The sequence below is a fragment of the Passer domesticus genome, chromosome 28 (genome assembly GCF_036417665.1).
Source record: "Passer domesticus isolate bPasDom1 chromosome 28, bPasDom1.hap1, whole genome shotgun sequence".
Classification (NCBI taxonomy): Eukaryota; Metazoa; Chordata; class Aves; order Passeriformes; family Passeridae; genus Passer; species Passer domesticus.
In genome coordinates, this window is record NC_087501.1 from 4625195 (window position 1) to 4764211 (window position 139017).

The window sequence follows — 139017 nt, forward strand, 5'->3', positions numbered from 1 at the left end:
CCTTACACTGACAAGAACGATCACTCACTCACTAACTGCAAACCCGTGACTCCTGCCGAGAATCCATATTAGGTTCTGTTTTGTCGGGCCAGGGTTTTATGATCTTTCAAGAGGGAACCTAATACACCAAGGATAGCTTAGCTATTACCTTTGGAGGCAAAGAATGAGCAGGATGGCTTCTGCTGTAGTGTTAGAAACAAAAAGGTTTAATAAAAGGCAAAATAACAAACAGAAAATCCGAGCCAGGTACAGAGGTTTACCCCTGGTAGAAACACTTTCACAAAAGCAGTTTAGTTCTTTTGTCCTTTCTTTTTCTACCTTATGGCCCAGGTGGGACTTTTTGGTTTCTATCCAATTAGGTGACCCCAAGGTTTTAGTGAAGTCTCTGGGGTCCTATAAGGTGGCTTTTCACCTGATCGTTGGGAGAAACTTCTGGGCTTCTTTCCTTTTTTGGGGGACAAAGGCTAGCTTTGCCACTCTGTCATTAGGGGGCATTCTCCTCACTCCTACAAATCCCGACACACACTTGGATGCAACTGCTCAACAAATCCAAACACCATCACCAAACCCAACCAAGCAATCACCTCGGGTAAACAATCTCCAGAACACATTCCACGTGGGCACAAAGACAGGAGCAGCAAATGAGATAAGAATTGTTTTGATCATTCTTTTCTCTGCTTCTCTCACAGCTTCTTTCGAGAGAATCCTGAGAAAGTTGAAATTCTGTTCAGAGGGTATGTGAATACCACACTCCACCACCTGAGAGATTGCTTCCCATCATGTTTCCCTTCAGGAATATTGGATTTAGGACTTCACACCTTCCTCCTGTGCTCGCTGGTGGTCTCTCCTGAAGGAAATTCAGGCGTTTCTCTCGCTGGCACTGGCAGCACAGGACGTGCTCTGAAGTGCTGCACGTGTTCTGGGCCACCTTCAAACACTGCTCAGTTTTGTTCCCAAAGCAAAAGCTGATTTTTGTGATTGATGCTTTGATCTGCACGGCCAGAGCTGCCTGAACAAAGGGAAATCACCACCTGGGGAAAGTGCTGGCTGAACAGGAGGTTCTTCTGCCTCTCCTTAGAAAGAAGCGGATGGAGGAGGGGCAGGGAAGCCAAGCTTTGAAATTTTAATAAACTCAGCCGTAAAATAGAAAGTGATGAAAATGGAAACGGCACCTGACAGCTCCTCTGACTGCAGGTACATCAAGGCAGAAACCTCCCAGCTGCCCGGGGGCTGCTGCAGTCCCATTCTTGTTTCATGGAGAGGAGCCAGCTTTCAGGAGTCAGGTGGCTCTGAAAAGATTTGCATGGAATCACAAAACAGTAGATGACATTTCAGGGAATATTCCTCCAGAGAAAGAGCCATCAACCTCTCTGACAAACCACTGCCCTGCTCAGCTCTGTGTTACCCAATTTAACAGGGGCAAAATTCTCCCGAATCAACAGCTCTGCCCCACTAGGGCTGAGGGACTGCAGGGCTGATGGGAATGCAGGGAATTCCGTGGCACTGTGGCAGAATTCCATGGCAGGTCCTGCTCATAAAGGGAATTAAAACCTTCTGGACCTCTCCAAGGAGTCTGTGCCTGTGCATTGTTGGAATCCAGATCCCAAAGTCACTAGAACTGGGAGGTTTTGGACATTGCTGAACCCAGCTGAGAGAGCTGTGGTGGAGTCACCACCCCTGGAAGTGTCCAAAGGCAGGGTGGGATCTGGAGATCTGGGGATGTGCTGTGCTGGCATGGTAGGACCAGCTGGGGTTGGGTTTGGTGGCTTTTTCCCAACCTTGGAGGCCTTTCCCAACCTTGGAGGCCTTTCCCAACCTTGGAGGCCTTTCCCAACCTCAGTGATTCAGTGCCAGGGGCTCTGCAGCTCCTGGGCTTGAGCTGGGACAGCTGGGGAGGTGCAGAGCCAGGTCATTACTGACTCTGCCACTCACAAACCCAAACCTCAGTGACTGCTGGGGAATTCACTGTTCCTGGATTCCTTTCAGCAGGAATCTGAGGCACTTTTGGACTCTTACAAGGTGCCTTTCAGCATCATTAAGCACCTAAACACCTTTACAGATCTGTCCCCAGGAAATCTCCTGTCCAAATCCTGCAGTGTTTGGTAGTTTTACACAAAAGCAACAGGAGCACAAATCCTATTTCCAGCTGAGGAGCAGGCAGAGAACTGTGTCACCCACTGCTGCAAGGTTTGTCTCCTGCAAACCCAGTTCAGAGTGTTTCACCTTCCTGCAGGGAAGGAAAGAAATAATTCCTTTACTGGATGAAACAACAATTTTTCTCCCCCCTATCCAGGTGCAGATGGGAACAAGTTTGTCACACCTTGGCTCCATCAGAGCTGGGCTGTGGTGCCTGTAAATCCAGTTCAATTAATGAACTCTGCCCTTTCTCACAGCTAGGCTGGAGCCAAGGGAGCTGGTGGTGGTTTTGCTGAAAAAATGTTTAGAAATACACCTGACACCTGAACAGAACACAAAATGAACTGCCCAGAGGGTAATGCAGACCAAGGGACAAAATAACATTGTCAGACAATTGGGTCACAAAATGTGCAGTGGAATATTCGGACAGAGCCAGTATCTGGGCAATGGGACTGTCAGACGATATCTTAAACATTGTTCCACGATAAAACATGTTCAGGCAGCTGGGTAAACCCACTGCTTTCCTCCTTTTTGTGGGGTATTTGCATATTTAATTATCCACCCTACTCTGCTGCTTTTTCTGTATGATTTCTGCTGGGGATTGAAAATCAAGAGTTCAATCCTTATCAGACCTGATCATTCATCTTCCAGAGGGACTGACTTAGCACATGAATGAACACATGGTTTTTGTTGTATGAGGTTTTTGTTGGCTTCATTCTTTTATTTTTTTCTCCAGTTCCATGTCTTTCTCTTGCTAAAATATAAACTGGTTTATTCAAGGACCCTCTTTGCTGTCTGTACATGCACAAAACCTGTCTTAAGAGGATCCAGACTGATCCAGGAGCGTTCTTAAGCATTATCTCAGGAAAAAAAAAAACAAAAACAGTTTTTTCTTAATTTTCCCATCATTTTAGCTGTAGTAACACTTTAACTGCTGTAGTTTTGATTTGGACACAGGAGGGCACCAGAATCCCATTTCTTAAACTTCAGTTGTGCCACAAAAAATAAAAAAAGAGGAGAGGATTTCAGAAAAATCTGTAAGAGCAGGGCATTTTTTAATGACTTTAACTTCACATTTAAAAACTTAGAGACATTTAGAAATTTAGAGAAAAGTTCTCCTCTTGCAGCCTGATCGTTTGCAAATGTGTTGCTCTTTCAGCTATAAAGGACCCAGGAGTAACACGACTTTTTTAGAGCACTAAAAATGTGGGTGAACCTCAGTCACTCAAATTCTCCCCAGCTCTGATCTGTCCCTCAGAATCGGGGGTTTGATGTGGCTGAGAGCGAATTTCTGCTGCAGCCTCAATCAGAATTTAATTATTGATCCTGTTCCTGCTCAGGCAGAGAAGAACAGGCTCCCCACCAATGGCCTTGTGAAGCAACAGAGAAAATCGAATGAAAACATGGATTTGGTGATAAAAAATGAAATAAAAGACTTTCTGAAATAACTCCACCTTTCAGTGAGAGCTGAGCTGGCTCCCTGACACCTGCAAATCCTGATATTTGATGGAGCATTCCCCAAGTTCCCCCACTTGGGTAAAACCAGCACTCCAGTTGCTACTTGCCTGCCTTTCATGCTTTGCTCTGGTTTTCATTTGCTGCCAAGAATTTGTTTCACCTGGGCTGGAAAAACACTGGCACAGCTCAGGCAGCTTATCTAAAAATCAGGAATCTTACAGTAAAATCAGGGCCTGGGCTGTCAGTTCCACTCATGAGCAGAGAATTCAGGAGGCATTGAATGAGACTTGGTGTCTCCATGAAAACTTTTCCTATTGATGATCTGGCCCCAGATCTCAGCAGGTTCCTCAGTCCCCTCCTGTCCCCTACAGGACACCTCTCATGGAGCTGTTTCTCCTCTTTTTTTGGGGTTGTGCTGCAGAAATCAATGCCCAGGCCAAGTAAAATAAAAGAAATAAAGAAAGAAATAAAACTGCCTTTCTAAGGAAAGAAACAGCTGGTTTTGCTCTGCTGAGAAAAACATTTTAACTGATTTTGGGTGTTAGCACACAGAGGGCACCATGAATTTCAGCAAGGAATATTTCATTCAAAGCACTGAAACTTTTACAGGATCTAACCATCAGCCCTGGAGGGTGATGGATGGAGCACTCCCAGGATGGAAGGGAATGCAGAGTGACCCAAAAACCCTGTTCTCCTCTGCTTCTCTTGTTGCCATACACTGCACAAAAAGGCCACAGAAAAGCCACATCCCAGTCATAGCGGGGAATATTTTGAAATCCAGGTAGTCCAAACTCAGACCTAGATAATCATGGTTAAATATCTTGACATCCCACTGACACTGCTCTTCAGGTGAAGATCTCCAAACCCTTTGCAATATGAAGTTTCCATTTATAAAGCCTGCACCAGTGAATCTTTCAGGATTTGCCAAACCCACCAATATTTTCTGTTCCCATCCCACCGGGAGGGGCCTTGGCAGGGCCTGTGAGCCCCCAGCTCCAGGGAAACACACCCTGGCCCCGCTCAGTCTTTAACCAGAGGAACTGCAGCTTTTTCTGCGTGACAACAAGGATTTTATGTGCCAGGACAACGTCTGAGTGAGGCTGACTGTGCTGAGTTGGTGTTCTATAAACAACAAATCAGTTGAGCAGCTCCAGCTTGCAAATTTTGTCTCCTTTTCCTTCTGTCCCTCCCTGCCACGCTCTGTGCTGAGCCTCAGGTGCTGCTGGAGTTCTCAGGAGCACCTTGAGCCCCTGGGCTGCCGTGTCTGGGAAGGAGCTGGGAGCATCTCCCAAGCAGCAGCCCTTGGACAAGATCCAAACATCATTTCAGGGCAGGGTTTGGGTCAGGGTTATGAACTTTCTATAAAAACTTCTATGAATTTTCTATAAATAGGATTATGAATTTCCTATAGATTAATTTCCCCCATTTGGCTGCCTGCTGTGAACTGGGTGTGACAGGACTGCACATCCTGGGTGAGTAAGGCTCTGTGTGTGACAAACCCAGCTCTGTTCCTGGGGGGTGCCAGATCAGCACCACTGTCACAAAAACCAGGGCACTGAGGAGGGACTGTGCCCAAGGGTGACATGGAGTGTCCTGCGTGCAGCTTTCGGCTTTTGTTTGGGTTGATTTGTTAGAGCAAATTGCTGATAATTAATTCTTACTTGTGCTGCTCTGCCCCTTTCGGGCGCCAGTGAAGAGGAAGGAAAACTGAACTTACTGGAAACTCAGGTGAGAGAGGAGGGAGTATGGAAAGCTCTTCCTGAACACGCCAGGCTGGAATCACAGAGATCCAAAGTGATCTGCCCAGGGCACCCGAGAGCTGAGCAACAACCCTGCCCTGCTGCCTCTCACTTGCAGTGCAAAATAATCACAAATGTGATGATCTCTCCAGATCTTCACGCTTTAATGCAATTAAAAAAGTGGTCAGATGTTAAAATATTCTGAATGATCATTGTTTTCATTTGTGAGAGACAGAGGTGTCCTGTCCCTGGCAGGGGGCTGGAAGGAGATAAATAAAAGTCCCCTCCAGCCCCACTATTCCATGATTCAATAGGCTCCACAGGCACTAATACAGAGCACATCCAGTTACTACAGCCCTGGAGAGATGGGAAGAGCCTGGATCCGCTCAGTTTGGCCCTAAGGCTGGGTGAACAATGTGATTTAAACCCCTTTGGGTGTTACTGAGCACCCCTGTCCCAGGAGCTTTGCCAGCCCAGCCCACACACCTGCAGGACCCAGCTCGTGCTCAGCTGGTCCCGTGTCCCCAACTCGAGGTGCTTCAGCTCAAAGCCCTTTCTGGAGTGGCAGCTCCTGTGCCTGGAGCGCGGCTTTGCGTCACCGAGCGCCGAGTCAATCTCGAGAACATCGAGTCTCCTGTGAAGTGTGGCCCTGTGACATTTCCCAGATGCCTGGAGTGCTTTTCGAGTAACCTCGTTGTTTTCTTAGCTATTAATGAGTTACTGGGAACAGCGCAGCAGCCTCGGAGCAGCCTGGGCTGGTTGAAGGGGCTGGGATGACATGGGCATGAAGGTTCCTTCCAACCCAAACCACGCCGTGATTCTGCAGAGTCCCAAAATACCCTGAGCTGGAAGGGACCCACTGGGATCATCCAGCCCAGCCCCAGGCCCTGCACAGACACCCCAAAATCCCACCCTGGGCATCCCTGTCCAAACAGCCCTGGAGCTCTGGCAGCCTCGGGGCCGTGGCAATTCCCTGGGGAGCCTGGGCAGTGCCAGCACCCTCTGGGGGAAGAGCCTTTCCTGAAATCCAACCTTTCCCAAAATCCAACTTTTCCCTGATCCCCAACCTTTTCCTGGCCCCTGACCCTTCCCTGGTATCCATCCATCCTTTCCCTGGTATCCAACCTTTCCCTGGCCCCCAACCTTTCCCCGACCCCCACTCTGGCTGACAGTGAAACCCCTCATTTCCAGTGACAGCGGGGCCATTTCTGCACGCTCGCACCCCGAATCTTGAAGCAGCGATACTGAACCCAAGACCCGGCCCAGTCCCGAGCGCTGCCCCGCTGCCGTGTCCCGGTCCCGAGGCGGGGCCGTGCGGGGCAGGTGATGCCGGGGGCCGGGAGAGCCGCCTCCTTCTCTTCTTCCTCCTCCTCCTTCTCTTCTTCTTCCTCCTCCTCCTCCTCCTCCTCCCGCCGCGCTCTCCCCGCCCTCTCTCCTGCGCTCGGCGCGCCGGGGGCGGCTGTAAAGTTGGGCGTGTGCCGGGGAGTTTTGGAGCGTGTTTGGGATCGCGTTTGGGAGGCAGGAGCGGGGCCAGGAGCGGGGCCGGAGCGGGGCCGGAGCGGGGCATGGCTCAGCAGCCCGGCGTGCCCGGCCCGCGGCTCCAGCGCGGGGCTGCGGCGGGCGAGGCGCGGCGCTGAGGATCCCCCCCAAAACCCCCAAACCCCCCGGGATCCCCGGACCCCCCCGGGACCCCCGGGCCCGCCGGCATGGCCCGCTGGATCCCCACCAAGCGCGAGAAGTACGGGGTCGGTGAGTGAGTGCCAGCCGGGATGCCCCGGAGCTGTGCGCCCCTTCCCGTCCCATTCCCCCCTTCCCGTGCCTTCCCTCTGTTCCGTACCTTCTCTCCCACTCCGTCCCATCCCTTCTCTTCCATCCCGTCCCTTTCCCTCCTTTTCCTTCTCTCCCGTGCCTTTCCGTGCTCCGCGCATCCCGTTCCGCTCCTCCGCCGTGCGCGGTCCGGCGGTGCCCGCTCCCCGAATCCATGGGGCTGTGTGTCCGGCGCTGTTCTCCACGAATCCCTCAAAGTTCGGGGCTGACTTTTATCATTTTGCCTCTCCAGCATGTTTTACGCTGAAAAAGGCTCTAGCACAGCAGAAGAAATTTGCCTGCTGGTGTGCCTGGAAGGAGATGTGGTTGGAAAGGATAGAGGGTGTCATGGGCAAATTGAGGGCTCAGGGTGATGTCTTTGCCAGCGGCTGGAGATCTGGATTTAGGGTGAAAGCTTGACTGGAAATGTTCCAGGCCAGGTTGGACGGGACTTGGAGCAGCCTGGGATAGTGGAAGGTGTCCCTGCCCATGGCAGAAGTGAAACTGGAGGAGCTTTAAGGACCTTCCGACCCAAACCATTCCATGATTCTGACTGACACCTTGTACCTTCTGCTCTGTGCTCTGTTTAAAAGGATTTTTCTGAGTGCTGGCTCACTTGTATCTAACAGGAACAGAACTCTTGTGGTGTTGCTGATAAAATTCCGCTTTGCTTGAGAGTTTTAAACCCACAGTTTTGAGGTTGGTGGTGAGAATTGGGCAGGGAACGTTTGGCAGGAAGCCACTTATGACACAGCTTTTGATGAGTTATGTTACTAAGAGTGATCTTCTGTGTCACTGGTGCTCAGCACTGGACTTCTCAATGTGAGAAAAAATTATGAATTTTGTGCTTGCAAAGTGTTCATTGCCCCAGCTCCCACGAGGGTGTTCAGCCTGCGAGTTTGAAGGTGAAAAACCTCACCCTGCATGATTTTCACAGCAAATTCGAGCTGGGTGACCCCTCCACCCAGAGTGGCTGTGCAGGGAGGCAGCTCAGCTCCTCGCAGGAGCTGCACAGACATTTTACACCACACAGCCTTATCTGGTTTCTCCAGGTAACTGGCAGGGTGTGGAGTGCTGACACCCTGAACTTTGTTTCTTGCTGTTTATCCATGGAAGTGTGTACACGGCCTGCTGAGATTGCTGCGGGCACCCGTAACTCCCAAACTTTGGTGGATGATCAGATAACCCGTATCCTGCCGGCTGATTGCCGTGCTGGTGTTTTCTGAGCACACCTTTGAGCAGGCTGCTCCCCAGCTCTGAATGGCCTTGGGCAGCAGATGAATCACAGGCACTCCTCTGACTTCCCTTTTATTTATTACCTTCCGGGGTGATTTTCCGTGCTGGCCTCAGCCAGCTGCTCCTTGTGACAGCTCCTCTCCCAGAAAAGGCACTGGCCTGACAGTAAGCAGGGTGGAGGGAAAAAATGCCTCTCCCTGCATGTTTCCACCCAAAAAGTGTGTGGTGGGATGTATCCTGTGACTCCTGGGTGATCAGCTGGATGAAGAAGGTGTTTTTTCCTCCTGGTGACATGGGGGCTGTCCTGCTACAGCTCAGGGGTTTAATTTGCAGCCCGGACTGATAAAGTTGATCCACAGGCAGTGTCAGAATTATTTAGGCACTGCCTGGCTTTGTCAGACTTTGACAAAGAGAGTTTGTCAGAGTTTGACTCACTTGCACTGTAATTTTGTCAGTTTGGTGTTTGCAGACTTGATGAGTGTCTCATCTGCAAGCGTGTCCCGTGCTGTGCTCGAGGGCCCAGCTCTCACTGCTTTGGGGTCACCTGGGAGGGGTTGGTGAGGTTTACAGGGAGGTTTGGGCTTTTGGGCTGGGGCTGTGCCAGTGCTGAAGTGGCTGCAAGGACGGAATGCCCCGGTTTGTGTGGGGTGGTGACACATCCCAGCCAGGCATGAAGTGCAAAGGCACAGCTTTTGTTCAGAAAGAAAAGACTGAGGGGGGAATCTCACCAATCCATACAAACATCTCCAAAGGGTGCCAGGATGGGGCCAGAGCCTTCCCAGTCATAATAAAACACAAGTTCCACCTCACCATGAGGAAGAACTTTTTCCATGGAGGCAGATCCCTGGAACAGCTCCAGGGAGGGCCTGGAATCTCCCTCTCTGGTGACTTTCCAAAGCTACCTGGATGATTCCTGTGTCACCTGCTCCAGCTGACCCTGCCTGGGCAGGGTCTGGACTGGATGAACTCCAGAGGTCCCTTCCACCCCTTAATAGTCTGGGGCTCTGCAAAAGAACACCCAGGTTGTAGCTGCTGGTGCTCTCTGCTTTGGAAACTTCTGTAGAGCTGCTTGGATTTATTTAAAACAGACCCTGGAAGTCATGGCAATGAAGTGGGGAATTCCAGGAAGCCAGCCGTGTGATTCAGTGTCACTTGTCTGATTTCTGCCCTTCAGAAGGGTTTCTGTCCTGGGTTGTGTGTTACAGATCATGCTCTGTGAGTTCCAGTGGATTTGCTGGGTTTAGCTCTGCCCTGAACTGGTTAAACTGGGGAGGGCTCCCCTCCCCACAGATGGCAGAGGGCTGAGTTTGGAGTGGCAGCAGCAGGGAGGGCAGAACTGGGAATTGCAGTTTTCAGGGAAGCAAACGTGAGAGACAAGCAGCTTGCAGCTCTTGCAGCTTCTCCCTCGCAGTGAGTTCCCAACCAAGTGACAGATGGGATTTGGGAGGGACAGAAGCACCACAGCTCAGCTCACAGGCAGCATCTCCTCCCTGAGCAGCAGGGTTTGCTGGGTTTGCCACAGCCTCCTTGCCACAGGCTTCACCTCTGGTGTTGGACTGCAAGAGCATCTTCATGGGAAGCTGATCATTCTTGGGCCACACTGAACAAAATAACCTATTGTGGTCATGTGTTTCTCTCAAAAAGGAGTTGTCATTTGCAGAAATCCTTTCACAAAGACTCCTTCTGGTCAAAAAACTGCTTTGAGGGAAAGAACACCTTAGGGTATTCCCAAGACTTTTAACTTTTCTTATCTATTTGTTTTAAAATTATTAACTTAGCGCATAAGGAACCAATAATGTAATTACTTTCTTTTTCTGCTGGCAGTAACCTGGATTTGCACTTTAACTCAAGTGCTACACCTGGGTTGTAAAAGCAATTCTGTCATTGCTCATCAGCTGTTCTTCACTTTATGGCCTGGAGACTTAATGGAGTGAGAGACCCTGGAGTCTGTGGAATCTGAAATGAGCCTGTAATAAATCCATTATAAACAAGCCACCAGATCCCTTTTCCTGCCCCTTTCTGCTGGAGTGGCAGTGCTGGCCTTGGGGCCAGGCTGCTCTCCAGGTGTCTGCAGTGGTGATGGATCAGCACACCAGGTTCTTGTGGCTCTTCTGACTATGAACCAACAGGATGTGAAGTGTTTATTCATCCTTGTGCAGCCTGGGCTGAAAATGCACCAATTGTTCAGTGAGTACACAAATCTGAGCTTCCAGAATCGGGAATTATTAACTCAGGTTTGCTTGGAAGAGCCCTGAGATGTGAAAACCAGAGTAATTTGCGTTTTGGTGAAGGTGGTGGCTTGCACCTGGATGCACTGGGAGGGCTGGGGGATTCCATTGTCCTGAGGGAACAGCTGGAGCTGTGCCAGGGGATTTTAGGTTGGAATTTGGGAAAGGTTCTTCACCCAGAGGGTGCTGGGCACAAGGCTGCCAGAGCTCCAGGAACTTTTGAACACTGCTCCAGGGATGCCCAGGGTGGGATTTTGGGGTGTCTGTGCAGGGCCTGGGGTTGGATCAGCAATCCCTGTGAGTCCCTTCCAGCTCAGGACTTTCCATGATTCCTTGACTCTCATTTTTGGGGCAGTGTGGCTGTTCAACAGAGTGTGTGGTGAGACCTGGGAGATTACGCTGGAATTACCCCTGCCAGGTTTTGGTGCCCTCTCCCACCCCTGGCATCTGTCCTGGCTGGCAGGAGCAGAGCACTGAGCTGCTTCATTTGAAAATAAGCATTGAAATTTTCCCTGTGTGGGATCCCACTGGTGGCTGGTTCCAGTCATGGCTCAGGTGTTTGCAGCTCCTCAAACAGCAAGCAGGGCCTGCCAGCCCTGGGGGATTGATGGGGCGGGGAGGGAGCTGCAGGACCAGGTCTGCTCACTGTGGTTTGGTTTGTGGCGACTCCTGCGATGCCTTGGAGTGGCTGTCTAGAACAGGGGCTAGACAGAGTTTAAGTGGGTATTCATTCATAATAAATAATAAATGGATTAATAAAAATAATAAAGAGCAATAATAAGAAATTAATAAATATTTATTAATAATAAAAATATTAAAGGCCTTCAGTAGATACACCCTGGGCAGTCAGAAGCCTTCAAGGTACACAGTGCTCATGAGCTTTTCAGACAAATAGGAGATTGGTCCATTTACATACCAGGGGTTCACTTACAGCTTCAGGTTATGAAGTCCTTTACCCCCAGTTTGCTCCCCCCATTCCCTTCTGTTGATGCTTTTTGGGACTGGGGCAGCAGAGTGTCCTTGGATCTCAGGCCTGAGGGATTGTTCTGTGTGCCCAAAATGTGAAGGCAGTAACTGGCATTCTCTGTGGAGCTCAGAGCTGTGCACTAAGGCAGTGCAGAATCTGGGAAATATAAAAGCTAAAATTTAAGGCATCACCTGGGCTGCTGGGCCATCAGCTCCTGGCTCCCTGTCCCCATTCCAGGCACCTGCAGAGCTCTCCCCACAGACAGTCTGGGATCAAAGCCCTTCACACTGCTGGGAGTTGTGCATCCTGTCAAATTAGGGCAAAATCCATATTTGTCTCAACTTGCTCCTCGCTTTCCCCCCACCATTCCTGTTCTGACTTGGAGCTCACGTCCCCTGTCGTGCCTCTGGTTCCTTGCAGGGGCTCCAGAGGATGGAAAAGCCAATCCCCCCATTCCTGCTGCAGAACTGCCCACCTTCCTTCCTATGGACACAAACACTCTGCTCATTCCTCCTGCTTTATTGTCATTTATGGCTAAAAATCCTCTGATGGCAATGCCAACAGAATTCCCAGTGGGGAAAAGCAAACCTTTGGCATTGTGAACAGCAAAGAATTGAATCTTCCCAGCAGATGACACTTCATTTCTGATCTAGTTTCCCAACTTTTATTGCTGTGTCTGCAGTTGATTTGATGTGAAATTTGGCTGTGCTGCTTCTTGTTTCCATACTACTTTCTATTTTTTTTTTAAATCCATATTAGCCAGGGTTGTCTTCTCTTATTTTTGCTGATTTCTACTCTCTTGCTTAAGTCATTCCCTGTGAAATTAATCCTGTGGACTTCAAAGGCATCTCACTGCCATGAACAAGACTTGCCAATGTTCCTTATCTTGCTCTTACTTTGAAAAGAAATATTTCCCCAAGTGTTTTGTGACTTGTGGGTGCTTCAGTTTCTGACTGACATCACCTTGGTGTTCAGGAGCTGTCCCACAGTTCATCTTTTTAGCAATTAAATCCCTTTATGGAGGCTCTAAAGAGGCATCCAGAGCTTGGGTGCTTCTGGAGCTTGGGCTGAGCTCTGTGCTGCTGATTAAATGTGGGTTAATTGTTCTGAGGTGTCAGGAGATCACAGGAACCAAATTCCCCCAGATCTGGGTGTGGGACCAGTGCTGAATTTCACACCAGAGCTTGATTGTTCTCGTGGTTCTTCCTCTGGCATAGGGACTGTATTTGCCAGCACAACTGCAAATGGGAGTTAAGAAGAGGAAGAGTGAAATAAACACTCAGGAACTGAGAAAAACATAAATATATTGGTCAAAAAACAGTGACAGTGTACTAATGTATAATATTTATCACCGTGTAATAATCCTTATCATTCAGCTTTGAAAAATGCACATCCCTTCTGCCTGCAAACTTGAATTGAAAATCTACATTTTTTGCTCTTCAGCTTGCACTTTACTTGACTGGTAGGACATTTCATTCAACTATTGCTTTTAAATAAAAAATTCCTATTTCTGCCAGGACATTAAAGACACAGCCATGACCACATCAGCCCACAGCCATAAACACATTTTCCCCTTGCTGCTGGAGCTGAGGGGATGTTTCAGGTCCAGTGCATTTAACTGCTGATGCCTGAAATCCTGCCATGGATTTGGGTGCATTTGCCAGCAAACCTGTGCTAATAAAACCAGCCCATAAACACAAGTTACTGAACAGCTTTTTGGGCTGGCAGTCCGTGGTTGCCTTCATAAAGTGATGATGTTGCAGAGTTTTAGTTGGAGCAGTTGCTAAAATGATAAAAATGTAATTTTGGTGCAGTACAGGCTGTTCTTCCCAGGGAGATCTCCCTGGACTGGGGGGAAGCAGCATTTAAAGGATTCATTCTCTGGCAGCTGTGTTCAGATGGTGTCTGGCACCTTGTCACAGAGCAGAGCCAAACCCAGCCGTGCTGCTCGTGCTGTGGGGAGCTGTGCTCACTGACACTGAAATTTTGGGAGCTGTTGGTGCAATCCAAGTGCCCCTCGTCCTGGAGGGTGCTGAGTCTGAGCCAAAAGTTCATTAAGGTGCAGTGGAGATAACGATTCCTGCTCTTGGGAAGTCTGGAACTTTGATCCTCCATGCAATAAAGCCATTTATGGCTTCAGCTCCAAAGTTCTGAAGTTCTGAGAGTGGCTCAGAATGTCATGGACAAGTAGTGGCCAGTTAGTTCTGGAAAAATTTATGTATTTAAATTATTTATTTTTTAATTTTTATTTTTATATATTTAAATTATTTTTTTAAATTTTTTTTGGCTTATTTCACCTGATTCTTGCAGCAGTTCCATTCTCCTACTCTGACAATGCCATGGGGGCTTCAAGCTGCAGAGACAGAGTTTGATGTAAAGGAATAAAAGTAGGGAAGGCTTCAGTGGTTAATTCTTCATCATCTGGCATCTCAGGCAGTTTAATTAAAACTTACTGCAAATTTTGGAGCAGTTTTTTCTTCATTCTTCCTGGCAACAAAATAATCAATATTTTTGTTTGGCTTTTTGCTTCCAGTGTAAGACCTCCCCATTCCCTGCCAAGATTTCCTGCTCCTCATTTTAATCCTATTCCCCTTTTTCTTGTTACCTGGGATAGGTGGCAAGAGAAGAACGCCTTGGAATTTGCATTTCTCTGGAAACGAGAAGCTGTGAAGCAGTCTGTCTGTGTGTGCCCATTCTCTGATGGGCTGTGTTCTGCAGAAAGGGGTCAGTGAGCCCCAGGCCATTGAGGGAAGGTGAATCTGCCCCAAAGTCCACCTTGGGTGAGCAGAACTGGAGGTGCAGGATTGCAATCCCGTTTTTCTGCACGTCAGAAATTCTCCTTGTGTTACCCCTGCCAGCTCCAGAGAGCTCTGGGGTTTCCTTAACGGGTTTAGTGGAGCTAAAATCTTCCTCAGCCCTGAATCCCAAATTTCTGCAAGTGGGCTGAGCCACACTATGAGTTCTTTCCTCAACCCCTGGGAGAGCTGCTCTGTCTCCTCCTGAGCCTGGCTGCACAGGGAAGGTGTTGGAGCCCTTGATACAAATTCCCAGCTGTGACTTGGGTGGGTTTTGTTGCAGCTGACAAGGGGGGTCACTCAGCTTTAGCCTGGGTTGTGTTGATGCCAGCAAGGGACGGGCTGAAGTTTGAGCTCAGGGGACCTTTCTGGTGAAGTTCAGCCCACAGGCACTGTTGGACCCTGAGCTGAAATGTTTCACTCTTAAATCCCTGATCTCTGCCCCCTCAGGGTGGGAGCACTCTCAGCTCTGGGCAGGGGCATTTCCAACTTTTCCTGCTCCTGCTTTGATGTTTTGCCCAGTGAGAACTGGGACAGTAATTTCAAGCCAGTGGCAAATTCAATTAATTCTTTTGAAAGTGCCACATGCTTTCATGTTGGAAATGAGCTGAGCGGTCCAATTTATGGAACAGTGGGGTCTTGCTTTTACAAATCTGCCTGAAAATTTCACTGGAAACGTTATTTTGTTGTACTTAAAGTACCCAAGCACAAATTGCACTTTTAGCTCGGAGGAGAAAAGGTAATTACAGACAGACGTGATAAAATCCAGTCGCAGTTGTGTGGGTGTTATAAACAAACACTGCATCTTCACAGGCTGTAAAATGAAAATTAAATCAGAGGTTGCTTTTGTGGAGTTGGATTTCAGAGCCCTGGTAGGGGTGTGCAGTTATTAAATCAGAATTAGTGCCATGGTACTGTGGGGTATAAACTCCTTCTTGTGGAGGGCACAGCCCCAAGAATGGCTTTATGTTCTCCCATGTCTCTTTGTCCAAAGGAACAAAGGAAAACCAAAATAGCTGAGGTGTGTTGAGTTGCAGTGATGCCAACAAGCTGGGCTGAGCACAAACCAGGTTCTGCCCCTGAAAACCACAGGCAAAACCATTTGCTCTGTGGTCATGTTGGAATTGCATGGGGTCAGGGGGATCATTTTAAATGTTTTACTGTATTTTTGGGAGAATAGTGATCCTTCAGTCTGGGGTCCCAGAGAGGCAGAGCAAAGCTGCAGGGCTTGGAGGACAGTAACACCAGCAGCTTGAACCCTGACAGGATCCCTGGCAGGGATCACCAGACCTGGAACACTGCAGCCTTCAAAACTGTTTGAGGCTAAGCTTCATTATTTCTCGCTCCTTTTCATGTTCAGACACTTTCAGGGAGCTGCTGCTCTCACTGGGATGCACTGGGAGCAAAAGCTGGGCATTCCCCAAACCACAGCCTGGGGAATCACAGGATCAGGGAAGATCAGATTGGAGGAGACCTCAAGGATCACCTGGCCCAGCCCTTCCTGGCCAAGCCTTGAGGAGCACCACAAACAGATGCATCAAACCTGATAGAATTTACAGAAGTGTGAAGAGAGGCCAGGCTGTTTTTCCAGCTGTGTCTCTGCAAAGGGAACATTTCCTGGTGTTCCAAGGGGACTGGAATTGCAGGTCTGGGTGTTTTGATTGCTTTTTTTTCTGAAATCATGGCCTAGATCTGGTTGGGTGCTGTGAATTCAGGAGCAGGTTGGCTCCTCCACTGGCAGCACTGATTTATTTCTCCTCTGGCTCACAGCACTCCCTCTTGCTCCAGACAGGAGCTGAGACAGCTCATGTAGATTAATTCCTTATCTGAGCTTAAAACCCCCAAAGGCCCTTCAGAGTGAAAATAATAGAGGAAATGGAGAGGCCATTGAAGAAAATGACACAGCAAAAGGTTTGTGTGTGAGTATTCATTGGGTGGAAAATAAACCAGAGTGTCTGTGAGGGTCAGAGCACGGGAGCAGCTGAAGTTTGGCTCCTTCCACCCTGAACATTCTCAGAGACAAAACAGTTTGTGCTGGGGTGAAATTGTGCTGGTGCCCAAATCTGGCTGTTTAGGGTGTATCTGTGTCCTTGTGTGCAGTTCAGATGCACTCTGAGAACTGAATATTCTGTATTTTTACACAGATACCGTGGTGTAAACACTTTGCAACAAATATTTGAGGAGAAGGCAACTGCTGGGGATTCTGCAGACATGAAAATACAGATATTATCTCTTTTTTTCCTTACAATCAGGCTATCTCGTGCTTCAGCAGTTCTGAGTGATCTCAGTTTGCCTGATTTGGATCTGAGAAGCTCTAATTAAAATCCAGGGACTCATCTCTCCCTGCTCCAGAGCTCTGTTGTGGAGCTGCCTGTGGGTTTGGGGGTGTTTAAAGCCATAAGAGACCATGGGATCATCCCCTGGGAGCCCTTGTGTAACCTTGGGAAAGCCTCCCCATTCCCATGGGCTGGGCTGTGAGGTTGTTTTTCCTAAAGCAATCCAGGCTTTAGGAGATTAAAGCACTGAGCCCAGGATCTGATCCAGCCCCGGATGGGGAGTGAGACAGGATTAGCCCAGAGATGATGAGGGCGTGGCTGGAAGCCTTCCCTGCTCCCAGATCTGGGAATCTGTTCCATTTGGGCTGCTTGGTCAGGACAGAATCTGCAAAACCTCTGATTATTGCCTGGCTCACTCCAAGATAATCCATTATTCAGAGGGAATCAGGGAAGTCTTTCAGGCTTTGACCAGGTGTGCATCAAGTCCTTGTCCTTGGCAGGTGAGCAGGACACCCTCATTTGGGTTTGGCTCCTGGAGCAGTCTGAGGTTGGAAGTGTTGGAAGCTTCTTGAGGGCAGTGGCTCTTCCTGCTTTTCTCCAGGTTCCCAGAGAGAGGGTGAATGTAAAACCCAGCAGTTACAGCACCCAGATTAGAAAAGGCACGTCCCATCCTCCTGCAGAGGCAGCTGATGTCATTGCTGAAATGATTTAATGCTTATTTTTGAGATAACACAGTTGAAAAATTTTGAGTGCATTCATTGTGTGAGGTCAGCCTGGACCAGTGAGTGCACAAGGTGCTGGAATCACAAACCCACAGAATTCCAGGGAGTTTGGGGCTGGAAAGGACCTTAAAGAGCCTCTCATTCCCTGGGCAGGGATAGTCCACCTGAGCTCCTCAGAGGCTCTGCTGTCTAAGGGTGGCTGTTAATGAAAGCATTTCCAGCTGCATAATCCCATTAAATCTGAATTACTGACATCCCAAATGCTCAGCACTCACTCAGAACTTTTGGAATTGATCTGAATGGCAGCAACCACCGTCCAAGAGTGGGAATTTTTTCATAACAGTGACTAAATGCCTGTATTTCCAGTGTTGAACCGTGAATTACTTTTTTTTTTTTTTGAAGCAGAAAAGTGGCCTGACATCTAAATCTTAATTATGCCATTCTCAGTTTGTCAGACACAAATTCCTGGGAAGTTACCAGAATGTTTTTGCTCCATACATAAAAAAGACTTTGTTCCTCTGAAGAATTAATTCCTTGGGTAGTTCCTTGTTTTTTAAATAAAGCCACTGTGTTTTTGGCTGGATCTTGGCACCGGGGACCATCCCAGGCTGTCCTGCAGAAAGGCCATTCCTAAGTGCTGCAGCAGAGATCAGATCACTCTGGTTGTGTGCTGTGGGGTTTGGTGTGGGGCTGAGGGATGGAAGGAGCTCCTGCAGGGCCCTGAATGGAATCCTTTGTTCTGGGGAGCAGCCCCAGCCCCTGCTGGCAGAGGGGAGGGCAGGGGGAGCGGGACGTGGCATTTGGACAGGGTTGTTGTGTCTTTGTGGTGGGTGGGGCAGGGGGGCTCAGAGCCAGCTCCGAGATAATGGATCTTGCAGGGGCTCTGTTTTCCAGGCCAGTAATGCACATTTCAAGTACCCTCGTGGAGGGAAAGATTCCATTTCCTTCTGATTTGAGTTACACAGAAATTGTGTGTGGCAGTTGCTGCTTCCTTCTCTTTGCATTTTGAGGCGTTTTAGCCCGGCTTGGCCTTTAGGGCAGTCTTGAAAAGGAATGAATCTGTGGGCAAAATGGGTCTAGGAATTAACAGAAGCATGGAATCATGGAATGATTGGGTTGGAAGAGACTTCGCAGCTCATCCCATCCCACCCCTGCCATGGCAGGGACACCTTCTATCCCAGGCTGCTCCAACCTGGCCTTGGACACTTCCAGGGACGGGGCAACAAATTCTGTGGGAGCTCCAGACCACCCTCACAGGGAGGAATTCCTTCCCAACATCCCATGTAACCCTCCCCTGTGTCACTTTGAAGCCATTTCTCCTGAAATGCCCCATCTGTCCCTGGTTCCACCCAGCTCAGGTTCCATGAGCTGCTCACAGACCTCTTGCACACCGAGGCTTCTCCCGGGGCTCTTGGACAAAGAGGAGCTTTGTGGGTTTTAAAGCGTGTTTTGGGGGTTTTCACCTGCAGTGGAACTGTTCTTTTGCTTTGTGCCCCGTGCCTGGCGCTGAGGCCGTGTCCTGTGTGAGCTGTGGGTGCCGTGCTCAGGGGTGTGTGCTGGGGCTGGCCTGGTGGCCCAGGGCAGTGACAGGGCCAGACCTGCTCCCTGAGCACCCTCCTGAGCCCCGGCTCTGCCAGGCTCCCTCTGCCACCGTGCAGTCCCTGCTTTGGGGTGACTTTGGGGCAGAGCATCCCCCGAGGTTGTGCAATGCCCTGAGGGTTCCTCCTGCAGCCCCGCTGAGGAATCACCCTCTGCCCTGGAGCAGGAAAATTGCTGCTTATCTTCACCTTCTGGCCCTGGCTGTGCCATAAAACCAACTGCTCATGGAATTATCTGCTGCCCTTTCCAATCCTGATGGATTCCATGGGCCGGGTGCACTTGGAAAACACATTCTTCAGCTTTTAACCAAACTGAAGCACTAAACCAAACCGAGACATTGCCTCCAGTTGTGCTCGAAGAAATGATCATTAAACAAACCCAGGCTCGTGTTTTCCACCTCTACCTCCTTATTTGGATTAAATTTCCTCAATTTCAGTGCTGCTTTTCATCTGGGATGATAAAAGAAGCAGGATCAGCACTCTGAAGTGAATTTCAAAGGACAAAATCACAGCTGAAGTTTAGCTCGGAGCAAAAAGACTTAACTTCAGATATTGCTGCAAATTTGAATACAAAAGTCCCTGTATTATTTTTCCTTCTTCCTTTCTCGCTGCTCTGTCAGGATTTAAGTGAAGGGGTTTTATTTTTCCACACCATGCCCATGTTTGTGCTGTGAAGCTTCCTTTTCCTTTCAAGTCGGTGAGAGGTCACGGAGGGGGCTCAGAGCACAAATCCCTGCAGATGGGATGGCTGAGGACAGCTCTGACTTCCAGCAGCAGGAAACATCACTTGCAACCAGCAAAGTTCCCAGGGAAAATATGCCAGCAATTTGTCTTTTATAATCTTGTAGAAGAGCATGAGGGAGGAGGTTTCAGACAGTGACCCTCTGTTCTGGCTTAGTACAGTCTGGCAAGGCAAGGAAAGATAAAATTGACTTTTTTTGTTGTCTTTTTTTTGATGTGGGAGTTCCTCCAGGTTGTAAATGCTGCGTGTTGGGATGTGAAACCTGCCTGGTGGAGCAGGCAGGGGGAGAGCAGGGGTCAGTTCTGTCTTGTGGCTGCTGTGATCTTTAGGAAGGGGAAGGGGACGGCTGGGTCCTCGCTGGTGCTCTTGGGGCTGAATTAACTCTGTGTTCCCACAGAAAGGCTGGGCCTGTGTCCACCCACCTTTCCCTGGGCAGCAGTTTATGGGAAAAATGCAGCCTGGTGTTTGTATAATGAGTGATTGTCCCAGAAAAGGCTGGGGCATGCGGGGATTGTGAGTGGGAATCCCTGGGTGTGGCAGCCCTGCAGCGCCACAGGGACCTGGAGGGGAACTGGGGGTGCTCCGGGGCTGGGACCCCTCTGCAGGGCTGGGACAGCTGGGAATGTCACCTGGAGAGGGGAGAGATCCAGGGAGAGCTGGGAATGTCACCTGGGGAAGGGAGAGATCCAGGGAGAGCTGGGAATGTCACCTGGAGAGGGAAGAGATCCAGGGAGAGCTGGGAATGTCACCTGGGGAAGGGAGAGATCCAGGGAGAGCTGAGAATGTCACCTGGATCTAGGGAGAGCTGGGAATGTCACCTGGGGAGGGGAGAGATCCAGGGAGAGCTGGGAATGCTCACCTGGGGAGGGGAGAGCTGGGAATGTCACCTGGAGAGGGGAGAGATCCGGGGAGAGCTGGGAATGTCACCTGGGGAGGGGAGAGATCCAGGGAGAGCTGGGAATGTCACCTGGAGAGGGGAGAGATCCAGGGAGAGCTGGGAATGTCACCTGGGGAGGGGAGAGCTGGGAATGTCACCTGGAGAGGGGAGAGATCCGGGGAGAGCTGGGAATGTCACCTGGGGAGGGGAGAGATCCAGGGAGAGCTGGGAATGTCACCTGGAGAGCAGAGAGCTGGGAATGCTCACCTGGAGCAGGGAAGGCTCCAGGGAGAGCTCAGAGCCCCTTCCAGAGCCTGAAGGGGCTCCAGGAGAGCTGAGAGGGACTGGGGACAAGGGATGGAGGGACAGCACACAGGGAATGGCTCCCACTGCCCGAGGGCAGGGATGGATGGGAGATTGGGAAGGAATTCCTGGCTGGGAGGGTAGGAGGGGCTGGGATGGAATTCCCAGAGCAGCTCTGGCTGTCCCTGGATCCCTGGCAGTCCCCAAGGCCAGGCTGGAGCCCCTGGGACAGTGGGAGCTGCCCCTGCCCTGCCAAGGCTGGCACTGGGTGGGATTTAATCTCTCCCAACCCAAACCAATTCCACGCTTCTCATTCACGTCCACCTTTGGCCATGAGCATTATCCAGATTTTTCTGTTAGGATGTGAATGGAATTTTTACTTCTGGGCTGGTTCTGGGGTCTTTAAGGTGTCAGAGCTGCACACCCAGCTCACCAGTCAGCTTTAACATCCTGATTTCCAACCCCTTTGTGGGGAAGGAGAGGAAGGTGGGTGCAGAAGCAGCTTTTAGGAGTAGAAATCCATTAAAATTCCTGTAATCCTGTGGAAATCATGAGTTTAGAGCATTGTCCATGTATCTGTGACACAAACTGGGGCCCTGGGGACAAACCCCTGCAGCAGAGGAAGCTGTCCCTGCTTGGGATCGGGTCCTGCAGGGATGCACATCCCCAGCCTGCTCCTGCTGGGAGATTTGTAGCCACAATATTTTGAAGAAAGCTCTGATCTGGGAGAGAATTCCTGGTGGTGAAAGCCCCAGGATGTGCTGGAGCCCTGCCAGGAGGCAGAGCACCTCATCCCCTGGGAATGGGAGCACTTCATGGGAAATTCCTGGCAGAAGAGCTCTGGTTTTTATTTGTTTATTTCAGTCCCAGTCCAGAGCTTAAACACAAACTTTGGGAAGTCTCGAGAATTCTCTGAAAATGTTTGGGTGATTTTTTTTGCTTTGTTAAAAACAAATGTGGTTCTTCACCAATGGATTTCCTCAGGGATACATAAATATGGGAATTTTGGGAAGATTTCATTGCTGCGTTTAGGATATGATCTATTCTTAAACCAGTATTTTAAATAAATTAGGTGGTCTGGGTTTGACCTGCTCTGACTTTGCTGACAATTCCTTGAACCACAGCAAAGCATTTCACTGATTTTATGTCTTTTTACTTGGTTTGAAAGCAAATTTAATGTACACTTTCTCGCCTGGTGCCAGGGAGGGCTCTGCTTTGCCCAGTGAAGCTGCAGCAGGTCCCAGGGAAAGGGAACTCCAGGAGTGTGGGCTCCTGCACTTAATCCTATTCCCCCTGGAAATCCCATAAGCATCCAGCTTAACTTTGTTTTTGGGAGGGATTAAATTGGCACAGAATCCCAAGTTTTGGTGCTAAAATTGGTTCTTGGCTGGGCAGAGCAAACAAGGGTGATTTGGTTGGGAAAGGAGTGTTTGAGTCTGGATTGGGGGTGGTTTTAATTAAGATCCCATTTCTGATGTTTTCTGATGCTGGAGTTACTCCTGAGAAAGACTGAAAATGATAATTCCAGAATTGTTGTGCCTGAGGGGGTGGTGAGCTCTGAGGGCAGGTTTTTGGCAAAGTGGGAATGTTCAGCTCCTCCAGAAGTGTTCCAGGCCTGTCTGGAAGGTAAAACCCCACCTTTGTTGTCTGTTAGTGATACTTCATGATAAAATCTGGAAATAATCCATTATGTCCTTTCCCAGTGTATTCCATACCCAGAGTGACTTCATCCCTTTATCCCTTTTCCCAAAGGAAATGGTCCATGGTTCATGGTTTTCATGGCTCTCTTTTGCCCCTTTTCTCCCCATTTTTCAGCCATCTACAACTACGATGCCGTGCAGGACGTGGAGCTGTCCCTGCAGGTGGGGGACACTGTTCACATCCTGGAGATGTACGAAGGTAGGTGCAGCTCACAGGGGGTTTGCAGGGAAAATAGGAACAAATCAAGATTCTTTTTCAAATTTTAGATCTGTATTTTCAACTTCTCTTACGCCCCAAAGCACAAATTTGGTCTGTAGTGGCTGCTGTAGCCTCTTAATTTTTAGAATAGTGTTAAAAATGTAGAAATGCAGAGGGTTTCTCATCTCGGTGCTGTTCCAGGCAGAGTTTATATGGTAAGGTTTCACCAGTATCTCAAGGCAGCACTAAAAGAGAAAGAAACATTGAATTCTGGCTGTTCACTGCTGTTTTTCACCTCTTTGCTTTGGCTCCTCTTTGGGCCAGGCCAGGCTCATCGGATCAACTGATCCTGCTGGAAAATAAGAATAATAATTTTAAAAAAAACCCTAGCTCTTAACCTGAGTTAGTTCTTGATCTGAGTGGATGACCGAAAAGGAGAGGGAAGTGCTGATTAGTTCATAATTCAGGTTGTTTTGAGTTGTAATATCACAAACTGGCATTAAATGTTCTTAAAATGCTCCAGTTGTGGAGCTTCCATGCCCTTTTTAGGCTGTTTCTCCTAGTCCTTCACTGGGACATTTTTCATAATAACTTAATGCAAACCACAGAGTGAACAAACTTCTTAATTTAAAGATTAAAATGACACTTGAGTGTTTCAACCCTCCCTATAAAATTTGATTCTTTGACAAAGATTTCGGTGTTAAGACTGGAACAGAGCCATTCAATCATTTTAAGGAATGCTCTGGTCACTGCTTCCCTCTCCAAAACCCAAAGGTAAAATATAAATCCAATTATTTTCACAAAGCAGCATCAATTTGAATGCAGATTCTGTGCTCTGGCTCAGCACTGAGAACAGGGAGCTGCTCCTTTAGCAGTTTGTTCTTGGCCCTTTGCTCCCTTTCCCTCCTCAGCAGCAGCTCCCAGTCCTGGCAGAGTCTGTCGTGGTTTTACCCCTCTGTGGGTGATCGTGGTGGGGGAGAGGGGAAAAAGGGAAATACCCTGTGGAAATCACTGATTTATGACATGGTTCTGCAAAAAGACACAGGGCAGGAGGAGGAAAACTCCCTCGGGAAGAGGAGGCGTCTTGGACTTGCCAAAATTTGAGGGGATTTACTTCTTTCTGCCTGTTTTTAATTTTTTATCATTGTGTAGCCCCTATTATTGTAATCAGTTCAGCAGAGACAGGAACAGGGAATGAGTACATAAATGGCACCCTTTTTTTGGCCTGAAATCTCCCAGTTTGGAGCTCTGTCAGGAGAAAATTGCCTGTGAATAATTTGGGAAAGATGTGAATGTTTTCATGTGTGCAGGGGAAAGTGATGGATCCCATATGCTGAGCCATCAGTGGGGAGCAGGAATCTGTGGCTGAGGCACCTCGGAATTCCTGCAGGGCACCAAAAATCCCCTTTCCCAGCAAGAGCAGCCAGAAATCCAGGCCAGACAGTTGGGAGTGTACAGGGGGAGGTGCAGAGATGGTGACTCCACTGTGGGTCTGCTCTAATTTCCTGTAAAATCACCTCAACCCCTCCCCATTCTGATATTCTGCCTGCGTGGGGGGAGCTTGTGTATTCCTGAATCTCTTTTTTTTTTGGATATCAGCTCTCAGCTGTGTTCTCAGCTCTCTGTGGCTCTGGTTTTGAGGATAAATGTTCTCACAAGAGGCTTTTTCTGCTCCTTTTCATGCTGATGCTGCCTGCTCACCACCAGAGCTGATAAAAACTGGTTTTGTTCTCTAATCACTGCTCTTATCTGGACACACAAGCCTCGACTGAGGAAAAGTTTCCATGGAAGCAGGGTGGGGGCTCTGGGGGAGGAAAGGCTGGAGATGCCCTGTGGAGTCATTTTTGGGGCTGGGAGGTTCCCCATGAAGTCATTTTTTGGAGGGTTGAGACATGCCCTGTGGTGTAATTTTTAGGGGTTGGATGATGCCCTGTGGAGTCATTTTCTGGGGTCTGGGAATTGCCCTGTGAAATAATGAAATATGTGAATATGTGAATATGGGAAATATGTGAAATAATTTTTGGGGGTTGGGACAAGCCCTGTGAAATAATTTTGGCTGGTTGAGAGATGCCCTATAAAATAATTCCTTGGGGTTGGGAGGAGGAAGACCTGTGAAGCCATTTCTTGGGGCTGGGAGATTCCCTAGGTAGTTTTTTTTTTTTTTGGGTTGGAGATGCTCTGTGCAGTCATTTTTGGGGTGCAGTCATTTTTGAAGTTGGGGATGCCCTGTGCAGTCATTTTTGGGGTTGGGAGATGCCCTGTACAGTCATTTTTGGGGTTGGGGATGCCCTGTGCAGTCATTTTTTAGGTGCAGACATTTTTGGGGTTCAGGGGAGATGCCCTGTGCAGTCATTTTTGGGGTTGGGGATGCCCTGTGCAGTCATTTTTGGGGGTCAGGGATGCTCTGTGCAGTCGTTTTTGGCTCCCCTTGCCCTGCCCATAGCTGAGGGCATTCCCCAGGCTGGCAGTGCCGTTCTTGGGGGCTCAGGGAGTTTGGGGCTCTGGGTCCAGCAGCCCCTGGGTGCTGTGGCTGCCATTGCCCAGCTCAGGGTGCTCAGGAGCACATCCCACCGTGTCCCCAGGGCTGCTGCTCCCTGATCCAGAACATTCCTGCATTTCCTGAACCCAGGTGGAGCTCGCTGTGCTCTGGGGTTCTGGCTCTGCAGGGATCCATCCAGAGGGATCCGTGGCACGTTCCTGCCAGGAGCAGCAGTCCTGGGGTGGGTGCTGGGGTTTGGTGTTTGCAGTAAATGTTATCTGCTTCCAGGGCTGCCAGACACAGCACAGACAGCTCAGCTGCTCTGGGGGCTCAGGCACGGGCAATAAAGGGAATTTTGGGTGCACTTTGGGGCAGTTCTGGGCTGCACAAACCTCTCCTGAGGTGGCTCCCAAACCCTCTGGGCAGTCCCTGCAGTCAGGTGCTGCTCCTGTGCTGCCTCACAGTGCCAGGAAACTTCTTGAAATTGCAAAATCCCTGCTTGGTTCTGCTGCCACTGCAAAGGCTGGAATCACAAAATCCTGAGTGCAAGGGACCCACAGGGATCATCCAGCCCAACCCCTGGCCCTGCACAGGCACCCCAAAATCCCACCCAGGCTGGGGCTGAGCTGTGAGCACTCTTTGCCTCTTGTTTTCCAAGCCCCAGTTTCCAAGTTAGGCTGATGCAGCTGGGGTGGGTGGTGAGTGCAGCTGGGAAGATTTGGGGTGATAACAGAGGGAAGATAACAGACGGGGGATCACACAGGGGGGATCACACAGGGGTTGATAAGACAGTGGGGATCACACAGTGGGGATAACACAAGGGGAATAACATGGTGGGGAATAGCACAGGGGGTGATTGATTCATTTTTCTGACCTGCAGCTCCCCTTTGCCAGGGATTCATCAGGGGGTGATACCCCTGGAAATTCAGCTCCAACTTTTACAAAGGACATAGGGAAGGATGTTAGAGGGAAACCACAGGCTGAGCATTGTGAACTGAAGGTTCCAGGTATTTCCAGTCCAAGCTGATGTCCATAGAATGGTTGGGTTGGAAGGGACATTCAAATCATCCTGTCCCACCCCTTGCCACGGGCAGGGACACCTTCTACTATCCCAGGTTGCTCCAACCTTTCCAGGGATGGAAACACTTCCAGGGATGCTTCTGTGTGCCAGTAACAATCTGTGTAGGAGACCTGCGAGCTCTCAGATCTCTTTTCTTGCATCCCTTTCCCTTTTACACAAACACAGCCAAACCCACTGCAGAGCCCGGGGTTGTCAGTTCAGGTCCCACGCTGCAGAGCAAGGTTTTGTTTTCCCCTCCTGTCTCTGGCTGCAGAAGGGCACAAGCTCTTTGCCCAAGGTTTCTCCTTCCCCTGACAAGCAGACACGCAGTGCGTGCTCCTCCTGCCTGCCAAGGGATCAGCCCGAGCTGCAGAATCCAGGAAAAGGAGGGAACCTTGCTGCCTCCAGGACTTTGAGGCTGCTCCAGTGCAGGGAGTCTGCCCTTGAGCAGGGAGCTGGGAGGACACTGCTGTTGAGGGGAATCTCTCCCAATCTGCAGGATTTATTATTCCTGTTAACTGTAGGATTTCAGGGGAGCTGTGGGAAAAGCCATGCTGTGGGTGGAAGGAATGTGTGCGCACATACCGTGACCCCGGCAGGTTCTGGTCCTGCTGAAAAGAAGTTTACCTTGAATTTGTTGCTGGTTTGAGTCACCCCTGGGCAGGGTGAAGCAATGCCCTGAGTGCTGTGGGACAGGACAGGCCCCCAGGAGGAGGAACAGGGACCTTGTGGTCCCACACGTGGCCTGGCCTTGCATCACTGCGGAGAGCTTGATCATCACTGGAGTGTTGTCCTTAGATTTTTCTTTTCCATTCTCCATAAAATCCACTTAGTGAAGGGTAGAGTTGAGGACTTGATCAATTAAAAAAACCCAACAAACAACAACCCCAAACTTTGAGTAATTTCTTTGCAAGTCGGTTTATATTTCTGTTTTCACTCAGATTTCAGTCTGAGTGTTGGGGCAGCTGAAATTTTTCACGCCCTCATCAGCTGCAAAACCCTTCTCTGTTTTTAGCCCATCTCTGCTTGGGGAAAACACTCAAACACTTAAACAGTCTCATTCCTCTGAAGATTTAAGACTTCGGGGTTTTTTTAAAGAAGAAATCATGTGATTAATTGACCACTGCCCAAAGACTGATGTTCCTTTTGAAGTGATGGGTGAAGTTATTAAAGGTGGGAGCAGAATTCCGACAGAAGTTGCACGAGGTGCTTGCAGAAACAGCTTTGCACAATCAGGCCCAACGTGCTTTTGTGCAATGATTGCAAAATATTTTACAGGAATGGGGGGAAGGCCAGGGGGCCCTTTGAAACAGGAGGAAGTTGTGCTGTCAGAGGGCTGAACGTGTTAAATGGGACCAAAACCCCCCCTGGTAAATTCCATCAGCTCTGTCTCCCACCCTGAGTAATTTGTGCTTTCCCCTTCAATTAATGACAACTTAGATAAAAATAGAACCTAAATCTTCCTATCCCTAATCCAGGACCTCATCCATGGCTCCATGAGCAATGGATAATCTTGTTTTCCTCCTGTGGAAAGCAATGGAATTTCTTTCCTCCTAACTTATTACTGGAATGTTGGAGTTTTTGAGGTGGAGGTACCTCCCCATTGCTGCAGAAGGGGCACAAAGCTACACTTCAGAACACAAATAAATAGAAATACAACCACATGCACATAAAAATACTTAATAAAATATGAATTAAACCATTCTAATCTCTAATTTATGGTTGAGGAGTGTCAGATCCATGGTTCTTTAAGGAACCTTCTTTGATAAATGTAGGAATATTGGGGGAACCAACAATAAAACAAAAAAAAATTAATGCAGAGAAATCAGCCTTGTCTCCTCTTTGCCTGATTATTCCCTTAAACCCCTTTGCCTTCTTGATGCTGCCACTCAGCTGGACATAATCTCCTTGGATGGCTTTAATGTCCCTCCCAACCCAACCCTTTCCATGGAAATCCTGGTTAAAACCCAGGTGCCGACGAGAGGAGAAATGTTCTCTCAGAGGCATCTGCTCCTGAGGCCTGGGCAGCACAATTATTGCTTCTGTCTTGCAATCTTTAGATCTTACCAAGGTGGGATTGATAAACAGGGTTTGTGCCAGGGCAGGGAGCTCAGCTCCTACAGACAGAGGTGTCTCCCCAGGAGTGGATCCCAGATGAAAACTCAATAAATTGGTGTTGTAGAAAGGTGGTGAGAATCACAATTTGTATTTAAGTGCTGTCAACAGGAAATAATGAAATACGAATATCTGTGTTTGCTTTGCCAGGCTGGTACCGAGGATACACACTCCGAAATAAATCCAAGAAGGTACGACCTCACTTTTGGGTGACTCCCATTTTAATTTCACACCTTGCCAGACCCCATCTGGTGCTGAAAACTCCTGCATTTCTTGTCTTAACCTCAGGCAGGACTCCTGGCCACAGTGTCCTGTCCTCAGTGACAGAAATCAGTGACCTTGAGCTGAAAGTTCAGAGCCATGTGTTGGGAATTCCTCCACTGGAAGCATGAGGAATGCAGTTGGAACTTCCAAAATTACCTGTTCCCATCTCCATACAGGAGTGTATTGCTTTATCACGATGCTCTGGGACCTGTGCACATCCAGCATTAATTATATTTAATGGGAATATCAGAGTTTTGACTGGAAAATATTCCAGAAAAGACACATCCCTGGCTCTCAGGCAAGCTGCTGGAGCTTGGGCTGGAAGCTGCCTGGAAATGCAGGTTCCCCAGGAGTGCTGGCACCTCTCCTGTGTAACATCCCCCACAGCCTCTGCTTTCAGGGGTAAAGAGGAGAGAAAAGAGGATTCCAGCATTTCCAGAAGGTTTCTCTGTAACAACAAAAATTTGGGAATTTCTGCAGATGCTGGTGGAGGGAGCTTTTCTAGGGAGCACAGGGTAGCCTGACAGAGGACTCCAGGAATATTTCATGGCAACGACTGATAATTTTCAGGATTTTCCAGCATTTCCTGCAGGGTCATGAGGGTCATTGGAATAAAACAAGGAATCAGATTCTCTTGAGCTGCCAGTGTGGAACCTGCTGCTCCTCTCTGTCCTTTTTTTCCTGGCATACTGGGACATTTCATACTCCTTTCCCCTGTTTTTTGTTAAATATCTTCTTGTCACATCCTATCCCACAGTAGGATTGATTTATTTCATTTATCTCTTTATTTTTAGGGCATTTTCCCAGAAACTTACATCCATTTGAAAGAGGCCATCGTGAAGGACCGGGGGTAGGTTGGCACTTCTTTGGCAGCAAAACCCAGGGAATTTCATTCCGTTTAAACCCCAGAAGAACCAATTTAAATAGCTGTGGCTGTCACAAACCCAGGGTGTACCTTCTGAGCTGCATGATTCCATTTTTCAGAGCACTGAGCAGGCAGAGCAGACGGGAGTAGGGGCAGCAGGAGATGATTTGCAGAGTTAAGGAAGCTCTGCTGGACAAGTCCGTGGTGGGGAGTTCAGTCCAGCTCCATCCAGCTCTCCTGGGGACTCCTGCAAGTCATAACACACTCCTGCTGGCAGCCAAGGCCCAGCAGGAGCGTGGATTCCTTCCTGTCTTGGAAAACACTGGAGGAAATGACTCCTCCTTGGATTCCTTGAGCTGGGTCTGTGCTCATTAACTGAGAGCAAAAGAGCGGCTGCAAAGGAAGGAACTTTATAAAACACTTCTTTTTCAACTGTTATTATCACGTAACTGTTACCATTGCAAGTGGGGATTCTTCCAAACTTTGTGCTGGGTTTGGAACAGATCCACTGGGAGTAAGAGGAGTGAGAGGAGCTTGCAGCATTTTGCGTTAAAAATGGATGATGAATGTGGATGCGTGTGCTGGGAACAGCTTAAGGGTCTCGACATCATGTGTGAGTGAATTGTGTGAACATCAACTCCTCTGGAACTTCCATTTTTACATTTATCAGAAAAGGGTGTTTTCCATTCAGTTTTAACCCTGAGTGTGAAACCTTTCCCTGGTTGTGTCCCTTCTCTCCCCAGGCAGCACGAGACAGTGATTCCCAGTGAGCTGCCCCTCGGCCAGGAGCTGACAGCCACGCTGCGGGAGTGGGCAGTGATCTGGCACAAGCTGTACGTGGTGAGTGCCCAGGGGCTGTGTGTGTGCAGGGGAGAGCCCAGGGCTGGGTCTGTGCAGGGGAGAGCCCAGGGGCTGTGTGTGTGCAGGTGAGCTCAGCCCAGGGCTGTGTGTGTGCAGGGGAGAGCCCAGGGGCTGTGTGTGTGCAGGGGAGCTCAGCCCAGGGGCTGTGTGTGCAGGGGAGAGCCCAGGGCTGGGTCTGTGCAGGGGAGAGCCCAGGGGCTGTGTGTGTAGGGGAGCTCACCCAGGGCTGTGTCTGTGCAGGGGAGAGCCCAGGGGCTGTGTGTGTGCAGGGGAGCTCAGCCCAGGGGCTGTGTGTGTGCAGGGGAGCTCACCCAGGGCTGGGTCTGTGCAGGGGAGAGCCCAGGGGCTTTGTCTGTGCAGAGAAAGAGCCCAGGGGCTGTGTGTGCAGGGGAGTGCCCAGGGCTGTGTCTGTGCAGGTGAGTGCCCAGGGCTGTGTGTGTGCAGGTGAGTGCCCTGGGCTGTGTCTGTGCAGGTGAGTGCCCTGGGCTGTGTGTGTGCAGGTGAGTGCCCTGGGCTGTGTCTGTGCAGGTGAGTGCTCTGGGGCTGTGTGTGTGCAGGTGAGTGCCCTGGGCTGTGTGTGTGCAGGTGAGTGCCCAGGGCTGTGTGTGTGCAGATGAGTTCAGCCCAGGGCTGTGTCTGTGCAGGTGAGTGCCCTGGGCTGTGTGTGTGCAGGGGAGTGCCCAGGGCTGTGTCTGTGCAGGTGAGGGCCCAGGGGCTGTGTCTGTGCAGGTGAGCTCAGCCCAGGGGCTGTGTCTGTGCAGGGGAGAATCCAGGGGCTGGGTCTGTGGAGGGGAGAGCCCAGGGGCTGTGTCTGTGCAGGTGAGTGCCCAGGGCTGTGTCTGTGCAGGGGAGTGCCCAGGGCTGTGTCTGTGCAGGTGAGCTCAGCCTGGGGCTGTGTCTGTGCAGGTGAGTGCCCAGGGCTGTGTCTGTGCAGGTGAGCTCAGCCTGGGGCTGTGTGTGGGCAGGTGAGTGCCCAGGGGCTGTGTGTGTGCAGGTGAGCTCAGCCTGGGCTCTGCAGGGCGCTCTGTGCCTCTGGCTGGCAGAGCTGAGTGATGAAATGAGGGGCTCTGGGTGTGCAGATGTGGGATCTGACACTGGGAGGGTGACACTGTGGGTGACACTGCCCGGGGGCAGCAGGGCCTGGCCCAGGTCACCCTGGCACCCTGTCAGGGCTGGCTGGCAGGCCCAGCTCACCTGGAAATCCAGGCCCTGCTCTGCCTGTGGTGTGCCAGCTCTGAATGAGGACAGGAAAACCCAGCTGGGCACAGATGTGGGGCTTGGACACAGCTGTGGGCAGGGGTGAGCTCTGCTGGGCTGGGAGTGCTGTGGGAGCTCCGTGGCCTGGCTGATCCCCACCCAGAGTGTCCCTGGGGAGCAGAACAGGGGAAGGGACTGAACCAGGGGTGTGTTGTGGGGGGAGATGTGATTGTCAAAAACCACATCATGGAATGTCCTGAGCTGGAAGGGATCGCTGATCCAGCCCCAGGCTCTGCACAGCCACCCCAAATCCCACCCTGGGCATCCCTGGAGCGGGGCCCAAAGGCTCCTGGAGCTCTGCAGCCCCAGGGCCGTGCCCATTCCCTGGGCAGTGCCAGCCCCTCTGAGGGAAAAACACTTCCCCAAAACCCAGCTGACCCTCCCTGGCACAGGCCCAGCCATCCCTGGGTCCTGTCCCTGCCCCACAGAAGGAATGCCTCGGCTGCTCCAAGGCCTCCATGCCTGGGGCTCTCAGCAGGGTGGGGAAGGAGCTCTCGTGTCCTAAAGCCTGAGCAGAGTCACCCCGGCAGTGTCACCAGCCTGGCACTGCAGGGATCTCGGGACTGTCCTGCAGCAGGTGCTTCTTGCTCAAAGAAAAAGTCCACAGGGAGTTGCTTTGTTTTAAATGCACATTAAAGAGTCAAATTTGACTTTTCTCTGAGCAGTAACGAGTTCAGCCTGCACAAAATGTGCTCCAATACTTTAATTAAGAAGAGGGAGTGAGTTTAAATGAGCTCTAATCACCCAGTGCACCCAGAGCAAGTTTTCCTATTGGAAATTTCACCAGGCCACAAATAAGTTGTGTTTGTGTGCCACGAAACCACAAGAATTTGTTCCACCCTCTCAGTTTAATGAGAAGCTCTACGTGATGGTATTACTGTGTGAAAAGAGAGTTTTGTTCCTGGCATTTTTTATTTCTGAATAACTTTCAGATCCCAGCCTCAGAATCTGTTTTTTTTTTAACAAGAAGAAATCTTTCATGTTCTCTGCTTAACCACTATGAGTCTTAAAATAGGTTTGGAAAATGTTGTGGTTTAAAATGGATTGGAGTTTATTTTATTTTCCCTGTAGTGTGTATTAAAAGATTTTTTTTAAAAGCTAAAGGAGGAAGGAGGCATTTGAGGAGAAAAAGGAAACATGAGGGGATTTTTTATTTTGGCAGCATTTAATTTCACTTCTTTAATTTCTGTGGGTTTCATTGCAGCAGTGGCTTTATCTCCACTGCAAAATAAATACAAAAATGGGGAGAGTTTTTAATTGGTTTAATAGGAATTAGCTGTGGAGATAACTTAGGTCAAATTGAGGTCTGCTCTGGAAATTCACACAAATGGCCTTTTCTTTGCAAGCTTTTTTACACAAGAAAATGGGGAGTTTGTTTTGTTTATGAAATATATCTCAAATATCCTTTCTGTAGAGCTAAAAACTCAAGCAGCCCCTGTCAGCACCTTGGTGTTCACCCAAACCAAAGGGAGGATTGTTTTCATACCTTTAAATTTGAGGGAAATACCAGTAGTTGATGTAATTCCTGTTCATTGCAGAGATGAGAATGGGAGATAATTGCAATTAGGTTCTTTTTGTGCTGGGTGGGAGCAGGGGGTTTGTAGCTCACCATGAACAGCTCCAGCCCCCGTGAGCACCAGAAGGTGGCCCTGGCTGTGGAGGGGATGTGACCCAAACCCAGCTCCTGGGCTTTGGGCTCTCAAACCCCAGGGAAGGCTCTTAATGCTAAACCAGGCACTGAATTAGGCTGGAGTTTCTCCCTTGGAGCTGAATAACCTCATCACTGTGCCAGTAACTCAAATCTGTGGCACTTCCCTGTGAAAAGGGTCAGAATCCTCCTAGGAGCTGCCCCTCTGAGGTGGCAGAGAGAGGGAAGCCTGGGCTCTCTTTTTAATGGGTTAAATGTTTTCCCTGACACTTTAAAAGCTTGTTTACTTATCTATGCAGGGTGGGTTACCACATATCCGTGTTTAATTACAGCCTTGGAGCTTGGAGGTGCAGGAACAAGGTGTGGGGATGGGACTGATTTTATGGGGGTGGAACCAGTGAAGGGCATGGGAAGTGTTTTCATTAATTGGAGATGGTAACAGAAGGAATGGCAGGAGGGGACTCTTCACCAGGCAGGTTTTGTTCAGTGTCCTTGTTCAGTTGTGGTCTTTTACCATCATTTCTCTGTCCCCTTGATAAAAAACCTCCATCAGAGCAGTCTGGAAGTGCTGGAAATCACCAGAGGTCTGTTTTTAGTGGGTGAGGTTTTTCTGAAATAATGTCCCAGGGAAAGGTAAAGCCCTTAAAGACACTTAAAGATCTTAAAGGCACTTAAACCTTGGCAGTGCCAAGTGCTGCAGAATTTACTGCATGGCTCTGATCTCGTGGTGTCACAAAGTGCCAGGTATTTTTAGTTATATAAAACTTGTGTGGTTCTGCAGCTGCACACATTTCAGAAGGGTTGCTGAGCTAAGGTTCCCAAGTTTTCCTTTATTAAAATTGCCTTTTTTTTTTTTTTTTTTTTTTTTTTTGTCTCAGAACAACAAAACCACGCAGTTCAGGCACGTCCAGCAGCTCACCTACAGCCTGATAGAGTGGAGATCCCAAATCCTCTCCGGGACCCTGCCCAAGGATGAACTGGCTGAGCTCAAGAAAAAAGTCACTGCCAAGATTGACTATGGCAACAGGTGAGCTCCAAACTCCACCTGGAGGGCAGAGGAGGCTCCCAAACCCCAGGGAAGGCTCCTCATGCAAAACCAGGCACTGAATTAGGCTGAAATGAGGTGAAATGGCAGCTTTGAGTCCCTGTGACAGCATGGCCACCTGGCAGGTGGACAGGGAGCAGTTGGTTCTTGGTGTGACACAGATCTCTGTGCCTTGGCAGGAATCCTCCTCTCTTAATTCTGTACAAATCCTGGCACAGGGTGGCCTTTCCCTTGGAGCACAGTGTGTGCCTGGGTCTGGATGTGGTGGGGAAATGCTCTGCTTTATCAGCAGCTGAGGGGCAGGACTCCACAGACAGCCCAGCCCTCAGTGGTTTGCAGCCTCCTGGACTCATTTATCTGCCTGTCAGCTGTGATTCAGGTCCAGTAAGTGAATTAAGAAGAAGTTTATGGCAAAGAATAACAATCATCTGCAGTCTGTGAGCTTGGTAGATACTCATCCACCTTTGAACTGAAGCCATTTAAGCAGGAATAAGGGAGGTGTCACCTTAGGATGAGTTACCTGACAATTGCTTCTCCTTTTAATGGTAAAATGGGAGGGAGGAGTTTTTTGAGGCAGGAAAACCAGCAGTGAGTGAGCTTATTCCAAGGAGTGGGATGTTGAGCACTGGCAGCAGGGACAGTGATTTGATCTTTGCTGCTCCCACATTCTGGCTCTTTTTTTGTCTCCTGGGGCTGTCCAGGATCCTGGGTCTGGACCTGGTTGTCCGAGATGACAACGGGAACATCCTGGACCCAGATGAGACCAGCACAATCTCCCTCTTCAAGGCCCATGAAACTGCATCCAAGAGGATTGATGAGAGGATCCAGGAGGAGAAGGTACCTCTGGCGTCCCTGGTTTGCCCTCTTCAGTCTCTGTGCCCACTGAGGTTTTATATTCCTCTTAATGTTGTGCTCCCCTGGCAGCAGAACTAAATCTCCTGTGTTTGTTCATAGTGGAAATATAAAATATAATGGAAATATGGAATTCTTTGCAGTCCCTGCAGCAGAGTTTGGACCTCCGGGGACAGCCAATATTCAATTCCACACACACTTACAGCCTCTATGTGAACTTCAAGAACTTTGTCTGCAACATTGGGGAAGATGCAGAGCTGCTGATGAGCCTCTATGACCCTGACCTCTCCAAATTCATCAGGTAGGGGCTTTTTTGGAAATTCTTAAGCAATTTAGTCATCAGGGTGATCATTCGTGGAAGTCAGCAGGTTAGAAAGGGAGATCCAGCAGATGTTTTCCAGTTCTGTTGGTTGCTGCCCCAGTGGGGGAAAATTAATTCCAATTACTTTGGAATGAATCTCAGAAAGGAAGTCCAGGCACTGTCCCTCCTAAAACTGGGTATTTGATCCCACACTGACTTCTTATATTCTTAACTTTCCCTGCTGTGGCTGCAAGCCTTGGTTAAGTATTTTATTAATTGTTTCCCAGTAAATCATGGATTTAAATGATGTTTGCTATCCAGTCAGTGCCAGTTCTCATCTGAAGAGCTGGGAGGATATGAGGAGCTCTATCAGGGAGGCAGTTCTGTGTCAGGAACACTCTGTGTCCATCACTGCAGTTATCAGGTGTGGCCATGCAGTGGGAATTGTCCAGGGAAGCAGCTGCCAGGGCTCACCCCATCCTGCCTCCATTAAGTGAGTCACTTCAAAGGCATTTTGGGATAAAATATTTGGGGTCAAATATTCCTAAAATATCAAAATGATGTTGGGCTTTTGCCAGGCAATGAAGATGTCAGGTGTTGATTTGTTAAAATTTACTTTTTCTCCCTTTCTTTGAAGTGAAAATTACCTGGTTCGTTGGGGCAGCAATGGGATGCCTAAAGAAATTGAGAAACTGAACAACCTCCAAGCAGTGTTTACTGTAAGTTCAGAGAAGCCCAGAATGGGACCTGAATCCCATCCAGTGCCACCCCTGCCATGGGCAGGGACAGCTCCCACTGTCCCAGGGTGCCCCAGCCTGGTCTTGGACACTTCCAGGGATTGAGGGGCAGCTTCTCTGGGAATTCCATCCCAGCCTCTCCCCCGCCTCACAAGGGAGGATTTCTCCCCAGTATCCCATCTCTCCCTTACCTCTGGCAGTGGGAAGCCATTCCCTGTGTCCTGGCACTATCAGTGTGTCCCTGCCCCTCGTGGTCTCCCTCCAGATCCAGAGGGCCACCATTCTTACCTGTGTAGAACCCAACAAAGCCCTTCCTGTGGCATTCACATTCTCTGAACAGAGAGAGACATAATTCTCTCTCCCAGGATTTTTCCTGGGTAAGGTGGTGAGAAGCTCAGAGAAGAAGAGAAAACAATTCTTATCTTTATTCACTGCTCCTGTTGTTTGACACATGTGGAATGTGTTATGGAGGCTGTTTACCCAAAGTGATTTGGTTACTGGACACTGGTGAAGGTTGTTTTGTTTCCTTGGCCACTTGGGTCAAAGCTGTGTCCTGGCTGTCTCACACAGTCATGGGTTTTTCTTTAGTATCTCCTTAGTTTATTATCTCATTAGTATGTAATTTAGTATAGTATTAGTGTAATACAGTATAGCTTAATCAGGCAATTGTTCAGCCTTCTGAAATCATGGAGTCGGAGCACATTTTTCCCTGGCTGGGGCATTGCCTGCTTCTACTACTCCCTCCCTCCCTCCCTCCCTCCCTCCCTCCCTCCCTCCCTCCCTCCCTCCCTCCTTCTTTCTTCTTTTCCACTCAGGACATTGATGGCAGCTGATGTGAACTCTTTTTCAGGACTTGAGCAGCTCTGACCTGATCAGGCCCCGGATCAGCCTGGTGTGCCAGATCGTGCGGGTGGGGCACATGGAGCTGAAGGATGGCAAGAAGCACACCTGTGGGCTCCGCAGGCCCTTCGGCGTGGCAGGTGGGCACTGCCCCCCGGGGGCACCAGCATGGCCCAGAAACCCCTGCGGGGAGGGGACACGGGGCTGGGAGCTGGCAGCTGTGTGCTGTAGGTGCCAGCACAGCCTGGGAGCTGCCAGGGCCAGCAGCTCTGCTCCAGGGTGGATGAATTGTCCCCGTGAGACCTTTCATGAAGGGGGTAGCTGGAGATCACTGCTCACTTTGTCACCTCCTACAGAGATAGCAGGCTGCCAGGCTGCAGCAGACTCATCAGGGCCTTTTCAGAGGGGGATTTGCTCTCCAGGACTCATGGGATAAAGCTGGAGGTTTTAAAGGAACTTGGGTGAACCAGACTGACAATTCTTATTGTATTCCTGGGATTTCTTGTGAAGGGGCTTGCTTGAAATCCTTGGTGGAAATCAATTTCCAAAAAAGCAGCATATGAATATAAGTGGAATTTCTTTGCCTTGAAATGCCCCAGTCCCACCTGGTTTTGCTCAGAGGGTGTATTTTATATAAGAGTATTTTATCAGGGTGTATTCAGTATATTCACACTGAATGTGTGTGAATATATATTGAATATTGAATATATTGTGTGTGAATATATATGTGTTCAATATATTCACACTGTCAGCTATGGGCTGACATGCACATCAATGTAAATGTGCTTTTTGAAAAGTTAAAATGAGAGTGATGCCCTCCATTCTGTCACAGAATCCCAGATTTTTGGGGGTTGGAAATAACCTTAAATCCCATCCAGTTCCACCCCTGCCATGGCCAGGACTCCTTCCACTATCCCAGGTCGCTCAGAGCCCTCGTTTTGACTGACACTGTCCCAAAGTAACCCCTTGTTGTTTCCATTATGAGAGGACAAAGCTCTCCCTGGGTTCTTGGCAGCTCTGTGACACTCTGCTGTCGTTGCAGTGATGGACATCACTGACATCATCCACGGCAAGGTGGACGACGAGGAAAAGCAGCATTTTATCCCCTTCCAGCAGTGAGTACTGGGCTCAGAGCTCACCCCACCCCTGGGCAACGCAGGGGAAGGCCAGATGTGTCTGGGGGCCTGGCAGAGCCCCAGGGGCTCTGCAGATGGATCAGCTGATAGCAGCAGGCAGCTCTTTGCAGGGAGAGGTTTCTGTCACCCCTCAGGAGCCTTTGTTCCCCTCGGTTTTCATGGCTCTGTCAGAGAATCAATTGCTTGGGGATTTTGGCAGTGCAGCTGGAATTTCTGGGTACCTGTGGGGTGAGGAAGAGGAGCACAGAGCAAAATAATGGTTTGGGGCTGGGGGGATGTGGCTTACAAAATTCTGGGGGGGTTGAAAGGCAGGATTTTCAGGGAGACTGAGCAGAGACAGTTTTTTGTCCCTGCTGTGTGCACCCTCTGTGCCACTCCCTGCCCGTGTTTCCTGGTCTGGGTCAGTCATAGGGAAGGGGTTTCTCCATCTTCCTGGGGAAGAGATTCCAGCCCCAATGAGTTCTGCATTTCTGCACAGAGAGTTAGACTTGTGTGTTTGTTCTGCCTGCTCTGACTGCTCCCATTTTTTGGCACATTAGAGTAACAAAAATGGAGCTTGTTTGGGTAGACCCAGCCTTGTTGTTACAGCCCTAAATAGAGCAAAGCATTGGCTGCAGCCATTTGTTATTACAGTGTATTTTCAGGGGAGATTTGGGTTTGTTCCCCTGCCCTTACAGGGCTTGGAAGGATGGTTTTCCCTTTGCAGAATAATGTTAGTCTGCTACTTTTTTTTTTTCTTTTTTTTTGTTTGTTTGTTTGTTTTTGTGGGTTTGATTGGTTGTTTTTTATTTGTTATGGGGTTTTTATTTTGGTTTGGCTTTGGGTTTCTGTTTGTTTGGTTTGGGGTTTGTTTGTTTTTTGGGTTTTTTTACTTGTTTGTTTGATTTGTTTTTTGTTTTGTTGGTTTGGAGTTCTTTCCCATTTTTCTTCTGCTCCAACAAGGCTGAGTTCAGACCCCCAGCTGGATACCAGGGTGGGCAGCCTGGGGAGACCTCATTTCTCCCTCATTATTGGTGGCGTGGGTATAGGAGTGAAGTCAGGGTTGAGATCCAAACCTCACTAGTCTTGTTTGTGACAAGGGATGGGTTCAACCCATAGGTTTTGTCACAGCAGTCATCAATTTATAGTAATTTATATTAGTTTACCAATAGTTAATCTGCATAGGGACAGCTCTGAGGCAAATCTGAAGTCAGGGCTTAAATCCTGAGGGCAGTGTTACTTACCTTAGTCCTGAGGGATATACTGTGATGCATTTCCTAGTGTGAAGGTGTAAATGGATTTTGTGCAGGTGAAGGAATGAAAATGGAATCCTTAAAAAACCCCACATTTATTTGGAAATCAGCCGGCTGTTGGCCAGCCCTCTCCGTGTATGTGGTTGGTGTCAGTCTGTCCCAATTCCTGATCCTGGTTTTGTGGTCCTCCTGCCCAGGATTGCCATGGAAACCTACATCAGGCAGCGCCAGCTGATCATGTCCCCCCTGATCACCTCCCACGTCATCGGCGAGAACGAGCCCCTCACCTCTGTCTTCAACAAAGTCATCGCTGCCAAGGAGGTCAACCACAAAGGCCAAGGTGCAGCCTGGGGGAAACCTGGCCTGGGGGAGCTCCCAGGGAATAAATGGGTGGTGAAAGTCAAGGAATCAAGGCTTAGTGGAGTTTAATCCCTTCCCAGAGCCCAAGGCATGGTCTTTGCCATGGTTCTCACTTTGTCCTTTTGTCACCCCATCACACACGGAGCTGAAATCCAGATAAAACCAGACAAAACTTGCATGAGAACAGCTCCTCCAGCTCCTCGCTTGCTTGCTAGTCATACATTTATATTGGTTTCTCTGGGTCTGGGTTGAAGACACTTGAGACTCCAGTTTGTGTTTGGACTCAGGAGTTTATTATTTCTTATCAGTAAAACAGTCCCACAACCGTGAGTTCGTCAGCTTTTCATTAGAAGGCACAAAATGGCCAACAGTCTCCTGTTACAAGGTCTTTTAAGACTAAACTATCCAGTTAAGAACTGACACCTAGATTATTTTCCCTTTTAACCCAGTAACTGATCCCAAAGAGCCCACAATGCAGATTTTCTGCCCAATTACAAAATGCCACCCAAACCCATGAAGAAGAAGGAAGAAGAAGCATGAAGAAGAAACCCAGGACAGCACCCTGTGCCCTCCATCTTGCTTGCACCCACAACATACTAAAAATCCCAAAACCTCAATTTCTCACCAAGTGATCCACCTACACCACTCTCTATAATCTATTTCACACTTTTGTGGAGTCCAGTCTATCTTGAAGTCTGGGAAACTTTCTCCATGAATGAGAGTCAAGGTCAGTGCTCCCCTGGGAGTCAGGGCACCCCAGAGCAGACAGGGAAATATTCTCAGTGCCCTGGGTTTCCACACTTTTAAGGTCAATATTTTTTTAACACTTCTAAAATAAAAGTGTTTTATGGGTGTGAAATATTTGTAAGTGGACGTGGCTGCATGTCCCAAATGGCTTTGGGGTTAAATCACATTATTCCAGATTTTTCTGGTCTTCCTTGCCTCAAAGACACTCAAAGTTAATCTCTGAAAGTTGGGGGTTTGCTTCAGACAGTCTTCTTGCCCAGAAAAGTCTTACTCAGATTCAGGAATGGGGAGGACTGGGCAAGAGAGAACCAGATGGGGACATGGAATTGTCATGAAAACACAGATTTTCTTGGAAGCACAGGCTTAAATTTCACAGGTTTGTACCTTTTTGTTTTCAGTAAACAAGTGTCATCTCCCTTTTCTTAGGTCTCTGGGTCTCCCTGAAGCTGCTCCCTGGGGATCTGGCTCAGGTTCAGAAGGATTTTTCCCACCTTGTAGACAGATCCACTGCAGTGGCTCGAAAAATGGGTTTCCCTGAGATCATCCTTCCTGGTAGGTCCCGTGTGCTTGTATGTTCCATGGTGTGAAAGAGCCACCTGAAATTCTAGAATTTCTGTCACAAAAAGATTTATTTAAAAAAATTATTTTATGTGAAAACTTTATGTTTTTCTTCAAATTTCCAGGTTATTTTCTTATTTTTTGTCACAAGAAATTGAAAACATGAGTTTCCTTTCTTATGGCAAAATGATGGTTTATGGAGCTTTCGGAAGAAAATGTCTCTTTAGTCAAAACAATTTTTGTTGCATATGGCTTTGACCCACCTATTCAGAGTGGATTTAACCCTAGAGAGCTCATTAAATTAAAAAAACAAAACAAAACATAGGTACAGAGGTTTGTAGAAAGGAAAATGGTTCATTTTAGAAGATTTCGTGTAATTTGAGACAGAGATGAAAATGGTGTGATGGTGGGTGTTGTTATTTAAAGGCTAAGAGGAAATTAGGATAACATGGTACCCAAGGGTGTTAAATTTCAAGCTGTCACACTGGGAATGAGAAACCAGCTCATTAAACTCTGGGCATTGCAGGTGATGTCCGGAATGACATCTACGTCACCCTGATCCAGGGGGAGTTTGACAAAGGCAAGAAGAAAACCCCCAAGAACGTCGAGGTGACCATGTCTGTGCACGACGAGGACGGGAACCTGCAGGAGGTAGGACGGCCTCTGACACCCTTTGAAAATGAACCACCCAAAGTACGCCGTGTTTACCTTTTCCCCCTGCCTGTGTTTTGTCCAAAGAAAGCCATCCACCCCGGGGCTGGCTACGAGGGAGTCTCGGAGTACAAGTCTGTGGTTTATTACCAGGTCAAGCAGCCCTGCTGGTACGAGACTGTCAAGGTATGGCTCTGTCATTCACTGCGTGTCACCGCTGGGGCAGGACCGGGAGTGAGGCACACACGGGCTCTGGGTCTCTTCACAAGGCTAATCCCAGTTTATTAGAAACCCATTCTTTTACACACCCTCCTGATACAGGTGGGCCCGATTGGTCATTTTATCAACCTCACACCATTGGCTCATTAAGAAGACACCTTTGGTAAACATCTAATGAGAAAAAAACTGTTTGAAGCACCAGCTGCAAGGTTGTTTTAATTCTTTCTCTGAGCTTCTCACAGCTTTTCCCAGAGCAGTTCCTGGGAAAGTGATCTGTTTCTCTGACTGAAATGTCATATCCACAGTTTTTGTTTAAAGGAGGAGGCAGCATTTGTAATCCCCTGCAGGACCCCTTGCAGGAAGGAGAACAAACGCAGCTCAAGAGGTCTCTTTAGCAATTTGCCAGTTGTTAATCAGAACCTCAATCAGAGGCTGATACAGAATGCACAGAGAAATTTCCAACATATACCATCAAATTCTTTACAATCAAGCCTTTTTGTTCCTTCTTACAAAAATCCCTTACTAATTCTAAGACAGTAACACACAAAGGTCGGGTAGTGTTAACTTGTCAACAGCCCTTTTCCAGAAACATCAACAACTGCGTTCCTCCTCTGTGTGCAAACCAGGACTGATGTAAAACAGCAGCTGCATCAGCACCAGGATGGGCTGGAGAGTGGCTGGGCAGAGGAAATGCTGTTTTCATCCTGTTCTCCCATGCAGGTGGCCATTGCCATAGAAGAAGTCAGTCGCTGCCACCTGAGGTTCACATTCCGTCACCGCTCGTCCCAGGAATGTGAGTGAGGAAGGGACACCTGCAGGATTGCTGTGCTCCTCACACTCCCACTGAGTGTAGAACTCACATTTCTGCTTAGTCACAGTGTTACGGATTTTCTTCTTGTTCAGTTTACTTATTCCCACTTTTGTGGCAAGCAAAAAACCAAAAATCATTCAAATTTTTTGCACCCAGAGTTTGGTGCTGGTTTTGTCCTGAAACTGAAATTTCCCCCCCCCCAAAGACAATGATTAATGTTTGTTACTGCTTTGGCTTCTCAGTGTAGGATGTTGCTTTTAATTGATTTCCCAAAATTCACTGCAAGGCTTGGTGGGCTTCTAATGGTCTTCCTATAGGAGGATTTCTAATTAGGCTAATAAAAGGCTAATGAGAGAGAGCCAGAAGTTCCATCAGATCACTTCACAGCCCTGAAATGAGATCAGTAATGTGAGGCTCAGGCATTGAAAGGCTCTCAAGGGCACCTGGTTCTGAAGGTAGTGACATGCTTCCATATCCACAGCTCACAAACCAAAATCCCAGGCAAAAACACCTATAGAATTCTGTATCAGAGGATCACTGAATTGTTAAGATCAAGGAGTCCAACCATCATTGTCTATCTATCAGGACAAAAACCACTAAAATTGTGTGTGGGAGATGCTCCGGGAGGATGTGTTTGTGTAGCTGCAGTTATCTATTAAATACAGCTGCTGATGAGGTTAGAGGGCTGCATTTTGGATTGTGTGGACATGAATAAGACATTGCTAGTGAAGATTTCTCCTGTTTTGCAGCCAGGGATAGATCTGAGAGAGCTTTTGGCATGGGCTTTGTGAAGCTGATGAATGCAGATGGGACAACGCTGCAGGATGGCAAACACAATTTGATTGTTTACAAGGTAACCTGGGCATTTCCAGCCTTGTCTCTTGTTTAATTCATCAAAATTCTCTCCTGGCTGATCTTCCAAGCAGTAGAAAGCTACAAAATGTGTGTGTTGGGTGGGAAATCCTCCTGAACTCTGTGGTCTTGGAAATAGCTCAGTTCATTTGCACTATGGGCAGCTTATCCCTGAAAATAGGAGCTCAGACAATGACAGAGATGAGAAAGTGTTTCAAACCCATTCTGGCTGTCACTGTGGGAATGACCCTTCTCACTGCTGTGTCCAACCAACAGGGTGACAACAAGAAAATGGAAGATGCCAAGAGTTATTTGACTCTTCCTTGCACCAAAACAGAGATGGAGGAGAAGGAGGCTCCCTCAGGGAAAAACCTGCACCCTCTGGCCACCTTCACCCCCACAAAGGACAGCACAAAGGACAGCTTCCAGATTGCCACTGTCATCTGCTCCACCAAACTCACCCAGAATGGTAGGGCTTGTGCTGGGGCTCTGAAATACAGAGGGCATTTTCTTCAGGCAGCTTTTTGTGTGTGGCCAGAGAGCTTCAGCTTTCATTTTGCTGCTCACGTGGCAGTGGCAGCCCCGTCCCTTGTTCAAGCTGCCGCAACAAACTCCCAGAATGTTTGTGCAGCCCCTAGAAAACCTTTCACACAAATACTCAATCCAGACTGCCAGTGTTCACCCCAACAAGTTTGTTGGCACATGTGGAAATGTCATCTGTCAGTGACAGTGTCTGTGTTTTATCAGAATTTCAAATATTTAAGGTTAATTGCCTTTTTTCCTCTGCCTGTTAAGAGAGCAGCAGTTAGGGCTGAGCTCTCCAGGGTGATGATGTGCATTAAGGGGTCAAAATGAAGAGCAGTCTGGGCTGGTAAATGATGGGAGATTTCCAGCAGCTCTGGAAGGCTCCTGCACTGAGTTGTGCACTTGAATAAAATTCCTGGCTTGAGATACCTGCTCTTGAGTCCATAAAAAACCTGCAAAATGGTCTCTAAATGTGTTATCAGATGGCAGCCAGGTTTCCATTTATAGCAGAGCTTTGCTGTTTTGCCAAGGCAAAAGAAGCACCTAAAGATAACATTCTGTACCTCAGGGTGACTGTTCTTTGTGCACGGACTAAAAATAGCCCCCAGCCTTGCTGCAGCCCTTCAGTCAGCTGTAATTGCTGATTGCTCTTTGTGTCCTTGCAGTTGACCTGCTGGGTTTGCTGAACTGGCGCTCCAACGCCCACAACATCGCCCACAACCTCAGGAAGCTCATGGAGGTGGAAGGAGGAGAAATTGTGAAGGTATTCCCAGGGATGTGAGCCTCCTTGGTGCACACACTCCCGTGTGTCAGCCTGGTGTTGGGCCCAAAAGGTGTCTGGGTAGCTGGGAGGGCAGGTCTGAGTGCTGAGGAGTGGGAGAATCATCAAATCATAGGATGGTTTGGCTTGGAAGGGACCTTAAAATCAGATTTTTCCACCCCCTGGCACACTTTCCACTGTCCCAGCTTGCTCCAGCCTGGCCTTGGACACTTGGACACCAGGGATGGGGCAGCCACAGCTCCTCTGGGAACCTGTGCTCCACCTCTCCTTAGTGGAATTCACCAGAATTACAGAATCTGAACATTACAGGCATCAGGGAGAGGGCAGTGACTTTATTTTCCCCTTTATCTTTATGAAATAAGAGATGCATCCAAAGCCTCACTTTTCATTTTCAACTCCTTTGTGAATGAGGAGGAGCTTGCTGTGAATCTGGGAGCAGAGACAGCCCAGAGATCTCAGAGAATACTGCAGGGAGTGGACCTGAAATGGAGGAATTCCACAGAAAACAGTCTGCTGAAAGATTTAGGAGGAAGAGTCTCACCTGCAGAGAGGGGTCCCCAGAGTGAATGTGCTGGGATTTTGCAGGGTGATGGTTTAATGGGGCAGCTGAACATGAAGTTGATGTGTCACTGTGCCACTGCAGACAGGCTGAGTGCAGTGTCCTGCCTCGGGACAGGGCCGGGCTGCTTTGGAGAGCTCAGGGTTTTCATCCTGTGGGATGAAAGGGAATAGAACAGCAAAGTGGGGCCATTTAGAGCTGAGAAGATCTTCCTTACTATAGAGATGATCATGACAATCACGTGCATGAGCACAGGGCTGGGATGCCTTTTGAGATGTTTTCTAATAGACACAGGGCTGGGATCTCTGTTTGAGATGTTTTCTCATGGACACAGGGCTGGGGTCCCTTTTGGGATGTTTTCTCATGGGCATAGGGTTGGATCTCTGTTTGAGATGTTTTCTCATGGTCACAGGGTTGGATCCCTTTTGGGATGTTTTCTCATGGGCAGGTTTTACAGTTCAGCCAGGCTGGAAGGGGAAGAATGATCCAACTCATTCTCCTGTGCAGGATGCCAGAAATAGTTGCCTTTCCCCACCTTTTTACTGTTCCTTTTCCCCTCTAGTTTTTGCCAGACACCCTCGATGCACTTTTCAACATCATGATGGAAATGTCAGAAAATGAAACCTATGATTTCCTGGTGTTTGATGCCCTGGTGAGTGAATCTTCTATGGCTGCAGAGTTTTCAGCCACATTTCCAGTCTGTTCCTGGTGATTCCAATGAGCAATTGGTATTTTGCTCTAGAAAAAAAATGATATTTAACACTTCTTAAGGCTTTTTCAGGAGCCAGGACTGAAATGCACATCAGGTTTTTAGTAGCCACAGTAAGAAGAGTAATAAATTGCACACACACAGTGTTTAGTGACTGTTGTAACATGAATAACACTCTCTGTAGCATTAATGCTGTTGATAAAACAAAAATTATAACCCAGCAAAATAGATTAGAGACGGTTCTATTTGAGTTAGTGTGCAGCTCTGTGCATCTGTTTCCTTCTGGATTTTTGGCAGGTATTTATTATTTCTTTGATTGGAGACATCAAGTTCCAGCATTTCAACGCTGTGCTTGAGACTTACATTTACAAACACTTCAGTGCAACCCTGGCCTATGTGTGAGTATTGGTCCCAAGCCTCAGGTGTCCCCCAGCAGTGTCACTGAGGGCTTTGGGGATGAGATCAGCTCTTGGTGATGTATTTGATTAGGTCATTTTGATGATGTTAATGGGATAAAGGCAGCAGAGATCAGAGTTCCATCCCTTCTCTGCATTCAGGAGAGAAAGAATCCTTCTTATTGCTCTTTTTGCCCTCTAAAAAATTCTGTTATGAGATTTTTTTTCTGTCAAAACAGACAGAAAAAGACACTTCTGCCATGGATCTTGGCTTTCCAGCCCTTGATCAAGCACCCCTCAGCCAAAGGTTATCACCCTTGTGGTAGCAGAAGTGAAAAGTTCAAACTGAGGCCAGTAGGGAGGGCAAAACCAGAAACCAAACTGCTTTTCCTCTCTAAAAAATCTCCTCTTAATTTTTACTGATCCGCATGAACTGGCTGTCACCCTAAAATAAACACAATTAGAAGTCCCCTTCTCCTGGAATGCCTCCTTCCTGCCCTGCCACACAGTCACTGCTTCCCCGTGGTTTCCTTTTCTCCTCCTGCTGCACTCGTGGGAATTCTCACACAGGGACAAAACCTCAGTCCCTTCCCCTGGGAAGGGGTTTGCATCTTCCTGGGCAGCTCCTTTTAGGGCAGAGGAAAAGCAGAGCAAGAGGATGGAATCTGTAGACTCTCAGCCCAAGATTTGAGAAGGAAATGGGCTGTGAGGAGGAGCCCTGTGGTGTTTCTGTGCCTGCAGTTCCTCTCTGGGGTGACGAAGCTGGACCTGCACAGGAACTGAGCTGTGCCTGTATTGGTTCCCCTTTTTGTTTTTATTTCCAAAGGAAACTCACCAAAGTCCTGAACTGCTACGTGGGGAATGCTGAGGACTCCAGCAAGACAGAGCTGCTCTTTGCAGCCCTGAAAGCCCTGAAATACCTGTTCAGGTTCATCGTGCAGTCCCGGGTGCTGTACCTGAGGTGGGTCCAGCCCTTCTCTCCCTGGGCCTGCTCTGGGAAACCCACTGAGTTCCTTCCAGTAAATATCACTACAGCAGATATTCTTCACCAAATCCTCTATCACTGACTGATTAAGAGGATCTTTCAGCCCTTTGTCTGTGGCTGGAACAAATAAGTTGAGCAAAAATTTAAATACCAGGTTAGAAAGGAGAAAAACCTTTTAGTCCCCACTGACATGCAATAAACAGTCCATGGTAGAGCTGAAAAGGAACCCAGTATTTATTTTTATAAAGTAAAACATTAATTTCCTCCTCATTTTCAGAAACTGTAAGAAACCAATACACAGATACTTCAGTCATTAGGTGAGGTGGGGGTGACATATTCTCCAGTTGGGGTAAAATCAAGGGGGTTTAATTGCAGCTTGAAAAACATCTTTCCAGAGATTGACAGTGAGGGTTTCAAACGCTTTATTCATGTCCATTCTGGATTTTTTTTCCTGTTTAATACTTGGAACCCAAGCAGAATTGGCTGCAGTGGCAGTCTAAAAAGTGCAGGTTTTCTCCTATAAGAGATTCCAGCAGGAAATGACTGCAAAATCTCCAATTCCACTTTTACCCCCATGTCTTTGTAGAAGTAGGTGGCATTAAGATGTTGTTCCACAGGATGAAATCCTGTTTCAGCTGCTGGATTTCTGTGTGTAACTGGCCCTGTTCTTTGCAGTGTTTATGGGAAAAGTGAGGATGGGAATGAATTCAATGATGCAATTCGCCAGCTGTTCCTCTCCTTCAATGTCCTCATGGACCGGCCCCTGGAGGAGGCTGTCAAGATCAAGGTGAGCATAATTTCCAGGGAAAAGTAAAAAACTTTAATTAGATCAACTGGTGCAGTTGGGAAGGGGCTGGGCCAGAAAAAGAGAATTATCCATGAACCCCTTCTCCTCCATCTTTCCCACTCTGCACTGCAGATCTGGGGTGGCTGGAGGCTCTTTGGATGCATAAATTTGATTTATTTGATTTAGAAACCAGTTCTCTGCAGTTGTCCCCAGATTTGCTTTTGACAAAAACTGGATTTCCCACGTGCATTTCATGTCCTTGGTTTCTTTCTTTCAGGGAGCAGCTTTAAAGTACTTGCCAAGCATCATAAATGATGTCAAACTGGTATTTGACCCTGTTGAGCTCAGGTAACTGTACTAAGTTTGTTTGTCCTCTAAACCCAGCTTATCTGGTGGGAAGAATTGTAGAAATTTGGCCAAAAACAGCCACTCTGGTTATGATCTGATGGTGCAGATCCTGTGCCTGGACTCAAGGAGGTGCTTGCAGGGCTTTAAGGGAAGTCAGTGGAGTTCAGAGGATTCTCTGCATCCCAATTTTTCATTCTGGGAGCGTCCAAGCTCAGGCTGGACAGGGCTTGGAACAGCCTGGGATAGTGGGAGGTGTCCCTGCCCATGGCAGGGGTGGAGCTGGGTGCCCTTACTACCCAAATCATTACAGGATTCCGGGATCCTTACAGGCATCTTGAGATTTTACTGAAAAGCAAAATCTGAGGGCAGTGTTGAAACCTCATGCAAGTTTGCACCAGTTCTTGGTGAATGCTCCTGAAAAGTGGCAAAGGCTGAGCTTTGGGTTATGTACATCCAGGAAATTCTCAGCCCCCTGGATGCCAGGTTGTGGTGCTCAGAGCTTTGCCCAGAGCTGCCCAGCCCTGTCTCCCTGTCCTGACACAAGTGATTTGCTGGGAAGCAGCAGACAGGCAGCAAACATCCATGGGATTTAATTACAGGGGATCTCGGGTTGGAGTGAGTCACTGCTCCTGCTGCAAGGGGCATCTGGAAGGAGGCTGTGCCTTTGTGCTGGGGGTGTTCCAGCTTTCACCAGGGCTGCTGACTCGGTTCAAATGTCTTTTCAAACTCTTGCTTTCCCTGGGTGTGACAGCCACTGTGATTTACCTGGGAGGGCACAGAGCACTGCCTGTGTGTAGGTGTGGGATGTACCTGGTGTGTCCTGGAATAAAAGTGCCATTTATAGAGGTTCAAGCCTGCAGTTCCTGAGCACTGCTCAGTCTTACTTTGACAGAATTCACAGAATTCTGTGACTAGGTTGGAAGAGACCTTAAAGATCATCGAGTCCAACCCGTGCCCTAACACCTCAGCAGGACTTCAGGTCCTGTGCTAAATTCGTTGAAAATCAGTCAGGGCTCTGTAGTGATGTGCCTGTTGGATGGAATTCCCAGAGGAGCTGTGGCTGTCCCATCCCTCCCACGCTGGAGCATCCTGGGGCGGTGGGAGGTGTCTCTGCCATGGCAGGGGCTGCACTTGGGGAGCTTTATGTCCCTTCCAGCCTGTTCTGGGATGCTGTGGGGCCCAGCTGCAGGGCAGTGTCTGTGTGGGGTGGATGGGCTGATGCTGGGTGGCAGTGCTGACCCTCTGCTCCCTCTGGGCTGCACACAGTGTCCTCTTCAGCAAGTTCATCCAGAGCATCCCTGACAACCAGCTGGTCCGGCAGAAGCTGAACTGCCTGACCAAGATCGTGGAGAGTGACCTGTTCAAGCAGGCTGGTGAGTGGCTTGGAAGGCTCTGGGTTCTGCCAGGGGCCACGCAGCCTTCAAAATGAGTTCCCGTGCCAGTCATCAGGGGCAATCCACCGTTAAATGCAACTCTAGAAACATTCCTTGCCATGGAAGAACTGAGTTTTTTTGCTGCCCAGTCTTTATACAATGCCCAGTAAGGGGGATCCTGACCCAGGGTGGTGATTCAGAAGGAGGGAGAAGCTGAGTGTGCTGTTTGATGGAATATACAGAATTTATAAATTAATGGATGGGGTTAGATGCGATATTGGGAAGGAATTTCTCCCTGTGGGGGTGGCCAGGGCCTGGGATGGAATTCCCAGAGCAGCTGGGGCTGCCCCTGGATTCCAGGAAGTGTCCAAGCACCCTGGGCCAGTGGGAGGTGTCCTTGCCCATGGCAGGGGTGGGATGAGATTCTCCTTTTGGTCCCTTCAACCCAACCTATTCTGGGATTCCCTTATTCAAATTACAGATCATTTATGACTCTCTAGTCTGTTTGTTGTAACTCCAGGGGCTTTAAGCAGGTTCTGATGGAATCAGGAGCAGGGCACTGCTGTGAGGTGCCCGTACCCAGGGCCTGCTGAGGCTCTGTCTGTCCCTGTGTCACTTTGCAGAGTGCAGAGATGCCCTCCTGCCCCTGCTCATCGATCAGCTGAGTGGGCAGCTGGATGACAACTCCAGCAAGCCCGACCACGAGGCCAGCTCCCAGCTCCTGAGCAGTGTCCTGGAGGTCCTGGACCGCAAAGATGTGGTGAGCACGAGCTCTCAGGGCTGCCAGTTCAGCTCACTTCTTCCTTTGAGAATCACAGTAAAGAAACATCCTCTATTGTGCTTTAATGAGTCAGAATTGTGATATTTATAGAAATTGTGATGCCTTGCTGTGCAGTTCTTTGTAGGGGCTCTGTCTGAGAAGGAGCCAGGAAAGGTTGAATTAGTTGTTATCACTACTAGAAGCATTTACTTCCATTTCTAGGGACCAAAATGTCATCTCAGCTGCCTGGGTGGCTTGTTCAGTAATTTGGAGCAAGTCAAAGTATTACATGGTATAAAAATGAGGAGGTTGCTCATTCTCTCTGTTGTGGAATAAATCACTGTTCAGCCAGAAAGATGCACTTCCCACTCTGGCCATGGGAATTGTTCTGAGTGGCTGTGAACAGAGTGGTTTGAGCTGTTCAGAGAAAAGATATCAAAGCCCCAGGATGAGCTGATGAAGCTGGGACAGATCCATTAAGGGAATTCTCCCCCAAGTGAATCCCAGAGATTTTGAATTGATTACTCTATGTGCTTAAATCTCCTTTTTCTGCTTCCCCTAATGAAATGAAGCACTGCCAGGGCAGTCCTCCCACACAGGGAGCTGCCCCTGGAAGGCTGTGCCTGAGGAATGGTCTCCAGTGTCCCTTACTGGCTGTCCCCAGGGTGCCACTGCTCTGCACATCCAGCAGATGATGGAGCGGCTGCTGCGCCGGATCAACCGCACGGTGATCGGGATGAGCCGCCAGTCCCCGCACATCGTGAGAGCCCTTCCACCCTGCCTCCCCTGCAGCCCTGACAGAGGGGTTCATCCCCTGGGAGCCCTTCCCTGCCTCCCCTGCAGCCCTGACAGGGATTCCAGCCCATCAGAGCCCTTCCCTGCCTCCCCGCAGCCCTGGCAGGGATTCCAGCCCCTGAGAGCCCTTCCCTGCCTCCCCGCAGCCCTGACAGGGATTCCAGCCCCTGAGAGCCCTTCCCTGCCTCCCCGCAGCCCTGGCAGGGATTCCAGCCCATCAGAGCCCTTCCACCCTGCCTCGCCCCAGCCCTGGCAGGGATTCCAGCCCCTGAGAGCCCTTCCCTGCCTCGCCCCAGCCCTGACAGGGATTCCAGCCCCTGAGAGCCCTTCCCTGCCTCCCCCCAGCCCTGGCAGGGATTCCATCCCCTGAGAGCCCTTCCCTGCCTCCCCGCAGCCCTGACAGGGATTCCAGCCCATCAGAGCCCTTTCCTGCCTCCCCGCAGCCCTGACAGGGATTCCAGCCCATCAGAGCCCTTCCACCCTGCCTCGCCCCAGCCCTGACAGGGATTCCAGCCCCTGAGAGCCCTTCCCTGCCTCCCCGCAGCCCTGGCAGGGATTCCATCCCCTGAGAGCCCTTCCCTGCCTCCCCACAGCCCTGACAGGGATTCCAGCCCATGAGAGCCCTTCCCTGCCTCCCCGCAGCCCTGACAGGGATTCCAGCCCCTGAGAGCCCTTCCCTGCGTCCCCGCAGCCCTGACAGGGATTCCAGCCCATCAGAGCCCTTCCCTGCCTCCCCGCAGCCCTGACAGGGATTCCAGCCCATCAGAGCCCTTTCCTGTCTCCCCGCAGCCCTGGCAGGGATTCATCCCCTGAGAGCCCTTCCCTGCCTCCCCGCAGCCCTGACAGGGATTCCAGCCCATCAGAGCCCTTTCCTGTCTCCCAGCAGCCCTGACAGGGATTCCAGCCCATGAGAGCCCTTCCCTGCCTCCCCCCAGCCCTGGCAGGGATTCATCCCCTGAGAGCCCTTCCCTGCCTCCCCGCAGCCCTGACAGGGATTCCAGCCCATGAGAGCCCTTCCCTGCCTCCCCGCAGCCCTGACAGGGATTCCAGCCCATCAGAGCCCTTTCCTGTCTCCCAGCAGCCCTGACAGGGATTCATCCCCTGAGAGCCCTTCCCACCCTCTGCCTCCCCAGCAGCCCTGATATCAGGAGGGGTTCATTCCCTGGGAGCCCTCGCCTCCTTCCCCAGCACTCCTGACACTGGTTCATCCCCTGGGAGCCCTTTCCCACCCCTCTGCCTCCTCAGCAGCTCTGAGTGTTTTATTCCCTTGGAGCCCTCCCCTCCTTCCCTAGCAGCTCTAACTGAGGGGTTCATTCCCTGGGAGCCCTCCCCTCCCTCCCCAGCAGCTCTAACTGAGGGGTTCATTCCCTGGGAGCCCTTCCCTGCCTCCTCAGCAGCTCTAACTGAGGGGTTCATGCCCTGGGAGCCCTTCCCTCCATCCCCAGCACTCCTGACACCGGTTCATCCCCTGGGAGCTCTCAGAGGGCAGCAGTGCCTGATGAACTCATCTCTCCCTGCCCTGCAGGGCCTTTGTGCCACCCAGCCGTGACTCCTGGTGTTTTTCTGAGGATTAGGATTCAGGTTATCCCGCTCCAGTTTGAGCTGAGTCACTGGGGGTGATTTCATTTCCTTTGCACAGAATTTTGTGTCAGAGCAGTGACAGGATCTTTGCTGCATTTTGTCACCTGGGCTCAAAGGATGAACTGCTGGGGGGTGAGACCCTTCAGGGGCATTTCTGACCCCTGTGTGGCAGCTGAGGGGGGGCAGGCAGCTCTGGGGTGTTTTAATTCACCCTGCAGTTCCTGTGCAGAAGGATGGGAGAGCCAGGAGCAGGGGATTTACCTGAGTTTTGGTAACACAGGGGTCACCTTAATGTGCCACCCATGAGAATTGCAGCTGGCCTTGCTAAATCTGAAAATCAGAGTCAGCTTGGAAAGGGCCTTTAAGATCTGATGTAGTGGATCAATAGATATATTAAAAAATTCTTTGTTTGGAGGATGTGTTTCTGTTGTGATCCATGGGGGAAAAGAAGGCAATACCCAGATTTCAAGCTTGACTGGTTTAGAGGGCTAAACTGTCTCAGGATGATGTCAGGACACAGATAAGGAGGATTCTGATCAGTGATACTTGATCAGGTCACACTGACATGCCACACTTGGAATTACAGTGCTTAACCCAGGAGAATAACCCAGTATTTTGTGGTTTTTCCATTCCAGGGGATTTTCGTGGCCTGCATGACAGCCATCCTGAGGCAGATGGATGATTTCCATTACAGCCATTACATCAACACTTTCAAAACCAGGCAGGACATCATTGTAAGTCAGCCTGGCTGGGGAATGACCTCAGCCCACCCAGCATCACCGCTCTGCTCTGCAGGGTCATTGCTCTGCTGAGTTTGGGTGATCAAACCCTCAGCAGTGGCTCCTGGTGCCACAGCTGCTGGGAATTTATTCCTGTCACCCTTGCTGGGCATTGGGGGGTTGCTGACTCAGCAGAGCCCAAGAGCAGCATTTGTGGCATTGAGGAAAAACATCTTTAATGGGTAAAGAATGTTTGATTTGAGTCAGGAACCAGAAGAGGGAATGAAGATGGAAAGGAAAAGCATTTCTCTTTGGCTCTCACTTTGTGTCCCTGTTCTTTATCTAATTCTTTCCCCTCCTCTGAAGTTTAATTAAATGCTTGAATCTTGTTTTAGTGGCAGCAATGCAGAAAGTTTTCAGAATGTTAAAAATTCACGTCCCCAAAAAGCTTCAGGTGTGAAACAAGGTAAAATATTATGTTTCTGAAGGTTTTTTCTGCTTAAAATCAGCAGATTTTCCCCCAACTCCCCAAAATGCCCCAAACTAGTGTTTTAGCAGGACTGGTGCACAACACAAGAGCTGTTGGAGCTGGTTTGTCCCTTTATTCCTTATTTTGCAATTGGTAAGTGGCTGTTTACTGAAATACCAGCTGGGGAAGGGCCTGGAGTTGTGTTCTTCCTGTACCAAAAGCCACCAGAAGGTTTGGAATTCAGTTTGGGGAGCCAAGGTGATCCCTTTCTCCCCTGTGCAGTTGGAATTACAGAATTTCACAGAAAATCACTTGCAAAATCAGCTCTTGAGCCAGTGTGGAGCAACACAGCCATCTACAGGTCACTCAGGCTTCATGTGGGTTTAGGACTGGTTTCATCTTTCCCAAGTGATTTGTTGGGAAGGAAGGAAGGAAGGAAAGAAGGAAAAAAAAATGCCAAAATCAGGCAGATTCAGGAATTCTGTAAGTGTTCATCCACTGAGAAGATTTTCAGGGTGATTATGGAAAATAGTAATTTCTGATCTGATTTTTATGTACCTTTAAATCTACAGGAGCAAAGCTGCCTTTGTAGTGGTGTGGGAGTTGTTAATACCAACAGAAATCTGTGTTTTACTGCAATAACTGCTTTTTAAAATACTTCTTTTATTTTTGTTGTTCATTATTGGGTTTGTCTTTGCTGGTATTTCCAGCCCTGCTTTGGCATCATTCCCTGGTTAGTTTGGCACTTTCAGGAGTTAATTCTTATCTTCAAGGTGCCCGTGTCAAGCCCAACCCTCTCATCAGGCTCTGATTTAATAATGCCAAAAGGATTTTTACTGAGGCAGCACCAAGTGCTCCTCTTCTCCATCAATATCTTGCCAATTCTTCAGCCCAAACTGTTCAGCTCAACAGATTTTTTTGCTGGTGATCATTTCAAGGGGATGGCTCCTCCTGTGACCTTCTTTGTGTCCCTCTCATATTTGAATATTAATGTGCTGCTGCAGAGAATAGAATTGACTTAAGAGCTCAAAGTGGCTTTTGTACCTGCTGAGACCACAAGGAGGAGATCAATATTCCTTGTGTTCCTTTCTTTTGCTCATCTCTGTTCATTTTCTTTTTTTTTCTCTTTCATTCTGCAATTCAGCCTTGTTTTTTCCAAGTTTGAAGTCGTGTTTGGAAGGTGTTTGTGCAAAAAGTATATTTTCTACAATAATGTAAGATAATTCTAAATCACATCTCTGATATTATATTCACTGCCTCTCCTTAACTGTTCTTAAACAGGACCAGGAAAGATTTAACTAATTAGTGAGTGAAAATACGTTGTAATTTCAGGCTTTCTGGATCATTGTGTTGCATTATCACCACTCAGAGATTTGGGAGCAAGCCCTGCAATATTGGTTTTGCTCTCTAATCCAGCTCGTGCACAGGACTCCCTCCAGCACAGCTTAATGCAAAACAGCAAAGACAGATACCATTAAACAGACCAGCATTCTGTGCAATTATTTCTCCTTGTGGCTCTGGATGGATGAGATGTCAGGAATAATTTCATTATTGGGCCGTGCCCACACAATGAGAGGCCCCCCCTAGGCAGAGCAGGGCACTGATTGCCAATCAGCATGATCATTAATCAGTGCAGTCCCAGCATTTGCATTTCACGAGGTCACTGCATCAATTCCTTGTAATTCCATGGACACAAACCCACCACGTGCAGCCTGATGGGTTTTGTTTTTCCAACAGGACTTCCTGATGGAAACATTCATTATGTTCAAGGATCTGATTGGGAAGAACGTGTATGCAGCTGACTGGATGGTCATGAACATGATGCAGAGCAGGTACGGGGTTAAGCCTGGGCTAAGTCTGGCTTTGGAGCCTCCCTGGACCTGGTAGGAGGGCAATTCCCACAAGGCAGTTTATTTTCTTCAGCCACTTCATGCTGGTTTAAATCAGATTCCAGACAGTTTTAGTTCCTGTGCATTTCTGCTGGTGGAACTGGAAGTCTCTGTCCTGCCCAGAAAATGTAATCAAACCCTGGGGTCTCTGTTACAGCTTCATCCAGAGAAGCCTTTTTGGTCTCAGTTCTGGGGGAATCACATGGGAAACCTAAAGCCAGGACTGACCAATGCTTAACCACTCTTCCAGAGAGGAAATTTTCCCTGATATCCAACCTCAGTCTCCCCAATGCAACTTGAGGCTGTTAAACCAAGGGTTAACTTTGCCTGAATATTCCCTGATTTAGGGAATTCCTGCCTTTTTTGGGAGCATCTGTTGCTGTCTCCTGAGTTTACACATAGGGGCTGTAAGCCCAGAGCTGCAGTGTCATTGATTTTGTGTCCAGAATCACCTTTATTTGATGTTTTTATCTCTTCAGGGTTTTCCTCCGGGCAGTGAACCAATTCACCTCCGTCCTCAACCGCTTCTTCCTGGATCAAACTCATTTTGAGCTCCAGGTGATTGTCCTGTTTTTTCTGGGTTTCCTTATGGATCCCAGACCTGCTGGAACAGCTGAATCCCACTGTTAGCAGGCTGTGGCTCCCTGAGGATCCCCTCCTCATGGAGAGCTCTGCATTTGGGGCTGGGCAGCTTTTTTTGTACCTGCTCTTGCTTTTCCTTTGTATCCTCCCATTTTAATCTTCTTTCTCTCCCCCAGCTCTGGAATAACTATTTCCACTTGGCCGTGGCCTTCCTCACTCACGAGTCCCTCCAGCTGGAGACCTTCTCCCAGGCCAAGCGCAACAAAATCATCAAGAAGTGAGTTCCCATCTCAGGCCCTTTCTGCTGTCAGGAGGCTCCTTTTGGGCTGTTCCAGACACCCCCAGGGTGGGAGGAGGCGCTGTGGAAATGCTGATTAAGGCACTGTGATAAAGGAGTGACCAGGATAAGGTCAGGGCTGTAAATCAGGGCTGTTTGAAGTTTGGTCAGGCAGATCTCGAGCTGTTGCAGGGCCTTGCCAGGAGTGTCTCCACTGGAAGGTCTGGAATGGAAAGGTTGTCATGATTCCCAAAATGCCCTTAGGCAATTCCTCAGCCTTTATGGAAGGTAGGTCAGAGGATTCCTAAAAGCCCTCCAGCTTTTTAGTCCCCCACCTTTTACTTTTCTTCTTTTCAGAGCCATTCATAGCCCCAAAGCAGCAATGTTTAGTCACTGAGCAGCTTTTACCTCCTCATTCCTTGGAATTGTGTGCCTGGGTATCTCTGAGCATCTTGATGCAGACTTTTGTTATGATTTGTCCCTTTTTTCTGCAGAAGTGGCTTGAAGAAGCCTGATAATGAAATCTTTTTGCATTACCTTGATGTCAGAGGTTAAAGCTTTAGGAAAAAACACCCAAACCCAACCCAAGTGGGGTGGAATTGCAGGAAGCAGAAGGGCTGCAGCTTCCAGGAAATCTGAATTCCCAGGAAATTCTGCTCTCAGCAGTCTGCGGTGCCCTGTGAGAGGGAGCCGTGGTCATTTGTGGCTTTGCCACTCACTCCTTCAGCAGCAGTCCCAGGACCATTTCTGTGCTTGGGCCTTTTCATCTCTTCCTTTTAATGCTTTCTTAGGTATGGGGACATGAGGAAAGAAATCGGCTTCAAAATCAGGGATATGTGGTATAACCTGGGTGAGTTCCAGCTAAAGAATTCTCTTTATTCCAGCTCTCAAGCTGGCTTTCAAATCCTTATTTCCTTATAAAAGCTGCACGTGTTTAATGTGGAGAAATGCACTTATAGTTCAGCTGTTTCAGCACACAAAAACCCCTTTTTTTCTGTGAATAACTGGAAAAGCTGATTTTCTCCTCACATCAGCTGCTGAGATAATTTCTTAGATTCCCTCCAAAGGATATTTTGCCATGTAAAGGATGAGTGGGATTTTTCAGAGAGCCTTTTTTTGTGATTTACAATTCAGCTCAATCATTTCCTTGGGCTGTTCCTGAATTTTGGAGCTGTAACCTGTTAATTCTTCCTTAAGTAACATCCACGTAAAATCTACATTCTGAGCAGAGCATTTGTTGTGTGAATAATGTGCTTAAACATTGGGAAATCCAAATCCTGCCACTGGATGTATTTGACTTTAAATTTCTTGCAGGTCCCCACAAAATAAAATTCATCCCAGCAATGGTGGGGCCAATCCTGGAGGTGACCCTGGTCCCAGAGCCTGAGCTGAGGAAAGCAACAATTCCCATCTTTTTTGACATGATGCAGTGTGAGTTCAACTTCAGTGGGAACGGGAACTTCCACATGGTAAGGGATGCCAGATATAACCCATATATATAATAATACAATATATAGATAGATATTCAGTGCAATATAATATGAAATATATGTACAGTATGTAAAAAGACACAGTATTTTAACATATATAAAATTATTATACACCATGTAATTGTATATTCATTATATATTACTATAAAATAATATGTATATGAAATAATATATATGTATAAGTACACTATAATACTTGTATTTGCAATATGCTCACAATACTGGTATCTTCACTACAAATGTTCCACATTGTCCATAGTGTAAAAGAAAAATAGAATACTTTAAAAAAATAAAAAAAATCCTACCCAAAATTGTGCCAAACTCCTTGGGAAGTCCCTGTGGTTTGTAGGGTTCAGGACATTGCAGCTCTGTCCTGACTGAGCCTTTCCATGACTTTGATAATCCCTGAATTCCCTTTTTTTTCACCCTTCCCTGCATTTGCAGAGCTGTCAATGCTCACCTCTGAACTGTGAAGAGTTTGGAGGCCCTCAGAGGGTCTAAAATGTCATTTTAGCTTTATTTACCTTTAGAATAACAACGTCCATCCCCACAAGAGCCTTTTTCTGGGCAGTCAGATACCAGGATTGTGTGGTGGTTCAGTTCCACCAGAGCTGTGTGGGGTGAGAGAGGGAGGATTGCATTTCCTCACTCCAATCCTGCAGTTTGGGTTTTTATCCTTTTATTGAGCCCTGAGCACAGCCTGACCCTGGCCTGCAAAGGCAGCGTGTGCTGGGGGGGCTCAGGAGCCCCCCAGGGCCAGCCCTGCTCCTGCTCTCTGTGTCACTGAGGGTCTGGTTTTGCCTTTCCAGTTTGAGAATGAGCTGATCACCAGGCTGGACCAGGAGGTGGAGGGGGGCCGAGGGGATGAGCAGTACAAGGTCCTGCTGGAGAAACTGTGAGTTTTATAGAGCACCTGGAGACTCCTTTTATATCTTTTATATTATATGTATTGTTTGTACATGATGTATTTTTATTATTTTATATTTTATATATGATATATTTCTATACTATTTTATATTAGATATTATTTATAGATTATATAGTTACATTATTTTATATTATTGCTATATTATATATATCTTAGATAGTTTATATTACTTTATATTATATATATTATGTCAATATATTATACTTACATATTATTTCATATTCCATATATTATTTATATTTCACATGTTTTATATTATATATGTTCTATATATTATTTCTATATTATACATTATATTATATATATTAATTTATGTATTATATATTATAAATTATAATAATGATAATAGTTGTATTAATAAATCTTAATATAAATTATTATTATTTTAGATTATATGCTATTATATATTTTATGTTAATTCATATTATATATTATTTATATTAATATATTTGATATAGTATATAGAATTATATAAAATATATTATATATTATATATATAGTTTTTATATGTATTATATATTTTTCACACTTTATTGGGCTGCTTTCCCAATGCAAAGAAGCCCTAATTCATTAATTATTCCAGGAAGCTGCTGCAGGTGCAGTGATCTCAGTGCTGTGCAGGTGTTCTGGGGCTGATTGCCCTAAAATGAGGGGTTTATTCTGCACTTAACTGCCCTAAACTGGAGATGGAATTCAGAGTCAGCTGCCAAACTGGGCAGGGGGCTGCATGTGGAAAGTAATTGGGTAATTTTTGAAAATTATCGAGTAATGAATCTGCCATATATTTTTTAAGATTGCTATAAGAGTATTCCATGTAATCAGCAGACTCATCTAATTCTAAAGAAGAATTTTAGTGACAAAAAAAGTATGAAATGCTTGTTTTACTCTAATCTGCTCTAATGTAATCTGGTACTTCTGGGAAAGATTGCTTTATGGCCATTTACTGCCTTCATTTCCTGTGCATGAATGCAGCAGTGCTGAGCAAGCAGTAACATCAAGGTACAGAATACTCAGTTCAAAGGATTCAAAAGCTCAAAGTTAAAGCAAAACTGGACCTTTTAGCAACAAAAAGTCCATTTTTTGACCAGCAAGCGCTGCCTGAGCTGGCTGTCTCAGGTGTGGCTGTGCAGCCCTGGGGGAAATGCTGAGTTTTTGGGGAATTCACCCCAAACCCCGCTCAGCAGCACGGGGGCAGCTGAGCACTGCTGTGTCCTGCAGGCTGCTGGAGCACTGCAGGAAGCACAAGTACCTGGCAGCCCCGGGAGAGGTGTTTGCCCTGCTGGTCAGCAGCCTCCTGGAGAACCTGCTGGACTACAGGACCATCATGCACGACGAGAGCAAGGAGAACCGCATGAGCTGCACCGTCAACGTGCTGGTACGGGGGCCCTGGGCTGGGGACGGCTCAGCTGGGCTGTGGGGACAGCTCCTCTGGGCTCTGGGGACACGGCCCTGGGCTGGGGACGGCTCAGCTGGGCTGGGGACAGCTCCCTGGGCTCTGGGGACATGGCCCAGGGCTGGGGACAGCTCCCTGGGCTCTGGGGACATGGCCCAGGGCTGGGGACAGCTCCCTGGGCTCTGGGGACATGGCCCTGGGCTGGGGACGGCTCAGCTGGGCTGGGGACACGGCTCTGGGCTGGGGACAGCTCAGCTGGGCTGGGGACAGCTCATGTGGGCTTGGGACAACTCATCTGGCTCTGGGGACACGGCCCTGGGCTGGGGACAGCTCCCTGGGCTCTGGGGACACGGCCCTGGGCTGGGGACAGCTCCCTGGGCTCTGGGGACACGGCCCTGGGCTGGGGACAGCTCCCTGGGCTCTGGGGACACGGCCCTGGGCTGGGGACAGCTCCCTGGGCTGGGGACAGCTCATCTGGCTCTGGGGACAGCTCATCTGGGCTGGGGACAGCTCCCTGGGCTGGGGACAGCTCATGTGGGCTCTGGGGACAGCTCCTCTGGGCTGGGGACAGCTCAACTGGGCTGGGCACACGGCCCTGGGCCGGGGACAGCTCCCTGGGCTTTGGGGACTCATCACCCGAGCTGGGAACCTCTCCCCAGGCTGGGGACCCCTCCCCCAGGCTTTGGGCACCTCCCCTGGGCTTTTCTAGACTCCCCTGGGATTATTTTTGATCTGGAGGAGGATTTTAATGACTTCCTCCTGCCATTTTTGGTTAATGGTGTGCTCAAGTCAGGCTCTGGAGCTATAATCACAGAAAGATGGACAGTCCAAAGTCAAATCCTTGATCCCCCAGTCTGGAGCCCTGGAACCCAGGCAGAGAAGGTGCCAGGCTGGTGGCTGGCATCCCTGTGGCCCTGCAAAGAGCCTGTATCACTTTAGACAAGGGAATTCTCTGATTTGTCCCTTTTTGGAGGTGCTGGTGCCCCTGTGATGTGAAGGGCTGGTCCCAGGGATGGATCCACCATCCAGCCAAAATGACAGCAAATATCCCTGAACTGCCTAAAACTGCTGCTCAGGTTACTTGTCTGGAGATGATTCTGAAATCTGGGGTGCTCTGCATTGCCAATGTTTGACTTTCCTCTTGTTGGCAGAATTTCTACAAGGAGAAGAAGCGAGAGGACATTTACATCAGGTAGGCCGTGTCCTTGAGCCTGAGGCAGCTCTGTCCCTCAGAGCTCCCTGGGTGCAGAGTCCTGCACTCCAAGGAACTGCCTTTGCTTTGCTCAGGTACCTGTACAAGCTCAGGGACCTGCACACAGACTGTGAGAACTTCACAGAGGCTGCCTACACCCTGCTGCTGCATGCTGAGCTGCTCCAGGTATGCAGGGCTTGGCATTCCTGGGGCACAGACAGCTCAGAATAACCAAAGCGTTTCTTTTTCTGCTTTTGATGGGTCTTTGAATATGTAGGTACCAGTGGTCATTGAGGGGCTTCACAGTCTTGGGGATTCCACAGCAAAATAGTTATAACTATGATATATATAATGATATCTATGAAATTATGTAGTTGTATATGTAATGATATATGAGGTATAAATAATCATGTGTTATATACATATATAATAATTTTATATTATAAAATATATCAAATAAGTTGTATAATTTAATAATAATAATAATAATAATAATAATAATAATAATAATAATAATAGTAGAGGAAAAGTCATTATTAGCATCAGTTTGTTGCGTGCTCCTGCTGCAGTGAGCTGGGAGAGAATGTATCAGGTTTATATTCCTGCCAGAATGTCTCAGGTTTACATCCCTGCCAGAATGTCTCAGGTGTACATCCCTGCCAGAATGTCTCAGGTTTCTATCCCTCCCTTTGCCTCCGTGAGGGATTTGGTTTGAGTCACCCTGTGAGGATTTGTCTGGGAGGGTTCCAGTTGTTCACCGTTGCCTTCTGCCCTGTCGCAGTGGTCAGAGAAGCCCTGTGTCCCTCACCTGCTGCAGAGGGACTCCTACTGCGTGTACTCCCAGCAGGAGCTCAAGGAGAAGCTCTACCAGGAGATCATCTCCTTCTTCGACAGGGGCAAGGTGAGTGTCTCGCCCTGCTCCTGCAGCAGGCCCTGCCGTGGCAGATTCCCTTTGGGGTGGATTTAGGATTTCCTTGCTGGTGAGTTCTTGGCTCAGTGGTTGGTGCAGGCTGGGGTTGAAAAGCAGATGTGGTTCCACACCAGGCTGGGTTTCTGACAGGGATCCCAGCTCTGCCATCAGCAGGACACGTGTTTGTCTGGAGATATTTAAATCCTATTTCTGTATTGCCAAAGAGTGTCTGGAAGGTGAAGCTGTTCAAGGTTCTGGGTAGAGCAGGGCAGGTGTTTTCCTTCCTTCCCCTGGGAGGGGCTCCCAAAACCTCCCAAGGTTTTGGGCTTGCAGGGAGAGAGGCTGACACTGACCCTGGGAGCTGCACCTTGGGGAGAGAGTTCTGCCAGCCTGACTGGCTTTGAGCTGAAATCAGGGAAATTTAGATGGGATCTTGGGAAGGAATTCCTCTCTGGGAGGGGCTGGAGTGGAGTTCCCAGAGCAGCTGTGGCTGCCCCTGGATCCCTGGAAGGGGCCAGGGCCAGGCTGGAGCACTCTGGGACAGTGGGAGGTGTCCCTGACCATGGCAGGGGTGGCACTGGGCTTTGAGGTCCCTTTCCACCCAAATTCCATGATTCCATGGTGAGTTACAAAGCCAAGGAACCCCTGTCCAAGAGGAGACCACCTGTGCTTCTCTCTCTGCTGTTCAGACCATTCCTTCCTCCTCCCAGTGCCTCAGTCTGTCCTGCCAGGACCTCAGTGGAGACCTGGCTTTATAAATCACTCTCAGATCTCCAAATCACAAGATCTGTATGACTGTAATAATCCCTGCAAAAAAACCCCAGATGCACAGCAGAGTCTGAGGGAAAGCTGGCGGAGCATGAAAGCAGTGCCTGAATTAAAATCAGCTGCGTTTTTATTTACCTATCTGTGCTAATGAAGGCTTTTAACTGAGCCTTTCATGTTGCTTGTGCTCTTCTTCCCCCTCCTGCCTGTCCTCACCCTCTGTGGAGATGTGGGAAAAAGCCATTCAGCTGAGCAAGGAGCTGGCTGACATGTATGAGAACAAGGTCTTTGACTACGAGGGACTTGGTAATCTCCTGGTAAGGCTTTCTTCCTCCATATCCAGCAGGCTGCTGACTGCTTAAATTAATACTGTTCAAGCAGGATAAGCCTAAAATAAATGTATGTTGAAGACAAACAAACCAAGTTAACCCCATGGCTTTGTAAAGGTTAGTAGTAGAATAAATATTTTCACAGTGTCTTTTCACCTCCTAATTAGCATGATAATACCATGTGCAGATGTTTAGAATTCTTGATCTTAACCAAATGAAGTAACAACTAGGGTGTTTTTTCAGGCTCCATAAATCTCATCACCTTGTTATTTCTGTGGTAAAACTGCTGGGCATAAACACAGAGCTAGAGAATCCTCTTGGCTCTGAATTCTGCTTTTTAGTGGTTAAGGCTGGAACCAGATGGTCTTTATGTTCTTTCACAGCAGAATCATGTGCCCAGTTTTATTTCTGCCAGTTCTCTGACATTTGTCACCATTTGTGACTGCTCTCTTTCAAAATATAGTTGTATTTAATTTGTTTTCCCCTAGTGAAGGATTTCAAATATCCTTCTGGAATCCTAAAGCCGTGGCATTGTTCTCATGTCTGCAGAGCAGGAAATGAAGTTGGTTCTGGCCCAGACAAAGCAAATATTTAATCAAGTAAATGGATAAGGATGAGACTGCATCAAAAAGCAGTTGTGAAGTGTGTTCTGAGGGCAGAGCTCAGAGATCAGGAATTGTCCCTGGGAATGTCAGCTGGCAATGCCCTGGAGTATTCCAAAGTGAAAGTGTGCTGTTGTTTTCTTTTCCAGAAAAAAAGAGCAACTTTTTATGAGAACATCATGAAGGCCATGAGACCTCAGCCCGAGTACTTTGCTGTTGGGTACTATGGGCAGGGTTTTCCCTCTTTCCTGCGGGTAAGGATCCTTCCCCACTCAGCTTCTGCCTAAAAGTCACAACTTCTGCAGAGCTTCCAAGAAAATTCAGTGCCAGACTCCTTTTCCTTTCAGTGGCACTGACAGATCTAAATCCTAGGAGTGTTTCAGTGTCTAAAAAGAGTCAAGTCAGAGGTGAAATTTGGTGTGTTAGCAGCTCGAGTGGAGTCTGGGTGTTACAAGACGTTTTTTAGATTATTGATCTGTTCTTCTATGGATTTAAGCAGAATTTATCTTCTGTATTTGTGCTCCTTCTGAAATGTGATTCTTGCTGTTAGAAAATATTCAGCCTGTGAAGAATTTAATTTATCCCATTGCTTTTCAGCCTCAATCAACCGAATTTTCAGGACAGAGATTATTCCAGTGGTCAGGGAGAGTTTGTCCCACACAGAAGAATTCAAGGGCAAAGGTGCTGAGCACTGCTGGATCTGTGTGGAGGACAGGAATGACTCAGATCCAGGGCCAGCAAGGCTGAAAATATTTCTCTTACTTAAAATTCAGGGCCATTTTACCTTCTCAGACTGGAGCTGTTTGAAGCTCTGGTCTTCAGTGGAAGCCAAGCTTAAAAAAAGAGAAGAATGTTAAGTTAGAACTGTGAAAGGAGATGGCATGGAGGGATTTCAACTCCAGGCCACGTTTTGGAATCCATCCCTTCCTGAAAGCACTGCCAGGTGGGAGATGTTTGGCCATGGTCTGGTGTTGGGTGTGTGACCAGACCTGCCAGGGCTGGCACTGTGGGTGCTGCTGGTCAGGAATGGCACTGGGGTGAAATTCCCACCTGTGCCCAGGGCCATCCCTCAGGGAGCTCACACCGGGGCTGGCAGGCAGCAGGCAGGTCCCTGGAGTTAAGAATGTCCCAGCACATTTATTCTGGTACTAAAAACCAGCCCCTGGCTGAGATTGCTGTGCTGGGAGGTGTGAGCAGCCCATGGCTCTGGTTTGTGTTTGTGTGGACAGCCCCACCTGTTTCAGGGTGTCCCTGCTCACTGCAGGTGGCCTTTAAAAGCTCCTTTCCAGCTCTGTTTGATGATTCTCTGTGGAGCAATGGATTTTTTAGATAAATCTGAGGTTCCCCTTGCCAGGCCTGGCTCCCAGGAGTTGCTGTGCCCTCATTCCTTCCCTCACCTCTTCTGTCCAGCTGGTCAACCCTTCCCATAAACCAGCTCTGGGGGGTTTGGGAAGCTCTGTCCCACTGCTTTGTTGAATTGTAATTCCCTTTTTCTTCTCTGCCCACAGAATAAGATTTTCATCTACCGTGGCAAAGAGTACGAGCGGAGGGAGGATTTCAACCTGAAGCTGCTGACCCAGTTCCCCAGTGCTGAGAAGATGACCAGCACAGCCCCTCCAGCAGAGGAGATCAAGGCTTCCCCCAAACAGTGTATCTTTTGGGTTTGGGGCATCTTGGCACACCCCAGAGCTCCCTGTTCCCTGGTGAACAGCAGGAATGGGCAGTGAGGGGATTATTGCTTCAGGGGGGTGTGGAGGCAGGCACTGGGCATGAAAATGGGGCTAGCCAGGGTTGTAAGGGTGGATTTAAAGGCTGTTTGAGGCTGTCAGAGTTAAACAAGTTACTGTCAGGGTGAGCAACAGACCAGGGAGGGTTTCCTGTGTTCTCACTCAGGTGGTGCTGGCTGCTCTGGCCATGGTGGGACCCAGCTGGGTATTGTGGCTGAAAGATGGGAAATGCAGGCTGTGAAAAGTGAAGGGTACTCCCTTCTTCCTTGCAGTCCATTGGCATTATGAAGTGCTGGGGTTTGTGTGTTTTTCCCTGGAAGTCCCTTTGTAAGAAGTGTGAAGTGATTAAGTCACTAAAAGTTGTTGGATGCAGAGCCCTTACTATTTTTTAATTCTTATTTTTCTCCTTGCTGGTGGGACTCCAAGCTGTGTCCCAAGCTCCCCACCAGGCTTAAGATCCTCTGAGTTGTGAGTGGGAGCCAGTGGAGATGCTCCAGATTGCTGCCAGTGGCTCCAGGAGAGCCAAGTCCTGGGCTTCCAGCCTGTGCTCAGCAGGCCAGGCTGAGGAATCTGAAGGTCCATTTTGGCCCTCCAACCCTGTGCACAAAGGCCCAGCCCAGGCAGTGAGAGCAGATGCTTCCTGAGCAATGCTCCTGCCAAGCACTGAATCCACAGAGGAAATTAAAATCCATTCAAGATCAAACTTGGTATCAAAAATGCCTCTTCTGTTGCTGCTTTGTTTCAGCTGCTTCCTTTGCATCTGTTTGTGTTTGTTGTGATGTTCCTGGCTCGGGTGAGCCCGAGCTGCAGAGTTTGGAGGCAGATCTGAACCGTCCCCAAGGTTTGGGGGTGTTGGGTTCCGGGGCTCTGGCACAGCCCTGGGATGAGGGGAGCAGCTGCAGGGCTTGGATGTGGGACAGCATCTCCCTGCACTCCACAAACACCTCCTGACACGAGGAGTGCCCTGATCTCTGTTGTCTTAGGCAGACCTTGCTGCTCCTGGGGCTGATTTTACTTCCAGGCTCCTTGAACCTCCTTTGCCTCAGGCTCTGTTTTATTTCTTTAGGCAGTTTTTTGCTCTTTTGTGACAGAATACCTCGTTCTTCTTTTGGTGGTGATGTGCTGGGGCTGCCAGGTGAGCTGTGCTGAGCCTCAGGGTTCCCTGCACCCAGAGCAGCCCAGCCCCAGCAGCTGAGCACAGGGGGCTGTGCAGGGGCTCAGCAGGGCTCCCAGCTCCCCTGCCTCTGTGCTTTGGGGGCCAGCTGGCTCCTCACTGCAGCCAGGGTGACTTTGGCTCTCAAAATGCTCTTCAGAGCTGCCTCAGTGAATTAAAGGATGTGTGGGGGCTGCCTGAACCCCCCACTGGAACACTGCCACTTCAGAGGGCAGGGCATTCACAGAAACCATCTCCTGATGGGTCAGATTGGCTAAGCTGTGCTTTTCCAGCCAGGGTTTTGCTCCTGTAAAGCCTCAGCACAGTCCTTAGAGCAGAATTTTGGAAAGATGTTGTGCTTGGGGATGCAATTCCTGGGATCTTTTCAATGCCTGTCATTATTCACAGGTACAAAAGCTGAGTGGAAGCAATTCCTTTGTTCAGTTGGCTTCATGAATCTAAAAAGTGGGAGGGAAGGAGCAGCAGCCTCTGATAAATAACTGTGGGGTGAGAGAAGAGCCACACGCATCCACAGAGCCTCCTGCAGAGCCTTGCTGCCTTTTTTCTTGTCTCCCAAAGTAGAAATCAGTGGTGCTGAGGATTCCCAAGCATTTTCAGGGAATTTCAGCACCTGGAAGTGCCCAAGGCCAGGCTGGAGCACCCTGGGGCAGTGGAAGGTGTCCCTGTCCATGGCACTGGATGAATTTCAAGGTCCTTTCCAAGCCAAGCCATTCTGGGATTATTATTTGTAAAGTCCTTTTCTTTTGGGGTTTTTAATTCACAAGGAGCCTACAAACTGCAAGGTGCAACATAATGCCTGTGATTTGTGGTGAATTAGTCAGGTTTGAAGAAAAATACTTAATGAGAGCACAGGGATTTGTGGAAAAGCCTGACAATGGAAACAGGAAGGGTTTTTGTCTCCCTCTCCTGTTTTCCCAAAAGGATTCCTAGTTTTCCATCCTTAACCAGAGCTGCTCAGATGTGCAGTGCTTCATTGTGAAGCCTGTGATGAACCTGCCACCTAATTACAAAGATAAACCTGTTCCTGAACAGATCTTAAAGTAATTTATTTTTCTTCTCCCTCAACATTTTGTGTGTGTTTTCCCCACTAACTTGGGCACAAGCTGCTGTGCCTTTGTGTCTTGTGTAAATTATGTAAATTCCTCCCCACAAACTGTGAGGAAACACTTGAACATTTTTGTGAGGAGGATGGGAGGTGAGGAAAATCACCTTTTTACTCTGCTTCTTCCCAGCTACTACAGAGCCAACGAGGTGCAGCAGTTCACTCACTCCAGACCTGTCAGGAAAGGAGAGAAAGATCCAGACAACGAGTTTGCTGTGAGTCCTTTGCCTTTTGTTTGGTTTGTGGATGGCATTTTGAGCAAGCTGTCACCTTTTCCTTCTCCCTGTGACCAGAGGTTGGGGATGAGAAAGGAGACACAAAGGGCATTGCAGGCTCCACCTGAAGCTGGGGGTGATGCCAGGGGGCTCCACGGCTGGAGCTGGAGCATTCAGCCCCCACCAGAACCAGCAGTGTGCTGCTGGGTGAGCCCAGCATGGGGGTCCCTCCCATGAGGGAGGCGGGCATGGCTGAGCTCCACAGCTTCTTCTGGAAACCTCATTCCACTCAGGAGAGAGTTCAGTTGCAAGGCCAGTATTTTCCTTACACCTCAGATGTCTTTTTTCCCTTCTCTGACCAGAACATGTGGATAGAAAGGACAACCTACACCACAGCTTATTCATTCCCAGGCATCCTCAAGTGGTTTGAGGTCAAACAGGTCACAACGGTGAGTTCTGCACGGGGGCTGCATCCTCTCCAATCCCTCATGGACCAAGCCTTGAGCACCTGGGAATGCCAGTCCTTGCACTGCTGGATGTGGCACAGATAAAGCAAATGATTTAATTTCTCACTCAGCGGAGAGAAACAAATCACAGAACCATGGAATCCCGGAATGGTTGGGGTTGGGACAACCTTAAAATCATCCAGTGTCACCTCTGCCATGGGCAGGGACACCTTCCAGTGTCCCAGGGTGCTCCAGCCTGGCTTTGGACACTCCCAGGGATCCAGGGGCAGCCACAGCTCCCTGGGAATTCCTTCCCAGCCCCTCCCCGCCCCTCACAGAGAAGGATTTCTCCCTAAAAATTGCATGAAGGTGTGAAAGGTTTATTCTGTGCCTCTAAAGAAGGTTCATTCTGTTTCCTCTGTCCCTCAGGAGGAGATCAGCCCCCTGGAGAATGCCATAGAAACCATGGAGCTGACCAATGAGAAGATCACCAACATTGTCCAGCAGCACGGCTGGGACCGGAGCCTGCCCGTGCACCCCCTGTCCATGCTGCTCAGTGGCATCGTGGACCCCGCTGTCATGGGGGGCTACACCAACTACGAGAAGGTCCTGGCCCCTCCAGGGAGCCCCTCTGCAGGGCGGGGACAGCTGGGGTGGCCACCTGGAGAGGAGAAGCTCCAGGGAGAGCTCAGAGCCCTTGCAGGGCCTGAAGGGGCTCCGGGAGAGATGGAGAGGGACTGGGGACAAGGATGGAGGGACAGGACACAGGGATGGGATATTGGGAAGGAATTCCTGGCTGGGAGGGTGGGGAGGGGCTGGGATGGAATTCCCAGAGCAGCTGGGGCTGCCCCTGGATCCCTGGCAGTGCCCAAGGCCAGGCTGGAGCCCCCTGGGGCAGTGGGAGATGTCCCTGCCATGGCAGGGCTGGCACTGGGTGACTTTTAAGGTCCCTTCCAACAGAAATCATTCCAGAATTCCCTGGAGAGGGACTGGGGACAAAGGATGGAGGGACAGCACACAGGGAATGGCTTCCACTGCCAGAAGTCAGGGATGGATGGGAGATTGGGCAGGAATTGTTCCCTGGGAGGGAATTCGATCCCAAGGCCAGGCTGGACAGGGCTTGGAGCTCCCTGGTCCCTGCAGTCCCTTGCAGCCCAAAGCTCTGCAGGCTCTGAGCTGCAGCTGCTCCTGGACCCTGCAGTGTGCAAGGCTGGCAGGAGCTGGCAGGTCCAGTTCCATCTCCTGCTGCCCCAGCCCTGTCTGGGGCTCTGTGCAGAGCTCAGGCAGGAGAAGGAGAGGACAGAGCAGAGTTTTGCTCTGACTGCAAGGTGGAAATGCTCAGCTTTAGTGCTCGCAGGGCAGGACCCAGCTCTTCTGGGCCTCCTTTGCAGAGGGATGAGAAGCTGCTCCTGCCTTGTGGGGCACAGAGGGGCTCGGGCAGCCCAGGTAACAGAAAAGCCCAAACCTGGCCTTTCCCCCTGCAGTAACAGGGAATGAGAAGGCAGGAGAGGCTTCCTCTTGCCAGCAGCCCCTGTGTCTTTGGAGTCTTGTGACAGAGCAAATGATTCAGGGAAAAAGCAGCATTTCCTGTACAGGTTTACTCAGCTGACTTCACTTGAGCCGTGTAGGTTGTTCTTTTTTGTGATGTTTAATTTCAGCTGTTGATTCCCTCCACCTAATGATGAAATCCCCAGCACTGCTGGTTTCCACAAAGCAGGGGAATGTGGTAAAACACTTTTAATTCTCCTCAGCTGTGTCCCAGCCCCATGAAATGAGGTGCACAATTAATTGGGAGAGGGGCTGATTGATCTGGAGTCTCACTCTGCTGATTCCAGAGGAGTTTGGATGCTTTGCCAGGGCTGAATTTGGCCCTGAATCCTCCCATTTTATGAATTAAGGTTGACATCAAGTTTAGAATTACAGAAGTGGGAAAGCAGTTAAAACTAGAAAACACAAAATCTCTGCAGCCACATCTGGAACTACTCATTTCTGGTTCATATTTTCCTATTTCAGCTGCAGATCAGTGCAGAACATTTGGCTTTTGTGGGCGGCTAAAATCTGAGTTTTAATTGTTTCATGGTAGCCAAAACCCAAAGCTGGGGTTTTTAAACATCTTTCCTCTTGCAATAATGAAGCACTTTCAAGGAAAATCCTCTGGGACCAACCCAGCAGCCTTTTCCCAGGCTGACCTCCATCCTGTTCAGGATCAAACCCACAGCCCTATAAACTTGTACCACAGTCCAGTCTTACAGAAGTAAAAAAAAATATACTCAGAGGCTGAAATAGCTCAGAGGGACAAATGAAAAACTTATTAGGCAGTTTATCCAGGAAAAAAAAAAGATTCTGAGCAGGAATTGGGATCCATTTTAATGGGATACATCATGGGAATTGGCACAAATTTAAGTTTTCAGTCCAGGAAAGTGGATTTGTGTTCGTTCAATTTCAAACCAAGACCAGGTTGTGCTGATTAAAGGTGAACTCAGGAGAAGTGGAGACTAAAGGTGCTTTGTTGAAGGAAGCTGGGAGCCCAAATCCCAGCATGGTCTTTATTTCTACTGAATCTTTGTAACCAGCCCCAGGTGAAAACGAGGGATTTAGGGGCTGAAATAAGGAAATTGCAGCAGGAGCTGCTTTGCTTGTGTGCTGTGGGGCACTGACTGCTGGAAAATAAAGAGGCTTTTTTGAAGTCAGAACTTGAGGTTTTGGGTCTGCCACTCACATTTAAGTGAGAAGTAGAAGTGATGGAACCTCAGTTATTCAAATCAGCGCTGGTTTGTGAGAAGGGAATCAGGACTGAGGAAATCATTCTGATGCAGTAACTGTTTTTCCATGTGTTTCACTAGGAAAAAAACTGTGATTTTTTAAAATAAAAAAGTGGGGTTTGTTCCTTTTTCCCAACAAATAACCCTGGTTCTTTTTCCCTCAGCTTGGTGCCAGCAAAATTGGGGTTTAATATGAGGAATAATGGCAGTGAATTGCTTTTAAAGGATCTTCCCCTCAGAGCTGCCTGAGGAAGCAGGGTCTGTGTCACCTGTGTCACCTTCTCTCTGTGCTTCCAGGCCTTCTTCACAGAGAAATATCTCCAAGAACATCCTGAAGATCAAGACAAAATTGAGCTGCTCAAGCAACAAATTGCTATCCAGGTATGGAATTGGGAATGAGCTGGAGGCACTGGGAGAGGGAAGAGGGAATCCTGGAATCCTGGTTTGGGTGGGAAGGGACCTTAAAGCCCATCCAGTGCCACCCCTGCCATGGCAGGACACCTCCCACCATCCCAGGCTGCTCCAAATCGCATCCATCCTGGCCTGGGGAAATTGTTGGTGTTTGTTCAGCACCTGGAGTTCCCTCACTGGCAGCAGCTCTGGGGCAGCAGCTCAGCTCCCTTGCTGTGTCACTGTTTATTTTCCCCTCTGCAAACACAAAACTCTTTGATTTGAATCCTTTATTTTTATCTGAGCTGTTGAACTCGCACCCTGGGGAGCAGGAGGGCTGGTTTGTGCTCCTGCAGCTCATTCTGCTCCTTCCTCCCACCCTCCCTCAGATGCCCCTCCTGGCAGAGGGGATCCGGATCCACGGCGAGAAGCTGACGGAGCAGCTGAAGCCCCTGCACGAGAGGCTCACAGCCTGCTTCAGGGAGCTCAGGAGGAAGGTGGAGAAGCAGTACGGGGTCATAACTCTGGTGAGGGAACCTGCTTTTTCCATGTTTTGCCCCTGAGGAACCCAACTCTCCTTTTTCCACCCATGGGTGGGTGTGAGGTGGTGCCACAGAATTCCAGAATCATCAGGGTTGGGAAAGAGCTTTGAGACCATGGAGTCCCAGCTGTGCCCAGTGCCCACCCTCTCCCCAGCCCAGAGCTCTGAGTGCCCCATCCAGGCCTGAGCCCCCTTTCCATGCAGAAATTCTTGCTGTGCCCACCCTGAGCTGCCCTGGCCCAGCCTGAGGCCGTTCCCTCTGCTCCTGTCCCTGTTCCCTGAGCACAGCCCGACCCCCTGGCTGTCCCCTCCTGGCAGGAGCTGTGCAGAGCCACAAGGTCCCCCCTGAGCCTCCTTTTCTCCAGGCTGAGCCCCTTTCCCAGCTCCTGGTGCTCCAGCCCCTTCCCCAGCTCTGTTCCCTGCCCTGGATTCCCCCCAGCCCCTCCATGTCCTTCCTGAATTGGGGGACCCAGAACTGGACACAGCACTCCAGGTGTGGCCTCCCCAGCTGCCAGGGGACAGTGCCTGCCCTGGTCCTGCTGGTCACTGCTCCTGATCCCACCCAGGTGCCTTTGGCCTTTTTGGCACGTGGGCACACGTGGGCTCATGTCCAGCTGCGTCCATCTGTCCCCCCAGGTCCTTCTGTGTCCAGCAGCTCTGTCCCCAGCCTGGGGGTTGTGCAGGGCCCATGGTGTTGTAACCCTGGTGGCCCTGGGGTCAGGCCCTGGGCCCAGCCTGCCCAGGCCCTGTGCAGAGCCAGGCTTGCTGCAGATCTGCTGCTTGCTCATGATGTTCCCTCCATGCTCAGGCAGTTCCCTCCTTGCTCACGGTGTTCCTTCTTTGCTCACACTGCTCCCTCCTTGATCACAGTGTTCAGTGTTCCCTCCTTGCTCCCATGGTTCCCTCCTTGCTCCCGCTGTTCTGTTCCCTCCTTGCTCCCGCCATTCCCTCCTTGCTCAGGGTGTTCAGTGTTCCCTCCTTGCTCCTGCAGTTCCCTCCTTGCTCCCACCATTCCCTCCTTGCTCAGGGTGTTCAGTGTTCCCTCCTTGCTCCCGCAGTTCCCTCCTTGCTCAGGGTGTTCAGTGTTCCCTCCTTGCTCAGGGTGTTCAGTGTTCCCTCCTTGCTCCCACCATTCCCTCCTTGCTCAGGGTGTTCAGTGTTCCCTCCTTGCTCCCACCATTCCCTCCTTGCTCAGGGTGTTCAGTGTTCCCTCCTTGCTCCCACCATTCCCTCCTTGCTCAGGGTGTTCAGTGTTCCCTCCTTGCTCCCACCATTCCCTCCTTGCTCAGGGTGTTCAGTGTTCCCTCCTTGCTCCCGCGGTTCCCTCCTTGCTCAGGGTGTTCAGTGTTCCCTCCTTGCTCCCGCAGTTCCCTCCTTGCTCCCACCATTCCCTCCTTGCTCAGGGTGTTCAGTGTTCCCTCCTTGCTCCCACCATTCCCTCCTTGCTCAGGGTGTTCAGTGTTCCCTCCTTGCTCCCACCATTCCCTCCTTGCTCAGGGTGTTCAGTGTTCCCTCCTTGCTCCCGCGGTTCCCTCCTTGCTGACGCTGTTCCCTCCCTCCCGCAGCCCCCGGCGCTGACCGACAGGAAGCCGAGCAGGTCGGGCTCGGTGGTGCTGCCCTACATCATGTCCTCCACCCTCAGGAGGCTCTCGGTCACCTCCATGGCCTCCTCGGTGGCCTCCACCTCGTCCACCTCGTCCGACAGCGCTTCCTCCAGGCCCGGCTCCGACGGGTCAGTGACTGGCAGGGATGGACAATGGTTGGCAGGGATGGGCAGTGCTTGGCAGTGATTCGCAGTGATTGACCATGACTGGCAATGGTTGGCAGTGATTGACAATGACTGGCAGTGGCTGAAAGTGACTGGCAGTGATTGACCATGACTGACATTGACTGTCACTGACTGGCAACAATTGGCAGTGGCTAGCAGTGGTTGGCAGTGATTGACAGTGGCTGGCACTGATTGGCACTGAGTGGCAGTGACTGTCACTGACAGGCAACAATTGGCAGTGGTTGACAGTGACTGGCAGTGGTTGAAAGTGATATGCGGTGGTTGGCAATAATTGGCAGTGGTTGGCAGTGATTTGCAGTGGTTGGCAGTGATTTGCAGTGGTTGGCACTGGTTGGCAGCAGGGGGAGGTGCTGTAGGCAGGATCAGGAGTGAGGCACACACGGGCCCTGGGTCTCTTCACAATGCTAATCCCAGTTTATTAGAAACCCATTATTTTATACGCCCTCCTGATACAGGTGGGCCTGATTGGTCAGTTCATCAACACCCCTCACACCATTGGCTAATTAAGAAGACACCTTTGGTAAACATCTAATGAGAAAACAGCTGTTCAAAGCACCAGCTGCAAGATTGTTTTGAGAAGGCTGAGAGAAAGAATTAAAACTCCCCAGAACAATTCCTGGAAAAGTTTATCTCGCTTTCTCTGTCTGACTAAACTGTCACATCCACAATCAGGTGGTCTGAACATCAAGATTTCCTCCATGGAAATACATTTAAAATGTTTCTGGAGGTCAGTGTTGCTGTTCCATGTTACAGACAGGGGTTTGGAGCACAAGCGGTGGGAGCTGAGCCCCAGCTGCTGCCTCTGGAGCCCCACTTGTCCCCAGTGCATTCCAGGTGCCCCTGCCTCAGTTTCCCAGGAAAACAGGGTGTGAGGCACCACAAAGGGGTTTATTTTGGTCAGCCAGGAGGGGAATAAGACACACAGCACTTGTTTCACCCTGTTTACACTGCATCCATGGCGTGTCCCCAGGAGTGTTACCTGGGGACATCCCCTGATGTCACTCGTCTGTCCATTGGCTTTACAGCTGGCATAACCAGAGTTCAGGTGATTTTAGTCTCCAGGGCAGTGAGACTCATGGCTGAGCATGAACTGCAGCTCTGCTCCCTCTGCAAGCAGATCACACTTTACCTTGGACAAAAACCACATCATACTCAGAATTCCAGGGGTAACAGCAGAAATCCCTCTGAAAAATCCATGGTCCTGCCTCACTTTTTCACAGCAATCCCTTACACAAACTGAGATCACAGCTTTTTAACAAACAGCCCTTTCCATGTCTGATGGACTCGTGTTTCATGTTTTTCTCACTCTTTTGGGCCACAGATCCACCCTGGAGCCTCTCTTGGAGAGGAGAATATCCACCTCTTCCAGAGCTGAGGAGCTGCCTGTGAAAGACGAGGGTGACAACAGGATTAGCAAACTCAAGAGGAAGGAGTGGAGCATTAGCAAGTCTCAGGTTATTGTGGAGAAGGAGCCAGAAACAGAACTGACTTCCAAAATGGTAAGAAACCCATCAGAATAATGACAGCAATAATAAAACCACAGCAGGAGCTGAGTGTTTCCACTGCTCTCAGCCATGCTGGTCAGGGGGAGCCTCATTAAACAGTGGGAGGGGTTCAAATACCAACAAGCCTCCGTCATCTGAGTAATTCTCTCTTTTTAATTTGGAAAATTCCTGTCACAGGCCCAACTGCAGCCTGGCTGGAGGTGCAGGCTGGGAGCAGGAGGTGCTGAGCAGAGCTGAGCCCTGGGCTGCTCTCAGCACAAGGGCAGAGCCCTGTTTTGGTTGGAGCAAGGAGCCCCTGCTCAGATCCAGCTGCCCAGCCAGATGTTGAGCTGCTCTCGGGCAGCAGCACTGCACAAATCAAATGTGGGCTGCAGAGCCCTTAGATGGATCAGGGAGTTGGCAGAAGGTGGTTCAGTCACCAGCTCTGGGAACCTGGATCTGCCAGGCTGTGCTCTGCTGCAGGGCAGGGTGGTCACTGATGAGGAATAAACCAGGATGTGCCCCCCAGAGAGCTGGGATGAGGAGCAGAGCAGAGGCTGTTGGGCTTTAGGGCTCTCAGTGGGGTTCAGAGTCATCACCCAAAGCACAGGGATGAGTTTCAGCCACAGGCAGAGCTGTACAACCTTGGGGTGTTGTCCTGATGGATGTAAAAACTGTGTTACACCCTGGGACATTGTCCTGATGGATGTAAAAAACTGTTACACCCTGGGATGATGTCCTGATGGATGTAAAAGCTGTGTTACACCTTGAAATATTGTCCTGATGGACACAAAAATTGTGTTGCACCCTTGGACATTGTCCCGATGGATACAAAAATTGTGTTACACCCAGGGATATTGTCCTGATGGATGTAAAAACTGTGCTGCACCCTCAAGCTGAGAGAATTGGGCACCTGGTATTTCAGTGCTCCTCATCTCACTGAACTTGGTTGCTGATCTGATTTAGCTCAGGCTCATTTTTCACAGTAACGAGAAACACAAATCCCTGTGTTTCCCTTTCCTCTCCCAAGTCCCAGCTGAATCTGGCAGGAACAGGTGATGCTGATCCATTTTCAGGAGTTCTCATCAGCTCTGAGGGATGCTGCCAGCACTTGGAGGCTGCAGAGTGTTTCTAAGAAGGAGATCTGTGGTGCCAGGGTGCTGTCATTGGTACTGACAGCATTTCCAGCCCAGGAAAATTGGGGTTGTGGATGTTGGAGCTGCAGGAGGCCTGGCCCACTGCCTCTGGAATTGCTGTTGGATGAAATCCCCAATATCTCTGAAGGGAAGGAGCCATCCAGGGTTCCAGTCCTGCCTCAGGATGCTGCAAAGCCCAGGAAAAGCTGCTTTTATGGCTGCTCTGCTCCATGGCTCCCCAGTGAGAGCAGGAGTAGCACAGAGGGATTTTCTGGGCTCTGGACTGAGCTGTTTGGGAGCTGGAAAGCCAGAGGGAAGCAAAGACTGCCTGGGCTTTGTGTGCTACATCTGCCAGTGTGTGGTCCCTTCTGTGCAGAGAGAAATCCTGAGCTGCTCAGGGATGGAGAACTGACCTCTGAAAAAGAGTTGAATGACGTGTTTGGGTGACAGCCTGCTCTGGGAAGCTATGAACTAAAATTGAAAAGGACCCCAGCATTCCTGCACTGGACTTTTGGGGCCACACTGAGGTGGCCTCGTGGTTTGAATGAAGAGCACAAAGGATGTGACACTGGAAGGAGGTGGATGCAAATTCCTAAATGCAGAGGATTTGCTCTGTAAAGCCTAAAATAGACTCATTTCACAGCCCTCAGGAGCTGGAGGATACCAGCAGCCCTGACCAGCACCCAAAATTTTATTTGTCTTTATTTCTTAGAAAGAGTTCACTTTCACTCCCCTCCAGAGTTATTCACAGAACTGCAGCAATTTTTCAGTGTGACATCGTCCCACCCTAATGAATACAATTAACTAATACATTAATAGTAATCATTACCATCAAAAGCAGTTTAGTGCTGCTCAGGAAGTGCCAGGGGAAGCTGGGCTGTGTCCTGGCAGCACAGAGGGTGCCTTTGGCACAGCCAGGGCAGGGCAGGGCTTTCACTCCTGTTCACCTCTCTGTGCCTGTGTTTGTGACACTGACAGCTCTGGGTCACGTGGCTGTGCTCAGCTCTCTGTGCCTGTGTTTGTGTCCCTGACAGTTCTGATTTACCTGGCTGTTCTCCTCTCTGTGCTTGTGTTTGTGTCACTGACACCTCTGGGTCACCTGGCTGTGCTCACCTGTGTCCCTGTGACACCTCTGGGTCAGCTGGCTGTGCTGAGCTCTCTGTGCCTGTGTTTGTGTCACTGTGACACCTCTGGGTCACCTGGCTGTGCTCAGCTGTGTCCCTGTGACACCTCTGGGTCACCTGGCTGTGCTCAGCTCTCTGTTCCTGTGTTTGTGTCACTGACAGCTCTGATTTACCTCTCTGTACTCACCTGTGCCCCTGCTGTTTGTGTCCCTGTGCCAGCTCTGATTTACCTGGCTGTGCTCAGCTCTCTGTTCCTGTGTTTGTGTCACTGACAGCTCTGATTTACCTCTCTGTACTCACCTGTGCCCCTGCTGTTTGTGTCCCTGTGCCAGCTCTGATTTACCTGGCTGTGCTCAGCTCTCTGTGCCTGTGTTTGTGTCACTGTGACAGCTCTGGGTCACCTGGCTGTGCTCACCTGTGTCCCTGTGACAGCTCTGATTTACCTGGCTGTGCTCACCTGTGCCCCTGCTGTTTGTGTCACTGTGACAGCTCTGGGTCACCTGGCTGTGCTCACCTGTGTCCCTGTGACAGCTCTGGGTCACCTGGCTGTGCTCACCTGTGTCTCTTTCCAGCAGGGCACGGCAGGGAAGGCACAGAGGCCCAAGAGTCTGCAGCTGGGGGACAACAGGCTGACCCTGCTGCCGGGCTCCTCGCTGCAGCAATGCACCTGCAGCCCTCCCCCCATCACCCCCAAGACCCCCCGGACCCAGAGTAAGTCCTGTGCTGGGATAGGGTGGGGGTGGCTCTGTGTTTGCTGGGGGAACACGCTGGGGGGGAGGAGCTGCTCCGAGTTCAATCGCAGCTCGGGGCTCTCGGAAGTCTCAAAAATCAAGATTTCCTCCATGGAAATACATTTAAAATGTTTCTGGAGGTCAGTGTTGCTGTTCCATTTTACAGAGAGGGGTTTGGAGCACAAGCAGTGGGAGCTGAGCCCCAGCTGCTGCCTCTGGAGCCCCACTTGTCCCCAGTGCATTCCAGGTGCCCACTGCCTCAGTTTCCCAGGAAGACAGGGGTTATCATTTTTGTCAGATAACAGAATTTGGCTGTGGTATCAAAGATCAGATCTGTGGCTTGCACATCACTTGTTGAAGCAGTGTAAACAGGAATTCCAGGGAACAGTTTCTGGGTTTCTCAGTTCCTTTCTTGTTTTCTCCTGTATTGACCTGGACAAGAAGGATGGGGAGGGACTTTTCACAGGGGTGTGGAGTGATGGGATACAGGGGAACAGTTTTAAACTGCCAGAGGACAGGGTTAAATGGGATTTTTGGGGAGAAATGCCTCTCTGGGAGAGTGGGGAGGACGGAATTCCCAGAGCAGCTGTGGCTACCCCTGGATCCCTGGCAGTGCCCAAGGCCAGGCTGGGGCACCCTGGGACAGTGGGAGGGGTCCCTGCCATGGCAGGGGTGGCACTGGATGGGATTTAAGGTCCTTCCCACCCCACCTGTCCCCTGACTCTCTGAATTTTTATGAAACCCTGGGGCAATCAGCACGTGCAGTCAGTGTAGCTGGCTGTGAATCACCAGCCAGGTCTGCAGCAGCATCTCCATGGATCCCAGGAGGGCACTGCAGGGATCCCGCCGTGTTTGTGACCAGCTCTGTGCCTAAATTATCAATGCAAGCCCTGAGGGGTCTGTTAATTAATGAACAGTAACTCCCATCACATGGCAGAGAGTTCTAGGAGAGCTTGCTCTGCTGCTTGGACATGCAGCTGTAAATGTTCCACCTGAAGGAGATGGAATTTATTTTCCAGAATTAACAAAACTAATAATTTCAAAGGTTTCAAAAATATGCTGAATGTAAAAGAGCACAATAATCTGATCTGGAAAAGAAGAGGGGAAAAAAAGCCCTTTCTTGTATATTCAGGAAGTTCTGTAGTTAATTGTGCAGCACATTTAAATGTGGCTTAAGGTAAAAATAAAAATCCCTGGGCAGTTCCACCCCTAGAACTGCCTGGCTTCTGCATTTCCCAGTCTGCTGCTCTTTTTTGAGAGGAACAGAAGTTCCTGGGTAGGACCTGGCTGTCTCTATGTGGGTATCAAGTCAGAATCCAGGGCAGATAATGATCTAAACCAGCATGAAATTGTCCTGAGAGGATGAACACACAAAAAAAAAATCCTTCCAGGGCAAGGGATGAGTTGGGGAGACAACCAGAAACAAATTCAGGAACTGTGAAGAAAAATCTGTGAAAGGAATGGAAAACCTCTCTCTTCTCCTTAGCAAGGGTTTAATTGCTGGAATCCTCTGAAGTTTGGGTTTTATCTCCTCATCAGCTGGAGTTAAAATCAAAGTGAGTTCTGAGGGGCAGCCCCAGGAGCGCTCCAGAAGTGCTGATGGAAGCAGTTTGCTGCTCCCTGGGGCAGCTCAGAGCCCTTGGGGGAAGGGGAAACTCTCAGGGCATTGGGGGACTGAGCTGGGACCCAGCCCATGCAGGCAGGCTGTGCTGGGGCAGGGAGCTGCTCACAGATGGAAACCACAGGGTATTTAATGAATCTGCCTTAAAATCTGTGTGCAACCCATTTCCCCTTTTCACCTTCCTTATTTGTTCTTTTTTTATTATTATTCTTACTTGTTCTTATTTTTTCCCTTATTTTTTGTTATTTCTCCCCTGATTGTTGTTGTTTGCAGGCTCCCCCTCCCTTCAGGCTGATGGATTGGCCACACCACCCCCCCCTCCACCCAAAAGCAAACCCTACGAGAGCAGCACCCCCAGGAACTCCGTGGAGGTGAGGAAATGGGGGCTGGCAGCTCTTTGGAGAGCAGCTTTGGAGCAGGAGGCACCAGTGGAACTGTCCAAGCTGATCTTAGGGTGGTGCTGCTCGAAACCTGTCTCATCATTTCACTGCTTCACTCCCTGAAACCACAAAAGAAGGAAAAAAGGGGTTTTGCTTCAGGAGAAGGCAGTGGAGTGCAGTGCCTTTATTTGTTTTTTTTCCAACTGGGAGTTGTGTTGTCCTTGGTCAGGAAAAAAGTGTGTGGGGGTGGGAAGAGTTATGGAAAACACAGCAGCAGCAAAAGTTTCAAAAACATGATCAGCCTAAAATACTGCAATAATTTGGGCTGAAAAATAAGTGTGGGGAAAAACCACAATTTTCAGAGGTCTCTAATGTCTCCTTCTAAGCTTCAGCTAGGCAGAAACTGATTTTTCAAGCCATCAGTGATTTTAAAAAGCCTGTATTTAAATCCTGCCCTTTGTCTCCATTCCATGGAGTGATTTTCTTGTAGGAATATCAAGCTGGGCCTTTGTCAGTGCTGTATCACTGATGTTTCTCTCACCTTGGTGTCTCCAGGCTGTTTGGAGTCCCTGACATGCAAATACTGTGTCAGAATCGTTTCACCTGCCCCTGAAATGAAGGTGCTGGTGGTGCCAGACTAATTCCTGAGCAGTGGGAAGCAAGAAAGGATCTTTTTGTCACTGAGAGAGGGATGGTGCTGGGTTCCCAAAACCTGTCAGGAGTTACATTTTGCAATTGGGAGGGAGGGATGTCTTCCCCAGTCTGGTTTACAGAGAGGATTTGGGAGCACCTGAGTGACATAAACTGGGCTTTGTCCAAAAAGAATTTGAAGAGGGATCACAACTGCTTTAGCAGCATGGGAAGACAAGAAAACACTGAATTCTGTTGTGACACTGGAATAAAGCCTTGAAATATGGGATCAGGGGAAAGTTTTTCTTCTTTGCCCTTCATTTGGCTGGAAGTGAGCGTGGCTGCTGTGGTGCTGTGCCCAGCAGAGACCCCAGCTCCAGGGAAGCTGTGGAGTCACTGATCAGGAGGATTAATAAAAGAGCCTCCTTCCCTTGAGTCTTGTAAGGAAACTAATTACTGCCATGTGCTGGCCTGCAGCGTCCCCCTGGCTGGCAGCCAGAGGGAAAGGATTCACAGGGTGTAAAGGGAGGTTGGGAAGGCTTTTCTGAAGGGTTTTGTTAGTTTGTTGTTGTAAAGTTGGGTCTGTCTTCCTTTGGTTAAAACAATCCTGAAATGTTGAGTTTTGGCTGGGAAATGATGAACCACACAAGCTTCTCACTCTCCTGGCCTTTCCCATCTCATTTATTTAGAGGATGCCCCTTAAAACAGGCAGAGACAACATGAAACCCCCCCTCAGTGAGTTTTCTGCAAGAGCAAGAAACGCCCTCCAAGCCCCTCTGCAGGCAGGCAGGATGTGGCTTGTTTAATTACAGCTGCCCTTGCTCCCATGTTAGGGTGTAAAACTTTGCATTCTGCTTTGAACACATTTTACATCCTTTTGGGGCAGTTCAGCCAGCCAGCAGGAGAAAAAAAGCTGAATTTTGAAACCTGGAAGGAAATGGGTTTGTTGTCATTTTACTGGTCACCAAAAGGAGGGATAAATGCTGAAGCTGGCTGCAGAAGCAATTAAAGTCTATCCTAGCCTGCTATAGCAACTAAAACATTTCAGCTTCTGCTGTCTCCTGGGGACCTGTCCTTGTTTGGCCCTGTCACGTGGAGCTGAGGCTGAGCTCCAGGGTTTGCTCCATCACCACTTTTTGGGTTTCTCACTGGTGAAGCACAGTGTTCTCCACTGTCCAGCAATGGTTTGATTTTGTGTTTCCATCTCCTCAGGTTGCTCCACCGCTGCCCAGCAGGCGTGAGGCCAAGCCTCCCCCTCCACCCCCCAAGGCCAGGAAATCCAGCGTGGTGTCCTCGGAGCCGGGGCTGCCCTGAGGGCTGGGCTCTCAGCCACACCAGCCTGCCATGCTGCTGCCTTTCCAGCCAGCCTGGGGATCTCCCCTGCACCTCTTCCCCTGGGAAATACCTTCCCACCTTTCCTGGGAAAGGCCACAAAGGAGATGTGGCTGGGGCTGGACTCCCTCCCCTGTGTTTGCCTGAGCAGTGCTGGCACACGAATCCCGATGTCTCCCTGCTGGAATTCTTCTCTCTCCTGGTCCTCTCTGTCCCAAGTTTGTCACTGCTGCAATCCCAGTGTAACTGGGAACCCTGGCTGATCTCACTGGTGGTGTCACTGCAGGCCAGTGGAGTTTCCTGGGGCAGGGTCTCTGCCCAGCTTGTGCTTGGTCTGGTACAAGATCTCATTTTGTGCTTTTTAATGGGGTGGAAAAAATCCCTCCTGTGAATGTTGGAGATGACAGAAGCTGCACTTTGGCCAGGGCTGGCCTGGTACCACCTGCACTGGTACCAGGGCTGGCCTGGCACCACCTGCACTGGTACCAGGGCTTTACTGGTACCAGTTCCATAAGCAGTTTGTGGCCTGTTTATTTATCATCAATATTGATGAAGATTTTGCTTTCTCTTTCAGGAAACAATTTTGTTTGTTCATTCTCTCATTTAGCTTCTGATTATCTTGTAGAAGTTGGGAAGAGCCACTAAAACCCTGCTGAGGGTGTTGCTCACAGCAGGAAATAGAGTTATTGTTGGGCTGGGGGTTCACATGCCATTATTGTGCTCCCCTGACTGAAGTGGGTTTCTGACCTTACTGAAAAACCAAAGTTTGTTAAACCTGATGAAAAGTTTCCTCAGCATAGGCTTTCTCAGGGAAAACCAAACCCAACAAAAAGCACCCACAGGAGAGCTTTGCTCAGACTGAAGTTGTCATTTTCTTTTGTCCTTTCCAATTCTTTTGACACTGGTGCGACTGCAGGAGCTGCTGTGCTGCCTGCCCAGCTCTGAAAGCAGATTGCCCTCATCCCAGAGTCATCCCAGATTGCCATCAGCTCCAGCTTGGAGCTGCTCTGGAGGTGGCACTGCAGTCACATCCCATCCATCCCCAGCCTGACTGCTGCTTGCACTTCCAGCTGTCTCCGGGCTGCTGCTTCTCAGGGGAGATCTTGGGACTCTTCTGGACACCCTGGCCAGCTTTGCCCCTCTCTGGGGCATTGTGGGACATGTCAGCTCCTCCTTGTGTTCTTGGACACAGACACTGCTTGACTTGAAAGCCGCTGGGTTTTCTTGCCTTTCCATTTTCTGTGCCCTCTCCCTCCCTGCTGCCTCCCTGCTGTGCTCACACACCCCAGGATCCTCTCAAAGTTCCCTTCAAAAGCAGCTTTTTGTCTGGGCTGGGAGTTCTGCTTCAGGCAGAACAACAGGATGTGGTCTGAGGTGTCTGCAGTGCATCTTAACAGCACCTACTGTTACTGCAGTGCCTTTCCCCACTCTGCAGCTGCCTCTGCCCTCAGTCCTGGCTGCTTTTCAGGCAGGCTGGGTTTAACTCCTTGAGTGGATCAGCAGGAGCAGAGGAGGGATCCCAGGAATGGTTTCCCTGGTGTGGGCAAGCAGACTGAGCTGTCAGGTTTGGGTGTTCTGGTTCTAAGTGACTTTGGAGTCCCCTTTTCCAGCCTTTTTGTTCTGCTTTAGCAGCATTAACATATGTAGATACCTTTTGCATCCAGGTTTTTTCCTGTAGAAGGAAAACTCCATGCAGAAAACACTCACAGGAGGAGGTCTGACCCTGGGAAGAGTTTTTCAGCTGATCTTTAACCAGCTTTCTGCTCTTTTACTCTGGGAGATTTGGCTCTGGCTGCATTTTTTTGCAGTTACAGACCAGGATTTTGAGCAGAATCTTTGGCAAGTCGGTGGTGAATTATCCCTCCCTTCCTTCCCTGCCTTGGGCAGTGCAGCTGCCACCTTCAGCTCTGCTCTGCCTTGAGATTGCTCCTCTCACCTTAAACCTCACCTGGGTTTGCTGCTCACGAGTTCAGGCTTCTCCTCTCCCTCCCTGAGCCTGCCCAGTTGGGCACTGGGATGGGCACCCTCTGAACTGGGAGGAGAGGAGCAGCTGACACTAAACAGTTCAGAGCAAGGTTTCCCTTTCCAGGGCATTTTGGGCATTTTCACTGGCAAATTTGCCAGAAAGGGCACTAAATTTGGTTCTTTGGGTTTTGGGGTTTTTTTTGGTTTTTTTTGTTTTCCTTTCTCAACAATATTTATGTTCTAGAGTTTGTGAACTTGGCCCACTCCTGCTCCTTCTGGCAGTGTCCCCAGACTGGGCTCCAGTTCTCTTACCTGGCTGATAAAAGCTGGCATCACTGGCTCAGAGGTGCAGGATGGAATTTCTGTTCTGTGCCCAAATGATTCAGGGCTTTGGGGGAAAAAAATAATCCAAGTGTCAGATTTTTAAAGGCAGTTGTGTGAGGAGGAACCGGGCATTCAACTGATTTTAAGTAAGTGGATTTAAGTGCCCACTCTTGGGAGAAATGTCACCAGAACCATGATTTTTGAAGTGTTTGCTCTTTGCTTGGGTACCTGCCTGACTTGAGTTGTGAGATTTCATTTTCAGAGGCAATTTAAGGTGTCTCTACCTTGTTTTTTTAAACAAGAATCATCTCTTCAGGTTAACTGGGTGCTTTAGGAAGTGCCTCTGATGTGTTTTCAGCTGGAGGGTTTAAAATGGGAATAGGACAGTCCATAATGATGATCTCTGCACACCACAAATGCCAGCAATTTCTGCCAATTCATGGTTTTGAATAAAATCTCAGAGTTAAAACATCCAGTCTGCAGAGGAGACAAAACCTGATCCTGTTTCAGAGCCAAGCTCTTCAAAGCTGCTGTGAAATTTCAAGTCTTTGAGGATTTCAGTTTTTCTCCTTTGGAGAAATGTGCTCAACACTTGTTTTCTGGAGCTTTTAATTAAAATTTGTCGTGCTGTGATAAATTCCTTTAAAAATATGACAGGCTCTAATCCACATCAGGGGCAGAGGGGAGCAGCAGCTTTGCTTTCAGTGGATTATTGGATTAGGAAAGGACACAGATTCCAGGGAGAGCTCTGTCATCTGCAGTGGCACAGAGCTCCAGGATGGATGTGCAGGGCTTGTTTTGGCTCCTGCATCCCATCAAGTCCCTGCTCCCAGCCCAGGCTTTGCTCCACACTCACACTGAGTTGCACTTGCAGTGACAACGCCCCAGATTTTCCTCTCCTTATTTATTTTTACCATTGTAAATGGAAATAATAACTTTAAATCTGTAATTTAACTATTTTTTTTTATAGTGAAAACATTCCTGACCTGCTTCTCCTACCTTCTTTTGATTAATTTTATTTTAATTAAAAACCTTATTTTTACTGTTGCAGACCAAATCCTGTGGTGGACCAGGGTAAGCTTTTCCAAAGACTACAGCAGGGAGGAAAAATAAACAAATAATGTGATTTTGTGGCTGTTCAAAAGCACCAGGTTCACCTGATTTTTCTTTCTGAACATTAATTAAAGCACTTTGAGGACAGTTTGGGCACTACAGAGGTTACTCAAAGGAGGTGTAAATCCATTTTTCAGGTCCATGTGGTGCTGGTTTGTATTTTTAGGCAGAGGTGGAGGTGCCTCAGCAGCTCCAAAGTTCACCCCAATGTACATTTGAATATTTTTTCTCACTGTGGTATAACAAAGGTTAAATCACTCTAAACCCTGGGACATATTTGTTGTGAATTCAGGAGGATTTGGGTGTTGTGGAAGGAGTTTTTGTGTGTTCTGGGATCCTGGATTGGTGGTTTCGGTGCAAATCCACTTTTGCAGACTGCAAGTACAATGTTTGGGGTTTTTTCAGTCTTTTGCAACTGAATCAGTAAAAAATACAGCTTTAAAATGGCTGTGGAGAGAGCAGGAGCTCTCTGGGTGAATGCCACATGATTCACTAAATCTGTAAAGTAAGGTGTACACATTTTTGTGGGTTTTTTAAATGCAATGATTGTTGTAAAGTTTGTAAATACATTTTTAAAATAAATGTAGTTTTTATGACTGAACCAGAAAAAAGAGCAGTAAAAGTCTTTCTTCCATGGACCACTGGTGGACAGGGGAGTTAATTCCAAAAGGGAATTTATTGTTTTATCAAAGTTTCCTTGCTGTTTTACCCAGAGGGGAGTGAGATGAGGCCAAGGCTTTGTCTGGACACGTGAAACAAAAGTTGTCACATCCAAATTGTCCCTGCAGGACTCAAAGCAGACCCCTCTCTGCTGCTCCCACTCTGGACTGGGATGTGTTCTCTTCTGCATAAATCCAATCATCTACACAACAATTTTCCACTGTTTTAATGCAATTTCAGAATATTTATTCACATATTGATCCAAGCAAAGACCATTTGAGGAGGAATGTCTTTTAACACAATTTTGAAACCTCACTCTGGCTCTGCGGCTCCATTTCACTCTGGAAATTTTTAAACCTTCTTTCTTCTGCCTTCTCCCTCCACCAGCCTCTCCTGTAACCACACACCAATTTCCAGGTTTAAAGAGCAGAAATGACTTTGAGGATGGAATTTTCAGGTGCTAAAATACCACCGAGGTGATGCCCTGGGGTGGTTTGGATGGAGATGAACTGGGTGAATGTCTGGGGCTTTGTTCCCTGAAGTGCCTCAGGGAGGGGGAATTTTGTGCTCCCTCCCACCTTCCCCAGGAAATGATGATAATTGGAGTTTTTCCACGGGGTGCAACATTTCCAGCCACTCCCCTTTTTCCCCGTGTTTAATATTCCTTTAGCCCCACCAGGAATGTGTTGGGTTGGAAAAGCTGGGTGTGGGCAAAGCTCATTTGTTTTCAGTGTTATTAAGCAGCAAGAAACGAGAAGTTCCTGAGCAAACCTCAGGATCTGCTGGGGTTTGGTCCTTTCAGCTCTGCCAAGACAGGCCAGGTTTCCCTCAGCGAGCCAGAAAGGACTCATTTCAAATATCCTGGTAATTATTCTGGTGTGTTTTCCTGCATAACATCATCTCTTGCAGTAAAAAAAAAAAGTTAACTATAGTAAATTACTGCTGCTGGCTCTTCACTGTGCAGGCAGTGCTGCTGGAAGTCATGGGCCACAGTTCCAGTACACGCTCAGTACAAATAGGATTCAAGATGAGCTAAAATCCTATTTATCTAGGTAGTTTCTGCATGAAATCCAGTGGAATGCAGGCTCTGCATTAGTGTTCTGATTTTATGAGCATTTTCCAGGCCTGGCTCCTCAGTGAGCCTGGAGAGGAGAGCTCACTCGAGCTTTGGGGTTTGGCTTCAGCTTTGAAGTAGAGATGGAGCTTTTGGGTGGCCAGGGACATTCCCAGGAGGTGGTGCCCATCTGGCCCCATCGGGGTGTTGCAGGGTTGATGACAAAGCCCATTTTTGCCTGAGAAGGCTCAGTGTGTGTCAGTGCACCCAGCTGTGAGCTCTGTGCTGTGCAGCAGCTCCTGGAAATGCAGTTCCCAGCCTGGGCACCCTGGGAGCAGCAGCTGCCATCTGGCTGTGCCTGCAGCAGCTGGGACAGGACAGGGACAGGGATGGACAGGGACAGGGACAGCCCTGGGACAGGGACAGGGATGGACAGGGACAGGGACAGCCCTGGGACAGGGACAGCCCTGGGACTGGGACAGGGACAGGGATGGACAGGGACAGGGACAGCTCTGGGACAGGGACAGGGATGGACAGGGACAGGGACAGCCCTGGGACAGGGACAGCCCTGGAACAGGGACAGGGACAGCCCTGGGACAGGAGCAGGGACAGCCCTGGGACAGGGACAGCTCTGGGACAGGAGCAGGGACAGCTCTGGGACAGGGACAGGGACAGCTCTGGGACAGGGACAGCCCTGGGACAGGGACAGCCCTGGGGCAGGGACAGGAACAGCCCTGGGGCAGGGACAGGAACAGCCCTGGGACAGGAACAGGGACAGCCGTGAGACAGCCCTGGGACAGGGACAGGGACAGCCCTGGGACAGGGACAGGGACAGCCCTGGGACAGGGACAGCTCTGGGATAGGGACAGGAACAGGGACAGCCCTGGGACAGGGACAGGGACAGCCCTGGGACAGGAACAGGAACAGGGACAGCCCTGGGACAGGGACAGCTCTGGGACAGGGACAGGAACAGGGACAGCCCTGGGACAGGGACAGCTCTGGGACAGGGACAGGAACAGGGACAGCCCTGGGACAGGGACAGGGACAGCCCTGGGACAGGGACAGGAACAGGGACAGCTCTGGAACAGGGACAGCCCTGGGACAGGGACAGCCCTGGGGCAGGGACAGGAACAGCCCTGGGACAGGAACAGGGACAGCTGTGAGACAGCCCTGGGACAGGGACAGGGACAGCCCTGGGACAGGGACAGCTCTGGGATAGGGACAGGGACAGGGACAGCCCTGGGACAGGGACAGCTCTGGGATAAGGACAGGAACAGCTCTGGGACAGGGACAGGAACAGGGACAGCCCTGGGACAGGGACAGCCCTGGGACAGGGACAGCTCTGGGACAGGAACAGGAACAGGGACAGCCCTGGGACAGGGACAGGGACAGCTCTGGGACAGGAACAGGAACAGGGACAGCCCTGGGACAGGGACAGCTCTGGGACAGGGACAGGAACAGGAACAGGGACAGCCCTGGGACAGGGACAGCTCTGGGACAGGGACAGCTCTGGGACAGGGACAGGAACAGGGACAGCCCTGGGACAGGGACAGGGACAGCCCTGGGACAGGGACAGCTCTGGGACAGGGACAGGAACAGGGACAGCCCTGGGACAGGGACAGGGACAGCCCTGGGACAGGGACAGCTCTGGGACAGGGACAGGAACAGGGACAGCTCTGGGACAGGGACAGGGACAGCCCTGGGACAGGGACAGGAACAGCCCTGGGACAGGAACAGGGACAGCCGTGAGACAGCCCTGGGACAGGGACAGGGACAGCCCTGGGACAGGGACAGCTCTGGGATAGGGACAGGGACAGGGACAGCCCTGGGACAGGGACAGGGACAGCTCTGGGACAGGGACAGCTCTGGGACAGGGACAGGGACAGCCCTGGGACAGGGACAGCTCTGGGACAGGAACAGGAACAGGGACAGCTCTGGGACAGGAACAGGAACAGGGACAGCCCTGGGACAGGGACAGGGACAGCCCTGGGACAGGGACAGCTCTGGGACAGGGACAGGAACAGGGACAGCCCTGGGACAGGGACAGGGACAGCCCTGGGACAGGGACAGGAACAGGGACAGCTCTGGGACAGGAACAGGAACAGGGACAGCCCTGGGACAGGGACAGGGACAGCCCTGGGACAGGGACAGCCCTGGGACAGGGACAGGAACAGGGACAGCCCTGGGACAGGGACAGCTCTGGGACAGGGACAGCTCTGGGACAGGGACAGCCCTGGGACAGGGACAGGGACAGCCCTGGGACAGGGACAGCTCTGGGACAGGGACAGGAACAGGGACAGCCCTGGGACAGGGACAGGGACAGCCCTGGGACAGGGACAGGGACAGCCCTGGGACAGGGACAGCCCTGGGACAGGGACAGGAACAGGGACAGCTCTGGGACAGGAACAGGAACAGGGACAGCCCTGGGACAGGGACAGGGACAGCCCTGGGACAGGGACAGCTCTGGGACAGGGACAGGAACAGGGACAGCCCTGGGACAGGGACAGGGACAGCCCTGGGACAGGGACAGGAACAGGGACAGCTCTGGAACAGGGACAGCCCTGGGACAGGGACAGCCCTGGGACAGGGACAGCTCTGGGATAGGGACAGGAGCAGGGACAGCACTGGGACAGCAGCAGGGACAGGAACAGGGACAGGGACAGCACTGGGACCGCAGCTGGGACAGGAGCAGGGACAGGGACAGCACTGGGACAGCAGCCAGGGGTGCTGTGGCTTTGCAGGGAGCCAGGGAGGACTGGGCTTGGTCTGGGTTAACTCGGGCAGGAAATGTCACTGCTACAAGGGGAGCTTTGGCATGATGGATCCCTGTCCTGGGAAGGGTGCAGGTGACAGTGAGGGACCCCTGCAGGTAATTTTGGTCCAGTGGGAGGTGTCCTGCCCCTGGGACAAGGGGGATTTTAGGTCCCTTCCAGCCCAAACCATCCTGGGATTCATAAGAAGGGCAGAGCCAGTATTTCCTCATGTGAGCTAAACTTTACTCCCTCTTCCTCCTGCACCACCTTTTTTTCCCTCCCCTCATGTATCTTCTTTAAATCTTCCCATAGTGATGACAGAAAAAGCACATTACTCACCATGGCTTCCTTCAGATCCCTGATCCTGGGGTTCTGCTGCGAGCCTGGGCACTCACTCTGCTGCACCTCCTCTAATTTTTCCATTTCATTTGGAATCTGGATTGGGAAAGTGACACAAGGAAGTGACACAACCCTCAGGAAGGGAGAAGGCAGATTTTTCTGCCCAAAGCAGCTCTACCCCACTCACAGATGGAGGTGAAACTCCACAACTGAATTTGTGTAGTGGAGTGTTCCACCACACTCCTGAAATTCACCTTTTCCTCACGAGCCCCAGGATGCTGAAATGAGGAGGAACTCGACATTAAATATTGATTGGAAAAGAGGGGAAAACCACTGCTGGACACAACCTTCCACATGTGTTTTGTCATTTCATTGCTGAGCATCCACCACATGCAAATTGCCAAAATGTTAAGGGAAGTGGAGGAATTGTCATAAAATAAGACATCAGAATGCTGGAATTTAGGGAGAGGATGAAATCAGATTTAACCTGGACCTCAGAGCCCCATCTCTCCCTTGGAGCTGGCTGCCCAAATTATTCCACAGTGCTCCAGTGAAAGTTCAGAGAGATTTTACACACAGTAATTATGAATTTATTTTTTATTCCTCCAGACAATAGTTTTACTTCTGCCAGCTGCAATGTGCTGTTCTTTGTGCCAGGCTGACAAATGTCACCTCGCCCCTTATTTTCCAAATCCTGCTTCAACCAACGTGTTTGTCCCCACATCTGGGGGTGTCTGGGGGACAGACAGGTGTAGAGGGGAGCCTTTGCCACCTTTTTGGCTGCATTTTTGCAGGCCAGGGTTGTTTCCCAGGGCAGGACCCACCTCCTGGAACGGTCCCAGCAGGACCTGGGCGCTCCTCTTGCCCCCTGGCTGGAGCCCGAAGGACCAGTGCTGGGCCAGGCACAGCCCCACGGCCAGCACACACAGCAGGACACTGGCCACCATCCTCCTGGGCTGCTCCATCCTGGGGGAGACAAAAAAACCACCTGGCTGGTCAGAAAGGCATCGCAGCTCCATTTGTACCGTGCAGAGGGGGGAAAAGAAGGTCACAGAATCATGGAATGTGCTGAGCTGGGAGGGATTCCCAAGGGTGATGGAATTCCAGCTCCAAAAATCCCACCCTGTGCCTGCTCCAGTTCTGATCTGCACCTCCTGGGCAGGAGCCCCAGCTGGGTTTGCAGCCTCTCAAAGTGTGGATCAGCTCACTTGAAAGAGACTGGACATCTGAAAAATTTGGATGAAGATCTAAATTAGGATTTCTGAGTTCCAGCATGTGTGGACCTCAAAGGTTGCATTCCCTGGTGGTGTTTGGCAGATGTGTTCAGCTGGTTTCTGCTCTGATGTCCCTGCTCCTTAAAACCTGCCCTTTGCAGTCTCTTCTAATATTTTTTTTTTTTAATGGGAGCATCTGTAAGCGCTGGATAAATAAAAAGGGAATGTGGGATGTTGTTCCAGCACATTACCTGAGAGGCTGTGGAGTAACTCCAGCTCTTCTCCTCTGGAAAATGTCTGTAAATGTGCTCTCAGCTCACTTTTTATACCCAAGGACCCCAGTGCCACCCCGTTCCCAGCAGGAGACTTCTTCCACCTCTCCCTCCCAGGCTGCAATTTTGGTGTTACTCTTACAGTGGCTGTCATGCTCACAAGTAAAGCCCATAATTGGGACACCCCGGTGCAGCAATTAAATTCAGCTCTTTTCTCTAAAACTCATAAAAGTAACAGCTTTGCTTTTGTGAGGTTGTAAATCCCACTTTGGGATCCAGATGATCCTGCTGGGAAATGCAGGAGCTTTCCTGTCAGTCAGTTCTGGTTCCTTCAGTGAAAGTTCTTGGGTGAGTCTGAATTTGTTGAAGGTGTGAAATGGGTGAGGAATTGAGCTCAGTCTTTAAGAATCCTGGAATGTTTTGGGTTGGAAAAGACCTTTAATACCTTTAATTCATCTATTTCCACCCCTGCCATGGGCACAGACACCTTCCCCTGTCCCAGGGTGCTCCAAGCCCCATCCAGCCTGGCCAGGGACACTGCCAGGGATGGGGAATCTGTGCAACACCTCATGCCCATCTTCATTTACATCAGGCATGAAGAAAACAACCCTTCAGTGCTCAAACAGGAGCCTGTGGTTGCACAAGTGCCCAGAGCACTTTGATATCCTCCTCCTGAATATTTAACTTCAGGTGCCTTGGTGTTTGCTCTGTAAAATGCCAGGTGGGATTAAACTGGATAGACTGGAGTGATGATTGTAAATGTGCTTTGGGGGCACAAGGGAGTCTCTGGATCCCCAAATCCTTTTTAGAAGGGCCTGGACTGACAGGGACAAGGGGGAATGGGTTTAAACTGACAACAGAGAAGGTTTAGGTCAGGAAGAAATATATTTAGACTTATATTAGAACAAATTCCTCTCTGTGAGGGCAGGGAGGGGCTGGGATGGAGTTCCCAGAGCAGCTGTGGCTGCCCCTGGATCCCTGGCAGTGCCCAAGGCCAGGCTGGACAGGGCTGGGAGCAGCCTGGGACAGTGGAAGGTGTTGGGGATGGAATTGATGGAAATGATCCTTAAGGCCTCTTCCAACCCAAACCATTCCATGATTCCCTGTTTTTCAATCTTGAGAGTTTGTGCACTGCAGGTTTATAAAGATTTATTTGGATGCAGGAGTTCAATTCCGTATTTTTGAGTGCAGGAATTGTATTTTCCCACCTGCCCGCTCCTCTGCCTTGCTGTGCACTGCTCTGTGCCACCTGAATGTCCGGTGGAACTTTAATGGATTAAAGTAATTTAAGAAGTCCCTAATTGAGGGAGGCTTTGGTGACTCTTGGCAGTCACTCTTGCTGCCCAGGGCTCCTCCCAGCCCCGAGCTCTGGCTCAGCTGCTCCAGCTGGGTTCAGAGCAGAAAGGCTCCTGCTCCTCTGGTGGGCACCTGGAGTCACCAGGGACTTTCCTGTGTTGGGAACCTCCTTCCTTCCCCGATGAGCCTTGCAAGAATGAGCTCATTTAAAGGTGAAAGCAGAGTGGGACATGTAGAGCTCAGCCCAGTCACTGCAGCTCACTCACACCACGGACCCTGGCTCTGACAGCCTGCCCTGGACTGCTGTGAACAGCTTGTTCTCCACAGCTTTCTGCTGCATCCACAGGAATTGCACTTTTATGATCCTTGGGTCCCTTCCAGCTCAGGATATTCCATGAGTCTCTGACTATTCTGCCTCCAACTATTTTAGTAAGCAAATATGAAGGGTGGGGACAAAAAGACTGAGAAGTCTTGGAGGGGAATGACAAACCAAAACCAATCCCAGGCAAATTCTCCCAATTAATGGCTCAGAACCCCCACAAGCACAGTTGTTTTTCCAACAGGTATTTTATACTTAAAACTAAAAAATTCTTGTTCTTCTCACACAAACCAGGTAAGATTTGGGTTTTTAAATTAAAATGAAGACAACCAAGCCACTTTTTTCTTTCACACTTTTTATTAATGCAACTTAAATTAGCTGGAACCTGCAAATTCTGCACAGGGCTCTTTACACAGCTCTGTCCTGGCAAAAGAGGTACCTAAAATCCAGCTGTGAATGATGGTGCCACATGCTGTGATTATTCCATAGTGCTTCAGTGAAAGTTCAGAGATTTTATACACAGTGATTATGAAAATATAGATATATATATATATATTTTTCCATACAATAGTTTACTTCTGCCAGCTACAAAATATGATAAAGAAAAATAATTCATTTGTTTCTCTAGCCCTAGGAATCTTCTTCTACTGCAACAGACACAACATTCCCACTGAAAGCTATGAGGTGTGAGAAAGGACTCCAAAATCCCACTGTAATATTTCCCTGGAATCTACAGATCATTTCTCCAAGGATATAGTGTTGTCCTAGAGCTTGATCCAGAGGGATCTGCAGGAAATAATCCCAATTCTGAACCTCGTGGCTCTGGGATTTTGAGCCTTGAAAGTTCACTCAGTCACTCAGTGACTTGCCTGAGTCAAAGGAACTTGAAAAGGAGGGAGAATCCTGCAGTTCCCCCCAAACACATCCTTTGCTGACCCTCAACCATCTCTGATCCTCCCAGACTGGTGGCAAAGCAGCATTTTTGTAACAACAACTGAGACAAGACGACAGAAATTGCACTGCAAGGGAGAGACAACCCCCTGAAGAACTGTGGAACTCCAGCTCCCGTGGGCCTCAGCTGGGATCCACTGGTTCTTATTCCTCCTTTGTATTTCTACAGTAACAGCTTGATTTCCTTAAATTCAAGGTTAGTTTTAACTTTGGGGTGGTTTAAGCATCTGAGGTAAGTTCTTGATGCACCTTCTTTCTTTTTTTTGGTATAGTTTCTTCATGTGCTTTTTGATTGTGTGTAAAATAAAGGTGGTGTGAGCTGAGAACTCCGTGGATCCTACAGGGAAGCAGCTCCTTACCCACATCAGGGCTGCTGAGGCCTCTGCCCTGCACAGCTCCCCACACAAGCAGCTCCAGCTGCTCCCTGCACAGGCACTGCAGGTGTGGGAGGGCACGGAGGGCACCTGGCCCAGGATGCTTTACAGCCACCTGAAGCAGCCCAAACAGAAGAGGAAGACCCAGCTGGGAAAAGGACGATGCCCAGGGAGCCTTCAGGGAGTCTTTGCATAGTACATGGAGGGGAAACAGGGAAAGATTCACCTGCTGAGGTCATGAGGGGAGGGCAGAGCACGAGCTGGGGCCCCTCTGCCTCTCTGTTTTGGTGCCAGCTCTGTACTTTCCTCTCTGCATTGAATTCACCACCAAGGGTGAGAACACTGCAGGAACTCCAGCCTGCAGTGGTCAGGACATGTGAAAGCAGGATTTTTGTCACCAGCTGTGACTGACAGTGCACCTCCACACTCATTTGGAGAGGATTAATTAAAGATATCCAATTTCTGAGCAGGGATGTTCCCATCAGCTTCCACCCCAGCAGAGACCTGAGCAGCCCCTGGGACACTGAGCCACCCCTGGCATGGATCCAGACTGGAAATACACCTGTAAACCTCAACTTGGTTGCTACTGTACAGGAGTAACATTTTCTATTCATATTGCAGCTACAGATTTAATAAATAGAATTGCATATATTGTGCTTTATAAATTAAAATGCATTCCAAAGTGAGGCAATGCTAAACAATGAAACCATTGAACCTTTCCCCCCCAAACCAGCCACACTCTCTGATTCCAGCACCAGCTCACTTCCTCACTCTGCTCACAGAGGTACAAACTCTGCTGGTACCTCTGAAAACAAAAATTCCCTCCCCAAAAGTGATCAAAAAGAGTTTACCTAGGCACTACTGCAAATGTAAGGTGGCTAACAACCATGACTTTAACTCAGGAAGGGGAGGAGTGAAGCAAGTCACGATGAATGTTTGGATTCCTTCCTCTTCAGCGTGTCCTGGCCCCTATCTGACACTCTGGGACATGTGCAGGGGTGTCAGCATCTCCTCAAAGATGGCTCCTTTCACGTTAGATCCCCTCAAATTTGCTTCTTGTAGGTCACAACCTGACAGATCACAATTCTGAAGGGGGAAAGGGAAAATAATGTTAACTGAATAAAGACAGAACTCTGTTCAAAAGTTTAACTCCCCTTAGCTCCATGTAACTTTGCAGCAGGAGAAAAGCCAGCAACCCCCCAAATTCCCATCTTTCTGTCCACATCCATATATTTATATTTCCATTTGTGTCTAGGAAATGATGCTATCTCACCTCCAGGTCAGTCCCTGCCAGCGTGGCTCCTCGCAGGTTGCAGTTCTTGAGTTTGGCGTTTTTCAGCGTGGCCACCCGGAGGTTAATCCCGGTCATCTGACTGCCCTCCATGTCCACACCCTTCAGGTTGGCCCCTGCAACACACCCAGAAATGCAGCAGCTCCAGGAGATGCTTCCCAAGAGCTGGGAGAGGCCAAGGCAGAACTGGGAATTCAGTGATTATTTGGCAGAACCAGCCCAGAGTTGTGGGCTCTTCCCATGGACTGCACAAACACAGCTGAGCTTTTGCCACATAAATGTGCAGGCACAGGGCTGATTCCAGGGAATAATTAACAGGCAAAAACTTACCTTCCAAATTAGCTTTAAGGCCTGATGGATCTTCAAAGTTGCAGCCTTTCAGGGATGCTCCCTCTGCGTTGGAACACAACATCTTCACCCCCTGCAGGTTTGCACACTGGCAGAGACAGGATGTGAGTCACGAGGGTGTCAAGATAAATACCAGAAACCAGCATTAGACAGATTGAAATTCTGCATTGCAACTGCACCCCCCAAATCACAACCCCCTGTTACTGTGACGAAGTGTGGCAGCACTGGAAGTGGAACAGTGAAAAAAAACCCAACAAACAACTTGGAAAACTTGATTTTTTTGTTCCAATTCCTGTTTCTTGAGACAAGTGCAGGCAGCCCAGGCTGCCCAGGGTGCAGCACGCTTACATCCAGCACGGATCCAGAGAGGTCAGCTCTCTCCAGGTTGGCACAGCACAGGTTGGCATGGGCCAGGTTGCAGCGGCTCAGATTGGCCATCTTGAAGTTGATGTAGCGAAGATCCAGGCGGGAAAGGTCAGCTCCACTGAAATTCAGACCCTGCAAAAGCCAGTGAATACCCCCAAAACGGTCACAGAAGGGAAGGGGGAGGTCTGGATGCAAAAGAATTAAAAGGAACACGTCTGGGTAGTTGTGTATATAAATCCATGCAGATAAACAGATGTACTGAAACACTTCCAGTACCTAAAGGGGCTGATAAAAACATGGGAGAGACTTTTTATATGGACAGAGAACGCCAGGACACGGAGCAATGGATTTGGAGATCAGGTTTAGATGGGCTATTGGGAAGGAATTCCTCCGTGTGAGGGTGGGGAGCAGCTGGGATGGAATTCCCAGAGCAGCTGAGGCTGCCCCATCCCTGGAAGCATCCAAGGCCAGGTTGAGCAGCCTGGGACAGGGGAAGGTTCCCTGCCCATGGCAGATTGGAACAAGATTATCCTTAAGGTCCCTTCAACCCAACCATTCCACGGTCCTATACAAACATACACTCACAAGATCATTACTCTATTACATAACACCATGAAATGCATATGCAAAGCTCTCAAGACTTGGGTATTTCCCTAAAACAGGCTGTGGTTTTAAACTGTAAGAGGGCAGGGGTGGATCAGGTGTTAGGAAGCAATTCCCGGAGTTTTTTGGAGACAAAGGCTGAGCTCCCTCACCTGGCAGCGCAGCTCGGACTTGGTGGGCGTGGCCAGCAGGAAGCGCACGAACTCCTTCCGAGAGATGGGAGAGTGATCCTCGGCTGGCTGGGAGTTCTGGGGACAGGGAAAGGGACAGCACTGAGCCACACACCCCCTGGCTGAGAGATGGGAGAGTGATCCTCGGCTGGCTGGGAGTTCTGGGGACAGGGAAAGGGACAGCACTGAGCCACACACCCCCTGGCTGAGAGATGGGAGAGTGATCCTCGGCTGGCTGGGAGTTCTGGGGACAGGGAAAGGGACAGCACTGAGCCACACACCCCCTGGCTGAGAGATGGGAGAGTGATCCTCGGCTGGCTGGGAGTTCTGGGGACAGGGAAAGGGACAGCACTGAGCCACACACCCCTGGCTGAGAGATGGGAGAGTGATCCTCGGCTGGCTGGGAGTTCTGGGGACAGGGAAAGGGACAGCACTGAGCCACACACCCCCCGGCCTGGCAGGAGTGCATCAGGGCTTACAAACAGCAAGGTACCTTAATAGCAACTTCCAGGTGTTCAATGAGGGAGTCGATCCCAAAAAACCTGGCTTCTTCCAGAACCCCTACAAACAAAGCAGTGCTGGTTATTCCAGGGAATTGCTGCACCCTCCTCTCCCCTTACTGGAGCACACACACACATTCTACTGGATGTAACTGGGGAGAGAGAAAAGGTTTGCTTGCAGCTAAAAGGAAAAACATAACTCAGACACATTTCCAACACCAGCATTAGGTTAAAGAGATCAACTCCAGAATTCCAGATATTAATCCAGTACGGATTTTTAATGCTCCAAAGAGAAATAATCAGCCTAGCCTCATTAAAGCAAGCACACGGAGCTGCACCGCTGAGAATAAATCCACCAAAGGAAAACTCCCAACCACGGGGATGAGCACACAAAGCTCCCCCTGGCTTCACCACGGGCAAAGCTTTAATTCCAAGGAGGAGTAATTCAGGAGATGTCAGACAGGTAATACCTACCTAGCAAATTAATGCCATCATTTACAATGAGCTGTCCGTGACGCAAATAGTTCAAAATGGGCTCAAAATACTCGGGACTGCGGTCAATGAGGAAAGCTCCTCTAGGATCTTGCTTATTCCCCCAAGCATCTGTTTCCACAACATATATATATATATAATTACTTTTGATGTAGTAATAGAAGAGCATTTGCTTCAGTTTTCAGAGTTTTTTATTACCAAAGGGGACTGGAATAGGAAACATTCCACTTGGAAGGGCGGTTCGGAGAGAGAAGGAAGGAAAAGAGGAGTGGGGGGAAAAATCAGCTTCAAATGAACTTGTTCCTGTTCTGAATAACTGAATTTTTACCACACACAAAAGAATCCTGGCTAGGATAAAAGCAGCACTGAAATTCTAGTCTGATTGTCTCCCCAAGGCTGCCTCGTGCAGTTTGCTCATTGGCTCTGCTGACAAAACTGGGTAAGATGCAACGAGATGAAAACCTCAAATCAAATAAACAAACCAAGGACCCAAACCACTCACAAAGGATGGGAGCTGTATTTGCAGCTTGTGAGGCAGATGATCAACATTAGGTGGTGAGATGAGAAACAGAGAGAAATAAAGTTTTACAAAATAATTCCCTGTCCTGCTCTGGTACTTCAACATACTTTGGATATTTTACTTTATGAACAAGAGCCTCAGCTTGACAGTGACTTTTGCCTACTTTGCTCATTTATTACTTAAAAATAATAAAGTTCATCTCAACACACTCACCTTTGTCTTTGAACATGTGTGCCAACATACTGTCAGGTTCTTTGTTAACCAAAGTGCTCCTAGAAAACAAAAGCAGCCCAGCTTTACCTTTCCTTCATCTGTAAATGTTTAAGAATTAATTTCTTGCAAAACTGTGGTGGCAAATACAAAATCCAGAGAAAGCTTCAGGAGTCAAAGACCTCCTGCTTCACAGTAAGTTATTTTTTAAGGTATTTTGCTTTATTGAAGTGAAGCTTTTGAAGTTTTTGAAGACCATTTTTACCGGGTGGTGGTGAAATATCTGCCTCCCACATTGAGAGTCAGCCAGTCTGTGTGGGACCCTGTCAGCTCCTCCTGAGCTCTCCCATCAGTCTGAGGATCTGCAGAGAACAAAGAAAGAAATTACTGGAAAATTTGTTAATATTCTTTAATTACAAAGAGACATCTTCTGAAAACACCACAAAATGAAATCTTAAGTTTATATGAAAGCAAAACAAACTGTATTAAATAAAAGGTTAGTGATAAGAATGACAGACTCACCAATGAAGGGCTCCCCTTCACAGACAAACAAAACATCATCATCCCTGAGGCAGAAGGGGCAGAGGGAAGAGAAAAAGAAGGTTAATCATAATTTATTGTTCTTCTAATTGACAGTGGAACCTCTCCTGATTCTTTCAGGTAAATTATGACCAGTGGCCATTAGCTGGAACTTCTGTATCTGATTTTTATCTGTATTTTGCAGGTTCTACTGGACTGGAATGGACTGACTTCACCAGAGATTTTACCTGCAGCAGCCAGGTAGGGACCACTTGTGTAACCAATTAATTCTTACAAAATAGCTGCTTTTCTCCCCAGTCTGGGACTATTCTATGAAGCCAAAGTACTGCCAGAATTTGTCTCCTTTATAAAAACCCCCCATCCCAGGGCTGACTGAAACAGTGGGGATTTCATGGCACAAACACTGCCCTGGAAACAACACAGGAGGAGGTGAAAAGGCCTCAAACACAGCTTGTATCAAGCTCTGAATCAATAAATGGTTTGAAGTTAAAAAGACATGAAAGGACCTTTGGGCATCCTGGCTGGAAATGATCACATCTGGTTTTGGGCAAGCACTGGCTATGGATTAAGCAGGATTAACAGGTTAGTCTCTTAATCCCCAGGCCTGATTTGCCTTTTCCAGGCTGATCCTCACCTAATCAAAGCAATATCATCAATGAGCCCCCCTTTGCCGTTGTACACGCTGGTGGCTTTTATCCCAAGCTTGTTGCTGGCCACAGAGAGCAAATCCGAGAGAGTCCCATACACAGCCACGACCTGGGGCAGGAGAGAGCAGAGGAGGCTGTGAATCAAAACAAACCCAGGCAACCCAAAGATCTGCCACTTCAGATTTAGCAGGGCTGTCAGGAGCAAAATCCATGTGGATCTGGAGCAGGAAAGAAGGGAAAAGACCAGCTTTCGTGTTGGAACACAAAACCAGGGGACTTCACAGCTCCCACCAAACCTCACTGCAACAGCAGGGAGGGAACAAAAATTGGTGCTGTAGGAATATAATTTACTTCTCTAAAACATTGCTACTTGCTCCGTCCCAAGGCTCTCCCAAATATACTTCTCAAGGATTAAAGGAAGGCATGTGAACTGTCTGCAGCCAGGCTGTGGATGGAAAATCGGGCTCACAACACAATTTACCACAGCTGCAAGGCTGGAATGCTGTCACATGAACCCCTGCACTCCAGGCCCGCCTGGAAAGAGCAGGATCATGGGCAGAATTAATGGAATTAATAATTAATACACGTTAAAGCACAGCCACATCGCCGTCTCCACTCGGAATGTGGATGGCAACACCCAGATGACGGACTGCCTGTGGAACTGCCTCCCGGGGCCTTTTCCTCTGCCGGACAAGCTCTGCTTGGGCCTAAAAATCCATATTTCCAGCCTTGACGCGATTTTAGCGAGGTTTTAATCCACCAAACACGGTTATTCCCAGCGTACCCTCCCGCAGGGTCCATCCCCCCAGAGCCCTCATCCCACAGCCTGACAGAGCAGCCGGACGCGACTCCCTAAAGGCTCCCAGCGCCTCCACCCGCGACAAATGCCCGCCTGTGGCGATCCCCGGCAGGGGCAGGGAGGGGGCCCGGCTGCCTCCCGGCAGGGCCCGGCCCGGCCCGGCCTCACCTTCCCGTTGCGGGCGCTGCCGTTGACGAACAGCGTCACCCGCCTCATGCTGCGCCCGCCGCCGCGCCGACACCCGGAAGGGGCGGCCGCTGACGGGCAGGCCTCACTGCCAATCAGCGCCGCGCTGCGCCGCGCATCTGCCCAATGGGCAGTGAGGAGGCGGGGCAAAGCCGGGGCGGCAGCCAATCGCGACCAGAAGAAGAGCCCGTATTTGCATAAGCCCTCTGTGATTGGTTGTCGCCCGTCACGTGCGCGCGGGCCGTTGAATGAATTCATTTAATAATTTTATTTTTTCCTCCCGCACCAAAGCGGTGCTGCGGCCCAACGGCCCGCGATCTCTCCGCCGCATCAAAGAGTCCCTCCTGTCCCCGCCAAGCCCCGCGGACCCCCGGGGCTGAGCAGCGCTGAGGGGCCGCCCCCACGACCCGCCCTGCCTGCGGTGCTGCGGGGACCGGGGTGGCTGCGGCGGGCGCCGGGGATGGGCGAAGGGGCGGGGGCGCGGAGGGATCCGCGGGGGCGTGGCGCGGTTTGAAAGCGTGAGGCGGGCCGGGCGCGGGCCCAGGTGAGGGCGGCCGGGCAGGGGCGGGAGTGGGAGTGCTCGGGGTACTGGGGATACCGGGGGGATACCGGGGGTACCGAGATTACCGAGGGGTGCCGGGTGTGCCCGGGGTGCGAGTGCCCACGGCCGGTACCGAGCGGGGAGCCCCGCGCTGGGAGCTTCCCCTCCTCGGCCGGTGGCTGTGACTGGAGCTATCGGCCTCCGCTGGGCCTGAGAGCAGGAAAAAGGGGAAATAAGAAAGAAAAAGGTTGCCCAGGCGTTGTAAAGCGGATTGGTTTCGGTAATTTTGATTCTAAAAGTGTTCGCAGAAGCGGAGTTTCAGAGTCACGGGGTTGAGCTGTACATCATTAGCTTAAGAAACTAACTGCAAAAATCCGTAACTTTTTAAAGTTTCTATTCAAAAGCTAGTGGGAGTTCAAAGATACATTTTACTAGTGTTGTTTCTTCTGATTTCTTTCTAAGACTTGTATGCTCTTTCTGCTGCTACTAATTAGTGTTATTAAAAGTAGTATTAAACTGCTGGTATTTATTGTAACACTTGGAGCAAAACGGCCGCAGTGTGATTGTGATTTTTGTATTTTATACACGTATTTTATATTAATGTCAATTTGACAGAGTGACATCACAGCCCTGTGGCTCTTTACCATGAGCCACTCCTGTGCACGTTTATGATGCAGGTTTTCATTGCCCTGTGTTTTTCTTTCTGCTCCCTGCCCCTTGTGTCCTTTCCCTGCAGGTTTTTGGGGATAAATTTCCCTTCCCACCCCACTATTAAACACCTTGTCCAGGAAAAGTGTGGATTTGGGAGAAGCTGGAGCGTGGTAGTGAGCTCTTGCTCTTAGCAAGTAATAATATTTTTTTTCTTTTTAATAGGAATCTGTAATTAAAGCAGCAAAGGCTGAGTGGATGTTCCTTCAAATAATTCCCAAACAATGTTCAGAGGATCTAAATCTCCCCTGAAAGCTAAAGAAAATGAGAGTGGTTGTCCTGAGCAGAAGGAAGAGGCCTCTTTCCCTCTGTCAAGAGCCCGGAGGAGCTGCAAAGTGACCAAATCCAAAGTGATCAGGCCATCCAAGAAGGAGAATTTCACTGATGGGAACCAGACACGGTCACCCAAGGGTGCCCCGAAGTGCCCCAGGGAGGGTCTGTGTCACCCCCCGGGGGCTGGCGTGGGCTGGCAGCTCCCTGGGGGCTCTGGGGCCCTCAGGGGGGATGTGCCCAGCGAGCCCCCCCTGCCCTTGCACACCACGGAGGCTTTGCCCAGCAGCCCAGCTGTTCCCTTGGGACATGACCTCTCCACCCCTGAGAGGGACAGAGCGGAAGGAAAACCTGATTTGGGACTGTCTGAGCAGGGGAGAACACCTGAGGGCTTTGGTGCTGTGATCAGTGCTGCGTGTGGGACCGCTCAGGAGAGTGGTGGAACACGACCCACGGGTGAGCCTGGGGTGACAAATGACTTGTGTCCTCCTCAGAGGGGCTCCTCCAGCTCCTTTAGTCCAAGCTCATTCCAAAAGCTCTGATTTAGGGCAGGTTGAGGTGATCAGAGCTTGGGTGTGCCCAGGAGCACACTCTGAGAGGCTCTTGCTGCAACATCTTTATGGGACATCCCACCTATGGGAGAGGACATCCTTTATAGGGCATCCCACCTATGGGACAGGACATCCTTTATAGGAGATCCCACCTATGGGATAGGACATCCTTGATAGGGCATCCCACCTATGGGATAGGGCATCCCACCTAGGGGATAGGACATCCTTTATAGGAGATCCCACCTATGGGATAGGACATCCTTGATAGGGCATCCCACCTATGGGATAGGACATCCTTTATAGGAGATCCCACCTATGGGATAGGACATCACTGATAGGGCATCCCACCTATGGGACAGGGCATCCCACATAGGGGATAGGACATCCTTGATAGGGCATCCCACCTAGGGGATAGGACATCCTTGATAGGGCATCCCACCTAGGGGATAGGACATCCTTGATAGGGCATCCCACATAGGGGATAGGACATCCTTGATAGGGCATCCCACATAGGGGATAGGACAGCCTTTATAGGGCATCCCACATATGGGAGAGGACATCCTTTATAGGGCATCCCACATATGGGAGAGGACAGCCTTTATAGGGCATCCCACATATGGGAGAGGACAGCCTTTATAGGGCATCCCACATAGGGGATAGGACATCACTGATAGGGCATCCCACCTATGGGATAGGACATCCTTTATAGGACATCCCACCTATGGGATAATTACACCATTTAACTGCAAGGTTCTGTCCTACTTGGTTCAAGGCTCCCTGTTTGTCTCTCTGCAGTTAATCAAGGGAATTGCAAGACAAATTCTGCGAGTGTTGGTGCACACTAACAATTGAAAAGCTGAAAGGCAGACTTGGTTTGTGATTATTTGATGTGCTCAGGGAGGTTTCTTGGGCTGAGCAGGTAATTTTGGGTCTCAGAATAAGTAGCATTAATTAACCTTAAAAAAGACAAAATTACCATTTTAAAGCTTTAGGTATTACAAAACATTTTTGTGGTTTTGTGCTTTGTTTTTCTTTTTAACCTCTCTGCTTGTCCCCTTTTCAGGGACATCCCCAAGCTCACTAAAATTTAGGAGGAGATCAACCATTGGCTTGAGGGGCTCACCAGAAAACAACACCCTGATCCGGTACCTGGCCCAGCAGAGGAGCAGCAGGCAGAAGGAAGCTTTCACCCAGGTGAGGTCCTTCCCAAAGATCTCACGGGGAATCCCACTCCCTCCAGGACCCCCCTGTGCTGGGAGAAGGGGAGGTGAGCCTTGGCAAGAATCCAGCAACAGGGATAACATGGCATTAATGTGCTGCTGTCCCAGGACAAGGGGATGTTCCAGCTTTTGTTTACACTCTGTGGAGGCTTGAATTTCTTCTCCATGTTGAGCTTGCTGATAAATTTTAATTTTTGTTACCTTCCTGTGTTTGCTGCACTTGGTTTTTGGGTAATTAAAATGTTGCTGGTTCCAAGTGAAGTCAATTTCAAGGGTGAGTGACTTGGTTAATCAGATTTGTTCATAACTTGAACTATCCTGGGCTGTCAGAAAGCAAATTCTAGACTAGAGGAACAGATTAAATGCAATAAAATGTACCAGACTTCTGGGTAAAGTTCCTCTTTTCCTTATTTTTCTTTACAGCTATAATTGCAGCCAGATTAAATGCTAGATTCTTTGTATTTTATGCCCAAGTGTGAATACAAAACATTAAAGCTGCAGTGTGGGGGAAGAAATGCCTGATGGGATTAATTTTGTTTTGGCAGATCTGTCCTTTTAAACCTGCAAGTGTGAGGTCTCTGAAGGACAAGATCGACGCTTTCCAAGCCTCCTTTGAGTCCCTGCAGGAAGCTGAGGGGGAGGCTGGGCTCTCCCACCTGGGGGAGCCTTCCCAGCAAGGAGGTTCCTGTAAGTTGATGAAATATCCTGGTCAGTGATTTACCTTAAATATCAGCTCTTCCCTTAGGCTCGAAGTATGAAACTAGAAATACTTCTTTATAAAACAGATTATTCTTCCTGTATTAGGCTTGGCACAGGTGTTTGTGCTTGGTTTGAGGTTTGTTTAAACATCTTATTGCACCCTGATTAGTGGTTTCTCTGAAAACTCATATTTTTGGGTCTCTTTCCTTAGTTTTAGTTCCTAGATCTGTACTCTTTGATGGATTTCTCACTGGGCATTAATGTTTTTGCACTTATTTTTGTGAAACAGAGGATGGTTTTCATTTTACTTCTCTGTTTTTGTGATCTTAATAACATTTATATGAAAAGAATCACTTATTTTGTTTTGAAGGTTGATAATGTTATCTTCAAAGTAGATTTAAAAAATGTGTTTTTCTCCCTGCCTAGAACATTTCCTGACTCTTTGCACCTCTTGATGGAGAAACACAAAAAGAGGATTCATTGAAAAACCTGAAGTTTGTCTTTGTGATATGTTTGGGTTCTGTTTTATTTTTAATTGATGCAGCTCAGAACAAAGCACCTTTTAAAAAAGAGCCAGACCTGGAGCAGTGGAGTGAAAAGTTCGTGTTGGGCAACAGAGGAGCTGCTTTGAAAGAAAACTTAAGAGAAAATGGGAGCAAGAGCAGCAGGAGTGAGCTGAGGATCTGCAGCATCCTGTCCCCACAACGAGCTGTGACTGTCACCAGCCCTGCTGCTGCTGCTGCAAAGGTGCTTTGAACTGGGGAGAAACCTCTAAGTTAAACATTAAAATAGACAAAATCTTCATTTGCCATGTCTAATCCTGATAAGCATTTAATTAATTAAGCATTTTCTAAGCATTTCCCTGGGTGTTTTGGGAAAACAAGTTCAGCTGAAATAGTGGATGATGGAGAAAACTCTGAAATCCTTGTCTGTGGGATTAAAACCCTCCACAGTTTGTGCTGTTGTAAAAATCCTGTAACTCTTTCTTTAGGAGTGGGTTTATGAGCAGCAAAATCCTATTAAATCCTTGGACACTGCTGTAACTGGAGATACCCTGGAAGCAGGCCATGGTAAGAGGATTCAGCACTGTTACAATCTTTGTTAAACGCTCTTTAGGAAATAAAAATACTGCAGTATTTGTCAGGAAGTGTTTCAGCTGACATTTGTCATCTTGCCTACAGTTTAGGATGCAGTAGAAACCTGATGTAACTTTTCATTCATGCAGTGCTCCTTTTTAGTATGTTTTATAAATTTCTGAAAATACCAAATGTACATGTGGCACAAAAGAGCCAGAATTTGCAGACTGGTGGATTTCTGTGGGGTGTTTCTGCACAGGATCTGTGGAGCTGTGTGTGCTTTTGTACTCATGCTTTTAGTACTAAAGTTTTGTCACTTTTCCTTCAACATTTCAGTGTCACAGCTGCGTGCTTGCCCTGAAGCTGCCAGCTGTGGGCACAGTGATGCTGTCTCAGAGCTCAGCACGAGGAAGGCTGGGGCTGTGGAAGGTGTGAGCCTGGCACTGCTGGCTGCCAGCCAAGGCCCTGGGAGCACTCCCAGCAGTGACCTCTCCCAGAGCAGCTCCCTGCTGAGATCCATCCTGAAGAAAACCCCAGCCAGGGAGCCCCCAGACAGCCCCAGGGCTGATGCAGTGCTTGCACTGAGGATGAGCTTACAGGTGCTTTGGTGACTGATTGCTGTGGCTTGGGAATGATTGGGAAATGATTTCATGCTGCTTGGTCATCTTGGGAGCTTAGCTTGGAGCCCTCACGTTGGGAGAGGATCAGGGGTGACCCAGTTGCACCTTCAGGACCCGAGGGGGTGACAGGGAAACCAGACTTTACAAAGGTCTGGAGTGCCAGGAATGGCTTCAGACTGACAGAGGGCAGGATTGGGTGGGATGTTGGGAAGGAATTGTTCCCTGGGAGGGTGGGCTGGGGGATGGAATTCCCAGAGCAGCTGTGGCTGCCCCTGGATCCCTGGAAGTGTCCCTGGCCAGGGCTTGGAGCAGCCTGGGACAGTGGGAGGTGTCCCTGCCCATGGCAGGGGTGCCGCTGGATCATTTTAAGCTCCCTTCCCACCTGAACCATTCCATGGCTCCATGAAATGAATGGTTTTGAGTTTTATTCATGCAGCAAATGAGGTTTGGTTAAACAAAAGGACTTATTATTAAATGCTGCTTAGAGGATAATATTTTAATTCATTTTTATTAAACTATGTCTCTTAAATTTGACAGGAATACTTAAACAGTGACATTGACAGAGGAGGAGATGAACCTGCTGCAGTCTCCAATTGTGTAAAAGCCCCTGAAACACTGCAAACAGGTCAGATTCCCTTTCTAAGAAAAAAATCCTTGGCTTTCTTTATTTCTTTTTAAAATAAGTGAAATATTGTGTGGGATGATAAGGTTTTTGCCTCTTTTCTAAGTCTGGTCATTGGTATTAATCACCACTGAATGACTTCCTTGTGGCATCCTGCTGATGACATGGAAAACAAGATTGCCAAGGGAAGGCATGTCTATCCAAAAAAATGAATCCCACCCCAAAACTTCAGAAAGCCTTGAGCACCTTAATTGAATCCTTGATTTTTCAAGGAGTCTTAGACTTTTCAACTGGAACTTGGGGAACAGGAGTCATTTTTAGTCTGTTTCTTCCTTGATTTCTTAATAAATCCAGAGTGTAAATCCTGGCTGGCCTCACAGGCCATGTGAGGGTGGTGGTTTGTGGATAGTTTGGGTGGTGATTTTTAGGAGAACATTTAAATCTCTGTGCCAGTTCCCCTTCACTCAGCTGTTTATTTCCTTTCATTCCAACAGAGAGAACTGACAGTCAGAGCTCCAAAACACCAAAGAAGAAAAAAGTGACTTTTGGGGAAGTTCTGAGCCCCGAAATCTTTGACCAAAGCCTGCCTGCCAACACCCCCTTACGCAGAGGAGCCTCCCCAGGGTGTCCCCAAGGGCAGAGCCCCTGGGCAAGGCCAGGCCTCTCCCAGGAGCCTTTGCCCCTCCTGGATTTTGGTTGGGATGATGTGAGTTTGTTGGTCTCTATTCCCTGTCAGTGGCCAATCCTTGGTTCATTTCCCCCCCAGCCTGCTGGGTTTTGCAAACTAACTGCTGAAATATAAAAGCAGAGTGCTTGGAGTTAAAGAATCACACTGAGAAGTTGAGTTTTTGGGAATTCTGAACAGCCCTTTGGCCTGGGGAGCTGTTTTAGAAGGTTTCTGAACCTTGAAATGTTTTCCCCTTCATTTTGCTGCTGTGTTTCTTTTTGCCACACAGAGCAAAGATGTTTTCTTTAAGGAAACAAAATATTACTACTTTGTCTACAACATTGATGGACAAGGTCCATCAAATATCTGCTGTAATTTTTTGCTAAGAAATGTCATTTTTTGTTTGAAGGAAGGTGTTGAGCCTCTCCCAGAATTCCTGGAAGGTGCTGTTGCTGCAGAAGCCCTTTCACCTGTTGAAATTGCAGAAGGTAACCCCAGCTTGTGTTTTTATCAGTAGATAATGAATCTTTTAGAACCTGAAAACTGAGAATTGAGAGGTTTGGTTTCTTTTTCTATTGGTACTTCTTCAATATAGGGGATATATTTCAGTTGTGCTAAAACTTAAATGCTAGCATTTAAATTGAAAGATTTTCTTCTGAAGTTCCTTGCAGTGTTTACCTGAGCTTTAGGTTAACTGGATCTTTTTTAAACTTGTGATATCTTTCTGTGGAAATTTAAATTTTACTGCTTAAAGTAATTTTATTTTTAGAATCTTGATTCTGATCCTGCAATTCTGATGACTTTTAAACAGCAACCCAACAACAAAAGAATTGAAAGTGGGCTGTGCATATTTATTTATGAAAGCTTTGGATGCTCTAATTACTGCTGTCAAATCCTCCCAAGTTGAGTTTTCCTCTATTTTGTAAAGCAAGGTAGAATTTTTATCTTGCCATGTTTGATAGTCCTCAAAATTTAGTTTCTGCTCAAGACTAAGGTGGCTGAAGTGCCTAATATCAGAAATGTAGACAATTTCCTCAAAATGTGGTTAACTTGCATTTAATCTAAAAATCCTTTTTTTCCTTTACAGTACCAGAGACTGACAAACCTGACGTGGTAACAACTCATTCTTCTACTAAACGGAAGGTGAGTTTCCTTGGTGATCAAATTTATTTTGTTTATTTGAACTTCTTCAGGCAGAATTGTTCTTTTATCCCTCTTGATGCTTTAGAAAGTTTTTCCAGCCTCAGGTAGGAGGATTATCTATATCCAGGTATATGGAAATACCTCCTGTTAGTGCCTTGAGGAAATGAGATTTCTCAGTGAAAGTGATTTTCCAGTTATTAAAAATACATCCTGATACTTTAAATTGACAATTTCTATTGAACTTTCCAGGAGCTTTTCCAAAGAATCTGACAAAATGTCAGATGTTTGGCTGCTGGAATTTCAAGGCACAGGATTGATTGTACAAGAAGTGCTTTCAGACTTCAGTGTTGGACAGCTCTGGTGGGAGGGGAAGGCAAACTATAGAGGAATATAAAAAAAGTAACCCATTTTCTTAAAAGAAATAACTGAAGATAAAAACTTACTGTATTTTCATGATAATACAAACAGGACTGGATTGTACTGTGGGAAATGAGTCTGTAATATTTAAGTTCCAGTTGTGCCAACCCCTAATGAGGTGATAAGAGATTAATTCCATTTGATTCTTGTGCCTGCTGGGCTCTGGTGGGTTTCTCTAAGCAGCAGGTGCCCCCAAGCCCCCCAAATGCTGTTCCTCAGCAGTGCAGGGCCGTGGCACAGGACACTGATCAGAGCAGCTTGGGAGCCACAAACACTGATAACGACAAAGACACGAAAAATCCAAGAAGGAGCAAGATTCAGAGACAGAAGAATCCAACCACAGCTGCTCCCAGGAAGACCCAGGTGAGTGGCAGCCACTGCAGTTGCTGAATTCTGCTTTTATTTTTATTTTTTTCTTTCTCCATGTGTCTTACCAGGATTATTTTGATCTTCCTGTTGCTGCCAATCTTTTCTTCTTCATCTCCATCTTGTTTTCCTGCATTTCTTGCCCCATCCCTTTTCCTTGCTGACTTGAGGGCTTGAATTCTTGTAGGGCCAAAAGGAACTTTTTGGAGAGAAGTGTTTGTGTCACTTTTCAGACTTGAGGGCCAACAAATGAGTTTGTGGTTCTTCCCTTACCAAGTTCTTGCAGAGCCATGTTAGAAAAGTAATTCTTTTTTGCTTTTGAGTTTCTAGATTATTCTGTAGCTGGCAGAAGAAGTGGAACCTTCCTTTTAGGGGAAACAGTTGTCATCAAAATCCAGTAATGGGGTCACTTACTGAAAAGTATTATAGAGGATGATTCAAATTTCACTGTGCTTTGTTCTCCTCAATCTTTTCAGAAAAGAACCCACCTAAGCTATGGGAAAAGAAGAAAGAAAAAGGTCAAGAAGTCTTTGTATGGGGAAAGAGAAATGGCTTCTAAGAAACCCCTTCTCAGCCCTATCCCTGAAATCCCAGAGGTTTTCTCTTCTGTGTCATCTCCAAACTCACCAAAGGCAGATGCACTTCCAACAGGTAATTTGGGTTTTACTTTTGTTTTGCTTTGCTCTTTCTATTCCTTTATTTCAACAATTACACCAAAAAAAAAAAAAATTTAATTGCTTCTGTAATAGCAGAGTCTGGAGGATCTAATAAATTAATAATGTCCAACTGATAAATTCAGTTCTTGTTGGATTCCAGTGTAAATCTGACAAAAAATCCACCTCTTTACTTTGGGTACTGCTATTTTCAGAGTCATTAAGCTGGTATGAAGAGTGAAGGGATGTGTAGAGCTTTCTGTTGGGTTTGATCCCCACTGTTCATGTGGGATGGTTATTTTTATATAGGTAAATAAGTATAATAAGTCAAATAATCTATACACAAAGTAAATTAACATGCAGCTTTTCTTGTAAAGCACAGGAGATGTTGTAACTCAGCCAATTAACCACGTGTTTGCTCTTGTTCAGAGGGTGCAAGTCTGGGTGCTCCCACAAGCAGGGATGCCTGCAGGGCCACTGCCCAGGAGCCCCAGGCGGGAAGGACGCGCGGCAAGGAGCTCTGTGCAGCTGCTGTGTGCCCAGGGCCTGGGCTCCTGCAGGAGGCAGCGGCCACCAGCTCTGGGCCTGGACACCCTGGGCTGCCAGCGAGCCTGGAGGCTGCTCCTGAGGTAACTGCTGGCCTGAGGGAGCACACAGTGATGTCTGGGGGTGCTAAAGCTGGGGACCAGGGGGCCTGGAGGCTGCTCCTGAGGTAACTGCTGGCCTGAGGGAGCACACTGTGGTGTCTGGGGGTGCTAAAGCTGGGGAGAAGGGGGCCTGGAGGCTGCTCCTGGCACTGCTCCTGAGGTAACTGCTGGCCTGAGGGAGCACACTGTGGTGTCTGGGGGTGCTAAAGCTGGGGACCAGGGAGCCTGGAGGCTGCTCCTGAGGTAACTGCTGGCCTGAGGGAGCACACTGTGGTGTCTGGGGGTGCTAAAGCTGGGGAGAAGGGGGCCTGGAGGCTGCTCCTGGCACTGCTCCTGAGGTAACTGCTGGCCTGAGGGAGCACACAGTGATGTCTGGGGCTGATAAAGCTGGGGACCAGGGGGCCTGGAGGCCATGGAATCTCCGTCCTTGGAAGGAGGGGTTGGGCATTCAGAACTCAGCTGAGCCTCTGAGCAGGCTGGGCCCGTGGCAGGGGGTGGAATGGGATGGTCTTTAAGGTCTCTTCATCCCTGGCCATTCCAGCATTCTCTGCTTCCCAAGCAGCCTAAGTTTGGCCTGCAGGATTCCCTGTCAGGTGTTGGGCTTTTGGAGACTCGTGTGGTAAGGAGAACAGGAGCCAGTTCAGCTGTGTGAAACCAGTTTTTTATAGATTACCTCTTGCCTATGTTTAAAAAAAAAAATCAATTTTTTATCTCCCCAGTTTTCAAATGCTGTGCCAGATGCAGAAGGTGATTTGGATACATCTTATTTTCAGCAAGGTGAAGAGACTCCATGTGAAAAAGAAGCAAAAGAAAGCAGTTCCTTGATAGAAAAGGAAGAATTACAAGGAAATCTCCTAACTGGGCTGGAAATTCTGGAACAACAGGATGTGCAGGAGGGTGCCCAGAGAGCCAAGTGTCCTCTAAAGGATTCTGTCAGAGGTGATCCAGCAAGGAGAAGAAGAAGGAGCAGTGCCTTCTACTTCCCTCCTGTTGAAAACTTGGAAACAGCTGGGGCTGCTCTTGCAGTTTGCTCTTACAACGTGGAAGAGGTTTTGTCAGCCCCCCAGGCCAAGGAGGGGTCCCTGCAGGCCTGCAGGAGGAGCAGTGCCAGCGCCGAGGTCAGGGTCAGGCGCAGCATGAGGCTGAGCAGGGGTGCAGCAGGTAAGGGACTTGCATGGATTCAGCTCCCCAGTGAGCTTCCCCTCCCAGCTGCTCCCAAAGGCAGGAGAAGCATCAGCACATCCATCCTGGCAGGAACTGAGAATATTCACCACAGGGAGCAAAACCTCCTCCCCTTCCCAGCCCCAGGGAAGGAGAATGAGGGCTCTGCTCCTCTTGCTGCTGGTCCTGGCAGGAGGTGGAAGAGGAGAAGCCTCTGTGAAGCCACAGCTCAAGGAATGCCCTGGGCTCCCACCCAGAGAAGGAGAAGCACAAATTCTTTGTGTGGGAAGGACAGGAGTGACCAAAAACACTCAGAAGCAGCAGAAACTCTTGAGCTAAGATTGAAAGATGTTTCAGGCATCTCTGATTTTCTGAAGTGAAGGTGCTTCTTGGAGCCTTGTGTTGTCTCTCAAGTGCAGTTTTCTTGTATTTCCTCACTTATTTTCCTATTCATTTTCTGGATAACTTAGAGCTCATTTTCCTTGTCTTGATGCCTAAGATGCTTGAAGATCTGAACTGTGTGGCAGACTGGCTCAGAGCATTGGTCTGGTACAGTTATGGCAGGTAATGAAGAGTATTAAAAAGTTCTTCTCCCTGATAAATGTGGGTTTGTCTTTGGCAGTTAAACCACAGTCAAATGTGTCCCTCCAGCTACAGTTGCTCCAAGGGTTTGTTTCCCATGTGTGTGACCATTCCCTATAAATTGCTGTTGAAATCTGAATATATTTTCATCTAGATGGCAAAAATACAGTAAAAAGAGATTGTCTGCAATGAATAAAGGAATCACTTCCTCCCCTTTACTTTCACGAAGTGAGGAGCCTGTTTCTATCTTCTGAAAAGGCTTTGGCCATGAGCAGAGGTGGAGTTCCTTAGAGTAAGATTTAGTGTTAGAGTTCATGAATGATGCTCTGATGTAAAGGGTGGTCATTAAAGAAAAAAAAAGCTTTTACATCTTTATTTGTATAAAATTCATCTGGCAAATGAAATTGGCTGAGAGAAGTATTCCTCACCAGGACGGCTGTGCTTCATTTCCAGCCGTTCCCAGCCCTGTGTGTGTCCTGAGTCCATCCCCTGTTGGCCCCTGTCACCTTCCTGTTGGCACTTTTCTGCTTGTCTTAAATGAAATAAAGAGTGAGGACTGCAGGTGCTCTGCTCCAAGCTTTGCTGCTGCTTTCATTTTTCATCCTGGGGTGTTCCAGCCCAGCGGGATGCCCGTGCCAGCCTGGAGGAAATGGCTTTGTGTCCAACACAGTCCCTTCTGTGACCTGGTTTTTACCATGAGTGATGTGGGATAAAATCCTTTATGCACTTGGCTGCTTTTATAGAGCTTGAAAGAAACCAGAGCAGTTGGATTTTTATACCTCTTTCTCCCAAGACAAGAATTCCTAAAGCAACTTGAAAGAAACTCCACTGTTTAAGCTGTTTGAGTTACAGAATCATTGGGGTTGGAAAAGAGCTTTAAGATCAGAGTCCAGCACTGCCCTGTGGCCCATAAACCACGTCCCCAAGTGCCACATCTCCATGTCTTAAATCCCTCCAAAAACAGTTGCCTTAATGTTTGGCTTGGGGCTTTGCTTTTGGGGTTAGCTTTGGAAGCAGACTGGGGAGAGTTCCTGGGCTGGATGCTGTGCTTGGCTGCCAGGAGAGGGCAGGCTGGGCTGAGCTTTCTGCTTGGAAGGGACCTGCAGAGGAACAACATGGACAAAATCTGACAGGCTGGCTGAGGTTATAATGTAAAGCTTACAAAATTAATAAAAATAGCTGTTCCTTTTGCTGTTCAAAACAAAGCAGTAACTGAACTGTGCACTGGAATTAAACTGGGAAAGTGAAATGAGGGTGGGCTGGAATCAGGTGTGAGTTTCATATGGAAATCACTTGGTGCTTGAGCAGAGCCAAGTTGTGCTTGAGCTGTCTGCCTGTCTCTGTGCAGGTACCAAACCCAGCACCGGTGGCACTGGGGCTGTCACATCCTGACTGTCAGACACTAGTGACATCAAAGAGTTGGCCTGGAGGAAGAGACAATAAATTCATGTGTTTGGTACAAGGGTTAATCCCAGCTGCTGCCAGAGCTCTGTGTGCTGCTGCCCTGAGCTGAGCCCAGCCCAGCAGCACAGGGAGCCTCCCTCAAGGCTCCCCAAGTGCACTTCAGCTGGGAGGAGAACAAGGCTAAGGAGAGGAAAACAAAGCTTGGATTTTCCTCCTGGCCCAACTGGGTGGAAAAGGGTTCTTAGGAATCATTTGTGGGTGTTGATGGCAGTGGCAGGGTGAGGAAACCTACAAGAAAGGAAGAGGTTGCAGTTCTTTCTAAGAGATATGTCTACTTCTTTATGGTGCTTTTTAGTTCCTTTTGTCCTTCTCTGGATAGAATTTATCCGCAAAATATTTTGTTTTCTTAGTCTGGAGAGGATTTGAACAAGTCTTCAGCTATGCAGAGGTGGGGGGCAATAATCTGTTCTCCATATCTGCACTGAGAAGGACAAGAAATGTGTTTTAGTCAGAGGAAAAGGTCTCTGGTAAACATTAAGGGAAAGTTCTCGCAGCAGCCATGGGCAAGCAGGGGAACCCAGGCCTGGGGAAGTGTGGAATCTCCATCACTGGAGGCCTTCAGGAACAGATTAAACAAATACCTGTCAGGAATGACAGATGATCCTTCCTGGGGTAGGGATAGGCCAGGATGGCCTCTGGAGGCTCTGGCTGTGTTTTCTGATGGTGGAGATTGCAGGAGCTGCTGTGGGGCTTGCTGAACAGCCCAGGCCTGGGCTGGAAGCCGTGGTGGAGCAGGGAGCTGGGGCATGGCTCAGCTGGGGGAACTGGGAACTGGGAGAGCTCCTCATGCAGCAGCTGGGGCTTGAAACGCCCAGATCTCACCTGAGACCCTGCTCACTAAACTGAAACTGTGGGAGCTACACCTGCTGCCTGTGCTGTCACCCAGGGGGTGGGAACAGCAGTGGAATTCCACTGTCACGTCTGCTTTTCCAAAATCAACATTTCCCTCAGAATGACCAGCAGCTTGTCTGGAGCTGTGTCTTGTCTTGGTGGCCATGGTGGGGGTAGGAGATGAAATCAAGGTGTGTGACAGCAGATGGGTGTCAGGACTCTCAGTTTGTGCTTCTGGTTTCCAGCTCTGCCTGGAGGAGATTCCAGTGGTTTTGTCCCATTTTTATGTGCTGAGCTCCAGCTCAGACCATGTGTTATAGTGGCATCTAAACAAATCCATGGCATTGCTATTCCTGTTCCAAAGCAAGGCTCTTCTCCCTTGGGAGGGCTTTTACAAAGATGAATTTGTGTTTAAAAGCACTTCCCTACTTTAATTTGTGTGGACTTTAAATGACTTCGAGCAGGTACAAGCCAGCCCTGGGTGAGGATTGGTGAATAATTGCATTTAGCAGCTCGCCTCGTAATTGCTGCTCTGACTGGCAGGGAGGACAAGTGCTGGGGCCTGGAAAGGCTGATTGTTTTGCTGCTGTGTAATTATGATGTTGTTAATAAGTAAGAGTAATTACACATCACTTTTGTGAAGTGCAGTGGTGATGGATTTTCAGAGCTGGATATCTGGCAGCTATTTCACAGTTGGAAAAGTCTCTGCTTCACTTTGCTCGAGGTACAAAGGACAGTCCTCATCCCTGAATTCTCCAGGAGGTTTTCAAGGGAAAGGGTTAATGTTTCCCAGGAAATATTTTTTGCCAATATTTTGCCTTAATTAAGGTGCACACAAGTTATAAAAGTTGGGATGAGATGACCAAGTTTCTCCCATATGAATTAATAAAAGTTGAAGAAATAAAAGTTTTCTCATCCTGACCTGATAAGCTGGGAAAAATAACAAGAACTGTATATGCCATTTTTATTTATTTCACTTTAAAATAACTGTAAATAAATCTGGTTTTCAGCTGATTTTTTTCTACTTTATTTTGACTCCTGAGCAATAGAAGATGCTGAAACACCCGAGTGCTGCCTAGAAATGTCATTGCCGTGGGTTCATCAGGGTCAGTTGTAGTTCAGAAATGTTTAGAAAGTTTGTGCTCGACTCTTCCTCCTCTTCACTGTGAATCCTTTCACTCTTAGACCTGGAGAGACTTTAGTGATGAACAGGGAAGCAAACAGTGGACAAGGAGGTGGAGAAAGGGGAAAATTCCCCTGAAGAATGGCAGGGATGGCTTCAACACCCAGGAACACCAATAGGCAGGGGAAGAAATTGCATTTGCAAGCTGCCAACAGGTAGGTGAGCACTGGAAAGAAATAAAAAATACTGGGGTATTCCTTCAACATGGTTTTAAATTGAAGAAGTAAAATCAAAATGTTTCAAGTCAAAATCCAGTCCAGTTTCCCTGTCCCAGTGGAGGAGCTGGAGCTGGGCCTGTGACTGGGAGACAAGCAGCCTAATGTATTAGTTTAGTAATTAACTCCTGTAAATTGTGCATAACAGAGCAATTAACTACTTTAGCCAGGCTTGGGAGGGGGGAGCAGGAAAACCTGTGTGCTGTGGGAGTGAGGGCATGGAACAGATTCCCTAAGCCAGGCCTGAAAAACCTGGTGTTAGTCTTGGTTTCTTTCCAGTGACCCCTTGACTCCCATCTTCCTGCCCCCTGCCCGGATTCGGGGCTGGTCAGGCAGCTCTGTTTTTGGAAGGCAGAGGAGACAGATATAATGAATGGCTTTTATTGTGCAATATTTCAACCCCTTTTTGACTGCCTTCGGATGGGATGGAAAATGTTCCACCCCGCGCCGCAGCCAAGATAAATAAAACATATTCCCTAAACCTGGCTGTGTGTTTCACTCAAACTGGCAGTAGTTAGAGCTCCACTCTTAAACAAGAATTTAGTTTGACAATTTTTAGGCCTTGTTCAGCTGAATGTAACAGCCAAAGAAAATACTTGGGGAAAAAAAATTAAATACATGTATTTACAGCTTGCAGGTGGCATTAATTTTTTTGGGGGTCAGACTTTTTAGGTCTAAGGATCCCTGTAAAGTTGGGCTGTAGTGTAGATTTTTAAAAAACATTCTTAATTGTCTTTTTTCTTTTTAAATTAGTTTTTTTATGAGAATAGTCACTCTGAAGGAAAATATATTTTATGTAGCTCCCTGATGGGTGATAAATTGTTGTGATTCAAGGCTTTAAGAGTTTAGGGTCTACCAAGAACCTGAAAAATTTGCAGCCACAAACCTCAGCAAAAGAGCAGTAAAAACTCTCGACAGAATCCTGCAAAGGATTGGCCTTCGAGTCCACTGCGTTGGGTTTAAATTCTTTGTGGAGCCTTCACTGCTGGCTTTTAGCATTGCCCAGCAGCGCAGTGAAGCCCTCGCCCTGCAGCTGAGATATTCCATGCTGTGCAGCATGTTTAATGGTCTGAACAATCCTATTGATTGATAATAATAATAATAACAACACCTTGTAATTCAGTCACTGTGTCCAGAGTTCTCCTGAGAGTTTGAACAATGAAGGAGTAAAACTGAATAACCAAACCAGCCATGTCTGCACCCTACAAAGCTTTTACTCCTCACAATCCCTCTACAAGCAAAACCCCTCTGAACAGATAAAATGCAAAACTTAGTATTTTAAAGGAGATAAATGAGCCTGGATTTACATCCTGGTGATGAAATTATTAACAGTTACCAAGTGCCTCAAAGTCTGAGGAGAAGCTGCAGCACAAATGGTGCCCATTCCTCGAAAGCCCTGATGATGCACTAAACTAAACAAGTAGGAATTGGAAAATGGGGAGTTTTATCCCCTCTGTGCTCTGGGTTTGGGCTCGTGCTGTTCTCGAATTGAGTTGTTGCTCCTTCTCTTGCTCTTTGTCTTGCCAGCACATGGAACATCAGGGTGGAAAACAGGGATCCAATATCCCCATCCCTTAAATCACCTGGCTTGCACTGGAGATAGAAACTTCACCCTGCCATAAATAACCTGCCCGTGGCACCCAAATGTTTGGACAAACAAATGCCTTCAGTCCCACGTTCAGCAGGTCAGAAATGCTGGGTTCTGGCCGTAAATAATATTCACTAATGCAAATCTATTAAGGTTCTAAGGGAATTCACATTTGAACTGGGATTTGAAGCTGTTGAGTGGCCTCGGGTGTGCCATTGAGGAAAAAGTAATTGTGTGGGTACAAATATTAATGAGGAATAAAAGGGTCATTTTACTCTTTCCTCAAGGAAAAAAAAAAACCCAAAGTACCCAGGGTGTGTTTTGCAAGGAAAGCTTTGTAAGGTTTATGTAAGGAGTAGGTAATGTGTATGTGGAGCTTATATCAGTGCATGACATAATCCCAGCTATGGAATAGAATCCCTAAATGTTCATTTTACATTGGTTTTTCCCAGCTCTCTCCCTGCTTGTTCCTCACAGAGCTCTGTTGTCCTGGGTTTTCCTGCACCCCCTGCCTCGGGTTTGGAGTGTGCTGCCTCCTGCTCTGCCTCCCTTGAATCTCTTTGTCCCCAGTGCTTCCTGCCCTTGTTTAACACCAGTGGCCAGCTCTTCCAGTCACAAAAGTGACAAATTTGTTCAGCAAGATGGTCCAGAAAGGGAACCAAGCAGTCGGGAGCACAGGGAAGATGTGTACACAGAAGCTGAGCAGTGAAAGGTTGGCTGGCCGGAACTTTTCCTGGTTCTTGGCACGGTGCCCCCTCCAAGAGCCACAGAAAACCTCGTTCCCAGCCAGATCCGTGGTGTTTGGTGCCATGGAACTGTCCCTTTGTGCAGGAGTTAAGAAAATGATCAGGCTTTAGGCAGAATTAAAGCCGTGGTTTCCTCCTGACACACAGAATAGCCCAAGACTTAAATTGTTCCTCTTTTATTAGCAAGGCAAATATCTGCTTCTGAAAATGTCTTTTTTTTCCTCATTCCATTAAAGACTGGGGACTTGGGCTGGTAGTCGAGGAGAAGCCTAAACCTAAATCCTAAAACTTTCCATTTCCATCTTTTTCGCCTGCCTTGCTTTCAGCCCTGAGCACAGCACAACTGGTGTGCCTGTGCCAAAAGCTGTTTAAACAATATTAAGATGTTTTCTTCAAACTTCTCCCTAGGAAGATACTCTTTTTCGAGAGGAATGTTTTCCCTGGAGCATTACATCATGAGCTGGTTCAGTTCTTGGAGGAAGAAATTGGACCAAATGGTGGGGAAGGTCTCCAGGGGAAACATATTTCTGCTGTTAAGTATTCCCCCCAGGAAGCTCAGAAACCACTCACGTATTCCCGTTCTGTCCACATTTAGCCTTTCACCTTGCTGCAGCTGAGCACGGGGAAAGGGGGGCTGGACTTTTTTGGAGGAAATTTGACCCTTCTTTGTTTTTGTCATTACATTTCCCCCTCTCTCCTTGTACCCTGTGATCCAAGCTGGGGTGATGGGTTGTCTCGTTCCTCTGACAGTGACGCTGCTGAAGGTGCTCTGGGTCTGTGTGCAAGCTGCTAATGAAATCTTAATTAGGGAAACTTCCTTGGAAACTCTGGATTTAGGAGGCTTTTGGAGGATTAAAATGAGAGGAACCTCTGAGAAGAGCAGAGGATGGAGGGATTTGGGTGGATTAATGGGACAATGTGAGCCATGTTGTGCTGGAACAGGGTTGTGTTTCCTCCTGTGTGGGGAGCATTTCCCCATCAACCATGGAGGCTCCTGATAAGGTTTTCTATAGTAAATGAAATTCTCAGAATGAGGAAAAATATACTCTTTAAATGCAGTAGTGCAGACCAACAGGGTTTTTATTATTATGACTTTTTCTCATATGGCAGCTCTGTTCTGCAAAATTATTCTTTGAGAGCAGATAAGCTGCAATTCACACTTTGGCTTGAAGGCAGTCAAGGACCCGAGAGCAAGTTGGACTTGGAAGGTTTTGAATTGTTTATCTACAGCTCACACAATTTCCTTAGAGGGTATCCAATGAAAATACAAACCAGTGGAATAAAACTTAGAAGAAAAACTCTCTTGGGCAAAAATGCCGCAGGGCAGGGCACTGAGTGGTTCAGGAGTGGCTTAAATTGGGCTGTGGGGATGAATTAGAGGAATCTGAGTTGAGTGCCCCAGATTGGTTTCATGGGCACAGAGAGAATTTTCATATCCAAACCTTTTGTTTTGCACCTTCAATCACAACTTGGAAAAAACAAAGCCAGGCAAAACTTAATTAAATTTGGTTTTCTCACTCAAAGGTTCTGACACTTGAAGATCATAAGAGGTTGAAGTGAAGGTCAAGCCCTGCAGATGTTTCCTCCAGTTTTATTTGATATCTAATTTTTCCAAAAAGTTTTTCTAAAAAGTGGGGGTTTTGCTGTTTGTGTTTTGGGGGTTTTTTTTTGTGGTTTTCTTTATTTTTTTTTAAGGAAAAAAATCACAGACAAATTTTAATTGTTCCTAACAGGAGAGCCCATGAAGCTGGGGCAGCTGCTGAGGGCCTGGCACTGGAATTGGTGACTGGGAATTGGCACAGGCTTGGGGAAGACTTTGGCCAAACCACGTTTCAGTTCTGTAATGAAGTTAAACACCCAGTAGTTACCCAGTGCTCGTTACTGCTGCATCCAGGTTGTGAGGTCATTCCATGACAAAGTGGGGAGTAGATAATTTAATTTAATGGAAGTGTTCAGGGCTTGGAGCACCCCGGGGCAGTGGAAGGTGTCTGTGCCCATGGGAGGGCTGGCACTGGATGGGCTTAATGCCCCTTCTCACCCAAACCATTCCATCGTTCCACGAAGTTTGGGTTCTCCTGCCACTTTAATTCACAATTCATTCTGATTGCAGCAAAGTCTTTGTTTGAATATCTCCCAGAATCTGTGGCTCAAACCCCACTTTTCAAGCTCTGAGCTCTGTGGGTGTGAAGCCAAAGGGCTGCTCCATCCTCCTGCTGCTGGGAGCTGAATGGGAGAAGATGAACGTGCAAAGATGGATTTCCTTTTGCTGCCTTTCTCAGCCGTTTTTTCAGTGCAGAACAAACTTTTTCAAAGTGATTACAGCAGATGATTTAACAGCGTGGCCAAATAGTCCCTGTTGATTAAGATGGATGGGAGCTGTACTTGGAGCAATTGTAATTAAAACTCCTGTGGCAAGCAAGGAAAAATAACAAATTAATCTAATAAGAGCTTATGGGGGAACTCTTAAATAGAAAAGTGTTCTGAAAATCCGAAATTCTGTAACAATGGTAAATTTTTAGTTTATTAATTCTTTCAGTATTATTAAAAACTCGGAGTTAATATTTTGATATTTGTTACTTTTAAACTTTAAAAAAAATTATAGCATGAAGATCTGATTTTTTCAATGCAGAATAAACATTTATAGTTAAATTTCTATGAAATGGGCTATGTTTGTGGTCTGGTTTTAATTATCTTTTTACCTGACCCATGTGAAAAGAGTCTTTCTGTCATGAAAATATTTGATCCCTGGATTGCATTTTCTATCTTGGTCAGAATATACTGAAATAAATACAAAATTTAGATTTTTCTCTCTCAAAATACACTGAAAACAAAGTTTGCATGGTCTGATGAGCATCACAATGACTCCTGCTCCTCTCCTTGTTCTGCTCACACCACCCCAGAGCCCTCCTGACTTTGCACAACCCACTTGTACATCAGTGCCTCATTTTCTCCATGTGTAAAATGAGGTGTCCCCTCTTGAAGGCAGTAGAAATTCTGTTGAACTTGGGGAAAATCTCTTTTACTGTCACTCTTTGAACCATTTGTGTGCCATTTCTGTCTCTGGGGCAGAGGTGAAGTCACAGCACTCCTGTCCCTGCTGTTCAGGTGCAACCACAGAAAAAGCCCCGACCATTTAAGGTCTGGAGCTACTTTTAGAAGAGAGGTGGCTTGTTCAGCTTTTGCAAGTCCTTAAGATAATGTCTTTTAGATCCATGATTGATTTATTTGATATTTATGCAGTTGGCAGGGGGATTTGAAATATAACATAAGCACTTCCTGAGATGTCACGGCTGCGATGTTCGTGGTCTGAACAAGGATGTAATTCATATCTGCAGGTGCTTACTCTGGTATCAAACACTCCAATAACATCATGCCTGTGGAATCTGGAGCTCCCCAGTGTCCCATTTGTATCCTGATATGCCCACGTCTTTCCTATGTGTGTTTTTCTTTCTTAAGGAGCTCTCATTTCCTTCAATAGGATATGTTTTATTTCATCCTTTTTCCTGCATTTACTCATATTAATGTCACCGCGTGCACTGGTAATAGCTGGGCTTGGAAATAACCCGTGTATCCCTGAAAACATGGGCCTGAAACCCAATGCCTGGGATACTTTATTAGCAAAGAATTGATGTTTAAGTGAAGGGAGGGGATCATTCCTTGCTGGACTCAGATCTAACCCCTCTGAAGGAGCGTCCAGCAGGCTCAGCCCCAGCACATTCTGCAGGGCAGGGTTGAAGTCCTGGCTTTGAAGGTTTTTTTGGGTTTTTTTCTATGTAAAATGGCGGTGAAATTTGGAACCGGGTGCGGTCAGTTTGTCCTGTAGAACAGCTGGGTTGGAAGGGATCTTAAAAGCCCATCCAGTCCCACCCCCAGGGACACCTTCCACTATCCCAGGGTGCTCCAAGTCCTGTTCAACCCGGCCCCTCCAGGGATCCAGGGGCAGCCACAGCTGCTCTGGGAATTCCATCCCAGCCCCTCCCCACCCTCACAGGAAGAATTTCTCCACAATATCCAGTCTAGAGGAATTTACACTTTTCTGACAGGGAGGGGCTGCAGGCACCTTTGCACTTCTCTTAGGGGAATTTATTCAGGGTGAAAGGACAGAGGGCAGGTGAGTGGCTCAGCTGGTGATGGACTTCTGGGCACTCTCAGGGCTGGATTTTCAGCCCTACAGCTGACAAGGAGTTTTCCTCAGCCTTTGTGTGCCATGAGATACCTTTTTGTACTTACCTCCTTTCCTTCAGCCCTTTCTCCCATTTCACTCCACTTATGAGCACCGAGTTCAGTTTACAAATTCTTTAAGCACAAGCAGTCTCTGTCCTTGCTTTGCAAAAGCCATTTGCACATTTGGTGCGCTGCAGTCATCAGGTGTTGGGAGCAGAAGTGCTGTTAGCATCCCCCTGAACCTGCGGTGTGCATTCCCAGCTGCTCTGTGGGGGTGAGCCTCAATGAGCCACCTTAGCCAAGGAGGAGGTTGGAGCGATCCGAGCCTCACCCGGCTTGTGGAGCTGATTCCAGACACGACAGGAACCAGGGAACAGCTGGAGCTGTGGAGGGGAGGCTCAGGCTGGACATCAGGGAAAGGCTCTTCCCCCTGAGGGTGCTGGGCACTGCATTTGGGAATGGTCACATTCCCAAATCTGCCAGAGCTCCGGGAGCGTTTGGACAGCGCTCCAGGGATGGCCAGGGTGGGATTTTGGGGTGTCTGTGCAGGGCCTGGGGCTGGGTCCGTGATCCACAATCCTACAGCAGGGATCCCATCCCTGCAGCTCCAAAATGCCACAGTTGTTTCTCACTCTGGAGGCCCCTTTGGAACAGCTTTTGATTAAATATTCCAGAGTGTTCAGTGTGCGAAATCTTTTTATTTCCTGTCATTATCTCGGTACAATCATGAGTGCCTCTTTTATTATTTTTATGGATGTGCTCATCAGCTGTAGCTTTTCCCATCCCAGTGGGAATTTCCCTGCCCTGAAAAGCTGAACCTCACACTATCTGGTAGAAACTGAATTTTTTTCCCCGCTGGTGAGTGCAGCACCAGCATCTTCCATTAACAGAGCTCTGCTGGGGGAAATATTACAAACCATAATCTGCTGGAACAACCCACTGGGGTGAGTTTGTGCTTTCCTGGAAACTGTCACAGGTACCTCAGCTGGGACATGGCAATGAACAGAAAGAGAGGAATAAATACACGATAAAAGAGTCTTGCTTGTAACTTGAACTTGTGCTTCACAAGGCAGAAAATCTCTTTTTATACATTTTACTATAAAACTGGCCTAAGTTTAATGTTTGTTTGTAGTTTGAAGGGATTTTTGTTATCAGTCTTTAGGTGGAGGAGAAACCCCACAGTCACAGTGGAAGCAGCCCCATTTTTTTCTTTTCTTTTTTTTTTTTTTTTTCCAAACCAGGTAGATTTCTTTTCCTGAGACATTTTTGCATGAGGCTCTGTATAAACTGGATTAATTTGGCATCAATCCTTGCTGTGCTAGGCTGACTTCACTTGAGGCTGTTTGCTTTGCTCTTATCTGTTAATTTTATACACAGGAAGGTCCAAAGTGTGAATAATTCCACAAAATAAACCTGTAAAGGATGTGAGTTCTGTCAGGGCTCTGTGACAAAGTCAGAGCAGATAAACCACTTTCTTCCAAAAAACTTGAATTAAAGAGAGGCACTTTGGAGCTGTGTCCCAAACTGTCCTTAATCCAACTTGGCATCACAGTGCAGTGGCACTGAAATGTGCTCTGGGCTGGGAGGTGAGGCCTTGTGAGAGGTGAGGGACACAAATTATTGGGTTATAGGATACTTAACCTGCCCCAGATGGGGTTGGGCAGAGGCAAACCCAGAGTTTTCATGTTCTTTCCCTCTCACAGTTTATAAATAGCAAAACTGCAATTTCCTGCTGTCCCCCAGGGCAGCTGTGACAGTGGCCAGTGGCCAAGGGCCAGCTGGACGCAGGGCTGAGCCCTCGTGCCACATCCTCCTCTCACCTGCCCCAGCCCAAGCTCTGCTTCAGCTGGGCCTTAAGAGCTCTGCCTTTCTCAAATTTCCCCTTCCTCCACTATCACCTGACTTGGGCTTTCATTTTAAACCTTTTCTCCATGATCCAGCCTAGAAAATGGTATGGATGAGGGTTTAGAGTCTTTCATTAGTAAATTTGCAGATGACACTAAGCTGGGAGCATGTGTCAATCAGTTAGAGGGACAGAGAGCTTTGCAGAAGGACTTGGAAGGGTTGGATGGATGGGCAGAATCCAATGGGATGAAGTTCAACAAGTCCAAGTGCCGAGTCCTGCACTTTGGCCACAATAACCCCCTGCAGCGTTATAGGCTGGGGACGGTGTGACTGGACAGTGCTCATGTGGAAAGAGACCTGGGGGTACTGGTTGACAGTCGGCTGAACATGAGCCACCAGTGTGCCCAGGTGGCCAAGAAGGCCAATGGCATCCTGGCCAGTATCAGGAATAGTGTGTCCAGCAGGAGCAGGGAGGTCATTCTTCCCCTGTACTCGGCACTGGTGAGGCCACACCTAGAGTACTGTGTCCAGTTCTGGGCCCCTCAGTTTAGGAGGGACGCTGAGATGCTTGAGTGTGTCCAAAGGAGAGCAACGAGGCTGGTGAGGGGCTTGGAACACAAGCCATATGAGGAACGACTAAGAGAGCTGGGTTTGTTTAGCCTGGAGAAGAGAAGACTCAGAGGTGACCTTATCACTCTCTACAACTTCCTGAAGGGTGGCTGTGGTGAGCTGGGGGTCGGTCTCTTTCTCCGAGCAACAACAGACAGAACAAGAGGACACAGTCTCAAGCTGTGCCAAGGGAGATACAGGTTAGACCTAAGGAGGAAGTTTTTCACAGAAAGAGTGGTCAAACACTGGAATCATCTGCCCAGGGAGGTGGTAGAGTCACCATCCCTGGATGTGTTTAAAAGGAGACTAGATGTGGCACTTAGTGCCATGACCTAGTTGAGGTATAAGATAGGATGGGTTGGACTCGATGATCTTGAAGGTCTCTTCCAACCTAGAGATTCTGTGATCTGTGATTCTGTGATATGGACAAGTTTTGCTTTGGACAGATGAGGACAGGGGATCCAAGAGCTGAACGCTGCTATGCAGGGAGAATGAAGCAAGAGGGTCTAATTTAATTTCCTCTCTTCAGCAGGTGGAGCAAGTCTGCCTGCCTGCCTAAAATACACATTCCAGTGCTCCCCTCCATGGAGCCTCTTCTCCCTCTTTAGGTATTCCCTTTATCTGGTATGACTTCAGTTCCTCTCTCCAGAGAAGTAGGCAAATGCAGCTTTTTATTTTGTCTTTATTAGTGTTTCAGATATCCTGGAGCTCCTCATTCTGGGAGAGGACAGGTTTTCCCTTCACAATTACTCGATGTGCTGAAGGGGAGCACAGGAATAAACAAGGATAAAATCTGAACTTCCAGGAGTGCCCAGGGCCTGCCCTCCCTCAGGGAAGAGCAGGCTGAAACCATCCTCAGCTGGAAAATCTCTGCAGACAGAACCTTCTGAAAGGTTAAATATTTAGAAAAAGAACACTGGGACATGCTGGCCTGCACTTTTCAGGTGGATTTACCAGTCAGGGAGCAAGGAATATTTAGAAATGTTATACACGGGCAGAGAAATCAATAGCAGTGATTAAATGACTCTGATGAACCCAGAACAGATTCAGAAATTCATGTTTTTAACCCTCACTTTGACAGCAGAGGTGGCTACAAGCCCAGATACACTAAAATTCAGGAAGGAAAATGATGGAGGGGCCATGGTGCAGTTGTGTGTGAGTAAAGTAATGATTTTAGGTTAATGAGGGGATTTGTCTCCTGCCCTGCAATGGTTCTGCTCAGGGTGCTCAGAGCTGTCTGATGGCTTTGGCTGGCCATGGAAAAAGGACCCAGCTCTGGTATCAACATCACCCTGATCCTGCTCTGGGCTTCGTTTTAGGCTGATTTCCTTATTGAAGTTGTGGAGGATCTCGGATTCTCTCCAAAGCCTTGACTCCCACACTTTGCCCAGCTGCAGTCCCAGCTGACCCCCTTGGGCTCCCGAGCTCTCCAGAGCAGTCTCCTTCCAGAGCAAGCTGCCAAGTCCATGTTCAGATCCCCCCAAATTCCAACCTGAGCTCTCCTTTCTGCAATCAGGTCAGGGAGGATTGGGGTGTTTGGTCACCCAGGCCATGAACCACGTGTGACTTCGGGCTTTGAATAGATTTAAAATGGGAATTTGAGCTTTAGAGGACACGGTTTTGCTTTTGCTGTGTGCCTGGATGGAGCCAAACCCACCCAAAAGAGTGGCAGCAGCATCCAGCTCCTCACACTGCCAAGCTGGAAATTATCTTTGAGGGTGGAGGGGAAATGAAAAGTTATTAAAAGGAGGAAAGCTCTCAAGGACCCAAACTTTTTGTTTCATTCTTATGAAGAAGCTCTGAATCCAACAGGGAAAAAGCACTGGGAGTAATTATCCAAAATGGGTGGCATAAACCCGAGCAGAAAGTAATACATCAGTTTTAAAGCTGCTCATCTCAAACTGTGAGTTAGATTTATTTGACCTGCATTTGGGAGCAAATATTAATGAAAGGGCGAAGGCAGCTTATGGCTCTTTCAGTTCTTTCATTTCCCACTAGATGTCTCCGGTGGAAAAACTAATTAGGAATGTTCTTGATTTAATTTGGGAAAAAAATTGGATGAAGTTTTTTGGTGGTTTTTTTTTTAATTTAAATTTAATTTTATTTTTATTATTATTATTATTTCTTTTAAAGTCTTGCAGCTTAACCCTTGATCTTTCTTCAGTAACTACTTCAGCCTGAAGAATGACAAGAGTCTGCTTAGAAATTACTCAGTTAATGAATATTGTAGTTTTTTTAAGTAATAAACAGTTGTCCAAGCATTAGGAGAAGGAAATCTTTATTCCCACAAACTCTTTGGCTGGATTCTGTAACATCAGAGCTGGGAGAGAAGTTCAGGACTTGGTGAAACCTCCCAGAGTTATTTTAATTTATCCCTGTATTGGCAGTGTGTCTGAGAGCTTGGATCTCCTTTTGGAGTTTCTCTTTCAAGAGAACCTTTAATGCAGCTTTTTAAAAAATAAAAATCTATGTGAATCTGCAGAAATGGTTTCTTTGTCTGACTTGCTGTTTGTTAAAAATAATGGGGCTTTAATTGAATGTAAGGATGCACGCCCATGACTCTGGCTGCAGAACTGAGGCTTTCTGAGGAGCAAGAGCCCAATTTCCTGGGCACTCTCCTGCTGCCTTCAGGAGGGGGGTGGCACTTTGGGGAGCAGTGGTTTGATGCTGAAGAGTCACTGACCTGTCCGCACTTCATCCCAAACAAGCTCAGCCAAGCTTTTCCTTCTGTTTTACCAAGTGTTTCCTTCTGTTTTAAGCCTGGCTTTTGGTGTTATCTGAGTGATTTCTTTACCTGCTGAGTATTTCACTGAAAGAATTCAAGAATTTCTGTTTGGAACAAGCCAAAATCCAACTCCACTCCTGGCATTTTGGAGGTGAAGAATGAATTCCAAATGTCAAGCTGGACTGAGACACAGGGAGCTCCTTCAGAGCTGTGGATTTGCTATTCCTTTGCTTTTCCCAGCACAAGGTTTGTCAGCCTGGACCAAGTGTGGAATTTGTCCCTCAGCTTTGGCCTGTGTTGATGTTTTAGGGAACATCAATGTTTACTTCAGAAGTTCTTTGTTGAGATATTTCCAGGACAGCCATCCCAGAATACCTGGCATGGCAGGAGTGTGGGAATACAGACATGGAGAATGCTTTAAATAAAAGCCATGAGCAGTAATAATAATAATAATAATAATAATAATAATAATAATAATAATAATAATAAAAGAAGAAGAAGAAGAAGAAGGAGAAGGAGAAGAAGAAGAAGAAGAAGAAGAAGAAGAAGAAGAAGAAGAAGAAGAAGAAGAAGAAGAAGAAGAAGATGAAGAAGTGCCCACAAGAAAAGGTCTTCCCTGGGAAATTAATAATTGTCCTCTGTGGACTGCCCAGCACCTGCTGGTGCATCCTGCTGCCATTGCCATTTAAAAATGGTGAATTCATTTATAGCATTATAAGGAAAATTATCAAATATTTGGATTAACAGTCCAACAACCACCTAAACCAAAATGTCCTGGTATCTGTTACCTAAATACAGACTTACAATGGATGGCAGAAAAAAGTGAACAAAAAATTCTCTCCAGAGAACCATAAATCTTTTATCCCCAATTAATGACAATGAACCACAAACAAATGTTTCAAAAGAGGTGATGACATTTTTCTTTATTTCACTCTCGTGTTCTTATTGCTGGGTGCTGGGATGCAATTTGTGGAGAATGAATGTTCTGTGGTCAATTCTGTGTTAAACATCTCAGAGATCATTTCCCAAAATGGTCAGGGAAAATTCTTGATGTTCCATTTAATTTAATACTCTTAAATTTCATCTCTCTGAGTTCAAGATGTGTAATATTCTGAGCTTAAACTGAGTAATGTTTCTGAGCAGTTGATTTCACTGAATGTACTGGAAAAATATTTTGGATTTTTAAAGAATTTTTCCATTTGTGTTTGCTTGGGTTTTAAAGTCTGGCTGCTTAGATGGGAGTGGAGCTCCTAAAAAGTCTGGTCTTTCCCATTTAATGGCTTCACTGCTGTTTGCTTGTGCAAATATGGAATGGGGGAGGTGATTCCTTCCAATCCACCTCAGGAAATCAAAGGATCCCTAATTCAGGGAAGTGCCTGGGCTGGTGCTTCCCCTCCTGAGGTGTTGAGAACAATCTGATTTCTTAGCTCTGACTTGGAGCTGCACTGGCAGTGCTTGGGTTGTTTGGGGCACAGGCAAAGCAGGCTCTTACCTGCCTGGAGAGGCCTCACTGAGCTGGGTGAGGTGTGTGGGGTACAGGAAAGCCCACGGAATTCAGCTGAGTCAGAGGGTGATGATTTATATAATACCAGTGATTTATAGCCAGGCCACTGCACTGGCAGGACAGAGCTGGGTCGTGAGGAACCTCAGGGGGACAGGCCTGGGCTGGGTGAAGAGTGCAGGTTGTGGAGCTATGGAATGGGTTGGCTCAGAGGAAACCTTAAAACTCATCCCATTCCACCCCTGCCATGGGCAGGGACACCTTCCACTATCCCAGGCTGCTCCAAGCCCTGTCCAGCCTGGCCTTGGACACTGCAGGGATGGGGCAGCCTCAGCTCCTCTGGGAATTCCATCCCAGCCCCTCCCCACCCTCCCAGGGAGGAATTTTTTCCCAGTATCCCATCCAAACCTGCCCTCTGGCAGTTTAAAACTACTGCCCCTTGTCCTGTCTCTGTGTCCCTATCACAACTCCCTCTTCCTCCTTCTCAGCAGCCCCTGATTTGTTCCCTGGGCAGTTTTGGGTTTTGTTTTGCTCATTAAACAGAACCAGCTTCCAAAAACCGAGGAACAAAAGTACCAGCATGAGCTGTCCTTTGATATCCCTTCCTTCAGCTTCCTTCCACTTCTCTTTCTCTTTTCTCATTTTACTGCCCTTCAGACTGGGCCCTGTGCTCCAGTTTGGCCAGTCAGTCCCAGTCCCAGTCAGTCCCAGTCCCAGTCCCAATCTCAGTCCCAGTCAGTCCCAATCCCAATCCCAGCCCCAATCCCAGTCCCAGTCCCAGTCAGTCCCAATCCCAGTCCCAGCCCCAGTCCCAATCCCAGTCCCAGCCCCAGTCCCAATCCCAGTCCCAGTCCCAGTCCCAGTCCCAGTCCCAGTCCCCATCCAACCTCAGTCCCATCCCAGTCCCAGTCTGTCCCAGTCCCATCCCAACCCCAGTCCCAGCCCATTCCCAGTCCCAGTCCCAGTCCCAGTCCCAGTCCCAGTCCCAGCCCATTCCCAGTCCCAGTCCCAGTCCCAGTCCCAGTCCCAGTCCCAGTCCCAGTCCCAGTCCCAGCACCAGTTCTGTGCTGCTGGGGAGGGGAGGGCACCCGCAGCCCCCGAGTCCCCAGGCTTGGCAGGAGGCTGTGGGCACCATTCTAATTAGATAATAGAATAATTTCATATGCAATTGGAAGTGCTGCAGGGGGAAGAGAGGAGAGGTGTTTGGGAAAGTGGATTGTAATTACTCGAGCTGGAATTTGGCCAGGACACGGGGGTTACTCTTGCGAAGAGCACCGGGGGAGCTCCAATGAACACAAGGAGTCGGGATCTCAGTCAAATGCTGATTTAGGAGATGCAGCTCTCACAGCCTGGTGCCTGCCCAGAGCCCCCGCCCAGCACTGAGCAGAGCCACCAGAAAAACCACAAGCAATTTTCCATGATAGAGGTGAAAAGGAAATAGAGGGGAACTGGGAATGGTTTTTGTTCTGCCCCAAATTGTCCTTGACATTTTCTGCCATGCTTTCCCTATGAAACAAAAAAGATTTGATGGTGTGGGAACTGAAATTTGGGTAGCTAAAATGATCTGATGGTTACGTGAGGGACCTGAAAAATTGTGACTTTGGCACCACTTTGAGTGGAAGATGAGCTGTGTGACTTGATAGAAGCCCCCAGCCTAAAATGTGAGCCTTGATCAGGCTGAGCAGCCCTGAAATTGGAATTTTCAGAAGAAGTCCATGTCAGTAGGTGAGACTCTGACTTTTATTCTCCAAAAAAGGACCTCTCTTATTTTCATCCTTACTGCGAGTCAGGAAGATATATACTCCCCAAATAATAGCAGTTTCCTTGTGCTGGAGTTATAGTGGCTTTGTGATACAATAAACAGCACCCTGTCATAAGTCTGGGATAAAAAATGGCCTGACATTTCTTTAAAAGTAAAGAGAAACACCACTGCAGCAATGACCTCTGGGCAAGGGCACAGATGTTTTGCATGGTGGGGGAAACTGTGGTTCCAGGCTTATCCACGAGGATATATTGCTTACTTTTCACAAAGAGTTTTCCTGAGAAATTACAGTACATTAAAAAAGAGAGCCCCTGGCTCAGCCCTTTGGTGTTCATTTTTTAAGTGATACAAAGCAGAATAAATGGGGCAGGGTAGGTTGGTGACTTTTGTTCTCCCTTCTGTTCACTCACTTTGCGCTTTAAAAAAAATTCTCAAGTCCCTCATGGTCCAAACTGGATGGAATTTTGAAGCATAAAATGGAGAAGGTTTGTAATTCAGCACAAGTTTGGAGAATTGCCTGAGTGTCTGGATATTTATCAGAACATCTGCAGGAATGGAGTGGGGCATCTTGCCATGGTAGTTTATTTATTGGATTTCTTGTATCTCCAGCACATGGGAAATCAGCTGGTGGGGTTCAGGGCCACCATTCAGACCTGAGGTGCTGTCTGGGGTGTGCTGTCCTGGCTGAAAGGTTGGACATGGTGTAAATGGATTTCCACCACCTCCTCTCTGTGCAGGGAGGGCAATTTAACTTCATGCTGATGGCTGCACTGGTGCATTTGACCCTGGATGCCCAGATGTTGATGCATCATCACCAAGGAACTCGCTGGGGTCACCAAAACCCACTTCCCTGGGGATTTTCAGCTTCCCTGCTCCATTCCCCTGGGGCTCTGTGCAGGTGGGGTCCTGCTCCTGTGTCAGCTGAGGCAGAGGCTCTCAGAACTCCCTGAGCTTGGGGGGAACAGGACAACTTCGCTGGTTTCCCAGCAGAAAAATGTTCCTGTACACTTCAAGCCTGTAGAACTCAGCGTGCCAGGAATCCTCCAGTCCCCTCTGGCCAAGCAAGGATTCACAGTGATGGATTTAAGCTGAAATAGGTGTGATAATTCCCTTTTCAAACTACCTAATTTGGGTAGGAGGATAATCCAAAATCTGGGCTGGTTAATCTTAATAAGATGAGCTGGAAACTGTTGGTTCAACAGCTGCTCTGTGGATATTTGGAGATCTCCAAAACCAAGAGCTAGAGGTGAGCTCAGGAGCTCTTTTCCCAGGTTAGAGCCCACAAATAGTGGCAGATGGGAGAGAAATGACTATAAATGAAGATTTTTGGTGACTTCTCCAGGTTTCCATGGCTGTTTCCTCAGATTTCTCCAACCTATGTTGAGCTGTAGCTCTGCAAGGCCCCACACTTGGGGTGCTTCCCTGCCTCAGAGGGTCTGTGTTTGAAGAAAAAAAGTTGATTTGTATGTACACTAAGAAGCTTTTCCTCCCCAAACAACAGTTGTGGAGGACACAGGAAGCATAAAGAATGTTGAGCTCCTTTTTTCCCCCTCATGATCATACAGCAAAGCCAGGAAAACCACAGCTCCAGGGATTTTGCTCTGGTGTTTTATTTGTCAGATTCTGGCTTTTTCAGGTGTTTCCAGCCTGGTGACAGAGGAAAGTGGCCAAAATCGAGCCTCTGCTGAATAAAATGTTCTTTGGTGAGCCCTCCCTGGGAACCCAGGGGATTTTTGCAGAGTGAGGAACTCGGGAGAGCTGCGATGTCCTGGCAGAGCCACTGTGGGGCTTGGAGGCCCAGCACCAAGCAGGGAGTGGTGCTGCTCTCTGAGCCTGTCCCACTGCTTATCAGAACCAATTTATCAGCTTCATCCCTTTATCAGAGCCATTTCTGATTGCCTTTGCTGTCAAACAACAGAATCTTAGTCACCGTGTGGGACCAGTAAAGCTCATAACCCCAAACTCATCTGTCACAATTTAACGTGGGATGCCGTCCCTGCAGGGTGGAAAATGTTCATCCCCTTTGCCTGGGGCCAGAAAATAATGGGGAAACATCTTCCTGCTCCTTAAACACCATCCATTGGACATGAATTGACTTCTCTGACACCTTGTTTAAAGGATAAATAGTGTCAGACATCAGTGTGCTCATTCTGGGGATCCAGGGGGCTCAGAGTGGGGCTAACAGGGGTTGATTGAGTCACTTCAAGTGAAGCTTCTTCTTCAAATGTTTCTTCTTTAAACCTTTTTCTTAAAACATTTTTTCTCTTTAAATATTTTTATTTAAATGTTTTCTCTAAATGTTTTTTATTTAAACTTTTTTCTTGTTATGTTTTTCTTGAAATGTTTCTTCTTTAAATGTTTTTTCTGCAAATGATTTTTTTCTTCAAATGTTTTTTAATCTTTATTATTTTAGTGTTTTTTCATTAAATGTATATTTCTTATGGTTTTGGTTGGTTTCCTCTTATTTTGATTGATTGAATATTAATGAATCTCTCTGTTGAAATTTATATCAGTGCTTGACTCATGGCATCTTCCTTATATCTTCCTAGTCCTTATTTTTCTATACGTGCTATCATTGATTTTGTGATCTTTTTGTCCTGGTGCTGGCAGCAAAATTCAGAAGATTTTTTTTTAATAGCATGTTAATAATAGTTAAATTCTAGTAGGAGTTGCCACTTGGGAGGTTCAAGGGGCGTTAATAAATGAAGGTCCAAGGATGAGTTGCAATTTTTTCTGTGGGGAAACTGAGGCAGGGAGAATTTCTGGGGTCATCTGGCAGGTGATGTGAACTTCTGAGCTGTGTTTATTGGCAGACACTGAGCCAATGTGTGATTTAACCCCATATCCATAAATCTCCAGGGGTAGGATTGAGAATAACAACTCCTCCAGGCCCAGCTCCTGCTTCCCTCTCTTGCTGCTGTGAACTGGGGACTCGAGAAGGGGCACAAAACCTCCCATTTTAGAGAATTAGCACTGTCCCATGGCGTGGCATTAAATAAATGACATTAAACACTTTCATCCCTGGGTAAACTGGGAGAGGAAGGGCCAGGAGGGAACTTGGATCACATTGTTCATGACAAAAGAAAACTTTTCTTTCCCAATGAACATTAATTTAGTGTCCTTTTAAATGCCTCCGTTCAGGTTTTCACCCCTTGACCACTGCTTGATCCATGAAATTGCAGAGCAAACCCTTTGTTTGCCATTTGGCACAAGTTTCATCTGCTTTCCCCTTCTCTTTCATCTTCCAGCCAGTTCTTCAAACTAATTAAAGGAACTTAGACTTGACCCAGGCTGTCCTTTCACTGAATTTTTCAGTCAACAGGAAAAAAAAAATCCCTTTATCGGAAAAGCAAACAACAAGCAGCTGATAACACAGTGGAATAGGAGTTCAGAGATAATCCAAAGGGAAAGGTACTGAATTGGGCTGAGAAGGAGCTTTTGGGCCTTTCTCCTAGCTGGGATTTTGGTGTATATTTTTCATCCACGAGATGGCAACAACCAGCCACCTACAGAGCCCTGAGAGCAGGAATTTGGGCTTCCCTCCTTGATCTCGGGCACTTTCAGGGAAGGTTCAGCACAGAGTGACCTTTGCTGCCTTGGACTCTGTGGAGAAATGTCTGAGCCATGTCTGACGTGCTGCCTTTGTTTGAAGAGACCCTGCCAGGGTGTTGTACGTCTGTCACTGCCACCCTGGGGAAGATCTCCAGCAGAGCAGATTTTCTAAAAGGCATTTTATCCCCCTGCACGTGTAGGGCTGTTTGGGAAGGGCTGTTCCACGTGCTGAGGGAAAGGCTGCCTTGAGGATGGGGCTTTGGGGGTGGCTCCTGGCCCAGCCTCAATTTCCCACCTGTAAAAGCGGGATGCTCAAAATTCCTTTTTGTGAAATAGTGAGAAATGCTTGAATGTCCAGAGCAGGGAATGGAGCTGGGAAGGGGCTCAGCCTGGAGAAAAGGAGGCTCAGGGGGGACCTTGTGGCTCTGCACAGCTCCTGCCAGGAGGGGACAGCCGGGGGGTCGGGCTGTGCTCAGGGAACAGGGACAGGAGGAGGGGGAACAGCTCAGGAACTGCCCAGGGCAGCTCAGGGTGGGCACAGCAGGAATTTCTGCATGGAAAGGGGGCTCAGGAACTGCCCAGGGAGGGTTGGAGTGCCCATCCCTGGAGGGGTCACCTGGAGGTGGCACTCAGTGACAAGGTGGGGATCAGGCACTGGTTGGTCTGGGAGGGCTTCTCCAACCTCAAGAGTTCCATGATTCTGGGATTCCATAATGTTGCTGCATGAGGAGGATTACTGAGCATGTGCTGGGGATGTTTTTGTTTGCTTTGCATTTTGGAAAGTCGTGTGAAGGGAATTTAAAGGCCTGGTTTGCTGAATGATGCTGTGGAGTGGCAAAATACTCAAGAGTTGTGTATCCCTGAGAGTCCAAAGCAGTGTGAGCAGCACCTTCCCTGCAACTGCCCTGGCAGGAATTTCTCTACAGAAGCACAAACACCTTCCAAAATGTTCTACCACAGAAGCCAAGGGGCTATTTTCAGTGTTTTCTTCAGGTGGACTTGAGCATTTTCAGTGTAGGCCTGACACCATCACTTCTCATCCCAGGATCTACACAAGTCCAGGCCAGAAATGGGAAATTCTGACCATTTCCACAAATACTTTGCAGCTGAGGGAACCTTGTGCCTTTCCCCTGTGTGGATTGAGCTGTGTGTTATCACTTAAAAACCAACAGGCTCTGGGGTGGGGAGGGGGATGTGGAGCCTTCCATAATTAGACTGGAGAGTGCCCAGGGACACCACAAATGAATCTTCACTGAAAGATGGGCTGAATATTTAAACGGAATGCACACAGCTGGTGAGCTTGCTCTCCATCAAAAGGCCCAAAGCTGCTCACCTTGCGCAGGGAAGTCCTGGACAGTTCCAGCTGTTGTTGGAGTGTCCTCAAAGCTGAACACAGGGTCTGGTGGAGGGAATGTGCTTTCAAAGCACTTAAAATAGTTTAAAAGTGCAAAACAAGTAAGTAAAGGCATCAAACCAACCCATTCAGTCTGATGAACTCTGCAGTGTTTGGTGTGAAGACCATGGGCAGGGACACCTTCCACTATCCCAGGCTGCTCCAAGCCCCATCCAACCTGACCTTGGACACTGCCAGGGATCCAGGGGCAGCCACAGCTTCTCTGGGGATTCCATCCCAGCCCCTCCCCACCCTCCCAGTGAGGAATTTCTTCCCAGTTTCCCATCTAAACCTACTCTCTTTCAGTTTAAAGCCTTTCCCCCCTTGTCCTGTCACTCCATCCCTTGTAAATAATCTCTAGGAAAAGAAAAATAATAACAAAAACTAAGTACAGTTAAATCCTATGCTTCTTTCTTATGTTTGATATCAGGTTTTTTTCCTTTGTACCTCAGATTCTCGTCTTGAAAACCTGCTGTGGTTTTATTTTCCCTTCCCTTCAAAGTTCTCTGGGATTTGCTGGTGAAGAGTCTGAAGTTTATCTCTGATGATCTGAATGTTCCTTCTGGGAAGGAGGAAGCCATTGACATCTGGCCTGAATCTCCATGGCTCTGTAGAGATGCCTGGATCCTGAATTAAAGATGTCAGCTCTTGGAACTGTGCAATAGAATCTGCACTTTGCAGCTGGACTCTGCAAGGGGATTTTTTTGAATCCTGGGAAAGGTTTGGGTTGAGTATTTGGTCTTAGTCTTTAACTGGTCGAGGTTAAGGATGGTGTTTTAAGGTTCAGCAGT

General features: G+C 48.4%; 4 protein-coding genes across 13 annotated transcripts; 2 read left to right on the forward strand and 2 right to left on the reverse strand.

Moving 5' to 3' along the window:
• Positions 1-6865: 6865 nt before the first annotated feature.
• Positions 6866-87412, forward strand: DOCK5 (dedicator of cytokinesis 5). 4 transcript variants are annotated; one of them, XM_064400319.1, is made up of 52 exons: positions 6866-7082; positions 22699-22782; positions 28587-28627; positions 29495-29550; positions 30309-30405; positions 34210-34358; positions 35078-35213; positions 35372-35529; positions 36167-36248; positions 37117-37246; positions 38149-38221; positions 39672-39814; positions 41008-41133; positions 41666-41790; positions 41878-41976; positions 42730-42802; positions 43570-43673; positions 43949-44141; positions 44863-44960; positions 46100-46189; positions 46544-46644; positions 47468-47602; positions 48302-48413; positions 48691-48761; positions 50028-50134; positions 50758-50894; positions 51559-51654; positions 53906-54004; positions 56196-56290; positions 56827-56905; positions 57106-57206; positions 57998-58056; positions 58521-58675; positions 59506-59591; positions 60843-60999; positions 62169-62209; positions 62305-62395; positions 62991-63110; positions 64112-64201; positions 64965-65069; positions 66324-66465; positions 68675-68756; positions 68949-69033; positions 69396-69482; positions 69909-70085; positions 72539-72622; positions 73021-73158; positions 74738-74904; positions 76283-76460; positions 79278-79416; positions 81331-81428; positions 83280-87412. In XM_064400319.1, exons 1-52 carry the CDS (start codon positions 7040-7042, stop codon positions 83379-83381), a joined length of 5616 nt encoding a protein of 1871 aa, XP_064256389.1. In that variant the 5' UTR covers positions 6866-7039; the 3' UTR covers positions 83382-87412. The 4 variants fall into 4 exon arrangements, 3 of the variants coding, with proteins under 3 accessions (XP_064256389.1, XP_064256390.1, XP_064256388.1); XM_064400320.1 differs by having other exon boundaries at positions 79281-79416; XM_064400318.1 differs by having other exon boundaries at positions 81331-83365.
• A 400-nt stretch (positions 87413-87812) lies between these two features.
• Positions 87813-92578, reverse strand: GNRH1 (gonadotropin releasing hormone 1). The gene is made up of 3 exons (XM_064400538.1): positions 92432-92578; positions 91608-91703; positions 87813-87854 (listed from the first exon to the last, which is right to left on the reverse strand). Exons 1-3 carry the CDS (start codon positions 92570-92572, stop codon positions 87813-87815), a joined length of 279 nt encoding a protein of 92 aa, XP_064256608.1. The 5' UTR covers positions 92573-92578.
• A 4070-nt stretch (positions 92579-96648) lies between these two features.
• On the reverse strand, positions 96649-102821 carry KCTD9 (potassium channel tetramerization domain containing 9). Of its 2 annotated transcripts, XM_064400327.1 has the most exons (12): positions 102688-102821; positions 101708-101829; positions 101056-101099; positions 100799-100895; positions 100537-100595; positions 99786-99914; positions 99305-99372; positions 98794-98889; positions 98021-98170; positions 97655-97760; positions 97307-97440; positions 96649-97119 (listed from the first exon to the last, which is right to left on the reverse strand). In XM_064400327.1, exons 1-12 carry the CDS (start codon positions 102733-102735, stop codon positions 97003-97005), a joined length of 1170 nt encoding a protein of 389 aa, XP_064256397.1. In that variant the 5' UTR covers positions 102736-102821; the 3' UTR covers positions 96649-97002. The 2 variants fall into 2 exon arrangements, with proteins under 2 accessions (XP_064256397.1, XP_064256398.1); XM_064400328.1 differs by lacking the exon at positions 99786-99914.
• A 337-nt stretch (positions 102822-103158) lies between these two features.
• Positions 103159-115224, forward strand: CDCA2 (cell division cycle associated 2). Of its 6 annotated transcripts, none has more exons than XM_064400322.1 (15): positions 103159-103249; positions 104120-104680; positions 105839-105969; positions 106541-106682; positions 107239-107441; positions 107686-107764; positions 108107-108369; positions 108928-109015; positions 109507-109718; positions 110089-110167; positions 110767-110822; positions 111423-111602; positions 112082-112256; positions 112688-112887; positions 113625-115224. In XM_064400322.1, the coding sequence occupies exons 2-15, from the start codon at positions 104179-104181 to the stop codon at positions 114444-114446; spliced, it is 3132 nt and encodes a 1043-aa protein (XP_064256392.1). In that variant the 5' UTR covers positions 103159-103249; positions 104120-104178; the 3' UTR covers positions 114447-115224. The 6 variants fall into 6 exon arrangements, with proteins under 6 accessions (XP_064256392.1, XP_064256393.1, XP_064256391.1 ...); XM_064400323.1 differs by having other exon boundaries at positions 103244-103290; XM_064400321.1 differs by lacking the exon at positions 103159-103249 and adding an exon at positions 103368-103526.
• Positions 115225-139017: the final 23793 nt, after the last annotated feature.

Excerpts from the sequence above, each read along its gene's own strand:
- KCTD9 (XM_064400327.1), bottom strand. The coding sequence starts at position 102,735 with ATGAGGCGGGTGACGCTGTTCGTCAACGGCAGCGCCCGCAACGGGAAG. Across the intron at positions 100,896-101,055 it reads TGAAGGGGAGCCCTTCATTG|ATCCTCAGACTGATGGGAGA; the intron begins GTGAGTCTGTCA and ends TGTTCTCTGCAG. Across the intron at positions 99,373-99,785 it reads TGATGGCATTAATTTGCTAG|GGGTTCTGGAAGAAGCCAGG; the intron begins GTAGGTATTACC and ends CTTTGTTTGTAG.
- CDCA2 (XM_064400322.1), top strand. The coding sequence starts at position 104,179 with ATGTTCAGAGGATCTAAATCTCCCCTGAAAGCTAAAGAAAATGAGAGT. Across the intron at positions 107,765-108,106 it reads TACCCTGGAAGCAGGCCATG|TGTCACAGCTGCGTGCTTGC; the intron begins GTAAGAGGATTC and ends TCAACATTTCAG. Across the intron at positions 109,719-110,088 it reads TGGATTTTGGTTGGGATGAT|GAAGGTGTTGAGCCTCTCCC; the intron begins GTGAGTTTGTTG and ends TTTTGTTTGAAG.
- GNRH1 (XM_064400538.1), bottom strand. The coding sequence starts at position 92,572 with ATGGAGCAGCCCAGGAGGATGGTGGCCAGTGTCCTGCTGTGTGTGCTG. Across the intron at positions 91,704-92,431 it reads TGCTGGGACCGTTCCAGGAG|ATTCCAAATGAAATGGAAAA; the intron begins GTGGGTCCTGCC and ends TTCCCAATCCAG. Across the intron at positions 87,855-91,607 it reads GGGATCTGAAGGAAGCCATG|GAGAGGCTGGTGGAGGGAGA; the intron begins GTGAGTAATGTG and ends GTGTGGTTACAG.
- DOCK5 (XM_064400318.1), top strand. The coding sequence starts at position 7,040 with ATGGCCCGCTGGATCCCCACCAAGCGCGAGAAGTACGGGGTCG. Across the intron at positions 48,762-50,027 it reads TTTGACCCTGTTGAGCTCAG|TGTCCTCTTCAGCAAGTTCA; the intron begins GTAACTGTACTA and ends GGCTGCACACAG. Across the intron at positions 62,210-62,304 it reads CGAGAGGACATTTACATCAG|GTACCTGTACAAGCTCAGGG; the intron begins GTAGGCCGTGTC and ends TGCTTTGCTCAG.